The 142,127-nt window shown below is 48.2% G+C and overlaps 2 protein-coding genes, 1 long non-coding RNA gene and 2 pseudogenes across 13 annotated transcripts; 2 read left to right on the top strand and 3 right to left on the bottom strand.

Annotated features, from left to right (window-relative positions):
• The first annotated feature begins 3,465 nt into the window (after positions 1-3,465).
• LOC134736010 (uncharacterized) lies at positions 3,466-9,548 on the top strand. Its single transcript, XR_010119658.1, has 3 exons — positions 3,466-4,695; positions 6,579-6,868; positions 9,360-9,548. It is a non-coding gene; the product is annotated as an uncharacterized lncRNA (long non-coding RNA).
• Positions 9,549-28,977: 19,429 nt separating this feature from the next.
• Positions 28,978-29,591, bottom strand: LOC129475315 (mpv17-like protein 2; annotated as a pseudogene).
• A 16,892-nt stretch (positions 29,592-46,483) lies between these two features.
• LOC129475178 (small ribosomal subunit protein uS2-like) lies at positions 46,484-47,249 on the bottom strand (annotated as a pseudogene).
• Positions 47,250-48,803: 1,554 nt separating this feature from the next.
• On the top strand, positions 48,804-138,049 carry IQSEC2 (IQ motif and Sec7 domain ArfGEF 2). 11 transcript variants are annotated; one of them, XM_055267235.2, is made up of 16 exons: positions 48,804-49,802; positions 79,747-79,776; positions 92,089-92,184; positions 114,863-115,124; positions 116,024-116,425; positions 119,792-120,687; positions 122,084-122,245; positions 122,731-122,853; positions 123,832-123,998; positions 127,511-127,650; positions 129,050-129,175; positions 131,629-131,728; positions 132,618-132,779; positions 134,434-134,607; positions 135,096-135,145; positions 135,744-138,049. In XM_055267235.2, the coding sequence occupies exons 1-16, from the start codon at positions 49,096-49,098 to the stop codon at positions 136,707-136,709; spliced, it is 4,563 nt and encodes a 1,520-aa protein (XP_055123210.1). In that variant the 5' UTR covers positions 48,804-49,095; the 3' UTR covers positions 136,710-138,049. The 11 variants fall into 11 exon arrangements, 9 of the variants coding, with proteins under 9 accessions (XP_055123210.1, XP_055123209.1, XP_055123216.1 ...); XM_055267234.1 differs by lacking the exon at positions 92,089-92,184 and having other exon boundaries at positions 48,863-49,802; XR_008654771.2 differs by lacking the exons at positions 135,096-135,145; positions 135,744-138,049 and adding an exon at positions 133,413-133,516 and having other exon boundaries at positions 48,968-49,802; positions 134,434-134,571.
• LOC129475179 (oligosaccharyltransferase complex subunit OSTC-like) lies at positions 61,058-62,094 on the bottom strand. Its single transcript, XM_055267246.2, has one exon. It carries the CDS (start codon positions 62,081-62,083, stop codon positions 61,643-61,645), a length of 441 nt encoding a protein of 146 aa, XP_055123221.1. The 5' UTR covers positions 62,084-62,094; the 3' UTR covers positions 61,058-61,642.
• Positions 138,050-142,127: the final 4,078 nt, after the last annotated feature.

Genomic DNA, 142,127 nt, shown 5'->3' with positions numbered 1-142,127 from the left:
TTGTATTTTTAGTAGAGACGGGGTTTCACCGTGTTAGCCAGGATGGTGAAAATATTTTTATTCCAACCTCACACTTGGCTATAAAGTTTGAAGAGCAATGTCATTTTCCCACAGAACTTTGAAGGCATTGTTTCACTTTCTTCTAGCATTCAGTTTTGATGATAAGATGCATGATAGCAGTCTGAGTCTCATTGCTTTATAATTAACTTTCCCCATCACTTTTTCTCTTCTTTTTGGGACCTCAGTGACACAAATGTTAGATCTTTTATAATAACCTCACAGGTCCCTGAGGCTCTGTTCATTCCCGGCCCCCAACCCCCGGTTTGTTTTCTAGATTGAGTAATTCCTATTGTTCTGTCTTCAAGATTGTTGATTTTTTTCCTCTGCCCTCTCCATTTTGCTGTTAGCCTATCTGTTGAGGTTTTTTATTTTTTTGTATTTTTCAGTTCTAAAATTCTCATTTGGTTCTTTATATCGTCTATTTTTTTGCTGACAGTTTCTACTTGTTTTAAGCATGTTTAAGCAAATTGTTGAGGCATTTTTATGACAGTTCCTTAAAAGCTCTTGTCAGATAATTTTAACATTTCTGTCATCTCAATGTTGGTGTTTATTGAGCATCTTTTCTCATTCAAGTTGGGATTTTCCTAGTTCTTGGTTTGATGAGTGATTTTTTATTGAAACTGGGCATTTTTGGTATTGTGAGACGTTGGATCTTATTTAAATACTCAGTTTTAGCTTGCTTCCTCAGACACCACTCTGGCAAGGGAGAGGACACATTGCTTCATTACTGCCAGGTGGGAGTAGAAGTCCAGATTCCCCACTCACTCACTATTGATACCTCACCAGGAGGGTTTCCTAGTTACTGCTAGGTGGGAGTGGGAGTTCCAGCTGCCCGTGCAACCTTCTCTGACACCACCCCAGCAGAAAGGGAGAGGGGCAACCACTTACAGCTAGCAAGTATGGAAGTCTAAGCTTCCCTCTTGGCCTTTGCTGGTGGATGGGAGTGGGACTACAGCTTTCTTCTGTGGTGTTAGAGCAGTTATTATCTAATTGTTGGCTTCTCCAGCCCTAAGTCTGGGATATATGAGACAAAAAACAAATTCAGGGAACTCACCAGTATGTCACTTCTCTGCTACCAAGTTCTCTACCCGGTTTGTCGCCTTCTATCCACCTTTCAGAATTTTATGTTTATACATAATGTCCAAGTTCAATTTTAGCTGTATTTGGTGGGAAGCATAGGGAAAAGTACTTCTACTCCATCCATCCCTCCTCCTGTTTTTTGTTTTTGTTTTTCTGTTTGTTTGTTTGTTTGTTTTTTTGAGAGGAAGTCTCGCTCTTGTTCCCCAGGCTGGAGTGCAATGGCACAATCTCGGCTCACTGCAACCTCCACCTCCCGGGGTTCAAGCGATTCTCCTGCCTCAGCCTCCCAAGTAGCTGGGATTACAGGTGCCTGTCACCACACCCAGCTAATTTTTGTATTTTTAGTGGAGATGGGGGTTCACCATGTTGGCCAGGCTGGTCTCGAACACCTGAACTGAGCTGATCTGCCCACCTCAGCCCCCCAAAGTGCTGGGATTACAGGCTTGAGCCACTGCGCCTGGCCTCCTGCTATTTTTTAAGAATTGTATTCTTGGTATTCTGAAACTTAATAATTATGTGTTTAGGTTTCAGATCTTTTGTCATTCATTGTGCTGGTCATTTGTTACATCCCTTCATTTTGAAGTCTTTTAACTCTGGGAAATTCTCACATATTATGTCTTTGATCTATTCCTTTTCTCCATTTCCTTTATTCTCTCTTTTGGAAATCCTTAATGTTAGATGTTAGATCTCCTGAATTTATCTTTTCCAATTTTTTATCCACTCTCCTATTTTCCATCTCTCGCTCCCTTCCTCTTTCTCTCCCTCCCTAGCTTTGTCCCTCTCTTCCTTTTGTTTTTGTTTACTTTCTGAGAGAAGACTTAACTTTATCTTTCAACCCTTCTATTGCATGTCTTTTCATGTGGCAATCACATTTTAAATTTCTTAGTATTCACTCTTGTTCTCTTTTCCTTATTGCATTCTGTTCTTGTTTTATGGATGTACTATCATCTTGAATCTGAAAATAAGAGGTATTTTTATATTTCTTTCTGTTCTTTGAAATATCTATTTCATTTGGATTATTCTTTCCCTTGTTTACTTATTTTGGTCTCTTTCAAGTTGCAGTCTTTTCTCAAATGCCTAGCGATCCATAGTTGTTTGCTGATATTTAAGAATGTAGCAATAAAAATCTGATCAGAAGCTCTGTGTATGGGGGCAGGGCTAGGCAACTGGTGGCCTTCCTTTAGGATGACTAGAGAGCTAACTTGCTATGCTGCAGAGTCCCTGAATGCCAGAATGCTAACGTCTTTTCTTTGAGGTTGTTCAATTGCCTTAGCAAAGAACCCTCTGGTTTTTGCCTAATGGGTAGATACCTGGCTGCTGTGAATTGTGCATAAGGGAGGGGGAGGGGGATTCATGGTTTGATATGCAGACTTCCCATTAAACTCCCTATTTTCAGCCCCACATTTGACTCCCATCTTTCATCATACCTGGCATTGTCAAGACCAAGACACTCCAGGCTTCTGCAGAGAAAGAGCAACTTCTTCCTCTGAAGCATCACCTCCATGCATACTCCAGGCTGTGGCTTCCTCCACCATGCTCCATCGGTCACCATTCCTCCATTTACTTCTATCTTCCAGAAATTTGTTGAAATCTCTCTTTTGCTGATGGACCTGTTCCCACTCTCTTCATCATTGTGTATTTATACCCTTTTTAATCCCTTTACAATGATTTTAGCAGGGTCTCAGGAGGAAGTGGAGAAAAACACATGGTAAGTCTATCATCTTGACCTGGAAATCTACTAGTCTACTTTTAACTGTTTGGTTTTTTTTTTTTTTTTTCCAGTAATTATCTTCGTATCTCTAAATAATATACAGATTTTTCTTTTTTTCTTTTTTCTTTTTTTGAAACAGAATCTTGCTTTGTCACCCAGGCTGGAGTGCAGTGGTGCAATCTTGGCTCACTACAACCTCTGCCTCCTGGGTTCAAGCGATTCTCCTGCCTCAGCCTCCCAAGTAGCTGGGATTACAGGTGTGCACCACCACGCCCAGCTAATTTTTGTATTTTTAGTAGAGATGGGGTTTCACCATGTTGGCCAGGCTGGTCTTGAACTCCTGACCTCTGGTGATCTGCCCACCTTGGCCTCCCAAAGTGCTGGGATTACAGGCGTGAGCTACCATGCTCAGCCAATATACAGATTTTTCTTTTTTTTTTTTTTTTTTGAGATGGAGTCTCACTCTGTCGCCTAGGCAGGCTGGAGTGCAGTGGTACAATCTCGGCTCACTGCAAGCTCTGCCTCCCGGGTTCATGCCATTCTCCTGCCTCAGCCTCTCCGAGTAGCTGGGACTACAGGCACCCGCCACCACGCCCGGCTAATTTTTTTGTATTTTTAGTAGAGACGGGGTTTCACCGTGGTCTCGATCTCCTGACCTCGTGATCCGCCTGCCTCGGCCTTCCAAAGTGCTGGGATTACAAGCGTGAGCCACCACGCCCGGCCCAGATTTTTCTATTTATCAACTTTTATTGATCAATTTTAGTCATTCTCTATTAACTTCCTGCTATTTATACCACCCAAATGCCTTTCCCATGCCTCCAATATAGCCATGTCACTAATTATATATCCTCTATTCCTTATCTTTCTACCTTTAACTAATAGACTTACTCTCCCTTTTCTCTCTTTTAACTTGTCAACTGCACTACTAACAAGGTTAATATTTACACTTTGTTCTATAACCATAATTAAGTCATCTATACTTTGCCAGTAGGTCATTCTAAAAGTTTAAGGGCAATAAAGTGTTTACATTATTATGATTATGTAAATATTTTTCCAGAAAGATCCAATTAGTATATTAGGATTACATTGCTTTTCTTATACAGCTTTTTTTCCTTAGAGTTTCTAATTGTCTTTCTTTTTTTCCTTGCGTTGTCTGACTTTATCACCTTCTTAAGTTATTCCAAATTCTCAAGGAAAGTATAAAATCATTTGAATCCCCTTCTTCCCCAGATACCTTCTTCCTGGAGTCCTCCGTCTTCCTGTTCCAATTTGGACTGATTGCTCTGTAGGCCTGCGGTGCAGCTGTCATCCTGGGACGTCCCTTCATTATTCTGGGTTGGACCCAATCTTTCTTGGACCCCATATCTTCCTCTTTCTTAGTTTACTCCCTTGTAGTGGACATTGTAGTTGTTCTGCAGCATCCATTCCACTCTTCCCGCGCTGTATAACAACTATGGGATGTGAGTGGGATTGACCCCACCACCAGCTCTAGGTGTAGGCCTTTATTGGTATAAACTGATCTGAGTAATTTCACCCTCCTAGCCACAGTGATGACTGGTTCAGGGATGACCCAATCACAATGAGGCTTAGGACTTTTATTCAGCTTTTGAGGGAGGAGATGACCTATCTTCCCTTGGGTGAGAATAAAGAAGCATGTAGCCTGGTTGCTGCTGTTAGCCATCTTGTGAACATGTGGAAGGCCTACCTGAGGATGGAGCTGAAAAACGGAGGAGGCAGAGCCAAGAGAATCACAGAAATGGAACCATATTCCGGATCATGCCATGCCTGAAGTCTCCCTGCCCGAAGTCTCCCTGCCCGAAGTCTCCCTGCCCGTGGACTCTTCAGTTAAGTGAGCCAATGAATTGCATTTGCTATTCAAGACAGTTTGAGTTGGGTTTTCTATTGCTTGCCCCTGAAAGCATTCTAATTTATGTTTTTGTTTTCTCACTCTGGAAAGGGGATGGGTGCATGTTTGGTTATATGAGGTATATTTGCACTGTATTAGGTGGAAGCTTTTTTTAAAAGCATAAGTATGGGAGGAAGGCTATATGTGGATGTTGGACGACCAAAGGAGTGAACTCTACTGTTCTGTAGCATCTAATTTCCCATGCTGTTTTTTAGGGGAATCCCTGCCAAATTGGGAGGCATGGCCCTATTTCCCACTATGGAAACTGATGGTGGTCAGATATTTTCTTTCCCAGCCCTCCAGGCAACAAGGGCTGAATACTCTGTTCATGGCCTTGAATCTGGAACCAGCAACAAAAAGAAGGCAGGAATATACAAAATTAACAAAAGGATGATAGATTAGGAGAATATATAAGGAAGATAGTAAACCCAATAGGAAAATGGGCATAGGATATGAAGAGTAATTTATAGAAGGAGAAACTTGAGTTTACACAAGGGGAAACTTGAATATATTAAGCGCTTTTTCAACTCTGCCAATAATTAGAGAAATGAAATTAAAACAATAATGAGAAGTCACTACAGGAATGGTAACATGTAGAAAGTCAGATATTATCAAGTGCTGATGAGGATGTGAGGAAAAGGACAACCATGAGTTGGAATGTAAACTGGTACGGGTATTCCAGAGAGAGTTTGGCAGCACCCATGAAATTAAGTATGTGAATACCCTACAACCCAGCAATCCCGCTTCTGGGCATATATTCCAGAGAAATTCTCACACAGGTCCTAAGAAAATATAGTTGAGGTTGTTCATTGCAGCACTGTTTGTGGTAGTGAGGAATCAGAAGCAATCAGGTGTTCATCACCATAGGACAGAATAAACAAACTGTATATTCATAGGATGGAAAACTACAAAACAAAAGTAATAAACTAGATTTACATATAGCCACATGATAGGTCTCTAAAATCCCCAGCATTGAGAGAAAAAAGAAACAGAATAGTATTTATAGTACAATTCCATTTACAGAAATGTGAAACAACACTATGTATTTTCATGGATATGCATATAAATAAACATATGGAAGATGGATTGAAAGTGTACATAGTTAATTACACTGGAGAGGCTCACTAAGTTAGGCAGGAGAATGGGAGTTAGGCAGGAGATAGGGACTGATGGGGAAGAAGAAGATAAATAAAGTAAAAGAAGAAATAAAGTAAAAGAGCAGCCTTCAGTGAACTGGTCATAATGTGCCATAAATTGCAGATTATGATTAACTAAACTCTGAAGTCCACAACAAATAAACCAAAACAACAGATGTGAGGATGGTTGGAGCTCCCTTGCAGTGGCATGTGCCAGTAGGATAAGGTCCACTGGTAGAAGCAGTGCAGGGAGCAGTGCCAACAGCAGCGTTCTAACCAGGCTGTTTCTATGGTGGACCCTTAGCTGTGGTTCCTGATGCCTGCCTTCCTCGCTCTCACTCCATGTTCTCAGCCTGATTCTCTAGACTTCTGTGAGCTACCTGATAACTTCATAATAAATCTCTTTTCTAGGCTGGGGGCAGTGGCTCACACCTGTAATCCCAGCACTTTGGGAGGCCCAGGCAGGCAGATCGCCTGAGGTCAGGAGTTTGAGACCAGCCTGACCAACATGGAGAAACCCTGTCTGTACTAAAAATACAAAAAATTAGCCGGGCGTGGTGGCACATGCCTATAATCCCAGCTACTCGGGAGGCTCAGGCAGGAGAATTACTTGAACCCAGGAGGCGGAGGTTGCAGTGAGCTGAGATCGCACCATTCTGAGACGGAGTCTTGCTCTTTCACCCAGGCTGGAGTACAGTGGTGTGATCTCGGCTCACTGCAACCTCCGCCTCCAAGGTTCAAGCGATTGTCCTGCTTCAGCCTCCTGAGTAGCTGGGACTACAGGTGCACGCTACCACGCGTGGCTTTTGGTAGTGATGGAGTTTCACCATGTTGTCCAGGATGGTCTCCATCTCTTGACCTCCTGATCCGCCTGCCTCAGCCTCCCAAAGTGCTGGGATTACAGGCGTGAGACACTGCACCTGGCCACATCGTACATTTTGTTGGAGAACATCCTCGAGTAACTTCTTAAGAAAGGTAAATTTTAGGCACTTTACATATCTGAATATGTAGTCATTATTTTACCTTCGTATTTCAATGATAGTTTGGCTTTAGAATTCTATGTTAGAAACAATTTTTCCTCTGAATTTTGAAGATACTGCTTTAGCCTGTAGTGTCGCTGATTAAAAGTCACATGCTAATATTATTCTCATTCCTTTGCTGGCAACCTGTTTTCTCTATATCTGGAAGCTTAATTTTTTTTCTTCATACTTAGTGTTTTGAAATGTCACAATCATGTGCCCAGAAGTGGGGTTTTCCCTCGTCTACTTTGCTAGGCACCTGGTGGGTGGGCCCTTTCAATCTGAAGACTCGTGTACCCCTGCTCTGAGAAGTTGCTGTTTTATTTCTTTGCTTACTTTCTCCGTTCTTTCTAGAACTCCTGTTAGTTGGATATTGGATCTCCTGGATGATTATCTTCTCACATATGTATTTTCCATGTCTTTTGTTTTTTTAATTCTATATTATGGGACCTTGTTTTGACTTTATCTTCTACTGGACACCTTTATTTTGGCAGTCATTTTTCATTTCTCAGCGTTCTTATTCTCCAAAGATGTCTTTTCATAGCATCCTTTTCTTTTTTTTTTTAATGGATGAAGTATCGTCTATGTATGTGTACTTAATAGAACTTTACTGGTGTCTTGCAGATAACAGAAGATAATTATCAGGCCAGACAGGAAACATTGCAAAGGATACCAGATAGAACCTCTCCAGGAGAAGGTCACTTATGTCTTTCTGAGGGAGGCTGCCTACTGGCTGTCCCTCTCCATACCCTCCCAGTTTCATACCGTGTGTGGGCAAGATTGTCTTCCACCACCCTATGGTTCTCGCCATGTGCTCCCTGCCTGCAATCTAGATCTCCAGCTATCACCATGGCATCAAAGAGAGGAGGCCATTTTCACATTCTCCACTCCCAGGCCAACTGCATTTCCTGCTCCCATGTAACACTCCCCATATCAATTTTCTTTCTGGGATTCTAACACACCTGCCTCACAGTGGTGATCTGGGCTCCGTAGCCCATAAGAGACCATCACAGTACTCAGCAGCACATGTCACAAAGTAGGTTGTTTTAAAGTTAAATAACCATGTATGTAGTAGGGCCAACAATCCAGCCTCATTCCTTTTTACAGTGCTTCCTCCAACAGGAGTCCGTAGCAATTCAAACCTGCATGTCTCCTGATGTGGTCCCAATGGGGTATCTTCTGTGAGCAAAGGCCTGAGAAAAAATATGCACACATACTTCTCAAAAACAATTTTCAGTTGGGCATTTTAGTCCCAACATGAATTGGGACTAAACATGAATCTAGTCCCAATTCATGTTTAGGATAAAAAATTAACTCAGTGGAAACATAGTACTGTAAAGGACACCCAGATTATATCGGTACACAGAACATTTAACATTTTAATCATAGTGGATATTTGCTGAGTGCTTACTCTGTGGCAGGCACTTGAGTTACTTTCATTTCATAAACAAGGAAAATGAAGCTCCTGGGTGTCATTTGCCCAGGGTCACAGAGCTAATAAATGGCAGACAGGAAATTGCACCAGGACTGTCTAACCACAGTCAACCCATGTTAACTGCTGCACAGAGCTGTCCTGGTTTCCACCAGCCACATTCAGGTTAATAGTGATAGCACAATTTTCTCTAAGATCAGTAGGTAGATACCTGGGATACCTCAGTCTAAGTAAAGAGCGTATTCTGGTAAGTTTGCTTCCAAGGTGAATTGCTATCCTTTGCTCTGGAGATAGAAAACTATTGCCAGCTTTTATTTTTAAGATTTCTTTTTTCATAGAAACTGTAACACTTTATTTTTTAATTTAAATTTAATTTTATTTATTTTTGAGATGGAGTCTTGCTCTGTCGCTCAGGCTAGAGTGCAGTGGCACAATCTTGGCTCACTGCAACCTCGGCCTCCTGGGTTCAAGTGATTCTCCTGCCTCAGTCTTTGGAGTAGCTGGGATTACAGGCGTGCATCACCATGCCTGGCTAAGTTTTGTATTTTTAATAGAGACAGGGTTTCACCATGTTGGCCAGGCTGGTCTCGAACTCCTGACCTCAGGCAATCCGCTCACCTCGGCCTCCCAAAGTGCTGAGATTACAGGTGTGAGTGACCACACATGGCCTAGTTTTTATTTTTTATCAAAGGAATACATATACATACTTAAAAAAATAAAACAGTGCTAAGAGATGCCTAATAAAACCCAGCAATATCCTGTCCTACTCCTTCCCACTGCAAGTCCTGCTCCCTAGAGGCAACTACTTCCAAATCCCTTGTTCCTTGCCACCTCCCACTCAGACGCTGAAGAACCAGATACTTTCTTAGCCTCCCTTGCAGCTAAGGATGACTACGTGACCTGGCTTTGGCCAGTGAGATGTTTGCTGCGGGCCTTCCGAAAAAGTGTTTGCTTTCCTGAGCAGAGGCACACATAGCTGATGTTGTCCGCTTCTTTCTTTCTGCTTTGAATATAGTCAAGCCGTCTGGAGCTGTGACAGCCATCTTGTGACCATGTGGGGATGAGCACGAGGAAGAAGACAACATGTGAAGGAAGAAAGTCAGAAAGAACCCAATTTCTTGATGGCATCATTGAGCAGCTGAACCCATGCCACAGTTCCTGTTAACTGAAAAAATAAATAAAGCCATATGTGTTTAAGCCACTATCAGTTGAGTTTTTTGTTACTTGTAGCTGAAATGATTTTTAACTGATGGACTGCCATGGTTCCTCGTCATATGCTCATATCATTCTTTCTTTCTTTCTTTCTTTCTTTTGAGACAGAGTCTCACTGCGACGCCCAGGCTGGAGTGCAATGGCGTGATCTCGGCTCACTAAAACCTCCACCTCCCAGGTTCAAGCATTTCTCCTGCCTCAGCCTCCTGAGCAGCTGGGATTACAGGTGCCTGCCACCACACCCAGCTAATTTTTGTATTTTTAGTAGACACGAGGTTTCGCCATGTTGGCCAAGCTGGTCTCGAACTCTTGACCTCAAGTGATCCGCCCACCTCAGCCTCCCAAAGTGCTGGGATTACAGGCATAAGCCACCGTGCCTGGCCACCATTATTTCTTAACTTAGCAATTTGAGACATTATCTCTTGAGATCTTATGGTAGAACAGGATTTACCTCTTTTCTATCTCTTCCACACACACACCCTACTTTCCCTCCTTTCATTCTTCCAATATGTTTATATCCGAACTCCTAGTAAATCAGTAGTCACTACAGAGCCAAGAAGTATACTATAATTACCTTTTTTTTTCATTTTTTTATATTCCTGATTTTAATAATTGCTTGGACTTTTTCCACACTGGAAATGTGCCTAATCTTAGTTTTTCCCATTTGTTTCATCCATTCATTCATAAATCTATTAGCATATTTCTTCACAAATGTTCAAACCTATCAGTCCATTGATTTTTTTTTTTTTTAAGACAGAGTCTCGCTCTATCCCCCAGGCTGGAGTGCAGTGGCGCAATCTTGGCTCACTGCAACCTCCACCTCCTGGGTTCAAGCGATTCTCATGCCCTAGCCTCCCCCAAGTAGCTGGGATTACAGGTGCCTGCCACCATGCCCGGCTAATTTTTGTATTTTTAGTGGAGACGTGGTTTCACAATGTTGGCCAGGCTGCTTTCAAACTCCTGACCTCAGGTGATTCACCTGCCTCGGCCTCCCAAAGTGCTGGGATTACAGGCGTGAGCCACCGCACCCAGCCTGGACCATTGATTTAAGAACACAATAAAAAGTTGAGCCGGACATGGTGGCTCACACCTGTAATCATTGCACTTTGGTAGGCCAAAGTGGGAGAATCATTTGAGCCCAGGAGTTTGAGACCAGCCTAGGCAACACGGAGAAACCTGGTCTCTATTTTAAAAATAAAAAGTTGATTGATTTGGAGCCCTGTGTAAGGGCAGGTGTTTGTCAAGTCCCTTTAAAGTGACTAAGGACCTGTACAATCTGCTGGAGGACCCCTAAGTACGGAAAATAGAGGCCTTTGCTTTGGGACTGTTTGGTTTCTTTGGAGAACCCACTGATATTTTGCTGGAATGTAGAGACTTGTTGGCTGGTGTGATTTCTACCCATGAGCATGGGGGACATAAGGGGGAAATTAACTGTTCCAACATGAGTTGGGGGAGATTAACTGTTCCAACACACACTTTCAATTATGTTTGAGGCTTTGTGTCTTGCTCCCACCATCAGGATACCTCTACTGCACCTCTCCAGGATTTGGCAGGGTAGATGAGCCCTCTCCCGGTGGATCCCGTCCCACATGTGGACTCTGCTCATGCCTTTCCCTGCCCTGCTTTCTCAGTTACCACCCCTCCCATCCCCTTTCTGCTTGCCAGAAAGTTGTTGAAATCTCTCTCCCATTGATGGGAGCTCCTCCAGTTTTCTTTGGAGTTGTGAGTTTATACCCTTGATCCTTTTATTTCGTGGAGTCTTAGGAATTAGAGGAAACAAATGCATTCCACCTTCTTGAACGGCAGTACTATCTGAATTTTAACTGCTCCAGATTTTCTGGATACACCAAGTCTGTAGACCAACATTCATGAACCATTGGCAATAGAAAAAGCCTGGGTTTGGGAATCTGACATGCTTCCTATCCATATTGCCAAGGCTAGGCATTTCTTGAACATTCTCTTATGTAATTCATTCCTCCCAATTATCATTCTCCATCTCCCAGTTTAGCAGGTGGAAACCTAAAGGACCAGAGAAAGATAGTGACTGGCCCAAAGTCACACAGTGAGTCTTAGCCCGAATCCCTCCTCCTTTTTTTTTTTTTTTTTTTGAGACGAAGTTTCGCTCTTGTCACCCAGGCTAGAGTGCAATGGTGTGATCTCGGCTCACTGCAACCTCCGCCTTCCAGGTTTAAGCGATTCTCCTGCCTCAGCCTCCCAAGTAGCTGGGATTACAGGCAACCACCACTGCACCCAACTAATTTTTTTTGTATTTTTAGTAGAGACGGAGTTTCACCATGTTGGCCAGGCTGGTCTCGAACTCCTGACCTCAGGTGATCCACCTGCCTTGGCCTCCCAAAGTGCTGGGATTACAGGTGTGAACCACCACGTCTGTCCGAATTCTGAGTCTTTGGACCTCCTTGCTCAATTCATATCCATGGGCCTCAATTTTCTTCTCTATAAAATAATGTTCCAGATAAAATATAGTCCCAGGTAGAATAGTCATGTCTACCTGATAGAGTTCTGGGAAGATTTCCTTAGATACTGTATGTAAAGCATCCAACACAGGGCTTGGTATACAGTAGGTGTCAAAAAAATAGGAGTGATCACTTTTTTTTTTTTTTTTTTGAGACAGAGTCTCACTCTGTCACCAAGGCTGGAGTGCAGTGGCTCGATCTCAGTTCCCTGCACCCTCTGCCTCCTGGGTTCAAGTGATTCTCCTGCCTCAGCCTCCCGAGTAGCTGGGACTACAGGCGCGTGCCACCACGCCCGGCTAATTTTTTTGGAGTGATCGCTTTTTAATGGAAGCAAGCAGCAAATGTGATTGGAAAGATTTGAATCAGGGTTTTGGAGGGCCTGGAATGCCAGGACTTCTTCTTGTGACACTGAGAAACCTTGACCATCTTGTGAGAATCTATCAGATTGTTCCCTCAGTCTGGTCTGAGGAGGGAGCAAGAAGCCCTTGGCCCAGCAGCTCTTGGGTTAAAATCTTCGTCTGCATCTGAGTTATTTGTAACTCGTTGTCATGGCAACAAGTTTGGCAAGCAAGCCAGTGCTGCAAGCTCCTGACAGTGCGGAGGGGAGGGCAGTGGGAGAAGACGGAAGATTTGGAAGGGGGGTGGTCTGTGACCAGCGCCTCACTTCCCTCTCATTTGTCTGAAGCTTTCAGCTGGAGATGAGGGTGAGCGTCCTCTAGGGAGAATCATTGGACGTTGGAGACTCTCCTCCCCAATCTCCTGACATTTCAGATATGAAAATAGGGCCAGAGAGGTCCAGCAGCTGGCTCAAGGCCACACAGCAAGTCAGAGACAGGACTAGACTTTTCTAAAAAGGACTTAGGGTCATGGAACAGAAGCATAATAAACCAGGAGGGGATCTTTGGAAATGTTTTGTCCACCTCCCCACCAACACACACATGCCTTTTTGTGTTGTTCATATGAGGAACCTGGACCCAGAGTGGTTCAGAGCAGACTCAGCTTCACACAGCAATTCTGGTGGTGACTTGGGATCAAAACCCACAGGACTCGGGCCTCGCAGACCTGGGTATTTCCTGAGGAAGTAGCAGTCTAGGAATCACAGTCCAGAGAAGCCCCTCTCTGCTGACTGCCAAGACAGGGCCTCCCAGAGTAGCATTTATTTGACTGCCTTGGCTTCTGATTGCCTTGGCCTTTGAGCTCCTCAAATCCAACACGCATGTGCCCAGGTCACATTTCCCCTTCCCTGTGCCCTCTTTTTTCTGCATATATGTGTGTCCTCCTGCCTGTGGCATCGCTGTTGCCCAAATGGCAGCCCAGCCCCACCCCACCCTGGACCAAACACACCTGCCACATGCTTCCCATCCACATTGCCAAGGCTAGGCATTTCTTGAACATTCTCTTATGTAATTCATTCCTCCCAATTATCATTCTCCATCTCCCAGTTTAGCAGGTGGAAACCTAAAGGACCAGAGAAAGATAGTGACTGGCCCAAAGTCACACAGTGAGTCTTAGCCCGAATCCCTCCTCCTCATAATGATCCTCCTCATTTTACATGTTTCTGCCCATTCTATCCCACACTGATTTCTCAGCCCTCAGAGTTCCTCTGGCACTTATCTTTGTCTTAATCACCCCCTTAAACTTGTGCAATTTCCTCTGTGTTCTCTGCCTTATGTGCAGCCTAAAATTCTCCTGTCTCCTCATAGCTGATTCCTTACCAAGTCCAGTTGAGTCTCTCCTTTCTGTGCGTCAAATCTACCTTCTTTCCTCATCCTCTGCCACTATCCTGTTCCAGCCTCAACATCCCTCACACAAATGACCCCAAATCTACTCCCTGGCTTCCGGACTGGCCATTTTCAACCTAATACTCGGCACATCAGCAGTAAGAGGGCATTGATGCGAGTCAACACAACCTTTCCTTCTTTTTTTTTTTTTTTTTTTTTTTGAGACGGAGTCTCGCTCTGTCGCCCAGGCTGGAGTGCAGTGGCCCGATCTCGGCTCACTGCAAGCTCCACCTCCCGGATTCGCGCCATTCTCCTGCCTCAGCTTCCCGAGTAGCTGGGACTACAGGCGCCCGCCACTGCGCCCGGCTAATTTGTTGTATTTTTAGTAGAGACGGGGTTTCACCCTGTTAGCCAGGATGGTCTTGATCTCCTGACCTCGTGGTCCACCAGCCTCGGCCTCCCAAAGTGCTGGGATTACAGGCGTGAGCCACCGCGCCCGGCCTCACAACCTTTCCTTCTATGACACTCCATACCCCACAGGGTAAAGTCTAGCTGCTTGATAGGTTATTAAGGTCACATAAGTTCTGGCCCCTGCCAGACCTCTTGAGTCTCATCACCTGCCACTCTTGGCCTCACACCCTGTGCTCTGACCACTGAGCACATAACTATAAGTGCAACTAACTACAAGTGCTTCCTAGACTGCACCAGGCTTTTTTTTTTTCCCCTAGGTGTCTTTGCAATGTCTTCTGCATGAAAGGCCTTTCACACTGACACCCAAACCCCATTAATTCAGCTGTTGAAGTGTCACTTTATTCATGCAGCCTATCTTTGTTCACAAGTTGGATGAGATCCTGTTATCTGGGCTCCCACAGCGCCCCTCTGCTCCTGTACCGTGCAGAATTGTTGTCTGGGGCTCTCTCCTTTTAGATAGGAAGCTCCCTGAGGGCAGGAATTCTGTCTTCAGCAAAGCCCAGCACCTGGATGGTCCCAAAAGGAAGGGTCGGCGAATATGCATTGAAGGAATCCAGTAGCATGAATGGTTGGATGACGAAATGAAATTTGTTTTCAGCTCTGTGATTGTGCACTCTAGCCCGAGGGCCTGCGTGACGTCACTTGTTGCCTAGCAACAGTTTTCCCTCCGCCCCGGGGCGTGGTTTATGGGGGTGTGGCTTGTATCAGCTGACGCAGGGTAAGGTGGCCGAGCAGCCCAAACCACATAGGTCTTGAGCAGGGAGGTGTGGTAGAAGAGAAGTGCGGATAGAAAGTGAGGGCCTTATGAGGTAGGTGATATTATTTCCCTTCCCCCTTATAGGTAAGAAAACTGAGGCACAGGGAGACTTAGCTGACTTGCCAAAGCTACACAGCTAAGTACCAATGTGGTGGGCGCCCAACTCTGATCAACTCCGTCACTTTTCATATTGTGCCGTCCTCTCAGCATTCCCTTTGGACAACAGGGTAGTTAATGGCGAAGTCGTGCCTGGAACCTGGGTCTTAGAGAAATAACTGTCAAGGTAGAAGAGAGAGAAGAAATTATATTTTGAACACCTACTGTGACATTGTGCAGTGGATGGCCCAGAGCTAGAATGCCAGGCCAGATGGGGCACTTTTTACATATTTAAAAAAAAAAAAAAAGGCTGGGCATGGTGGCTCACGCCTGTAATCCCAGCGCTTTGGGAGGCCTAGGCGGGTGGGTTACCTGAAGACAGGAGCTTGAGACCAGCCTGGACAATATATTGTGACCCCGTCTGTACAATAACAACAACAGAAATTATCCAGGTGTGGTGGCACACGCCTGTAGTCCCAACTACTTGGGAGGCCAAGGTGGGAGGACCACTTGAACCTGGGAGGTGGAGGCTGCTGTGAGCCAAGATCACACTACTGCACTCCAGCCTGGATGACAGAACAAGACTCTGTCTCAAAAAAATTCTTAGGAACTCCTTAAAATATATACACATGTGCAAATGTTTCTGATGTTAGAAGCAAAATTCATTAAATACATTGAAATGTTTGTCTTTGAGTGTAAAGGGAGTAGAAATACAGGAGAAAAAATAAAATTAACAAACGAAAGGAATCAAGAGAGGAGCCTTGAACAAACTAATGATGACTTCTGTCCCAGCGGAAGTAATGTGTTCATTGATGAAAATTTAGGGAAAGAAAAACGTCCTACCATCAAAATACAACCAATGTTAGCATCTTGGTGTATTTAGGCTTTTATCTAGGCCTAGAAAAACCATATTTGGGATCATGCTGTATGTTCAATTCCATACTGCCATTTTCACATAAGCGTTTCCCATTAAAATTTTTATAAACATCATTTAAATGGCCACAAAATACTCCATTGAGTGGATATACTTACAGAATCCCTTTCTGCGTGGGTTTTGGCATTTATTTTATTTTTTTCTTGCTTTGTTTAGATTTGTTTGGCCAGGTTTTAGGTTTGATTTTCTCTGTGTCTTATTTTGGGAGATAGCATAAAGAGAGATTGTTGTTTGAGAGAAGTAAGGGAAAGCAGGGTAGGCTTTTGGGAAGCAATAGTATTTGAGGGGAATTTTGGAGTATGTAATGCACACATAGGATAAAATCTTAAAGTGACACAAGAGGTTATACAGTGAAAACTGTCTCTTTCTCACTCCTTATCCTCAGTTCCCCAGATCTCCACTGGGGCTCTCCACTGTTACCAGTTTTTTGTAGGACCTTTGTGTGAACATTCTAAGGCTACACAAGTGTGTGTGGCTATTTTTTTTGTCATTTTAAACAGCATTATTGAGATATAATTCATTTACCATACAATTCACCCCTTTGGAGTATAGAATTCAATGGCTTTTAGTATATCCATAGAGTTGTTCAATCATCACCACAATCAATTTTAGAATATTTTTCATTGCTCCTGTCCATTTTCACACTGCTATAAAGAACTGCCAGAATCTGGGTAATTTATAAAGAAAAGAAGTTTAATCGACTCACAGTTTTGCATGGCTGAGGAGGCCTCAGGAAACTTACAATCATGGTGGAAGGGGAAGCAGGCACGTCTTACATGATGGCAGGAGAGAGAGAGTGCGTGTGAAGGAGGAACTGTCAAACATTTATAAAACCATTAGACCTCGTGAGGATTCTCTCACTATCATGAAAATAGCATGGGGGAAACTGCCCCCATAATCCAATCACCTTCCACTAGGTCCCTCCCTCAACATCTGGGGATTACAATTCAAGATGAGATTTGGGTGGGGACACAGAGCCAAACCATATCAACTCCAAAAAGAAACCCTATACCCCTTAGCCATAACCCCCCAGTGTTCCCATTCCCCATCACTAGACAACCACTGTAGACAATCTCTGTAGATTTTCCTGTTCTGAACATTTCATATAAAAGGAATCATACAAAATGTGGCCTTCTGTGATTGACTTCTCACTAACATGATGTTTTCAAGGTTCATACATGATGTAGCATATATCAGTATTTCCATTTTTTAATAAAAATATAGAGATTTTATTTTTATTTTTTGCCTGTTTGTTTATTTTATGAGACAGAATCTCTCCCTGTTGCCCACGTTGAAGTGCAGTGGTGTGATCATGGCTCACTACAGCCTTGACCTCCCACCTCAGCCCCCCGAGTAGCTGGGACCACAGCCATGCACCACCATGCCCGGCTAATTTTTAAATTTTCTGTAGAGACGGGATCTCCCTATATTGCCTAGACTGGTCTCAAACTCTTAGACTCAAGTGATCCTCCCACCTTGGCCTCCCAAAGTGATGGGATTACAGGCATGAGCCACCATGCCCAACCTAGACTTTATTTTTTTAGCTGTTTTAGGTTTACACAAAAATTGAGTGGAAAGTGCACAGAGTTCCCATAAACCCCTTCACCCTACTACAGTTTCCTCAATTATTAACATGTGATACATTTGCTAAAACTGATGAGCCAATATTGGTACATCATTATTATTATTATTATTATTTGAGACGGAGTCTCACTCTGTCACCCAGGCTGGAGCATAGTGGTGCGATCTTGGCTCACTGCAACCTCCACCTCCTGGGCTCAAGTGATTCTCCTGCCTCAGCTGCCTGAATAGCTGGTATTACAGGTGTGCGCCACCACACCAGGCTAATTTTTGTATATTTAGTAGAGATGGGGTTTCACCATGTTGGCCAGGCTGGTCTTGAACTCCTGACCTCGTGATCCACCCGCCTTGGCCTCCCAAAGTGCTGGGATTACAGGCGTGAGCTACTGCGCCCAGCCTGGTACATTATTATTAACAAAAGTTCATAGTTTGCTTTAGGGTTCACTCTTGGGATTGTACATTCTGTGGGTTTTGACAAATGTCTGATGTCATGTATCCACCATTACAATATCATACAGAGTAGTTTCATTGCCCTAAAAAATCCTCTGTGCTTGACTGGGCATGGTGGCTCATGCCTGTAATCCCAGCACTTTGGGAGGCCAAGGCGGGTGGATCACGAGGTCAAGAGATTGAGACCATCCTGGCCAACATGGTGAAACCCTGTCTCTACTAAAAATACAAAAATTAGCTGGGTGCTGGAGGCTGAGGCGGGAGAATTGCTTGAATCTGGGAGGTGGAGGTTGCAGTGAGCCAAGATCGTGCCACTGCACTCCAGCTTGGCAACAGAGCAAGACTCTATCTCAAAAAAAAAAAAAAAAAAATCCTCTGTGCTCTACCTAGTCACCTTTCTCCTTCCCTCAAACCCCTGGCAACTGTTGACCTTTTACTTTTCCATAGTTGGCTTTTCCCGATTGTCATATAGTTGGAATCATACAGTATGTAGCCTACAGTATGAAAGAAGGATTAGTGTCCTCCACTTAGCAATATGCATTTAAGTTTCCTCCATGTCTTTTCATGGCTTGATAGCTCATTTTTTATTGCCAAATAATATTCCATTGAATGGATGTACCATGGTGTGTTTTCTCAGTCACCTTGGTTGCTTCCAAGTTTTGGCAACTTTGAAAACAACTGCTATAAACATTCATGTGCAGATTTTTATGTGGACATAAATTTTCAACTCATTTGGGTGAATACCAAGAAGCATGATTGCTGGATCATATGGTAAGAGTATGTTTATCTTTGTAAGGAACTATTCCAACGTGGCTGTACTATTTTACATTCCCACTTTGCAGTGAGGATTCCTGTTGCTCTACACTCCTTGTCAGCATTTGATGCTGTCAGTGTTTTGGATTTTAGCCATGCTAATAGGGGTGTGGTGGTATCTTATTGTTATTTTAATTCTCAATTCCCTAATGATACATGATGTTGAGCATCTTTTCATATGCTTCTTTACCATCTGTATATCTTCTTTGCTGAGGTGTCTGTTCAGATCTTTTGCCCACTTTTAAATTGGATTGTTTACGTTCTTATCGTTGAGGGTTTTTTTCTTTTTAAAGAAGAATTACTGGCTGGGCGTGGTGGCTCACGCGTGTAATCCCAGCACTTTGGGAGACCGAGGTGGGTGAATCACGAGGTCAGGAGTTCAAGACCAGCCTGGCCAACACGGTGAAACCTTGTCTCTACTAAAAATACACAAAATAAGCTGAGCGTAGTGGTGGGCGCCTGTAATCCCAGCTACTCAGGAGGCTGAGGCAGGAGAATCACTTGAACCTAGGAGGCGGAGGTTGCAGTGAGCCGAGATCACACCACTGCACCCCAGCCCCGGCGAGAGTGCAAGACTTCATCTCAAAAAAAAAAAAAAAATTATTATTGTTTTTTCTTATAGGGATGGCATTTTGCCATGTTGCCCAGGCTGGTCTTGAACTCCTGGACTCATGCAATCTACTCACCTTGGCCTCCCAAAGTGCTGGGATTACAGGCATTAGCCACCAGGTCTGGCCTTATTGTTGAGTTTTAAGAGGTAATTGTATCTTTTAGATACCAGTTCTTTATTAGATATGTGTTTTGCAGGTATTTTCCCCATTCTGTGGCTTGTCTTTTCATTCTCTTAAACGTGTCTTTAGCAGAGCACAAGTTTTTAATTTTAATGAAACCAAATTCCTCAGTTTTTTCTTTTATGCATTGTGCTTTTGGTGTTGTATCTAAAAAGTTATTGCCAGCCTGGGCAACATGGCAAGACCCTGTCTCTACTAAAAATACAGAAAATTATTTGGGCATGGTAGCGTGCACCTGTGGTCCCAGCTATTTGGGAGGCTGACGTGGGAGGATCACTTGAGCCTGGGGGGCAGAGGTTGCAGTGAGTGTAGATTATGTCATGCACTCCAGCCTGGGTGATGGAGTGAGACCCTGTGTCAAAAAAATAAAAAAAAAATTAAAAAGTCATTGCTAAAGCCAAAGTCACCTGGATTTTCTCTTATGTCACCTTCTAGGAATTTTATATTTTTTTGTCTTATACTTAGGCCTATGATCCATTTTGAGTTAATATTTGCAAAAGGTGTAAGGTCTGTGTCTAGATGAATGTTTTTGCACGTGGATGTCCAGTTGTTCCAGCACCATTTTATCAAAAAGAGTGTGCTTCTTCCATTGAATTGCCTTTGCTCCTTTGTCAAAAATCAGTTATATTTTTATGTGTCTATTTCTGGCTCTCTATTCTGTTCCATTGATCTATTTGTCTATTTTATCAATACCACACTATCTTGATAACTGTAGCTTTATATAGTAAGTCTTGAAGTCAGGTAGTGTCAGTCTTCTGACTTTGTTTTTCTCCTTCAATATTGTGTTGGTTATTCTGGGTCCTTTGCCTTTCCAGATAAAATTTAGAATTAGTGGCCGGGCGTGGTGGCTCACGCCTGTAATCCCAGCACTTTGAGAGGCTGAGGTGGGTGGATTGCTAGGTCAGGAGTTCGAGACCAGCCTGGCCAACATAGTGAAACCCCCCTCTCTACTAAAAATACAAAAATTAAGGCCAGGCGCGGTGGCTCACGCTTGTAATCCCAGCACTTTGGGAGGCCGAGGCGGGCGGATCATGAGGTCAGGAGATCGAGACCACGGTGAAACCCTGTCTCTACTAAAAATACAAAAAAAATTAGCCGGGCGTGGTGGCGGGCGCCTGTAGTCCCAGCTACTCGGAGAGGCTGAGGCAGGAGAATGGCGTGAACCCGGGAGGCGGAGCTTGCAGTGAGCCGAGATTGAGCCACTGCACTCCAGCCTGGGCGACAGAGTGAGACTCCATCTCAAGAAAAAAAAAAAAAAAATACAAAAATTAGCTGGGCTCAGTGGCGGGAGCCTGTAATCCCAGCTACTGGGGAGGCTGAGGCAGGAAAATTGCTTGAACCCAGGAAGTGGAGGTTGCAGTGAGCCGAGATCGCATTACTGCACTCCAGCCTGGGTGACAGAGCAAGACTCCGTCTCGGAAAAAAAACATAAAAAATAGAATTAGTTTGTTGATACCCAACAAATAACTTAGTGGGATTTTGTTTGGGATTGTGCTGAATCTATAGATCAAGTTGGCAAGAGCTGACGTCTTGATAACATTGAATCTTCCTATCTATATACAATAAATAGCTCTCCATTTATTTATATTTTCTTTGATTTCTTTCATCAGAGTTTTATAGTTTTCCTCATGTAGATCTTGTACATATTTTGTTAGATTTATAACTAAATATTTCATTTTCTTGGTGCCAATGTTATATTGTGTTTTTTATTTTAAATTCCAATTATTCATTGCTGGTATATAAGAAAGCACTTGAGGCTGGACACACCTGTAATCCCAGCACTTTGGGAGGCCAAGGCAGGAGGATCACTTGAGCCCAGGCGTTCAAGACCAGCCTGGGTAACATAGTGAGACCCTGTCTCTATTTAAAAAAAAAAAAAGAAAACACTTGACTTTTATATATTAACCTTGTATCCTGCAACCTTGCTATAATTGCTTATTAGTTCCAGAAGTTTTTTTTGTTGTTGTTGATTCCTTGGGATTTTAAACATAACAATCATGTCATCTGCAAACAGATTATTTTACTTATTCCATCCTAGTCTGTGTACCTTTTCTTGTTGTATTGCATTAGCTAGGACTTCTAGTATAATATTGAATAGAAGTAGTGAGAGCAGACATCCATGCCTTGTTCCTGACCTTGGGGAGAAAGCTTCTAGTTTCTCACCAGTAAATATGGCACTAGCTATAGGTTTTTTGTAGATTTTTTTTTTTTGAGACAGAGTTGTGCTCTTGTTGCCCAGGCTGGAGTGGAATGGTGCGATCTCAGCTCACTGCAACCTCTGTCTCCTGGGTTCAAGTGATTCTCCTGCCTCAGCCTCCCAGGTAGCTGGGATTACAGGCATGCGCCACCACACCCAGCTAATTTTGTGTTTTTAGTAGAGACAGGGTTTCACCATATTGGTCAGGCTGGTCTTGAACTCCTGACCTCAGGTGATCCACCTGACTTAGCCTTCCAAAGTGCTGGGATTACAGGCATGAGCCATCGCGCCTGGCTTTTTTTTTTTTTTTTTTTTTGGAGGTACAGTCTTTCTCTGTTGCCCAGGCTAGAGTGCAGTGGTACAATTATGGCTTACTGCAGCCTCAACCTGCCAGGCTCAAGCACTGCTCCCACTTCAGCCTCCTGAGTAGCTGGGACCATGGGTGCGTGCCAACACCCGGGCTAATTTTTGTAGAGACTAGGTGTTGCCATATTGCCCAGGCTGGTCTCAAACTCCTGGGCTCAAGCAGTTCATCCACGTTGGCCTTCTAAAGTGCTGGGATTTTTGTTTTTTTGAGATGGATTCTTGCTCTGTCGCCCAGGTTGGAGTGCAGTGGTGTATTGTGGCTCACTGCAACCTCTGCCTCCCTGGTTCAAGTGATTCTCCTGCTTCAGCCTCCTGAGTAGCTGGGAGTACAGGTGCCCACCACTGCGCCTGGCTAATTTTTGTGTTTTTAGTAGAGACGGGGTTTCACCATGTTGGCCAGGCTGGTCTCAAACTCCTGACCTCAAGAAATCCACCCGCCTTGGCCTCCCAAAGTGTTGGGATTACAGGCGTGAGCCACTGTGCCCGGCTGTAGATGTTTTTTAGCTGTTTTTTCCATTAGGATTTTTTTGAATTTTTATTTTGACAATTTCAGACTTACAGAAAAGTTTCTTTTTTTTTTTTTTTGAGACGGAGTCTCACTCTGTCGCCCAGGCTGGAGTGCAGTGGCGCAATCTCGGCTCACTGCAAGCTCCACCTCCTGGGTTCACACCATTCTCTCGCCTCAGCCTCCCGAGTAGCTGGGACTACAGGCACACACCACCATGCCCAGCTAATTTTTTATGTATTTTTAGTAGAGACGGGGTTTGACTGTGTTAGCCAGGAAGGTCTTGATCTCCTGACCTTGTGATCCACCTGCCTCGGCCTCCCAAAGTGCTGGGATTACAGGTGTGAGCCACCGCGCCTGGCCCAGAAAAGTTTCAAGAATAGTACAAAGAATTGCTGTATACTCTTCACCTAGATTTGTTAAATGTTCACATTTTATCACATTTGTTTAGCCTACCCTGTTTCCTCCTCTGTCTCATAGATGTATTCTGTTCCATTGATCTATTGATGTATCTATGTATCTATCTATATTTATTTATATGTGTATTCTTTATATATATTCTTTATATGTCTATTCTTTATATATATTTCTGTTTTCCCCTGAACCAATTGATAGTCAGTTGCAGACATGATGCCTTTTTTCTTTTTCTTTTTTTTTTTGAGACAGAGTCTCGCTCTGTGACCCAGGCTGGAGTGCAGTGGCGCAATCTCGGCTCACTGCAAGCTCTCCCTCCCGGGTTCACGCCATTCTCCTGCCTCAGCCTCTCCGAGTAGCTGGGACTACAGGCGCCCGCCACCACGCCCGGCTAATTTTTTGTATTTTTAGTAGAGACGGAGTTTCACCGTGGTCTCGATCTCCTGACCTTGTGATCCGCCCGCCTCGGCCTCCCAAAGTGCTGGGATTACAAGTGTGAGCCACCGCGCCCAGCCGACATGATGCCTTTTTATACCTAAATACTTCAATGAGTATTTCCTAAAATAAGGAATTGTGTTATATAAACACTGAATAATTATCAAAAATCAGGAAATTCACATCAATAACAATACTATTATATATAGAATCTACAGACCTTATTTAGAACTCACAAATTTCCTCAACAATAGCCTTTATAGCAAAAAAAAAAATCCTCTGAATAATGTGCATTTGGTTATTATAGCTCTGTAGTCTCCTTCCATATGGAAGAGTCCCTCAGTCTTTCTCTGTGTTTCATGACACTGACATTTTTGGAGAGTGCAGGCTAGTTATTTTTGGACAGTCCCTCAATTCGAGTTTGTCTGATGCTTCCTCATAATAAGACTCAGGTTATGCATTTTGGTAGGAATCTCACAGAAGTGATGCTGTGTCTCTTTCAGTGCATCATATCAGGATATACATGATGTCTGATTGTCCCATTAATGGCAATGCAAACTTGCATCACTTGGTTAAGGTAGTGTCCATAGGGTTTCTCTGCTGTAAAGTTACTGTAGTATCTTGTAGGGAGATGCATTGGGCTTATGTAAATATACTGTTACTCAAACTTTCACCCACCAGTTTTACTGTTCACTGACAATTCTCACCTGGAAAAATTATTATGGCCGAGGTCGACAAATGTTGATTTTCAAATGCCATCTTTCTTTCTTTTGACCTGTCTTGGTTGGCTTTCCAGTATAAGGGAGCACTTTTCTTTCTCCTACGTTTATTTATTTATATCCTCATGGACTATGGTTGTCTCCTTTACTCAGTGGGTTATAACACATTAAACTATTCTTTATTTTGATTTGCAAATGTCCCATATTTGACCAGTAGGACATCTCTAATCTCCTGTGTCCTTGGACATATCTTCATCTCTCTTTGAACAATTCCTTGTTTTCTGGCACCACAAGATGCTGCAGGCCCATCTTATACTTTCCCTGCTGCAGCCCTGGAACCAGCCATTTTCCCAAGGAGCCCTGTCTCTTTTTACTAGAGAATGGCATTTAGTAACCTAGATTTGGGCACTAGGTGTTATAGCTATATTTTAAGAGTTTGCTTTCTTGTCTGAAAAAAAAAAAAAGCGAAGCCACGTTACTGACAATCAGATGCTCTTTGTTGGAAGTGTTGGGAAATAGGCAATATCTGCCTCTAAAAGTTGTTGGGCGTTGGTGTCTTCTGAAAGCAAGTTGTACCTTGGGATGTGGTACCACAGAGATTCAGGGGAAGGAGCAGAAGTACAGGTGACTAGCAATTGAGGATGGGCTGGAACAGTCGAAAGGATAATAACAGCTTATAATTTGCATTTAGTGAGCACTTACTGTGTGCCAGACAGTGTGCTGGGAGCTTCACAAACATTTTCTCTGATCCCTACAATAATTCTAGGAGGTGAAGTAAGGTTGACTTACTGGCTAGTAATAACTGAGCCAGGATAAGAACCCAGAGAGGGGCCGGGCATGGTGGCTCACGCCTGTAATCCCAGCACTTTGGGAGGCCGAGGCGTGTGGATCACGAGGTCAGGAGTTTGAGACCAGCCTGACTAACATGGTGAAACCCCATCTCCACTAAAAATACAAAAATTAGCCAGGCGTGGTGGCTTGCGCCTGTAATCCCAGCTACTCAGGAGGCTGAGGCAGGAGAATCACATGAACCCGGGAGTTGGAGGTTGCCGTTGAGCCTCTGAGATCGCACCACTGTACTCCAGCCTGTGTGACAGAGCGACACTCCGTCTCAACAACAACAACAACAACAACAACAAAAAAGAACCCAGAACGGGAGGAAAATGGTGGGAGAAGCCATTGAAGAGGGAAAATGGCATATCTCTGGATTTTGGATAAATCACTCCAGTGTAATTAGGCTACTAGCCTAATCACTAAGTGAAATCCTATCACCTTTGACACATTCCATCAGTTTGAAGCAAGTACCTAGGTCAGCCCACACTCAAGGGGAGGGGATTAAACAAAGGGGTGAGATGGGCGTGGTGGCTCACGCCTGTAATCCCAGCACTTTGGGAGTCCGAGGCGGGTGGATCACCTCAGGTCAGGAGAGCGAGACCATCCTGGCCAACACGGTGAAACCCTGTCTCTACTAAAAATACAAAAATTAGCCAGGCGTGGTGGTGGGCACCTGTAGTCCCAGCTACTCGGGAGGCTGAGGCAGGAGAATGGCGTGAACCCGGGAGGCGGAGCTTGCAGTGAGCCGAGATCGGGCCACTGCACTCCAGCCTGGGCGAGAGAGCGAGACTCCATCTCAAAAAAAAAAAAAACAAACAAAAACTGTGACTTCTGACTGGGTGTGGTGGCTCACACCTGTAATCCCAACACTTTGGGAAGCTGAGGCAGGATGATCGCTTGAGCACAGGAGTTTGAAACCAGGCTGGGTAACATGGTGAGATCCCATCTCTACAACAACAACAAAAAAAAAAAAAAGAAGAAGAAGAAAAGAAAAGAAAATTAGCAAGGCATGGTGGCATACACCTGTAGTCCCAGCTACCCAAGAGGTTGGGAGAATCACTTGTGCCCAGGAGGTCGAGGCTGCAGTGAGCTGTGATCACGCCACTGCACTATAGCCTGGGCAACAGAACAAGGCCCTGTCTCAAAAAACAAAACAACAACAACAACAACAACAACAAAACTATACAACTATGCCTTCTAGCTTGCTAGACTATGATTATCTCTTTTGTTGGCTTTGACAAAGCAAGCTGCCATGTTGGGGAGGTCCATGTGGCAAGGAACTGAAGAGCAGCATGCAGCCAGAAACTGAGGCTGTCAGTCCAACAGTCTTTGACGAATTGAAAATCTGTCAATAACCAGGTGATCTTGGAAATGGCTCCTTCCTCTGTCAAGCCTTCAGATGAGACTCCAGCCCTGGATGACACCTTGATTACAGTCTTGTGAGGGACCCTGAAGCAGAGGACCCAGTTAAGCTATGTGTAGATTCCTAACCTACAGAAACTATTAGATGAAGAAATGTTGTGGCTTTCTTTTTTTCTTTTTTCTTTTTTTTTCTTTTTTTGAGATGGGGTTTCACTCTTGTTGCCCAGGCTGGAGTGCAATGGTGTGATCTCGGCTCACTGCAACCTCCACCTCCAGGGTTCAAGCGATTCTCCTGCCTCAGCCTCCCAAGTAGCTGGGATTACAGGCATGCACCACCACGCTGGCTAATTCTTTTTTGTATTTAGTAGAGATGGGGTTTCATCATGTTAGTCAGGTTGGTCTCAAACTCCTGACCTCAGGTGATTCACCCGCCTCGGCCTCCCAAAGTGCTGGGATTACAGGTGTGTGCCACTGCGCCTGGCTGAAATGTTGTTTTAAGCCACAAAATTTGTGGCCATTTGTTACTCAGCAATAGATAACTAATACAGTAACCATCTTTTATATAAGCTCCTCTTATCATATGTTTGCTCCTGTATTTCTTTTTATTTTTTGAGACAGGGTCTTGCTGTGTCACCCAGGTTGGAGTGCAGTGGCAGTATCATAGCTCACTGCAGCCTCAAACTCCAAGGCTCAAGAGATCCTCCCACTTCAAACTCCTGAGTAGCTGGGACTACAAGCATGCACCAACACAACTGGCTAATTTTTAATTTTTTTTTTTTGTAGTGATGAGGTCTCGTTATGTTGCTCAGGCTGGTCTGGAACTCCTGGACTCAAGCAGTCCTCCCATCCCAGCCTCCCAGAGTGCTGGGATTACAGGTATGAGCCCCTGCGCCTGGCCTCACCTGTATTTCTTACAACTCTGCATTTTCCCTCCCTTGAGCCAACCTTGAACTGCTTTGCTTCCTTCAAAACCTTTCTACTGTACCTTCTGGAAACCTCACTCTATAGTTAAGAAACTCCTCTTGACCGGGCACAGTGGCTTACGCCTGTAATCCCAGCACTTTGGGAGGCCGAGGTGGGCGGATCACGAGGTCAGGAGTTCAAGAACAGCCTGACCAACATGGTGAAACCCTGTCTCTACTAAAAATACAAAGATTAGCTGGGCATGGTGGCACTCGCCTGTAATCCCAGCTACTTAGGAGGCTGAGGCAGGAGAATCGCTTGAACCTGGGAGGCAGAGGTTGCAGTGAGCTGAGATTGCACCACTGCACTCTAGCCTGGGTGACAGAGCTAGACCCCGTCTCAAAAAAAAAAAAAAGAAGCTCCCCTATAGGATATAATATATTTGGGGTTTTTGTGTTTTGTGGGTTTTTTTTTTTTTTTTGAGATGGAATCTCTCTCTGTCGCCCAGGCTGGAGTGCAGTGGCGTGATCTCGGCTCGCTGCAACCTCTGCCTCCCGGTTTAAGCGATTCTATGGCCTCAGCTTCCTGAGTAGCTGGGATTACAGGTGGCCCCCACCACGCCTGGCTAATTTTTGTATTTTCAGTAGAGACAGGGTTTCACCATGTTGGCCAGGCTGGTCTCAAACTCCTGACCTCAGGTGATCCACCCGCCTCGGCCTCCCAAAGTGCTGGGATTACAGGCATGAGCCACTGCCCTCGGCCAGGTTTTGTGTTTTTTAGACTGGGATCTCAGTCTGTCACCCAGGCTGGAGTGCAGCAGTGCGATCATTTCCCACTGCAGTCTCCAACTTTGGGGCTCAAGCAATCCTTCCACCTCAGCCTCTGGAGTAGCTGGGACTGCAGGTGTGAGCCACCGCACCTGGCTGGATATAACATATTTGAATAAAAAGGGAGACATACCTGGTTCCTGGATGGGCAAACTCATTCATTAAAATGTTAATACTCTCCAAATTAATTTATAAATTTAATGCAACCCAAATAATTTTTAGTTGATATTACATTTCTAAACTGTATCCCTTTAGAAGAGTAAACATCTAGAAATAATCAAGAAAATTCTGAAAATGAGTAATGCATACCAACTATTCTTAGCATTTATTGAAAGACATTGTGAGGCTATAGGAATTAAACAGTGATACCAGTTCAAAACTGACAACTAGATCAGTGGAACACAATAGAAAGTTCAGAAAAAAAATTGCCTATGGACAATTTAGTAATTGACAGATATTTTAATTCATTGGTGAAAAGATAGATTGTATAATAAATGGTGTTGGGATAACTGGCTTGTGATTTTGGTGAAAATGAAATTGGATCTCTATCTAATTCCTTACACCAAAATAAATTCCAGGTGTATGAAATAAATACATAAATAAGGCCGGGCGCCCAGCCTAATTTTTGTATTTTCTGTAGAGACAAGGTTTTGCCATGTTGCCCAGGCTAGTCTCAAACTTCTGGCCTCCCTCTGGGAGTCAGTCGTGCATCTTGTCCCTGGGGGCGGGCAGCTTAGTCTGCTCAGGTGCCAGGCCATATAGCCTGGGCTGTTAGAGGAACTGGTACTTCAGGTAGGACAGATATGTGTCCCAGCCCAATGTCAGGCGACTGATGTAGGTGACTCAGAACTGGGAGGAGGGGGGTGCACAAAGGGAAAGTTCGCTAGCGCGCAGCCGGCCACATGCACCAGTCAGCCTTGTAGAATTCCCAGAACTTGTCCTGCAGCTCCTGGCAGCTCTCTCCCAGCGTCTGGCCTTCCAGGCAGCCAAGGCCCAAGACGTGTCATGTGCTCAGCATGGGAGAGGCTACCAGCTGATCGATCCATGAGGACCTTCCTGAGGGCATTTAGGAGGCCACAGAGGCCAGACACAGGGAGTAGGCAGTCCAGCCAGAGGTACCAGTAGTGTGGGAAAGGATCCATGCTGCCACCCACTGCAAGCATGCTCACTGAGTGCCACCTGTGGAACATCTGGTCAGGCTGGGTGTAGACCTCCCAGGACTGTCACACACTGTCCCGGGCTACCATAAGCACACCACAGCCCAGTGTGTTGATGACCAGCAGCACACGGCCCTGGAACAGGGACTGCCCCATAGTCCACAGGCCGTGCAGCCAGTGCCAGTAACATTTGGCCCTGTTGTTACTCAGTTGTTGTCTGAGTAACATTTGGCACTGTTGAGCTCTCCCCTCCATTTGGAAGATTTGCCCTTGGTTTCTGTGACACCGCACTCTCCTGGCTTTACTCTTTACTGTTTGGCCACTACTTCTCAGTCCCTTTTGCGGGCCCCTCTTCCTCTGCCCTTTCCTTAGAATCTGGTGTTCCATAAGGCTGTGTCCCAGCCTTTTTCTCATTTTTGTGGAAATAAATGAAGACCCACCAAATAAGAAAAGCAAAGCCTATTTCTTCAGAGCTTGCTATAGCAAGGGAGTCGGCCACCATCACTTGCCTATTGGCAGAGACTCAAAGGCAGGCAGAGCAGTGGTAAAGCTTTAGCATGGAGAAAAGGGAAGGCTTCAGGTGTGCCCTGACTGGAGGCTGTTGGTGGGGGAAGCTGGAGGTGGCTAGCTAGAAGCGGGGTAGCCTATGTGGTTGGTTGAGGATACATATTTGTCTTTCTCTGGTTAGTACTAAGTTGGAAGCAGGGACAAAAATTAGGGAAGCTGCTAGTTATTCCTCAAGTCCTGGCCATTTGGGGCCATTTTTTTTTTTTTTTTTTTGAGACACAGTTTCACTCTGTCACCCAGGCTGGAGTGCAATGGTGTGATCTTGGCTCACTGCAGCCTTCGCCTCCTGGGTTCAAGTGATTCTCCTGCTTCAGCCTCCGGAGTATCTGGGATTATAGGCATATGCCACCACGCCCAGCTACTTTTTGTATTATTAGTAGAGATGAGGTTTCACCATGTTGACCAGGCTGGTCTCGAACTCGTGACCTCAGGTGATCCGCCCACCTCTGCCTCCCAAAGTGCTGAGATTACAGGCGTGAGCCACCATGCCCGGCTGGGAAAAATTGTTAGAGAAATATTTGCTTAGCTTCCTGGATTGTCACTAGAGGTGGCATTCCCATTCCTATAGCTTTAATAACCATCTACACGTTGATGGTTCCCAACTCTTTTGCTCTAGCCTGTATTTCTTTCCTGCACTTCGTATCCATATGTCCAACTACCTCCTGGAAATCTCCCCTTGGACATTCCAGACACTTAAAATTTGGCAGGTCCAAAACTGAATTCAGTATTTTCCCCAGAAACCTGTTCCTCTTTGGGTGTTCTCTGTCTCAGTGAATGGTTCCATCATCCACTCAGCTACCTCAGCCATTAAACCCAGGCTTCCTCTCCGACCCACTCTGTCAACCATCACATACAATCCATCACTAATCATGTTGATTTTTATCTCCTAAATATTCTATAAGTCAGAGATTCGACACATAGGCTCATGGATCCTGGAGGATTCCAGAGCATCCATGAACGTGCTGAATTGTAGACAAAATTTGATGTGATGATGTCTAGTGGCATTTTTCTGGGGAGAGTGTGCAGGCCATTGCTTTCATCTCATCACATTCTGACAGGTCTGTGACTCAACAAAAGGTTTAGAACCACTTCTCTAAATGCATCCATTCCTCCTCATCCATCCTCCCACCCTGACCAGATGTAGTCACTACAGAGGACTATGTCTCCCAATAACAGCCTCTTTGCTCTCTTACAGCTGCAAATGAGGGGATCTTGCTGTGGCCATGGGCAGAGGCCAGCAGTGTTGGATGCTCTGTGCCCCAGGTGTGCCATTGTGGCCTGCTCCCCTCCCCACATGCCCACAGGTCACTTACTCTTTTTTCCTTTTCCTCCCCTCCCCCATCTCTCTTTCTTCATCTTCTTTTCTCTTTCACTCATTCTCTTTCCCTTCCCCAGCTTGTCTCATGCTTCCTTAACACACTGATTGTAGGGCATTGGGATCTTTGACACACATAGCTGGAAGCCTCTTAAAACCAAGACTAGAGGCAGCATTCATCCTGCTCATTGGCTGCCACTGGCAGAGCCCTCAACACCCCCTCCATAGAAGAGGAAAGGGAAGTGGGAGGGAGGCTGAGCTTGGAAGTGTGGGGCCAGTAATTAGGGAGACCTCAGCCCCAAGAATAGCTGTAGTGTTAGGAGGAATATGGGGGGCAGCTCAAAGAATCACAGACCCGAAAATCCTTGATTAAAACTTAAAGTTGGGAAGACATTTTACATTCTCTAACCTGATCTTTCCCCCATCTCTTTTTTTTTTTTTTTTTTGAGACAGAATCTCGCTCTTTTGCCCAGGCTGGAGTGCAGTGGCGCGATCTCGGCTCACTGCAAGCTCCGCCTCCCGGGTTCATGCCATTCTCCTGCCTCAGCCTCTCCGAGTAGCTGGGACTACAGGCGCCCGCCACCGCGCCCGGCTAATTTTTTTTTTTTTGTATTTTTTTAGTAGAGACGGGGTTTCACCGTGTTAGCCAGGATGGTCTCGATCTCCTGACCTCGTGATCCGCCCGCCTCGGCCTCCCAAAGTGCTGGGATTACAGGCGTGAGCCACCGCGCCCGGCCTCCCCCATCTCTTACAGATGGTCCTTGATTCCTTTTTTTTCCTCAATTCATATTTACAACAAGTTCTGTTGGCTTTACCTCAAAATATATTCCACTCTGTTCTGTTGATCTCTGTGTGCATTCTTTCTTTAACACCACGGTGATTGTTATAAAATGTATATTTGGTCTTCCCCATTTCCTGACATACAACTCCTAAAATCCTTTAAAATCTCCAAAGTGATGTCTTTTTATATGTCAATGAGTAGGCTGATGGCCAACAGCCCCTAGGTAGCTTCAGGATTGGGGATTGGTCCCCAAAAAGACCAAGGCAGGATTAGAGAGTTGGGACTTTCAGCCCCATTTCCCCACCTCAGGGGAGGGGAGAGAGGCTGAGAAGGTTCAGCTGATCACCAATGACCAACGATTTAATCAATCATGTCTGCATAATAAAGCCTCCATAACAACCCAAAAGGCCAGAGCTTGGGGAGATTCCAGATAGCAAAACACGTGGAGGCTCCTGGAGGGTGGTGGCACACTCGGAGAAGGCATGAAGCACTGTGCCCCTTCCCACAGGCCTTGCCCCTTGCATCTTCTCATCTATATCCCTTGTAATATTCCTTATAATAATCCAATACCCTTTTGCTGCCTGACCGTTGCCATCATGGGTCGCATGCATGCTCCTGGTGGCTGACGTTGACTTCCGATGACGTGAAGGAGCAGATTGACAAACTGGCCAAGGAAGGGCCTGACTCCCTCATGAATCAGATAAGGATGCTAAATTCTATCTGATTCTGATAGAGAGCCAGATTCATCATTTGGCCCGATATTCTAACACCAAGTGAGTCCTCCCTCTTGATTGGAAATATGAGTCATCCACAGCCTCTGCCCTGGTCACATAAATTATCTATGTACTCAAGCAATAAAATGATTGTTTAACAAAAAAAACAAAAATCTAATACATATAAGTAAGTGCTGGACGCAGTGGCTCATGCCTGTAATCCCAGCACTTTGGGGAGCCGAGGCAGGTGGATCACGAAGTCAGGAGATGGAGACCATCCTGGCCAACATGGTGAAACCTCGTCTCTACTAAAAGTACAAAAAAATTAGCTGGGCGTGGTGGCGTGTGCCTGCAGTCCTAGCTACTTGGGAGGCTGAGGCAGGAGAATCACTTGAACCTGGGAGGTGGAGGTTGCAGTGAGCCGAGATTGCGCCACTGCACTCCAGCCTGGCGACAGAGCAAGACATCGTCTAAAACAAACAAACAAAAAATAATAAATAAATAAATAAATAAATAAATGTATGTAAGTGTTTCCTTGAGTTCTGTGAAGACCGTGTCTAATGATGAAACTTTGACAACTTCCCCTTTTCCTTGTATCTGGAATAGAAACTTTTCTGTGAGCTACTCTAACAAATTAATGGAACTCAGTGAGGGGGTTGTGGAAACTCAGTTTATAGCCAGTCTGTCAAAATCACTGGTAAAACAACCAGGAGTCACATCTGAAGGCGGAGGTGAGGATGAGCGAGGGGAACATGGCATTCTTGGAGACAGCTCTCAACCTGTGAGATCTGACGCCATCTCTGGGTAGTTAGTATCAAAATTACATGAAATTAGAGGACATTCATCTGGTGTCCACAACAAAACTGATTGCTCATTTAGTGTGTGTACTCCCACACATCTGGTCACAGAAATCTGTGTTGATTGTTCTGTGAGAGCAGAGCAAAAACAGTTCGTTTTTTTCCACACTCAACCACACTGTCTTGTGTACCATAGCTTTATAGTACTGTGGCGTCTTGACATTAGATAGTGCGAATCCTCCAACTTTGTTTTTCAGTATTGCTATAATATAGCTTGCTGAGATTTTGACTGAAATGATACTGAATATATACATTAAGTTGGAAAGAAATGACATCCTAAAAATACTGAGTCCTCTTTTTCATGAACATGGAATAGCTCTCCCTTTATTTAGATTTCTTTCATTCATGTTTTGTAGTTTTGTAGATTTGGGTCCAGTACATATTTTGTTATATTTATTCCTAAGTATTTCATTATTTTACTGCTATTGAAAACAGTATTGCGGCCGGGCGTGGTGGCTCACGCCTGTAATCCTAGCACTTTGGGAGGTCAAACCAGCCTGGCCAACATGGTGAAACCCTGTCTCTACTAAAAATACAAAAAAATAGCCGGGTGTGGTGGCATGCACCTGTAATCCCAGCTACTTGGGAGGCTGAGGCAGGAGAATTGCTTGAACCTGGGAGGCAGAGGTTGCAGTGAGCCGAGGTCATGCCACTGCACTCCAGCCTGGGCAACAGAGCGAGACTCTGTCTAAAAAAAAAAAGGAAAAAAGGCTGGGTGTGGCGATCACACTGGTAATCCCAGCACTTTCGGGAGGTCAAGGCAGGAGGATTGTTTGAGGCCAGGCGTTCAAGACTAGCCTGGGCAACAGAGCGAGACTCTGTCTAAAAAAAAAAAAACAAAAAAAAGCAGTATTGCTTTCCTAAAATTTCAAATTCTAATTGTTCATTGCTGGTATATAGGAAAGCAATTGATTTTTTTGTGTTTTGACCTTGTACCCTGTGACCTTGCTATATATATTTTCATTAGTTCCAGGAGTGGTACCCCCATAGATTGTTTGGGATTTTCTGCTATCCCACACATTTTAACAAATTGCATTTTTATTTTCACTTAATTTGAAATATTTAAAAATTTATCTTGAGACTTCTTCTTTGACCTCTATGCTATTTAGAAATTTGTTGTTTAATGTTCAAATATTTGGGGATTTCCCAGCCATCTTTCAGTTACTGGTTTCTATTTTATTTATTTATTTATTTTTTCGAGAAGGAGTCTCGCTCAGCCACCCAGGCTGGAGTGCAGTTTTGCACGATCTTGGCTCACTGCAACCATCGTCTCCTGGGTTCAAGCGATTCTCCTGCCTCAGCCTCCCGAGTATCTGGGATTACAGGCACCCGCCATCATGCCCGGCTAATTTTTGTATTTTAATAGAGATGGGGTTTCACCATGTCGGCCAAGCTGGTCTTGAACTCCTGACCTCAGATGATCCGCCCGCCTCAGCCTCCTAAAGTGCTAGGATTACAGGCATGAGCCACCACACCTGGACGGTTTCTATTTTATTTCTATTGTGGTTTGAGAGCATACTTTGTATGATTTCTAATCTTTTAAATTTGTGGGGTGTTTTTTCTTTTCTTTTTAGAGACAGGGTCTCACTCTGTCACTCATGCTGGAATGCAGTGATGCAAACATAGCTCACTGCAACCTCGAAATCTTGGGCTTGCGGGGGCTTCCTGCCTCAGCCTCCTGAGTAGCTGGAACTACAGGTATGTATCACCATGCCCAGCTATTTTTTTTATTTTTAATTTTTTTGTTGAGACAGGGTCTCGCTATATTGCCCAGGCTAGTCTTGAATGCCTGGCCTGAAACAATCCTCCTGCCTTGACCTCCCGAAAGTGCTGGGATTACCAGTGTGATCGCCACACCCAGCGTTTTGAATTTGTTAAGGTGTGTTTTATGGCCCAGAATATAGTCTATTTTGGTGCATGCTCCATGTCAGCTTGAGAAGAATGTGTATTCTGCTGTTATTGGATGGAGTCTCTATAAATTTCGATTAGATCATATTGATTGATAGTGCTGCCCAGGTAAAAATTTATTCCAAATCTGTCCACATATCTTTCTCCACAATTACTATCCTAGTCCAAGCTATCATGGTCTCTTGCCTGGACTGTCTAACTGGCTTCATAACTACCCTCTTAGCTGGCCTTCTTGTTTCTGGTTTTGCCTCCACTATAACGCATTCTCCACACATCAGACAGAGTAAGGTTTAAAAGACAAAATTCAGATCATGTCACTTCCAGCTCAACATTCTCCAATGGCTTTTCATTGTATCTGAAATAAAAACTAAATGTCTTCCATGGCTGGCATGGCCCTACACCATTTTATTCCAGAACTTCTTTCCTACCTCATCTAGTACCAGTCTTTCCTCTTGCTGCCTCCAGTTGGACTTCTTTCTGAATTCCCTTGAATATACCAAGCTCATCTCTCACCCTGGGATGCCATGCCTTTGGGCCCTCATGAAATGACTGACAACTTCTTGTCATTCAGGCTCACCTCAACTCTCACCTCCGTGGAGAATCCTTCCCTGACTAACCTATTTCATCTTGTTCTCCATCCTCACCCTATCATACTACCTTTGTACTGTTTTTTGTTTTATTCATTTGTTTTCATAACACTTTTGACTTTTTGAAATGTCCTTGTTCATATATTTGTTTGGTTGTTTGTGTCTGTTATCCTTTCTCTAAAATGTGAGCTCTAGGAGAGCAGAGATCTTCTTCATCACTAAGTAGCCAGAACCTAGAACGGTGCCTGACACCTAGATATTTACTGAGTGGCTGCACTTCTACTTGAACATTTCCAGTGACTTGGAATTGACTACTTTGGTCCATGGGGTGGCTAGTGCCTCTTTGGATAGTTTTGTATGTTAGAAATTTCACCTGTCTCTTGAACTAAATGCTGCATTCTTGACCATGTAAACAGATTAGAAGAGAAAAATGTATGATCATTAGAAAAGATGCTGACGAAGCATTTGGTAAAACTTAACTCCTGTTCGTAACAAAAGAGATTCTTAGCAAGCCGGGCACGGTGGCTGACACCTGTAATCCCAGCACTTTGGGAAGCTTAGATGGGCAGATCGCTTGAGCCCAGGAGTTCCAGACCAGCCTGGGCAACATGGTGAAACCTCATCTCCACAAAAAATAGCCAGGTGTGGTGGCACACACCTGTGGTCCCAGCTACTTAGGGAGGCTGAGGTGGGAGAATAGCTTGAGCCTGGGAGGTCAAAGCTGCAGTGAGCTGTGATGGCGCCACTGCACTCCAGCCTGGGCAACAGAGCAAGACCCTGTCTTAAAAAAAAAAAAAAAGGAATGAGAGGAAACTTCCCTAACCTGATAAAGAGTAAAGAGTATCCTCCAAAATCCTCCGAATCCTCCAGTGAAGAGCATGTCTAATGATGAAACATTGACACCTTCCCCTTTAACGTAAGTAGCAGCACAAGGATGCCCATTATCATCCCTTTTGGTCAGAATTGAACTGGAGATCCTGCAAAACAAGGAAAAGAAACAAAACAACAGGAATACGGATTTAGAAGGAAGAAACAAAACTGTCATTTAAATCTGCCGTCTCGGGCGGCTCACACCTGTAACACCAGCACTTTGGGAGGCCGAGGCGAGCAGATCACTTGAGGTCAGGAGTTGAAGACCAGCCTGGCCAACATGGTGAAACCCTGTCTCTACTAAAAATACAAAAATTAGCCAGGCATGGTGATGGGCACCTGTAATCCCAGCTACTCGAGTGGCCGGGGCAGGAGAATTGCTTGAACCTGGAGGCGGAGGCTGCAGTGAGCTGAGATCATGGCACTGCACTCCAGCCTGGGCAACAAGAGTGAGACTCTGTCTCTAAATAAATAAATAAATAAATAAATAAATAAATAAATCTGCCTTTTCATAAATCGTACTCACTGGTCCTCCTTTTTTCTGGAGGCCCACAGAACAAAGCTGTCCCCTCTTCTGCGTGGTAGCCCCAGGTCTTCTTCCCTCTCTGGGCCTTGATCACCTCACCTGTAAAATAAGGTTATCCGAAAAGCTCCTTGTGTTTCTATCCTTCCGTGCTCCTCTGAGTCCATATCCTCCTTTCTATGGGCAGAACATCTCCGTTTTCCTAATAGTGATGATTTCTACATCCCTCCTTTCCTAGCAACACACTCCATTTTGTTTTGTTTTGCTTTGTTTAAATATGGTGCCCAGAACTGGAGCAGAAGGTGAAGAAAGGCGAGGGCACAAAAAGATGAAAATAGAAGGAGTTAGACTGAAAACAGAGCTTGAAAATGGTAGAGAGAGGCAGCCAAGGGGAAGGGCTTGGGGGAGGGAGGACAGAAGAGGCAGGGGACAGCCTCTGAGACAGAAGTGGCCTGGTGGGGCCAGCTTGTGGGCAGTGCCCCATCTCCTTAACTTCTTTCCCTAGGAGGGGAGGAAGGTCCCCTCCATAGTTTGGGAGACGGTGATGGGCACAGCGTCTGTGGTCAGCCACAGCCCTGGGTGGCTCTGCCGGTCCTCCCTTCCAGCTTTCCTCCTCCTGGACTCCAGGACTCTCTCTCTCCCAGAGCTGGGGTGGGGGTAGGGACAAGGGGCATTGACAAAAGCCAGCTCCAGATGGGAAGGGGAACTGCACAGCATTGGGTCCCTGTCCAGGAGGCAGGAGCAGCCGCCACAGTGGGAGGGAGCAGCAAGCCAACAGCTGAGTGCGACAAGGCCTGGGTTATTTTTTTTCCAGTTTGTTGGCATGTGGGTGGATTTTTTCTCCTTTTTTCTTCTCTCCTGCTCTCTGCCGTTTCCACAGAGATGTGGGAGTTTGCAAATTTGTCTCAGTGGAGGGGAAAGGCAAGAGCTGATTTTGGGGGTCCTTGTCAGGGACCAGGGGAACGGAGAAGGGCATTGCAATTTTGGCAGCAGAAAAAGCAGGACCCATTCCCTGGTGGCATCCCTGGGGCGAAGAAGGCTCTCACTTTCTCCTTTTGTCTTGAGGCTGCAGGGATGCCTTCTCACCTCTCCTCAGCTCTTGGCTCTCAAATCCATCCCACCTGGTGATTGCAAAAGCCTCCCTCTGCTTCCTTTCTTGCTCTGCAGTGCCAAATGCACTTTCCTCGGGGCCCTGGACCAACTAGGGCCACTCCTGAGACTCTTCTGACCAGAGGCCGCTCTCCTTGTTAGTATCTCTGGGGGTTGGGCTTGTGGGGAGCTGAGGAGCTTTCCTTTTTTTGAATTATACATTTAAGAGATAAAAAACGGTACCTATAGCACATGCTAAGTGTCAAATGAGTGTTTCAGGCTTTCAGAGGGGGAAGTTTTCTGAAAGGATTAAGGGGTGAGTAGTTTAGCGAGTCTGGAGGACATGGGACCTAGACAAACTGACAAAGTAGCTGAGGGCATGCCAGCCAGGGGCAACAGTGCCCGGGGCTGTGGGCCTGGACACCTAGATGCTGATTCTGGTTCTGCCATTAATTTGTAACGTAATGCTGAAGAAGGAAATTTTTTCCCTTCTCTTGGGCTTTGTTTCCTCATCTGGAAAATGGGCTGGATCTCTAAAGCTCTGCAGATCTGTGCAGACTGAATCCTGATTCCTGGTATCGAGGGTTAGGAGCCATGTAATGAGATCGTGTGTATACGAGTGCATTGAACACCATCAAGGAGTAGGCTTGCCTGAGACTCAGAGGTTTCTTGAGATGTGGGTCTTTCAAGTGCTGAAACAATCTTAGGCAAACGAGTATGGTTGATCTCCCAAGCAAGGACCACATCCACTAGTTGTTATTATCATTATCATTATCATTATCATCATTATCATTATTATTACCACTAGAGGGCAATACTCTCTTATGCCTGGGAGTAGGTCTTACCCCACCAGAAAGGTGCAGAACTGATCCCTCATTCCAGGACCAATCAGATCTCTCTCTCTCGCTCTCTCTCTCTTTTTTTTTTTTTTTTTTTGAGACAGAATCTTGCTCTGTTGCCAGGCTGGAGTGCAGTGGCGCGATCTCGGCTCACTGCAACCTCTGCCTCCCGGGTTCAAGCGATTCCCCTGCCTCAGCCTCCCGAGTAGCTGGGATTACAGGCGCGCGCCAACACGCCTGGCTAATTTTTTGTATTTTAGTAGAGACGGGGTTTCACCATGTTGGCCAGGATGGTCTCTAACTCCTGACCTCAGGTGATCCACCTGCCTCGACCTCCCAAAGTGCTGGGATTACAGACGTGAGCCATGCACCCGGCCCCAATCAGATCTCTCAATCTTTCTCCTGGAGAGCAGAATCCTGAGAGAGAGATTTGTGAATTCCAAATTCCAGGAGTTTCCTTTCAGTTCTGCCCTGTGGTCTGACTGCCAATTGTGCCCGAACCCGGATCAGCAGGTGGTGGCCAGTCTGTCCCACTGTGGCAGAACTGCCTGCTTCCTAGGGGACTGGGGAAATGGAGAGATGCTGACAAGTAGCTTTGGTTTGTCTGAACATAATGGGCACTTTCACAAGGCTATGCCGTTTGCCCCATGCTTTGATTGTCTGGCCGTATATGCGTTCTGCAAGCCTAGCCAAGGCCAGCTCCATAGATGCAGGAGCTGGCCTCCTCCTTTCTAAAGAAATGATTTCGGCCAGGCACGGTGGCTCACGCCTGTAACCCCAGCACTTTGGGAGGCCAAGGCAGGCAGATCACCTGAGGTTGGTAGTACGAGACCAGCCTGACCAACATGGAGAAACCCTGTCTCTACAAAAATACAACATTAGCCGGGTGTGGTGGCGCATGCCTGTAATCCCAGCTACTGGGGAGGCTGAGGCAGGAGAATCGCTTGAACCCGGGAGGCAGAGGTTGCAGTGAGCCGAGATCTCGCCATTGCACTCCATCCTGGGTAACAAGAGTGAAACTCTGTCTCAAAGAAAAAGAAAGAAAGAAATTATTTCTCTATTACCCTATACCTCTTATCACATTGAATTGTAGTTATGATTTATCTGTCTACATACCCGATTAGGTTGTCGATTCGTGCATTCAACAAACACGGACTGCTTATCCTGGCTTTTGGCCAGGCTTATGGTACACAGTGTGGAGCAAAACACAGTATCTGCCCTTGTAGAGCTAACAGTCTAATCCTCCTGCCTCAGTCTCCTAAGTAGCTGGGACCACAGATGCGTGCCACCACATCCAGCTAATTTTTTTTTTTCGGTAGAGACAGGAGGCAGGAGGTTAGCAAACCAAGAACTGCACAAATCAGTATAGAATTACAAACTCGCTAAGTTCAGAAACGAAAAGGACTCACTGAGAGAATGTATCAGAGGGATCTGCCCAGTTTAGGAGTGAGAGAAGGTGCCGCTGATGAGCCAACATTTGATCTGAGAGTTGAAGGATGAATAGGCAGTTTAGTGGGCAAAGGCAGCAGAGAGAACTTCCCGTGCCAAAGGAACAGCAGGTGTGCAGGGCCCGAGATGGGAAGAGCCTAGCTCCCTGGAGGAATGTTTGCTCCTTGAGGGCACAGCTTGCCTCTGGTTTATCTTTTACTGTAGCTCCAGGTCTGGCACATAGAGAAACCAATAAATCTTTGTTGAACTGAATTGAATGAGATTTTGTTATGGAAAGCATCATAGGTTGGGGGTTGAAAGGCCTAGCTTCTACTTGCAGCGCCTCTGGGCAATTCAGTTCCATTTTCCAACTGCTTACTGTTCACCCACAGCGGGCAAGAACCCAGGGCCAAGCCTGGTTGGGGGATTGAAAGGTCAACAAAACCGTCTCTGCCCTCCTCAAGCAATCCTCCTGCCTCAGTCTCCTGAGTAGCTGGGACTACAGATGCATGCCACCACATCCAGCTAATTTTTTTTTTTTTCAGTAGAGACAGGGTCTCACTACATTGCCGACGCTGGTGTTGAACTCCTGAGCTTAAGTGATCCTCCCACCTTAGCTTCTCAAAGTGCTGGGATTACAGGCGTGAGCCACTATGCCTGGCCAAAATTATCTTAATTCAACTCCCGCATTTAGTGTTTCCATTCCCTAGGCAACAGACCCTCCTGCTGAGGTTGTCCAGCCACTATTTGAAGACCTCCAATGACAGTGAACTCCACCACGGCCCTGGTGGAGTAGCGAACAAGGAGACAAGTCCTTTCCACTCTCTGAGCCTCTTTTTATCCGGTTATAAAATGAGGGGTTTGGATTACATGATCTCTAAGGTTCTTTCCAGCTCCAGCAGTCTTGACCTGTTCTTCCTTGAATAATAGCCAGTTAGATGGCAGTGGAGAGCAATGGAACGGATTTTTTGATTTCTCCTGCCCTGTAGGAGTTACATGCAGTAGGACTGGGGAAATGCAGGGTTGAGTTCTGTTTATGGACCATTCTTCCTGTTAGGAGTGTCTCAGGGGCTGTCAGGGTTCATTGCTTCTGGCTGGAATGTTCCAGCATTCAAAGACCTTCGTTTCTTTTTTTCCTGTCCCCCCTCCTTACCTCCCAGCCAGACTTCTTTTCTGCATCTAGGACTGTGTAGTGCAAATCAGGGCCGGAAGGAGCCTTTAAAATTATCTTTTTTTTTTTCTTTTTTAGAGACAAGGTCTCCTGTCTCCCAGGATGAAGTACAGTGGCAGAATTATAGCTCACTGCAGCCTCAACCTCCTGGTCTCAAGCAGTCCTCCTGCCTCAGTCTCCTAAGTAGCTGGGACCACAGATGCGTGCCACCACATCCAGCTAATTTTTTTTTTTTTTCAGTAGAGACAGGGTCTCACTATGTTGCCCATGCTGGTCTCAGACTCCTGAGCTTAAGTGATCCTCCCACCTTAGCTTCCCAAAGTGCTGGGATTACAGGCGTGAGCCACTGTGCCTGGCCAAAATTATCTTATTCAACTCCTCCATGTAGTGTTTCCATTCCCTAGGCAACAGACCCTCCTGATGAGGCTGTCCAGCCACTACTTGAAGACCTCCAATGACAGTGAACTCGCCATCTTCATCAAGCATCGCCTGTGAGAGCTTTCTTCCCTTTGGGATCATCTCCCTGTAATTTTCACCCATTGCTTCTGGCTGTGCCCGTTGGAGCTAAGCAGAATAATTCCACTACATTGCCCCCCCTGACAGCCTATTGGATATTTGAAGACAGTAATCATGTCCTCATGAGCCTGCTCTCCTCTAGGCCAAATATCATCTGTTCCTTCAAATGTTCTTCATTGTTTCAAATCCCCTTAGCATCTGTAAATATAGTTTAGTTTATGTAAGATTTATATCCCGCCTACTTTAAAGAGGATATTAGGCGACTCATCAGTTTATAACATGAAAGAAAGACAATTAGGGATAAAAATGTGGAAGAAAACAGACCAGATACCATGTAAAGGAAGCACGAATAGATGTTGCCAGGTACCTAAAATGAACTGGATTATAATTGGACTCTGAATTTGGCTCAAAGTTTTATGGCAGCTAGGACAAAATTGGAAACACATTGGGTTATGTGGTTTTATGTTCTGACAGGATCAAGCTTACAAATCATCTTCAGAGAGAAAATTTTCCTAAAACGAAACCCCAGACTTGCCTATTAGAATTGCTTTCTGTGCAGCTGTTCGAGACTGATAGGTATTTTGGTTACATCTCACCCCTTCCCCCACTAGGGGAAAGGGGGCTGGAAGGATAATTAATTAATTAGCCAAGTGCCGTCTCAGTTTTAAGCACCGCTGTCTCTTTAGGGATCCCCACAGAGAAGAGAATCTTCCTTTTCCCTTTCTTTTTTCTTCTATGTTCCTCACAGATGGTTACTTTCCTACCTTTCTGCCCTCTAAAGTCTGCAATCTTAAGACTCTTTGGAACACCAGACTGCAGGAAATAGCCTAAGAAAAGGGTCATAGCCTAGTGGTGACTGATCATAGCAATTGTGTGCAAATCACTTCTCTCTGGTCCTCAGTGTTCTTATCTGGAGAAGGAATTCACCTCTAAGTTCCTTCCTTTCAGCTCTGATATTCTGGACTGTAAAGTCTGAGAGAAAGACCAATTTTTTTTTTTTTTTTTTTTTTTTTTTGAGACAGAGTCTCGCTTTGTCACCCAGGCTGGAGTGCAGTGGCATGATCTCAGCTCACTGCAACCTCCGCCTCTTGGGTTCAAGCGATTCTCCTGCCTCAACCTCCCCAGTAGCTGGGATTACAGGCATGCGCTGACACGCCTTAATTTTTGTAGAGACAGGGTTTAACCATTATGGCCAGGCTGGTCTCAAACTCTTGGCCTCAAGTGATCCTCCCGCCTCGGGCTCCCAAAGTGCTGGGACTGCAGGTGTGAGCCACCGCACCCAGCCAGACCAATGTCTTTTTCATTTTGATTTTCCCACCTCGTGCTTGGCAGCTAACAGGTTTGGGAGAAAAGGTTTGCTCACGGAAGGGAGAGAGCTGTGAGGATCCAGTAGGAAAAACCAATTTGAACAGATGCCACCTTTGGATCTGAGGCAAATGCTTCATGGTTCTCAGTATTTTGACGGGTTCTTGTTGACTAGATTCTGGCAGTGGTGAGATGTGGTTTTTAAGGCTCTTTCCTGCTCTGGCTCCACGTTGCTTGGCAAAGCTGGTCCCAGGGACTGAGGCTTCTGGGAAATGACTCTGGGAGGCAGCAGGTGGGTAAAGAAGGTAGTACCACAGTTTCTGATGAACAACAACAATGAACCAATGCTAAACTCACCTTGTAGTGTGTGATACTCAGTGCGTGCAATATCCACGTGGGCCCCTCCCCTCCCACCATGTCACTCTCCTCAAAAACCTTTCATGGCTTTTCATTGCCTATAAGGGAAGATCCAGATCCTTCAGTTTGGCAATGGAGTCTTCTCTAAGCTGAATCAAGCTCTGTCTTCCCATCTCCCATCCCTTGCTACACAAGTACATACACACACCACACACGTCTCTTGCGCTGTCTTCAACCAAACTACATGTTGTTCCCTAAACAGACACTGTTCCTTGCCGTTTACAGCATCTAGTGGCTGTGGCAGTCCTTGGCATTCCTCGGCTTATAGATTCATCTTTCCAATCTCTACTGCTAGATTCATGCGGCGTTCTCCTCACATATGTGTGTTTCTGCGTCTAATTTTTCTTCTTTTAAGGACACTAGTCATTGGATTAAGGCCTGTACTCATCCAGTGTGACCTCATCTTAAGTTGATTACGTCGGCAAAGACCCTTATTTCAAATAAGGTCACATTCAGTTTCTGTGTGGATATTAATTTTGGGGGGACATTATTCAACCTCATTCACCATCCAATGCGCCCTACATAGTCCATTTGCTTCTTGTCTGTCTCTGCCACTAGAACGTTAGCGCTATGAGGTTAAGGATCGTTGTCCTATTTTGTTCATTGCTATATCCTCAGTGGTCGACAGCAGTGCTTTACTTATTGTAGACAAAATAGTTTGTAAATAAATCTAAATACCCATCTGCTTTAACCCCAGAGGGCATCTGAACAATAGAAGAAGCAAGATAAGGACGGGAATATACGCATTGCCTAGAACATAATGTTCTGCTAGTGTTTGTTGGATGAATGGACATATTTGGTGGATGTACTGTATTACTTTAACATTTATGGCGCACTTATTTTGTACAAGGTACTGGGGGAAAATATAAAGTGAGAAGTGAGAATGAATCATCTGAGTATCCTCACTATGCTTCTGTGTGACCCTGGGCAAGTCACTCAACCTCTCTGTTTCACTTCCCTCATCTGTAAGATGGGAGGTAATAATAGTACCTACCTCATAGGATTGTCATGAAGGTTAAGTGAGTCCTTATATGTAAAGTGTGTAGCACAGTGCCTGGCACACAGTAAGCACCAGAGACATGTTAACTATTACCATCGTAGGTGTTGTTATATGATAGCTCTGTGCAAGGTGTTTTTTTTAATAAAGCTTTTTGAGATATAATTTATATACCATAAAATTAACCCTTGTAAAGGGTACAATTCAGTGGTTTTTAGTATATGGACAGGATTGTGCAATCATCATCACAGTTTAATTTTAGAACATTTTCTTTTTCTTTTTTTTTAAGACTAGTCAAGTGCAGTAGTGAGAGATGGGGAAAGAGTAGAACAAGGAGTTCGATCTGTAATTGACTGCGAACAACCAATTGAGATAACTCACTGCCTTTGGACCAGCCTCATTTTAGAACATTTTTATCCCCCTCCAAAAGAGCCCCATACCTGTTAGCAGTCTTTCCCCATTTTGCCACCCACACTCCAGCCCCCGGCAACCATTATTCTAATTTCTGTCTCTATAGATGTGCCTATTCTAGGATTTCATATAAAAGGAATCATACAATATGTGGTCTTTTGTGACTGGCTTCTCTCATTAGTATAATGTTTTCAAGGTTCATCCGTGTTTTAGCATGTATTAGTTCTTGATTCCTTTTTAATGACTGAGTACTATTCCATTGTGTGGTCATACCACATTTTGTTTATCCATTCATCAGCTGATGAGCATTTGGTTGCTTCCACTTTCAGGCTATTACAAATAATGCTGCTGTGAACATTCATGTACAAGTTTTTATGTAGATGTATGTTTTCATCTCTCTTGGATATATACCTAGGAGTGGAATCCCTGGATCATATGCTAACTCTATGTTTAACATTTTGAGGAACTGCCAAACTGTTTTCCAAAGTGACTGCACCATTTTACATTCCCATCCGCAATGAATGAGGGTTCCAATTTCTCTACATGCTCGCTAACAGTTCTCATTGTCTGTTCTGTGGATTTTAGCTATCATAGTGGATGTGAAGTAGTATCTCTGTGTGTGTGTGTGTGTGTGTGTGTGTGTGTGTGTGTTTAAGAAACTGATATTTATTTTCCATCAACCTGATTTCCATTTTCTGTTCAAGAGCCTGTGGAAGAACAGCTTAAGACCACTCAGTGGTTATTCCTATCCATTCAGCTATCTGAGAGTGACTGCTACAGACCAGCCTCCAGTGGCAGGCTGAGTGCTCCAAACTTGAGTAGAGAATTATTGAATAGGTACAAAGGGCACTTGCATGCCTTCAGACCAGTCTGTACCCTCAGGTTGAATAGCAGTAGACTCAGGAGCTGGCGTAGTCCATTCACCCTGAAGTTCCTCCTTGGTCACAGCCTTTTCTGCAGCAGCCTGCTCTTCGTTTTCAATCTTTTCAGGATCTCTGCAGAAATAGAGATCAGGCATAACTCCCATGGGTGTTCACGGGAGGTGGTACAACGCACGTGCAGAACCTCCTGGGCCAGCATCCATTACGCTAGACCCCCTGAGGGAACTCCTGGGTTGTTGCATGGGATGGCAGTGTGCACACAGTGCAGGGGAGACTGTGTGACCCAGAGCAATGATAGGCAAGTTAATATAAGATGCCTCTGTGAGAGGTTAGTGGTCAGCCCTGGGATCAGTAAACACCAGCAGACGTGGCTCCTGGAAGGCTGCCTGGATCTGATTAGTGAAAGTTCCAGGAGTGAAGTGCCCAGCAATAAGAGTGGCCCCAGTGGAAACAGCAAACTTTAGCACAGCCCACTGGCCAGTATTCATGGAAGATATAATACTAACATCAGTCTGGTTTTCAATGGCAACAATGGCAGAAGCTTCTTCCAGGTCCTCTTCAGATTTATGATGTAGATGCCATCACTTTTCCTTCTGTAGATGTACTGTTCCATTTGGAAGTCAAGGTTGGTGCCGTTCAAGTGGGGTTCTGCTGCAAGGAATTTGAGGATATCTCTTCCTTCATCTGCAGGACATTAAGGGCTCCAGACATTGTGGAAGTTTCCCTTTAGGTTATGGGAGAATGCAGGAAACGCCTGATGGGTAGCACTGAGAGCTCATTGTGGTTTTGATTTGCATTTCCCTGATGGTTAATGATGTTGAGCATCTTTTCATGTGCTTATTGACCATTTGTTTATCTTCTTTGGAGAAATGTTTATTCAAATTCCTTGCCCATTTAAAAAAAATTAGTTGTCTTTTTGTTGCTGTAAGAATTCTTTATATATTCTATGTACAAGTTCCTTATCAGATACATGATTTGCAAATACTTTCTCTCATTCTGTGGGTTGTCTTTTCTGTGCAAGGTGTTTTTTGCATGCTTTTATCCAAGACCACCCTGTCAGGTAGCTGTTATTGATAGGGAAATTGAAATTAAGAGAGAAGATGGAATTTAAATCCAGTTTTGTCTGACTGTAAAACTCATGTTTTCTCCTCTAACCCAACCTGCTCACAAAGATAAATTAAGACACGTTTCTGTCTTTAAGGAGCTCCGTTTGGCAGAGGACATAAAACAAGAACACAGATGAATGTGCTGTAAGGCAAATTCCACTTGTTCCACAAATGCCACAAGATAGGGAGTGCAGCAGGAGGTCAAGAGGAGAGAGAGAGAGAGGGAGGGAGAGAGAGAGAGAGCAGTAGCTTGCACTTCTGGCTGAGGAAATCAGGGTTGGCTTCAGTAAGGTGGCATTTGAGTTAAGTCTTGAAGGATGGGTACAGTTTCAGTGGATGGGGATGATGGAGTGAATGGGGAGAGCATTTCTAAAGGAGAGCAGGAAATGAGGGTTGGTTGAATGAATGGAGCCTTGATCCCAAGACTGGCTGTGATGTGGAGTCCGAGGGCTTGTTGAGTTGAGAGATCCTGGACTGCCTTGGTTAGAGGACCCGGGGACTGGCTGAGATGGGGGATTCTGGGGTTGGCTGAGGTAAGAGATCTGGACACTGGTTTGAATGGAGAGTGTAAGGGCTGGCTGGAGTGGGAGATGCCTGCGATGTTGTGCATGAGTGTGTGTGTGCGCATCCTTTGGGAGTCCCAAGGGATGCCTGGGATGAGGGCAGCTGCAGACAGTCAAGGGACTGGCTAGGATGGGAGACTCAGGGACGACTGCCCATGATGGGGGCTGGAGGGAGGTCGCCTGAGGTAGGAGACACAGGGGTTGGCTAGGAAGGGGAATCTGACACTGGTTGGGATTGGCAGACCTAGGGCATGGGGAGTCCACGGGTTGTCGGGACCTGGGGACTGCCTGGGATGGGGGTTCCTCCCGGGATGGCTTTGGATGAAGATCCCCAGCCTGGCGAACCCGAGGGACGGGCGGACTCTGGGAAGGAGGGCTTCTTTAGGCTCCGTTAAGTGAGGACCCTGGGACGGGTGGAATGGAGAGATCTCTTGCTGGGTGTCATGGGGCTGGCCCTGGCCGGGTGCCGGTGCCTTGGGGCCAGTCCAGCTGCGGGTGCGGGTGGCAGCCGCAGGTGGGGCGCGCGGGGGCGGGCCGGGCGAGCCGGGTGGGGGCAGGGGCGGGGGGCGGGCCGGCGGCCGGGGCGGTCCCGCGCGGCCGCGCTGCGCAGTGACTCCGCAGCGGGCGGAGCGCCGTGGGCCGCGTCCTCCCGAGCAGTGGCTGTGGTGGTGGTGGCGGCGGCAGCGGCGGCAGCCTCAGCTCCTGCTCCCCGTGCCGCCGGCCCCAGCGCTGTCTCCTGGGCCCCCTAGGGCCCCCGGGCCCTCAAGCCCGGTGCGCGCCCTCGCGTCCCGCCGGCCCCCTCCCCCGGCTGGGCCCGGGGGAGGGTGGCGCCGTGAGAGAGCGGGGACAGGGCTCTCCTGCCCGTTCCCCTGCCCCTGGGCCGCCAGGATGGAGGCGGGGTCGGGGCCCCCGGGCGGCCCGGGATCCGAGAGCCCAAATCGGGCCGTGGAGTACCTGCTGGAGCTGAACAACATCATCGAGAGCCAGCAGCAGCTGCTGGAGACCCAGCGGCGGCGCATCGAGGAGCTGGAGGGCCAGCTGGACCAGCTCACCCAGGAGAACCGCGACCTGCGAGAGGAGAGCCAGCTGCACCGCGGGGAGCTGCACCGGGACCCCCACGGCGCGCGGGACAGCCCGGGCCGCGAGAGCCAGTACCAGAACCTGCGCGAGACCCAGTTCCACCACCGCGAGCTGCGGGAGAGCCAGTTCCACCAGGCGGCCCGGGACGTGGGCTACCCGAACCGGGAAGGCGCCTACCAGAATCGGGAGGCTGTGTATCGGGACAAGGAGCGGGACGCCTCCTACCCGCTCCAGGACACTACCAGTTACACAGCCCGCGAGCGTGACGTGGCCCAGTGCCACCTGCACCACGAGAACCCAGCCCTGGGCCGCGAGCGTGGCGGGCGGGAGGCCGGACCGGCGCACCCGGGCCGCGAGAAGGAAGCGGGCTATTCGGCGGCGGTGGGCGTGGGGCCGCGGCCACCGCGGGAGCGGGGCCAGCTGAGCCGTGGCGCATCCAGGAGCTCCAGTCCCGGCGCCGGCGGAGGCCACAGCACCAGTACCAGCACCAGCCCGGCCACGACCCTCCAGAGAAAGTAAGGAATGTGTGTTTGTACCCCCGGCTCTTCCCTCTAGATCCCTCTCCAACTTGTCCAGTTGATAGAGTAAGAAGCCAGTGTCTGGTTCCGTGTCTTCCTCTCCTGTCCCAACCCGCCAGGAGAAGCCAGGTCCCCCTCATCCAGCCGACACCCCTTCCCTGGCCACCCCAGACTGGGTTGGCCAGATGAGTGCAGGCGTCTCTTCTTTCCCGGTACCGTGGCCAGCGAGGGACTAGAGCAGTCATCGCCGCCTCCCCCGCCTCCACTTCTTCAATCCCTAGCTGCATCCTTGCCAGAAGATGGGTTTTCATTTATTTATTTATTTTGGGTACGCTGGTTGGAATTTTTATGGTCGGCGAGGGTGTCTACTCAGGGCCCCAAGGGAGAGAAAGCCCCCCACCCCCGCCTTTTTTTTTTTTTTTTTTCCTTTTTCTTTTTGCCTGATCTTTTCTCCTCTGGCCGCCTCAGCTCCATCCCTTACCAGAGAGGCAGGTGGGGACCAGAATGGCTGCTGGAGGCTGAGGCATCCCTCTGAAGGGAACTGCAGCACATTCTGGCCGGGGGGAGCAAAGATGGGGGAGCAAAGATGGAGGCCAAGCCCTTGGCTAGTTCTTCAAAGTCCACCCCCTCTCCACCCTTCAAGAAAAACAACACCCATTTAAAGAGCCCTACCAGGAAGGGAAGTCTAGATTGCCCCTCTGCTGGATCGGTTCCAGTTCCTGCACTGGGGTCTGTGTGTCTATTTGGGACACCTTGGCACTATCTCTTGGGTTTGTGGGACATGGGCTGGGTCCACTTTTTCTGTGTAGATACCACGGTGAGCTGATTGGGATACATGTATCAGGCTGAGAGAGTCAAGGGCATGCAGACTCCCAAGGCTGCCCTAAAGGCTCCGTTATTTCTTTTCTGCTGTATTCGAAGGAACGCTGAGCTGGGAGTTGGGAGACCTGAGTTCCCCTTCCAGCTCTGCTGCAGATTGGCTTTGTGACCTTGACTGAGTCTCTTTCTCTCTTAGGCCATCAGTTTCCCCGTATCTTTTTAAATGGCAAGGTCTGCCTTGGATGATCTTGAAGTACCCCTCCAGCTCAGATTTAATGGTTCTATGTTTAATCCAGCCATACTACAGAGCAAGTCTGAAGTCCTATAGCGAATGGACAGGCTTCCCCCTCCTCTCACTGCTCAGCTGGTCCTACCATGTGCCACAACCAGTGGAGTGTCTCTTGGAGGCTGGGCTGGGGGTGGGGAAACCTTCTGCCTCAGGAAATCTGCCGGGAGACAGCTCTCTGCAACTCCCCCGTGGTGAGGCAGCAGGCTGGGGTGCTGGGTTGAGATGGCTGGGCCCCAGGAGCAGCAGCTGTGGCTTGAGGGCTCGGCTGGGCTCCACTGCAGCACACCCTAAGCTGAATTTTAGTGTGGACTGTCCCTGAGGAGTCTGGGGGCAAAGGAAATGGGCTTTCCTGCCCAGGCAGGGCTGCTGCGAGCTCAGTCCGGGAGGACTGACTCTGTGCCTTGGGGCGCCACACTGGAAGAGGGACAGAGGTAGACCAAGGTCCATTCAGGAGAGGGCCATGGTGGGCCGGGGGCAGAGGAAGACTGCATGGGGTATGGTCGAGCCTGGCTGCAGAAGACTTTTCTAGAGGGGTCAGGCCTGTGACAGAGGGAGTGGACTCATTATGTGTGGCTTCAGTGAGCAGAACCCGAAACAGTGGGAACATTTGAGATAGATTAGGAAGAACTTTCCTACCTGGCATTCTGGTGGTGCAGTGGACTGCCTCGAGAGGTGGAGGCGGGAGCTGGATGGACCTGGAGCTCTCAGCGGAGCTCGGGTGGGAGTCTGGGAGAACTGGAGGAAGCATGATTCCTGAATCAGGTAGAAAGCCCAATGAAATGACCTGGGTCGTCCCCAGTTATGGGATTCCATGACTCTGGCTCTCCACCCTGCAGACATTGGTCTGAATCTCTTGGCTGACTGGTTGCCTGTTTGCTCCTGAGCTCCATGTTTCTGCCATCTGTGCAGGCCTACCTCTTGGTCCTTCCCTCTTTTTGCGAACCCCCCAGGTTGCTTGTTGCGTTTCCTTGCTTTGCATTTCCTACTGGATTAATAAAGGGGTTTAGGTAGTACTTTAAGTTTCTCTCCTGACCATATATTAACTATTTGCACACCCATTATTACCTCTTTTGGACTTCACAACAAGCCTTCTGCAGTGAGTGTTGGCAACTGCATTTTAGAGGTGGGGAAACTGAGGCTCCAAGATGAAGGGACCTTGCTCAAGGTTACCCTACTAGTTGCTAATGGAGCTGGGACTAGAACCCAAGTCTTCCTGTCTCCAAGGCCTGGTATTTTTTTCTCTAGAGCTCTCCAACCAACAGGAGTCTCTTAGCCTCAGGACCTGGCCTGGCACTGAGCTAGGAGAGGCCAGGAGAGCCTTAGGTCTCTAGAGGTTTTGAGCAGGAGGAGATGAGTCTGGGATGAGTGGGGAGTTGACGGCGGCAGGGAAGAAGGCTCTGTCTCCCTCCTTTCCACTCTCCCTCCTGGCCTGGCATCAGGAGGGCCTGTTGATGCAGTAGCCATTGCTGTCACTGCTGCTGCTGCAAGCGACTCCCTTGCTAGGTCTGTTCTGGGTTTGTAAGGAGTGGGTGAGAAGCCGCTGGAAGCGAGGGCAGGCAGGGTGGGAGTTTAGCAGCAGAGGCTGCAGCATTGGGGGAGGCTAGGTAGAGCGGTTACAGGCTGGGCTCTCTTGGTCCCCAGGCTCCCCCTGGTGGAGGAAGAGGGGAGAGTGGTGCCTGGGCCGAGCTGCAGCTTGTTGGGGGGGCCCCGCTGTGCCTAGGGACTTTCTTTAGTCCTCCCAATGATCCCGTGCTTCTGTCACCACGATCCACATTTTACAGCAGAAGAAATTAGGGGGTCAGAGAAGTGAAGCCCACCAGAGGTTACATTACTAATAAGACAGACTCCCAATCCTGTGAACTTTCCCTCTACTGCATTGGACATCAGCTGTCATGTCCACCCCCATCCATGTCATCCACCCAGGATTCCCATATCCTCCTGCACCGTCCCCTCTGGACAGGTTCCAGGATGCCAGTATCCCTTCTGCTGTGCTCAGGGTGTGGCCTTTCTAGTGCAGATGCGTCCCTACCTCCTTTTGGTCCTGGGTCCTCTGTACAGGAAGGTTTTGTTTGCTTGCTTTTTAGTAATCGTTGGTCCTGACTAATGCTCAGGTCTTTTTACCTGGAATTGTCCACATACCCCCCCAAGCCTGGTTGATTAGAGAATAGCTCTGCTTTTGTTGTTGATCTTGGCTTGGCCCCCTTGCAGTTCTGCCACCTAGAATGATTTATAGGAGTGCTAGGGGCCCCTGCTGAGTTGCTCCACACTGAAGAGCTGCGTTTCCCACGCTTTTTGCATGGGCCCAGCTCTGGCTCTGCTGTAGGCGGTGGTGGGCTGAAGCTGGTGTGGTGGAAACTCTCCTTCCTTTACCCCCACCCCCATCCACCCTGCAAGCTGGCTTACATTTGGAGATAGCAACTAGAGGGGCTGGCCTGGTGGTGTTTTTTTTTCTTTTTTTTTTTTTGGTTTTGGTTTGTTTTTGGGACAGGGTCTTGCTCTGCCGCTCAGGCTGGAGTGCAGTGTTGTGAACATAGCTTACTCAAGTGAGTTCAGGAGTTCAAGGCTGCAGTGAGCAATAATTGCAAAAAAGAACACCAGGCTGGCCCTTCTAGTTGCTATCCCCCCAATTTTTTTAAGCAGAGACTGGGTCTCTCTGTGTTGCCCAGACTGGTCTCAAACTCCTGGGCTCAAGCGATCCTCCCTCCTTGGCGTCCCAAAGTGCTGAGCCACCACGCCCAGCCCACCGTGGTATTCTTGACAGCTAGGGCAGTGTATGGTCTACCACATGCTGTCCTCTGTCCTCTGCTTGCAGTGGGATGTCAGCATGCTCCCCGCAGGGGCTAAGGCCACCGAGAGACAGCACGTGAGACAGCGAGCCCAGGGAGAGGCTCAGGGGAAGTCTCTCCTTTGGGGTCTTGGGTACTTTTCCCAGGGGGTGTCTCTCCTTCCCAGGAGGGAAAATCATTTATCTTCCCTCCCACTGTGTTGTGAGCATTATCTTCGTGTGGGAGGAAATGGTAATGCTGAATTTAATGAGAATGAGAGTCTTGCTTCTCTATCTAGATCTGGGGCAAGAATGGGGTTGTTATCATCTACAAACATTTCTTGGCTGTGTGCACAGCGCAGGAGGGGCCACCAGGCTGAGCAAACACTGCGCTCTTAGCGCTTGCAGAACCCCTGCTCCCCTCCATCCAGGGAGGCAGGGTTGCAGGCCTAGCCATGCCATAGAGACAGCACTCAGGACAAAATGAGTGGCAAGGGTGGTGAGGAGTGGAAGTTCTCAGAGGAAGGAGGGATCAGGGCAGGCCAGGCTGCTGTTTGAGTACCTGGGCGGTGGGTGAGGGATGAGGGGTATGGAAGGAATGTGAGTGGTCCCTTCGTGGAGGTGGCAGCCGGGAGGAAGACGTCTGACCAGACTTGCTGCCTGCCCTTTCCTCATCTGTCCCACCCCTGCCTACCAAGGTCTCTGAATTTGCTGGGTGCAGAGTAAAGGCCTGGAGCATGGGGAAGAGGCCACACGTGTACCGAGTGAGTCTCAGCCTTCTGCCAGGCCCCACGCTATGTGGCTTTATGTAATAATAGCTAACATTTTTTCACTGCTCTTACTGTGTGCTAAGCACTATTTGTTCTAAGCGCTTTCCATGTATTAATTCATTCAATCTCCACCTGAATCCTCTCGTGTAGATATTGTTATTAACTCCATTTTACAGATGAGGAAACTGAGGCCCAGAAAAGTTGGATAGCATACCCAGGATCACTCAATGAATAAGTGGCAGAACTGTGAAGGGGCTGGAGGAGCCCAGGGAGTTGGGCTCCAGGGTCCGCAGTGTTCTAACCCACCCTGGAGCACTACTTCTTACCTCATTTGCACAGAGCCCCTGCCAGATGGGTGTGTTTGTTTGTTTGTTTGTTTTATGGAGTTTCACTCTTGTTGCCCAGGCTGAAGTGCAATGGCACGCTCTCGACTCATTGCAACCTCCTCTTCCCGGGCTCAAGCAATTCTTGTGCCTCAGCTTCCCGAGTAGCTGGGATTACAAGCACGTGCCACCACCCCCGACTAATTTTTGTATTTTTAGTAGAGACGGGGTTTCACTATGTTGGTCAGGCTGGTCTCGAACTCCTGACCTCAGGTGATCCGCCCACCTCTGCCTCCCAAAGTGCTGGGATTACAGGCATGAGCCACCGCGCCCAGCCTATTATCTTCATTTTTTCAGACAAGGAAACAAGGATCAGAGAGGTACAGTGACCCGCCCGAGGTTATTCAGGCAGATGGAGCCCAGAACTGTCTGGCTTCCAAGCCTATGGTACACTGCTGCCTCCCACAGGTGGGCTTTAAAGACATCAGAGCTGCTCCAGGTACGTGGCCCTAGCTTCCTCCAACAGAGCTCCCAGGACCGCTGCTCTAGGCAGGCTCCCTCTCACCATTACCCCCTGAATTTTGGCCATGGTCTCCTAGTAGATTGCCCCTCCTGCTCTCGCTCCATCAAGCCTCTGATGAGGTGCAGCCAGACCATGTTCTGCAGTCCAGCTCCAGTAGTCTCACTCTCTCTTTGGCCTGAAAACTCCTCCACCTGCCCTGCATGGTCTTCTTAGGATCTGTCCCCACTTTGCCTTTTTCCTCTCGTCTTTTTACAGACTATGCTCCAGGCAGGCTGACCTGTGTGCCCCCCTGGTTAGCCCACTCAGGCCTTCTGCTAGCCTCTAGGTCTTTGCTCATGTTGTTCCCTTCTCTTGGGCTGCTGTACCCAGTTCCCAGGCTGGACTCAGCTCTTACCTCTCTTACGTCTGTTTGCTGGTGTCTCTGATGTTTGGTCTATCCTTGACCCTCTCAATGAGCACTCTGCCCCTTTTTATTCCTTCATGGTTGTTTACGTCTCATGTCCCCTCTGTTAGACTGAGAGCCCCTTCAGATTTACATTTAACTGACATATACTGAGTGCATTTTGTGTGTCAGGTTCTGTGCTAGGTGCTGCGGGCATGAGTGAAGGAGCTATAGGCTTGGAAACACATAGCACAGCACATAGTAGCTGCTTAATAAATACTGAGTAGGCAAATGAATGTCTGATTGAGTCCTGCTGAACTAATGGCCAAAGGTACCTAATTTTTTCTTCCTTCCAGGACTCCTGTAGTAAGAAATGACAACTTCAGAATTCTCTTGGGGTAGGCACAGTAGCTCCCAGCACTTTGGGAGGTCAAGGTGAGAGGATCACTTGTGCCAGGGAGGTTGAGGTTACAGTGAACTATGATTGTGCCATTGCACTCCAGCCTGGGCAACAAATCGAGATCCCGTCTCTAAGGAAAAAGAAATTCTTTTGGCTTTTCTGTGGCTTTTTTCTCATGCTCCCTGGAGCCATTTTGGCCTTTGCTGTCTCTTCTCACGCTCACCAGCCTTCCGATTCATAGAATGTCAAGGTGGCAGACTTGGACGAGACTTTGGAGACATTTAGACCAATCTGCTGATCATTATCTCTCCCTACCATGTCAGGCTGTGGTCCTGACCCTTGATGCCAAGTCTTCTGTTCTGAAAGGAGCAAAGAGGCCTGCACAGGAGCTGTATGCAGTTCACTCAGCCCAGTGGGAAGTTGCTTATTTATCCATCAAACCTTTCTTGAGCTCAGACCCTGAGCTGGACATGGCATCTCAGGGTTGACATAAGACTTGGCCCCTCTGCCTCACTCACTGCGGTGTTCCCCGGCAGGATCATAAACATTGGTCATGGAGAAGAGTGCTTAGTAAGTGACTTACTTCCTCTTTTGGGGAAGCTCGTTTAGGGCAACATAATTTGCCAGTTACTACAACTTCCTCATGGTATTTGGTTTCTCTCCAAGCCTGCCTGTTGGAAGCATTTACACGGGGAAGCCCATTCCCCAGTGCTTAGTAGCTGAAGCTCTCTGGGACCTTAGCATTAAGAGAAAGTGTGGTGTCATGGAAGGACTTTGTGTAACTAGGCAAATCACTTCACTTTCAGAGCCTCAGTTTTCTCAAGTAGTAAATAGAAATAAAACTGTATTTTCTGATGCATGAGATTCATGTTGCCAGCCCCCTACCCCCCTCAAAAAAATTGTATCAGAAAATTTCCTGGCTGCCTGGCATACCGTACATCAAGGTCCTGATCAGGCTGAAAAGCTGAGAAGGGAAAATAATACATGAGACTTCCCTGCCCCCTAGAGGCGGAATGTGGCAAACACACAACAATGCAAAGACCGATGCATCGCATCCCTTTCAAAACAAAGATGACAAGCCAGAGCTACACGGCTGATCAGGATTATTCCTCCAACATTTTAGATGTAAATATATCACTATCATCACCTAATAGGTACCGTTTCACTAATGTTTCACTAGTGCATTTCTTTGGAGCGATGTGATTTTTATACCTTTTTAAAGGAGTGATATGACTGCATATCCAGGCCCTGTGATTTCCTACTGGATTCCAGGATACAGCATAGTGCATTCACCTGAATAAAACCAATATTTTCCTTCATATAACCACTTTAGAATTACTGTCATTATATCTGTGATGAAAAGTACCTAACTTGGCCCTTCCCCCACATTTTCTTATAAATCTGAGAGGCATCTCACACAACTGTATGTCTGATATGCCAGCCAATTCATAAACAACCCATCTCATTGTGATGGTTGTGAAAATTAAATAAGATGACGTAGGTGAAGCGCTGAGCACACAGTATGTGTTTACTCAGCGATAGCCATTATTATTAATAATAACTCTGTAAAGCTCTGTGCTGTGGGAGGACAGGAGGAGAAGCCATGTGGCAGCTCACCACATTTCAGAGAGAGAGGTCAGTCCAGTGAATATTGCATGCCAGGATGTGCCATGCCTTGTGCCATTACAGGCAGAGAATTCCGTGATTAGTATCATATAGTTCCTGGCTTCAAGATGCTCATAATTGGGTGGAGAAGGTGGTGGTAGAAATAGACGATTGCAGTGTGCTATCCAGTGTGTCATGCCAGAGGGGAGCACAGGGGGCCACAGGTGCTCAAAGGAGAGACATCACCCTGGACTGTCAGGGAAGGCTTACTGGAGGAGGTGATACCTGAGCTGAGGCTTGGAGGATGAGTTGGAGTTAGCTAGGTGAAGGACAGCATGTGGGTTGGTGGGAATTGGGGGCAAAAGGGAGGTTAAGGCAGAGGGGCCAGCATGAGTAAACACACAGAGGTATGGGCCCAGCAGGATATGTGTATGGGGAGGTTATTTGTTTGTTTGTTTGGTTGGTTGGTTGGTTTTTTTATGAGTTCAATACAAACTAGAGCACAAACAGGGAGGCTCGCAGGGGAGTCTGGAGGGTTGACTGGCTCACATCATGAGGACACTTCACTAGCAGCATCAGGAGCTTTCTGCTGTTTTGTTTTTGTTTTTGTTTTTGTTTTGTTTTTGTTTTTATTTTTTTGAGACGGAGTTTTGCTGTTTCGCCCAGGCTGGAGTGAAGTGGTACGATCTCAGCTCACTGCAGCCTCTTCCCCGCCCCGGGTTCAAGCAATTCTCCTGCCTCAGCCTTCCGAGTAGCTGGGATTACAGGCATGTGCCACCACGCCTGGCTAATTTTTGTATTTTTAGTAGAGACAGGGTTTTGCCATATTGGCTAGGCTGGTTTCAAACTCCTGACCTCAGGTGAACCCCCTGCCCTGGCCTCCCAAAGTACTAGGATTACAGGCATGAGCCACCGTGCTTGGCCAAGTAGCATTTTAAACTGGGGGAGAGGTGCCTATTGTGTGGTGTGGGAGAACATGTCAAGAGCCACGTTTTGGAGAGCTCCCCCTAGAGGGCAGTTTGGAAGATAGATTGGAGGGTATCCAGGGAGGAGGCTGGTGCAGCAGTCTAGATGAGAGATGATCAGGCCTGTGCTTGGGCAGTGGGAGTAGAGATAACCTATGTGGGGAGAAAGATGATGATGGAGGGGAGTGCAGCCTGCTTTGGAAGCTCGGAGGAGTGGCAGCATTCATGACCAGTAGGGTTTTAATAATACCAGCATAGAAATCAAGAAACCACAAGTTGGAAGGACTCTGACAAATCATCCAACTGAAGCTATTCATTTTACAGATGAGAAGACTGAGGCCCAGAGAGAGAAAGGACTTGTATAAGGCCAGTCAGGGTGTGAGCAGAAAAGAGAACGCTGATTAGAAGAGTCACCCTAGTATGAATGCCAGCATTCAGAGCATCTTTTCTTTTTTTTTTTTATTGTTATTATACTTTAGGTTTTAGGGTACATGTGCACAATGTGCAGGTTTGTTACATATGTATCCATGTGCCGTGTTGGTTTGTTGCACCCATTAACTCGTCATTTAGCATTAGGTATATCTTCTAATGCTGTCCCTCCCCCCTCCCCCCAACCCACAACAGTCCCCAGAGTGTGATGTTCCCCTTCCTGTGTCCATGAGTTCTCATTGTTCAATTCCCACCCATGAGTAAGAACATGCGGTGTTTGGTTTTTTCCTTTTCTTTTCTTTTCTTTTTTTTTCTTTTGAGATGGAGTCTCTCATTCTGTTGCCCAGGCTGCAGTGCAATGGCGTGATCTCGGCTCACTGCAACCTCCACCTCCCGGGTTCAAGGGATTCTCCTGCCTCAGCCTCTCGAGTAGCTGGGATTACAGGCATGCACCACCACACCCAGCTAATTTTGTATTTTTAGTAGTGACAGGGTTTCTCCATGTTGGTCAGGCTAGTCTTGAACTCCCGACCTCAGGTGATCCGCCCACCTTGGCCTCTCAAAATGTTGGGATTACAGGTGTGAGCCACCACACCCCGTGCATCTTTTCTTAAATGTGCTGTTCTCTTTCTCCCCCTAGCTCAGGGCCAGCTTTCTTTCTGCTGTTTTTTGTCTTATGTGGCTTCATTTACTATAACTGAGGCAGCTCAGAGGCAGTTTCTGGCCTGACAGCCAGTTCTGTCATCCCTGTTTTTCTGTTTTCATGGAAGAGGGTGGACCTGTGTCTGTCTTTAGTATATCCCCATTACCTTGGGTGGGGCAGCTCTACTCCGGGTGTCTTTGTTTTGAGGCCCGATGATATGATACATAAAGAACGAGCTTTGGAGACAGACAGACCTGGATTTGAATCTATGTTCCACCCCAACCCGCGGGATGGCCTCAGCTAGGTCATTTTACCTTTTCTGAATTTTAGTTTTTCTGTAAAATGGGATAACAATGCCTATTTCTCAAGTTTTTTCTTTGTTTGTTTGTTTGCTTGCTTGTTTGTTTTGAGACAGGGTCTCTTTCTATCAGCCAGGCTGGAGAACAGTGGTGCGATCACAGCTCACTGCAGCCTCGACATCCTGGGTTCAAGTGATCCTCCTACCTCAGCCTCCCAAGTAGCTTGGACCACAGACATGCACTACCATGACCGACTAATTTTTTTTGTAGAGGCAGAGTCTCCCTATGTTGCCTGGGCTGGTCTTGAATTCTTAGGCTCAAGCAATCCTCCCACTTCGGCCTCCTAAAGTTCAGGGATTATAAGCGTGAGCCACCATGCCTGGCATATTTCTCAAGGTTAGCCAAGATAATTTCGATGGCATTCCCTGATACTGTAGGTGCTCCGTAAATAGTAATTTTTCTTCTCTTTCATGAAATCTCCCATGGACAATGACTTAACGAATCAAAGCTTTGCTTCCCCTGAAAACTGGTGTATTTCTTCCTTCCTAATGTGAGGCTGTCATAGCTTGTTGTATCTTCCTTTTTGCCTCAGCCACCAGTTAATTTGAAGCATAGCTCTAGCATCTTTGTTGATTTATTTCTTTTTCGGACTTATTTTCGAGTTCAATTTCTATTCTATGTTCTTGGAGTAAGCACCCTCAAATCCTTTGTGACTCAAGCAGGTATAAATAACTAATAGGTGTAAATAGTTGAATGAATGTAAGGCTGAAGAGGCTGGACTGGGGATGGTGGGATTGGAAGAGGACCAGAGGTGGAGCAGGCTGGGGCAGCCAAGACAGTATCTGCGTGGATGGCTGTGAGGAGCCAAGGGGTTAGTTAGGAGGGGCCAGCCCTTCACCCGCCTCTCTTACCTCCTGTTCTCAAAAGAAGCATAGATTGGAGAACAGGACCTCATGTCACCCAGAATCATCAGCCTGCCCATTTCATATTTACAGTGTGGAAGCCAGAGTTCTAAAGAAAGAGAAGGGCTTGTTTTGACAAATTAAATCAAAGCAATGCACATGCACAATTTTTTTTAATTAGAAAAAGTATTTATTTCTGCTCCGTTCATACATCTTATTGTTCAGGAAACAGTTTTACATGCATATCTGAAATAATCTACCATCACACACTCTAGTTAAAGGCAAAGCACCATAGGTAAAGCTGATCAGCTGTCCAGCTTATGGAATCTTGCTTCCGGATTTTATGTTAATTTCTGAAAATCAGAGATGTCATTTCCAAAAAATGTTAAGGGGGTTGTAAAAAATAATCACTTTATTTGACATTATAGTTGTAGATATGGAGTATATGTTAAGAAATGAAAAACTAAAAAGAAAATGCCACTCAACATCATTGGTATAGCAATAGGTCAGCAGGAAAAAAAAATACTGTGATAAACTTTTCTCTTTAATACCAAGAAGAAATTCTAGTCCAAGCTTCAATATGCTTCCCGTTTTTTCACTAGATCTTTCTTTTACTGCTGCTCTTCATTCTTCTCCACATTTCATATTAGAGGATTGGTACAGCCTTTAAAACTTCATTGACAGGAGCAAATCCAGTATCCACTGATTTCTTCTCAAAGGCACTCTAACCCATCAGATAGCCCGGCAGTTTCATTCTCATGAATACTCTAGCCATGTAAAAACTCAATAGGACACAGATGAATCCAATGAACAGAAGAAGAAATCTATTGAGTTTTGGGATATTTGGTGCATTCGATCGGTCCAGGATTATGAAACCCATTGTAAATAGGAAGCTGGATGCAAGTCCTTCCATAATATACTGTCCATTTACTCTGTAGGCCAAGAAAGCTACTGGCCTCTGATGCCCATGTTCATCAGTCATAGAGCCGACACTTGGAGGTTCAACAATAACATCATAAATTATTCCTCCGGTGATGAGGAAGCAAGACACCACCACTAGAGCATACACAGCCATGGCCGACGGCATGTGTAACCAGGGCGGCTTCTTCAGCTTCAGGTTGGGACATTCGAGCACTAAGAACGGGACACGGTACAAAGTCTCCATGTTGGTGGCAGCAAGGCTGCACATGCACAATTTTAAAAAGGCAAAATAGTACATAAGGACTCATGTAGTAAAAAACTGATGTCTTCCTATCCCCTGCTTCTCAGCCCCAGATGCAACCACTTTTCTCATTTAGTTCTTCTGGCGGTAACTTCGTATCTCTAAATAACGTGCTTGAATGGGTATTTCCTATTTATCAACTTTAAACATTATCTTGACTTTTTCCTACTATGACAAAATAATTTAGCTTATTTACAACAGCTGACTCTTTCTCAACACTCCCTTCCACTTTTTTTTTTTTTTTTTTTGAGACAGGGTCTCGCTCAGTGGCCCAGGCTGGAGTACAATGGTGTGATCATAGCTCACTATGACTTCAAACTCCTGAACTCAGGCAATCTTCCTGCCTCAGCCTCCCGAGTAGTTAGGACCACAGGTGCATGCCACTATACCTGGCAAATTTTTAATTTTTTTTTTTTTTTTTTTTAGAGACGGGGTGTCGCTATGTTGCCCAGTTAGGTCTTGAACTCCTAGGCTCAAGTGATCCTCATCCTTCGGTCTTCCAAAGTGCTGGGATTGCAGGGGTGAGCCACTGCGCCCGGCCCCTCCCAGATTTTGAGAGTTTTATTATTGTTTGGGCTCCTCTATTAGTTACCTTTGTAACTTTATTAAGTACTGTTTTAAACTGTGACTTCTTATTTCATCAGTTTTCCACAGCATCTCTTGACCACATACTTTGTAAGATATAGTTATTAGTGCCATCCTTCCCTCCATCTCTCCTTCCCCTCTTCCACCTCCCAGTCTCTATGTTCTGTACTTGTGTATCTAGCAATGTAGATTACATTTGCATTCTATTCTGTAAAAATAATTATGTTTTCAATGCTTTATCTAGAGAGATTGATTATAAAAATTACCTGGCAGTACACTGTTTATGTGATTATGACTATGTCACTATTAGTCATCGCAGGGCCAAATAGTGTACTGTAATTATACCTCATTACTCACAGTTACACAACCTTTGTACTCCCAGGATTGTTTTAAAACTTCATACCGAAATATAATATGAATACAAAAAAGTGCTCATATCAGAAGTGATATGACCATATCACAAGTGATATAGTCACTTTTTACAAACCAAACACCTAGGTAACCAGCATGCAGAACAAGGTCTGTTTTTTATTCATCCTGAGTAGTACTCAAGCAGCCCTTTCAGTTTGAAGGACTAAGTCTCTTCTTTTTTTTTTCAGATGGAGTCTCGCTCTGTCACCCAGGCTGGAGTGCAGTGGCGTGATCTTGGCTCACTGCAACCTCTGCCTCCTGGGTTCAAGCGATTCTCCCATCTCAGCCTCTCTAGTAGCTGGGACTACAGGTGCCCACCACTATGCCCGGCTAATGTTTGTATTTTTAGTAGAGATGGAATTTCGAACTCCTGACCTCAGATGATGCACCCACCTCAGCCTCCCAAAGTGCTGGGATTATAGGCATGAGCCGCCGTGCCTGGCCTTTTTTTTTTTTTTTTTTTAGACAGGGCCTCACTCTGTTGCACAGGCTAGAGTGCAGTGGCTCAACCTCCACCCGCTGGATTCAAGTGATTCTCCTGCCTCAGCCTCCCAAGTAGCTGGGATTACAGGTGTGCACCACTACGCCCAGCTAATTTGTATTTTTAGTAGAGTTGGGGGTTTCACCATGTTGGCCAGGTTAGTCTCGAACCCCTGACCTCAAGTGACCTGCCCACCTTGGCCTCCCAAAGTGCTGGGATTACAGGCGTGAGCCACCATACCTGGCCCTCTCCTTATGTTATTTCTTTGATTATTCCCTTCCCTTAATTTGCTCTGTTTTCTTGTTTGGGAATGTCTGTTAGTTGGGTGTTGAACTTCCTGTAGGCTGTTGATCCTGTAGGCTGCTTACCTTTTCTCTCATACTTTCTATTTTATGGTATGTGAATAAGTTAATAGAAGGTCTGACTGAGCCAGGCGTGGTGGCTCATGCCTATAATCCCAGCACTTTGGGAGGCTGAGGCGGGAGGATCGCTTGAGCCCAGAAGTTCGAGACCAGCCTGGGCAATATGATGACATGATGAAACCCTGTCTCTACAAAAAAAAAAAAAAAAAGAAAGAAAGAAAAAAAGAAAAAAAAAAAGAAAGTCTGACTGAGCGGTGAGCTGCCTGCATATCCAGGCTTGCTTGTCCACTCACTGGCTTCATTTTGGCGAGCTGACAGGGAGTTGGTTGTTATAATCCCCAAAGGCCAGAATGAATAGCACTTTATTTTGGGGGCACCAACATGCCACTAGGTGTCTTGACTCATCCTAAATAGTTTAATCCCTTTAGCAAGCAGCCCTCTGATACTTTGCCTAGGGGTGAATGCCAGGCGGCCTGTGTTCTAGGTCTGGGGGTTGGGGTGGCAGGGAAGGAAGGATGTCATATACTTACCTTCCATTTATCCCAGTGTCCAGTGCCTTGGTTCCTCCTACCCTCTCTGGCAGCTACCATCTCCAAGTCTGGAGTCTCTCTGGGCCTCTTCTGGCCTGACTGTCTCCCTCCTCAGCTGCAAGCCCCTAAGTGGTGTTCCTGGATCTCCCTCAAGTGTGAACACCCTGCTGTTTGTTTTTTGCTTCCAGAAATTAGTTGAAGTCTCTCACCCACTGATCTCACCCTCTCCCATCCTCCTCCCTGTTATGAGTTCATACTTTATTTTATTCCTTCACTTTCATTATGGTGGGGTCCTGGGAGAGAGAGGAGATAAACATTTATGCCCTTGAGGTGGAAACTAAGGGGAAAGCTACTTTAAAAAATGGTTGTTTTGCTTTTTCAACCCAGACTGAAACTGGAAACTATTAGTAGGCCCCCCACATAGCCAAGCCTGGATGACCTCATTTGGGCCTGTGCTGCTTCTGGCCCCAGCCCTTATCATAAGCATTCCTCCAGTGGCCTCCAGAGCACCCCTTTCCTCAACCTCTGCTGCCTAGACCATGGAGTCAAGCGAGCCCTCAGCCGAGGAACCGGACACCTGGGTTCTGATCCCAGCCCTGCCCCTGCCTCCCTCTGGACCCCTGGGCCAGCCCCTCCACCTCTCTGGGTGCCCTCTCTGTGGCTTGAGAGGCTCTCCATCTGCTGTGAGCTGGGCTTTGCTGGGATTGGCTGGGTGCTTGGAGGGCAGCCCAGCCTCTTTGTCCAGGCGGTGGGAGCAAGCGGGGCAGAGATGGGCCCCAAGCACTCAAGAGGGGGCTTGGAGGCCGAGCTGAGGCTTCTGCAACAGCAGGCTGTGCTAGCTGCTCCCCCTTCCGCCCACTCTTTCCCATCATGGCTGAACCTCCATCTCTCTGCCTCCAGCAGAGGGAGGAAAGAAGGCAGGGCTAGAGAGCTAGTTCTGTTTTCCTTTGCTTCTTCTCTCTCTCTCTCATTGTAGTACCGAGCTGATCTGTGCTACAATACCTGTGCATAGCCGCACCTTCCTTTTTTGGTGTTCCCCCTTTCCATCCTTAAATGATTGTCTCTTCTAGAAGCGCTCCTTGAGTGTTCATGGGGCGGGGGGCCTTGGGCTGCACTGTGTGGTGGGGAGACAGGAGACAGATGAGGGAGAGGGGCCAAGCTTGCAGGCTGGAATGGGAGATGAAGTGCCACTTGGCTCTGGGATGACAGAAGGAAGCAGCAGCTGTAGCAGTTAAAAGCATTGGTTTTGGAATCAGACAAACCTAGACTTGAATCTCGGCTCTACTACTTATTAGCTGTGTGAGTCTGGGTAAGTCACATTGCTCCTCCATACCTCAGTGACTGCATCCATACAATGAGAAGAACTACTTTGCACAACAGTTATGAAGACTGTGCAAAGTAGCAGGTACAACTGTGGACCATTGTAGGTGCAACTAAATAGTAACTTTATGGCTGGGCATGGTGGCTCATGTCTGTACTCCCAGCACTTTGGGAGGCCGAGGCAGGATTGCTTGAGCCAGGAGTTTGAGACCAGCCTGGGCAACATAGCAAGACCCCATCTCTACAAAAAATGAAAAAATTAGCTGGGCGTGGTGGTGTATGCTTGTAGTCTTAGCTACTCGGGAGACTGAGAGCAGAAGATTGCTTGAGCCCAGAAGTTCAAGGATGTAGTGAGGTATGATCATGCCACGGCATTCCAGCCTGGGTGACAGAATGAGACCCTGTCTAAAAAAATAAATAAGGCTGGGTGTGGTGGGTCACACTTGTAATCTTAGCACTTTGGGAGGCTGAGGTAGGTGGATCACTTGAGGCCAGGAGTTCGAGACCAGCCTGGCCAATATGGTGATACTCCATCTCTACTAAAAATACAAAAATTAGCTGGATGTGGTGGTGCACACCTGTAATCCCAGCTACTCGGGAGGCTGGGGCACGAGAATCACTTGAACCTGGGAGACAGCAGTTGGAGTGAGCCGAGATTGCGCCACTGTACTCCAGCCTGGGTGACAGAGTGAGACTCTATCTCAAAAAATAAAAAATACGAAAAATAAATAGTAACTTTATGATTATTTGGATTATTATAAGGCAGAATATGCTAAGGCCCAAATAAAGTCTGCTTATTACTTTATTATGATTATGTAACATATAGTATTTGCTTATGATTGAAAGGAGCATGAAGTTAGAGAAGGTATTCTCTAAGGAGGCAGCTTTTGACCTCATCACTCCTTGGATCAAGCCTCCCAGGGGCTCCCTGGCAACTACAGCGTGAGGTTCACGCTGTGCTGCCTGGTATTCAAGGCTCTCTTGGTTGTAATCTCTGCCTTTCTTCTCTTCAAAATGTAAATGTGAAGTGACACTTGTCTCTTTATTTCCTGAAAAAGACATTTTAAAAGTGATAGACAAATATTTCATTTGAGGTATATAGCAATCTTCCTCATCATTGTCATCATCATCAACATCATTTTTATCATCCCAGAACCTGTACAGTGAGTTGTGTTAAACAAGGACTATAGGAACAATAATCACCAGCAAAAGGATAGCCAGCAACTGAAACCACCATGGCCTTCATTTTGTCATTTACCGCCATCTTTGCCTTCAAGATTGTTTGGCTCCATTACTAAAAGTGATTCCAGTATCCAACAAGCTTTCTGATTTGTCCTATGGTTCTATTTCTTCTTTTTAAATAATCTTCATGAGACTTTCTTGCATAACACCATTACCTCATCCACCTGTTCGCTATACTTTTTGTCATTTCTAGGTCTGATTCTTGGCTTCCTTAGAAAAGAGTCTTCCTCTCTACCTGAATCATCTTTCTTTTTTTTTTTTTTTTTTGAGACAGAGTCTCACTCTGTTGCCCAGGCTGGAGTGCAGTGGTGCAATCTCGGCTCACTGCAGCCTCTGCCTCCCGGATTCAAGCAATTCTCTGCCTTAGCCTCCCAAGTAGCTGGGATTACAGGCACCCACCACCACGCCCAGCTAATTTTTTTGTATTTTTAGTAGAGACGGGGTTTCACCATCTTGGCCACGCTGGTCTTGAACTCCTAACCTTGTGATCCACCCGCCTCGGCCTCCCAAAGTGCTGGGATTACAGGCGTGAGCCACTGCGCCTGGCTACCTGAATCATCTTTCACTTTCACTTTTTTTTTTTTTTTTTAGACGGAGTTTCGCTCTTTCACCCAGGCCGGAGTCAAATGGCATGATCTGGGCTCACTGCAAGCTCCGCCCCCCAGATTCAAGCGATTCTCCTGCCTCAGCCTCCTGAGTAGCTGGGATTATAGGCGCCCACCATCATGCCCGGCTAATTTTTGTATTTGTAGTAGAGATGGGGTTTCACCATGTTGGCCAGGCTGGTCTCCAACCCCTGACCTCAGGCAATTCACCCGCCTTGGCCTCCCAAAGAGCTGGGATTACAGGCGTGAACCACCGTGCCCGGCCTACTTTCACTTTTTACATTGTCATGATTTAGGTGTCACTTGAACTTGGGAATCATCTTTACCTCCCCCTAGTGCTTTTCTCCTTCCTCGCTGTCACAAGTAGGTCTTCATGCCACTTGCGGTTTAGGGAAGTGCTTGCATGCTCCTTTGGGTAAGGCTATAGCTCCACTCATTCTTCAAGCCACTCTGTTTCCTTCCTAACCCTACACTCAAGTTGTACTAAACTATGTAGAGTTTCCTAAGCATGTCAGGCTTCTTTATGATTCCATGCCTTTATTCTGGCTGCTCGTATAGCTAAATGCCCCTTTTTTTTTTTTTTTTTTTTTTGACAGAGTCTCACTGTGTCGCCCAGGCTGGAGTGCAATGGTGTGATCACGGCTCACTGCAGCCTCTACCTCCTGGGCTCAAGTGATCCTCCCACTCCAGCCTCCCAAGTAGCTGGAACCACAGGCATGGGCCACCACACCTGGCTAATTTTTTGGTTGTTTGTAGGGACAGGGTCTCCCTATGTTGTCCAGGCTTGTCTCAAACTCTTGGGCTGAAGCAGTCTTCCCGCCTCAGCCTCCTGAGTAGCTGGGACTATAGGCACACACCATCATGCCCACCTAATTTTTGTATTTTTGTGGAGACAGAGTTTTGCTATGTTGTCCAGGCTGGTCTCGACCTGGGCTCAAGCAATCCTCTCACTTTAACCTCCCGAGTAGCTGGGACTATAGGCACACAATAATATGCCTGGCTAATTTTTATTTCATTGTAGAGATGGGGTCTTCCCTAAACCGCAAGTGGCATGAAGACCCTGTGATCCCCAGGCTGGTCTCAAACTCCTGGGCTCAAGCAGTCCTCCCGCCTTGGCTTCCTAAAGTGCTGGGATTATAGGCATGAGCCCCCGTGCCTGGCCCCAAATGCCTTTTTACCCTTGTCTACATGGCAGATAACCGGTTAACTTTTTTTTTTTTTTTTTTGACATAGGGTTGTGCTCTGTTGCCCAGGCTAGAGTGCAGTGGCATGATCATAGCTCGCTGAAGCCTCAAATTCCTGGGCTCAAGTGATCCTCCTGCCTCAGCCTCCCTAGTAGCTGAGGGAGACCTAGAAACTTATTTCTCTCTGTTGCCACCACGCCTGGCTAACTGTTCAAATTTGAAGAACGTCTAAGTACCTCACACTGTTCAAGGCACTTGGAAACAGTGAGCAAAATAGACAAAACCTCTGCCCTGTGGAGCTGAGATTCTAGTGTATGGATGTCTGGGATGGGTGTGGAAAAGAAACAAATAAACAAGAAGACACATAATATGTCAAGTAGTGGTAAGTGCTATGGGGAAAAATAAAGCTGCACGAACCTGGGGAGTGCAGAAGGCCCAGTCACCTCCACCACAGCCAGTGTTTGCACAACCATTATTAAGCAGCATTTTCTCATTTAAGCATTTTCCAATGTTATCCCATATTCTTTATAACCATAATCCTCCCAACAACCCTATCATATTAGTGCTATTATTATCTCCATTACATTAATGAAGAAACTGAAACTTAGGGTCGTAAATCGCATAGCTGGAAGAGGCAGAGCTGAGACCCAAATCCAGGCCTGTCTGACCTAAAGCCTGGACTCATAACTACTGTCATTCTACAAACCTCAACACAATTCTCTGAAGTCAGAATTATTATGCCTATTTTATAGTTCGGGAAACTAAGTTCAGAGGGGAGAATGGATTCATCCATGGGTTCCACAGCAAATGAATGGATTTGAACCCAGATCTGTGAAGGCTAGGGCCTTCTACAAACCCTGAGGCCTAAGGCTCTATAGACTCACCTGCCTCTACATTTCTAGGGCCCAAGCAAGTTATCAGTTGAAGCCCTTGGCCCTCCACACTTCTCTTCCCTCCTGTAGTTCATATGGAGCCTTGAGATGTGTAGATACCCCAGCCAACACGTCCAAGCCCTGTCTATCTCCCCTTCCCCTTAGGCTGCTCCCTGGGCCTAACAGATGGACCTGGGTAATAAGACCATGCAATTCCTGAAAGTAAGCCCAAGAAATTTAGGCAGGAAATTCTGAGGTCCTTGGCGCTTGAAGTGCAGCCTAGAAGGGACAGGGCCAAAGATCCTGATGGGTCCTGATGGCATTACAGACCTTTTGCCTGATGGAGAGTGGCCCCTAAAGTGTGGTCCCCAGTGTAGAGCCTTCTGTTTATCACTACAACCCATGAGATTGTGATTTGTAATAGGCTGGCCTCCAAGATCCTTCTCCTTTGGCTTCCTGAGCTAGGTCCTGCTTTGCAGGGAAGGGAACAGGGGGTGTTCTGTGGGCCTGGGCCTTCAGAGACTGTGGCCGGTGAAGAATGGAGCTTTCCCAGCAAGCCCTGGTGGACATGTGCACTGATTCTTATGCCCCCCGCTTCACGGGAGTACTGTTCCCAGTACTCTCAGGCTACTTAACCAATTTGATTTCTTAGTAGCTTTTAAAAAATTATACTTTCAATGCATTTTTAAATTAGGAGATTTAGAAAAACTAGGAAAAGTAGAGGAGAAAAACATTACACATAATTACAGCACCCAGAGGCAGCCACTCTGAGCATCTGGTGTATTGCCCTTGTTCTCTGCATTTTTTTCATGTAGTTGAAATGATTTTACACATACAATTTTTTTTCTTGATTTTTCCATTTGAGCATTTCCCATGTCATTACATATTCTTCACAACCGTCATTGTTAGTGGGAACTGATATACCACGATGGACTTAACCATCCTCTTAATGTAGGGTGTAGAAGCTGTGCTCATTTTTTTCACTGGTTTAAATCATGCTGTGATAGGCTTCCTTGCACACACAGCATCAAAGGAACTTACAGCTTTTAGGGAATTGACCTTATATAGGGACAATTGTATTCAGCTTATTTCCCTTTCCAGATGGTCCCTCTAGCTGGGTCCGATTCATTTATTTAGCCATTCATTTATTCATTAATTTTGTCACCACATATTTACTCCATACACCTGGAAACCAGACTCTGTGATCTGGGGGTCCAAGCAGGAATGAGACAGAGCGCCTGACTACCAGGAGCTCCCAGTCGCTGGGAGAGTCAGCCATGGAAATAGACAATTTCAGAACAGTTTGATCAGGGCTGTGATGGAGTCAAGAAAAGGATACTGTGGGAGAACAGAGGAGGGGCTCCTAACCCAGCCTAGGGATGTTAAGATATGCTTCCTGGAGGAGGTGGTGCCTAAATGAGTCATGGAGGATGAATAGGAGTTGGCTGGAATAAGAAAGGGAGCTTCCTGTTAAACACAATGAGTTGGATAAACTTATTTCTGTTGCTTTCCCAAATCTCATTAAAATATGAAAAAAGGAATAAAAAAGGTAGAAACAGATAAGATCTGGGATGCTGACCAGAAGTAAACTATTCTACTTAGAGAATCCCAGCAGTGCTCAGGATTGAGAGGTACTGAAGGTACATCTTCGGAAGGCAGGATGAAGTATGGACCTGAGAATGGGAATGTTGAAAGTCTTTTCTGTCCGGGCACAGTGGTTCATGCCTGTAATTCCCCCGCCACTTTGGGAGGCTGAGGTGGGAGGATTGCTTGAGCTCAGGAGTTTGAGACCAGCCTGGGCAGCATAGTAAAACCCTGTCTCAAACAAACAAACAAACAAACAAACAAACAAACAAAAGATTGGCTGGGTGTGGTGGCATGTACCTGTGGTTCTAGCTACTCAGGAGGCTGAGGTGGGAGGATCGCTTGGTGAGCCCAGTAGGTCAAGGCTGTGAGCTATGCTCACACCACTGCACCCTAGTCTGGGCAGCAGACAGAGACCTTGTCTTAAAAAAAAAAAAGTCTTGTCTTTTTGGTCCTTCCCCAACCCCATCCAGACAGTGAGTCCCCCACTCCCAGCTGCATCCCTGCAGATGGAGGTTGCTTCTTTGGAGAAACTGAAGTTAAGAGGCTTTGACTTGAAGTCACCAAGTACAGTGGAGGATGGGGTGAAACAGGCCTGCAGGCAAAGGGATCTGCAACCTAAAACAGTGGAACCCCAACTTCCTTCCACTTAAAACAGTGGGACTCTAACCTCCTTCAACTCCCCCACTTCTAGGACACCAAAGTCAGGTACACAGATGAGATCAAAGGATTGTTCTCTGGGGAAACTGAAAGGCCCCAGAGAAAAAGGCCTCCAAAAGCCGACATTGGGAAGTCTTCTAACAAAAGAACAGGCTTTCAGCCCAGTAATTTGATAGTGAAGCCCACCACCTGGCAAGCCCCACCTGCACACAGAGCTTCCAAGCAGCTTGGTAGTGTCATGGGAACTAATCTAGGATCACCGGCCAAGGACCCTTAAGATAGGTATATTTTATTTTAATGTAAACTAAACCTCAGTACGCTGGGCCAGGCATGGTGGCTTATGCCTGTAATCCCAGCATTTTGAGGGTGCTGAGGTGGGAGGATCACTTAAGCCCAGGAGTCTGAGACCAGCCTGGGCAACATAGCAAGACCTTGTCTCTAAACCAAAAAAAAAAAAAAAAAAAAGAGAGAGAGAGAGAGAAAGAAAGAAAAGAAATAAACCTCAGCATATGTTTTTAAAAACCTCAAGCTCGTGGTAGCCAGAGATAATCAGATAGTCTAAGGCTATTTGAGGAAAACCATCAACTTGGAAGACAGATTGAAAAAGCAAACAAACAAACAAACAAACAAACAAACATAAAAAAGAAACTTGGAAGGTAATGAAGGGAGGAGAAGAAACCTGGGAAATTAAAAATAGTGAGAGCTAAAATAAAAATTTCAGCAGAAGGATTAGAAAATAAAAGGTGAGGAGATATCATAGGAAGCAGAATAACAAGACAAAGGGACAACAGAAGAGACAAGATGAGAAAATTGGAGGATCAATTGAGGAACTCCAACAGCCAACAATAGGAGTTCCAGAAATAGAGAATGGAGGGAACAGCAGGAAGGAAATTCTCAAAGACGTAATACAAGAACTTTTCCTAGAACTGAAGGAGTGAAAACTCCTGCTGGGTACCCAGCAAGATAAATGATAAAAAGACCCATGCCAAGATATGCCACTGTGACATTTCAGAATACCAGGGATTAAAGGGAAGATCCTAAAAGCTTCCAGAGAAAAAACATCATATACAAAGAATCAAGAAAAGGAATTGCGTTGGACTTATCAACAGCAACACTGGAAGCTAGGATGTGATGGAGCAGTGTTCTCAATATTCTGAGGGAAAACAATTTCCAACCTAGAAGTCTATACTCAGTTGAATGATCAATCAAGTATGAGGGTATATAAGATCTAAAGGTTTTAAGTCCTATGCCTCCTTTCTCAGGAAGCCCTGGGGAATGTGCTCCAGCAAAATATGGGCATAAACAAAAAAAAAAAAAAGAAAGGAAAAAAAAGCCACGGAATCTAGGAAACAGGAAGTTCAACGCAAAGGAGAGGTGAAAGGAATTCCTAGATGATGGAAAAGAGAGAGGTTCTTTTTTTTTTTTGAGACGGAGTCTCCCTCTGTCTCCCGGTCTGGAGTGCAGTGGCGCAATCTCGGCTCACTGCAACCTCTGCCTCCCAGGTTTAAGCTATTCTTCAGCTTCAGCCTCCTGAGTAGCTGGGATTACAGGCGTTCGCCACTGCGTCCGGCTAATTTTTGTATTTTTAGTAGAGACAGGGTTTCACCATGTTGGCCAGGCTGATCTCAAATCCCTGACCTCAGTTGATCTGCCCGCCTCAGCCTCCCAAAATGTTGGGATTACAGGTGTGAGCCACCACACCTGGCCTGAGAGAGAGGTTCCTAGGGCAACATCTGGGCAGGCCTAGAGAGCAGCCAGCCTAGATTGCAGCAGGAAGGTGGGTGTTTTTAAGGGAAACAAAGAGTCTGATGGATTACCTGATATGTCAAAGCATGTTGAGAGGAGAATTGCACTTCTGACAGCTTGGGAAGAATTGATCATTTGTATGAAGAGAACTAAACTGACAAAAAAATAATGGACAGTAATCAGGCTGGGCACGGTGGCTCATGCCTGTGATCCCAGCACTTTGGGAGGCTGAGGTAGGTGAATCTCTTGAGCCCAGGAATTCGAGACCAGTCTGGGCAATGGCAAAACCCCATCTCTACCAAAAGTACAAAAATTCGGCAGGTGTGGTGGTGCATGCTTATAGTCCCATCTACTCGGGAGGCTGAGGTAGGAGGATCACTTGAGCCCAGGACGTTGAGGCTGCAGTGAGCTGTGATCGTGTTACTGCACTCCAGCCTGGGCAACAGGATGAGGACCTGTCTCAAAAAAAAAGAAATATAGACAGTAATCGATAGCAGGGAAAATAAAAAGTTGTATGGGAAAGGAAATGTAATCATAGTATGTCATATGATTTATCCATTATTAGTATCCATGCAGTCATAATAATGTAGACCACCAGCCTAGGCAACATGATGAAACCCCATCTCTACAAAAAACGTAAAAATTAGCCAGGCATGATGGTGCATGCCTGTAATACCAGCCGCTCGGGAGGCTGAGGTGGGAGATACTGCTTGACCTCAGGAGGCAGAGGTTGCAGTGAGCTGAGATTGTGCCACTGCACTCCATCCTGGGTGACAGAGTGAGACCCTATCTCAAAAAAAAAAAAAAAAAAATGTTGATTTAACCCAAACTTTGTGATATAACTCTGATGATAGAATGAGAGGAGGGCACAGTTGTTCAGTTGCAGGACGCTTGGAGTGAATGGAAGTGGTCACTGCACAGTCGTATGTAAAAACAGCATTTAGGCTGGGTACAGTGGCTCACGCCAGTAATCCCAGCACTTTGGGAGGCTGAGGCAGGATTGCTTGAGCCCAGGAGTTTGTGGCCACCCTGGCCAATATAGTGAGACCCCGTGTCTATTTTTAAAAAATAAACATGGTTGGGTGTGGTGGCTCACGCCTGTAATCCCAGCACATTGGGAGGCTGAAGTGGGCAGATCACTTGAGGTCAGGAGTTCGAGACCAGCCTGGCCAACATGGTGAAGCCCTGTCTTTACAAAAAAAAAAAAATACAAAAATTAGCTGGGCATGGTGGCACATGCCTGTAATCCCAGCTATTCAGGAGGCTGAGGCAAGAGAATCGCTTGAACCCGGGAGGCAGAGGTTGCAGTGAGCCAAGATCATGCCATTGCACTCCAGCCTGAGCAACAGAGTGAGGCTCTGTCTCAAACAAAAAAAAAAAAAAGAAAAGTTCCTTTAGCAGTCAGTGTGAGAAAGGAGCTGACATTTGCGGTTAGGTGTAAGGTGATATTCAGGAAAGAAACTGCAAGGCTGCTTCGGGGCCAGTTCTCAGCTTTTGGAGAGACCCGCATGATTTCTGGGCCAGGGTACCTGTCTCTTTTTCCTCAGGACACTCCTGGGAGGAGCCCTGTTCATAGTTGCCCTTCAAGTTTCATTCTTCAAAAAATCTACTTCTGGGCCAGGCGCAGTGGCTCACGCCTGTAATCCCAGCACTTTGGGAGGCTGAGGCAGGTGGATCGCCTGAGGTTGGGAGTTTGAGACAAGCCTCACCAACATGGTGAAACCCCATCTCTACTAAAAATACAGAATTAGCCGGGCATGATGGCAGGCGCCTGTAATCCCAGCTACTCAGGAGGCTGAGGCAAGAGAATCGCTTGAACCCAGGAGGCGGAGGTTGCAGTGAGCCAAGATCGCGCCACTGCACTGCAGCCTGGTGACAGAGCGAGACTCTGTCTCAAAAAAAAGAAAAAAAATCTACTTCTGTTGATGTTCAGTCTCCTTTCTGTAGGAGACATGATCTTTTAGGCATGTTATTCAGATTCTGGCTTGAGGACCAGTCTGTGATCATTCAAGTTACTCCGCATTATCTCATTTCTGATGCATTTTGTATTTATTTAATTAGTTTTGTTTTCAGGGACAAGCTTCTTGATCTAATTTCAGGTTCCTGGGAAGAGGCACCATATTGTTCCCCAGTTATTGCTTATGGATGGCTTGGAGCATGGCAGGGAATCTAGTCAAGAGGCAAAGGCAGAAACTCCAACACAGCAGTTCCAAGGCCTCCGTTCTTTTCAGTCATTCTGCTCTGTCTTCCCCACAAGTCCCCAAAAGGTTCAGGAACTTCCGATATTCTGCCATTTATTCTCCCATCTTCCAGATTGCTTCTTTTTTTTTTTTTTTTTTTTTTTTGAGATGGAGTCTCGCTGTGTTGCCCAGGCTGGAGTGCAGTGGCACGATCTCAGCTCACTGCAAGCTCCGCCTTCTGGGTTCATGCCATTCTCCTGCCTCAGCCTCCCGAGTAGCTGGGACCACAGGCACTCGCCACCACGCCCGGCTAATTTTTTGTATTTTTAGTAGAGATGGGGTTTCACCAAGTTAGCCATGATGGTCTTGATCTCCTGACCTTGTGATCCGCCCGCCTCGGCCTCCCAAAGTGCTGGGATTACAGGTGTGAGCCACGGCACCTGGCCAAATTCTTGTACCTGGAAGAAGCAGCATTAAAGTCCCTGGTCAGATTACATGCCTGTTTTTGATTCAGAAAATATGGTTACTGTCCTGAAAGCTCCAACAAGTTACTGTTTATTGGCCATCACTGCTGAGGATGGGAGTTGGCATATCCAAATCTCTTGAGAATCCTGGGGCCTAAGTGGCCTTTCATTAAGAGAAGGCTGGCCAGGCGCGGTGGCTCATGCCTGTAATCCCAGCACTTTGGGAGGCCGAGGCAGGCGGATCACTTGAAGTCAGGAGTTCGAGACCAGCCTGGCCAACATGGCGAAACCCTGTCTCTACTAAAAACACAAAAATTAGCCGGGCATAGTGGTGGGCACCTGTAATCCCAGCTACTCAGGAGGCTGAGGCAGGAGAATCACTTGAACCTGGGAGGCGGAGGTTGGCAGTGAGCCAAGATAGTGCCACTGCACTCCAGCCTGGGCGACAGAGCAAGACTCTGTCTCTAAATAAATAAATAAACAAACAAACAAATAAATAAATAAATAAAAGGCTGTGGGGAGTAGCAGGAGAAGTCGGTCTCCTTTACTGACATGGATTGATGAAGAGGGATCTAGTCCTTGGGTCTATTGCTTCTCCTTGTAGACAGCAGAATCTAGTTGATAAAAGAGATAAACTTTGGGGTTCTGAAGAAATAGAATATTTTAAGGCCTAAAGATTGCTTGGAACTCAACTAACACAGCCCCATCACTTTACAGGTGAAGAACCAAGATCCAGAGGGAAATGACTTGTCCAAGTTCACACTGCCAATTAGGGAATGAGCCATACAAGGACCTAGCATTCTTTCTACCAGTCTATACCGCCTCCCAAAAGAATGGCGGCCCAGCTTCATGACCATTGGGCAGTACATGAGCCTCTGAGGAGGTGTAGGATGGCACTGATGATTGTTCTATACATAATGAATAATATGCTAAATGCATAAAGGGTGATGGACCCTGGGGTGGGCTGCACCCCCACATTGAGAGTCATATGATGCTGTGTACCCTCAAGCTAGTAAGAATCAGTCCATAGCGAGAATTGGCGAATTCCCCACTGCATCATGACTTGGAGCTCTTTTGCTCCCCTTTGCTGCCATCTTGAGGACTGTCACATATCACATAGAAATACTTTTGGAGCAGAGGTACATTTCTCATAATCTCTCAGATGAAAGAGCACTGGAGAGGAAAAGTCTGTTGGTGCCTCTCTGGCTTGATATTGAGGCATGAAGATAAGGGAACTCACCCTCATAGTGCGTACGTGCCCAGCACTGAGCTTCTGGTACAGTGGAGCGTGGTGGTAGGAACATGAGCTTTGGGGTTCACTCTGAGCTTCTCCCCTTGTGTGACCTTGGGCAAGTCATTTTGACCTTTCTGAGTCTCAGTTTCATCATCTTGAAATTGGATGAATAATCCCCACTTTGCAGGATCAAAGGAGATAATGTACAAAAGGAGGCTAACACTATGCCTGGTACATAGTAGGTACTCATAGTTTGTTCACAGTGGTGGTGGGGGTGATTAGATGTGTTGCTTAAACCCTTAGGTAGATTGGGGCAAGTGGCCAGTCCATGAGCTCCTTGAGAGTTTGGATTCCCAGGGCAGGGCCTGGTAGACAGCTGACTGAATACATGTGTGCTGGGTTTGGGGTTAGGTGGGTGGTGAAGAGATCGGCCTGCCTAGAGCAGAGGGTTAGTGTTAGGGAGAGAGGCTGAGAGGCTTGGCCTCAGTTCTGTAGGCATCTGGGGAGTCACTGAAGTCAGGCCCCTCAGGCCTGGTACCTGAGAATAACTGGGCCAGGCCTCAGAAGCAATCTTGTTGCTGCAGAAGGAGATGGAACATTTTAATAAATGTGATAAGGTGCGCTGTGGCTCTGGTCCTCTGTTCCTTCAGGGGGCTGAGAAGGCTAAGGATTGGTGCTACTGGCATCTGCTGAGCATGTACCATATGCCAGGCACTGTGCTAGGCTGAGCCTCACAGCCACACCCCATAAAGGGAGTGACTCTCACCACAGCCCACCCCCAAAGCCCCATTTTACAAGGCAAAGCGCTGACACTCAACATAGTGAAGTACCTTCCCTAGGATTCCATGGCTTGTGAGTAGTGGAACTGGGAGTGCTGTGGTTGCGGCACCCTGATGCTTGCCTGCCCCTCCTCGCCAGCGGGGCCTCCTTTCATTCTTTCAACAAATGTTCCCTTCTGAGGCCCACCTGCTCCTCTCCCTGTGTGTATCTCTGTCATTTAGCTCTTAGCATAGATGGACACTCCCCTCACTAAAGCCACGTCTTGGCTCTCTCAGCTGAGGACAGAGCCTGTGCTGTGTTCATCTCTGTCTCCTTCGCAGCATGAGTGAGGGTGGGAGGCCTGAGGTGAAGATGGAGGAAGATGACAAGGGGGAAGTCCGTGTCCCACACGCTTCCACTTTCAACTTCCGTGGTCCTCCTCTGCCCCTTCCCTGCACGCAGTGGACGCCAGCCCCACTGTCCTGATCCTCCCTCCCCTATACACACACACGCGCGTACACACACACACACGTGTACACACGTGTGTGCACTTGCGTATACACTCTCACACTCTTCTTGGGAAGGCGTAGTGAGAGGGGAAGGGTGTGGTTCAGATTTCACTCATTCCCCGGTTCCCTCAGTGATGTCCCCAACTCCATTCTCTTCTCTTGCCCTTATTTTGCCTCTAAAGAGGCCTCACAATGAAAACGGCAGACCAGTGTAGTAGAAAGGAGCCCAGCGGCTGACTCATTTATCCCCTCAGCCTCGTTCTCTTCATCTGGAAAATAAGCAGGTTGGACCAGGCAGTTGGCAAAGCCTCTTCTATGGTGTTAATAATATCTGGCATTTGCCTGTCGGGTTCCAAAGGGCTTAATTATCCCAACAGCCCCGTGAGGATCGGCCTCATGTCACAAACGGGGAGACTGAGGCTCAGACTCAGAGAGGTGAAGTGACTTGCCCAGGTCATGGGGCTGGTAAGTGGCAGAGCCAATATCTGAACCTAGGTCTTTCTGTGTTTCAAGCTTGGGCTTTGCCCCTGCCCACGGCTGCTGGCTGCCTCGAGGAAAGCCACGCTCCTCACTGTGATCCACTAGGCCCCACAGGGTTGGTTCCTGGTGCCTCTTTGACCTCACTTCTGATCACTCTTCCCCCTTGCTCACTGCACCCCAGCACCACCGTCTTCATCTCTCCAACTGGCGAGGCACTCTACTGTTTCTCGGCTTTGCACTTGCTATTCTCTTCTCTCCGCATGAAATAACCCTTCCCCTCATTTTTGTGATGTGCATTAGGCCTTAAGGCCCCCAGAGCCACTCTACCTAGGGCAGAGGGAGAACAGTAGAGAGCATATACTGACTGTTTTGGTTTTTTTTCTCTGTTTCCCTTTCAGATCTGATGGTGAAAATTCCAGAACAGTCAGGTCAGTACCTCCTTTCTTTAGTACTGATTGGGAGATGGGGCAGGGCCTGGGGTGGGGGCCTCTGGTTTGTAACTGCAGGATCCATGGGCAGGGGGAGGGGCCAACTCAAGGGTGTCTTCCCTGTTGGTATTAGGGGTGGCTATGGAGTGGGGTGGGAGGGAAGTTGGGGGATGTGGCAGCTGTGGGGAGGGGGTTCAAGACTGTTCCTTAGTCTTTCTGACACTAGTTGACTTGGGGGTTTGGCTGAACACCATAGGGGCTCATAGGAGCTGCCCAGATATGAAAGCTGAGAGGTCAGCTCTGGACCAAGGACCTTTTCCACCTTCTCCTCCCAGGGTAAGAGGGCATGATCGATGCTGAGCTTCCCTGGTCTAGCGTTCACTTTCCACCCTGAATCTGTGCCAGCCCTGAGTAGTGGGATTTGAATGGACTCTGGATGTAACACATTCTAGACATTAGTACTATACATTAGGGCAACAAGGAAAATTTTTTTGTGTGTGCTTGGTAAAAAAAGTTTACAAGCTTCAGTACGTTTTATTTTATTTTATTTTCTGTTTTTTTTTTCTTTTTTTGTTGTTGTTATTGTTGTTACTGACCCATTGGTAGACATAGTAAGTTTTAAAGATGTGCTCAATCTGCCACTTGGGGAGGCAGGAGTAAAACTTGGGTAAAAGTAAAGACAAGGGACCTTTGTGCATTTCCCAGGCCTTACCCCATCAGAAGCTTCATGAAGGCAGAGGTGTCAAGTATAGGGATTATATAGGAATGATGGGGGTGCTCAGGATAAGATCCACTCAGCCCTAACATCCAGGCTGGGGGCTATGGGATAGGCACAGATGGGTACAATCCTTCCCAGCCACGGCTGCCAGTAGCATAATTGGCACCTTTGTGAAGAATAGAAAAAGATGTCCCTTTCAAGGGCACCCCCCTCTGAGTGGCTCCATTGAGCACAGCATGGGTTGGATATCAGCCCCGTTCATATCCTTTTGGCTGTGACCCTTTGTGCAAGGCACAGCTTGCCTGACTGTATGCAGCAGCCCTGGTCCTGTCATTCAGGCAGTGGATATGGGCTGGGGACAGAGGATGCCAGCATACAGACAAAAGTGTCTAATGAGACACACTCTGTTCTAGCACCCCAGACAGGGGATCTGGGGTAAACACACGGATACCCAGAGCCAAGACTGGGGCTGTGGGATAAACACACACTGAGGCCAGCTTTAATGCAGTCAGTCCCAGTGTCCAGGAAAGGGGTTTGTGGCAAGACATAATTAGTCCTAGCATGCAGCCAAGGAGCATGTCATGGGCACAGCTTGTCCTAGCACTTAGGAAGGCACCTGTCTAGCAAAGGGAATAGATCTCAGTGTCCCACCGTGGGTTTGGAGAGAGGCCACCCGAGCACGGGGCTCCTGCAAGCATCCCTGGTGATGTGCCTGCTACTTGTTGAAGAAGAAGATTGAAAACATCTCTAGTTCTCAGCTCTTCCCAGCAAGGAAGTTCCTGGGACCTAGAGCTCAGGACATTTAATAACGAGCATAATCATAAGTCATGTGATGATATACATTTGGGCCTTTACAACTTACAGAAGTTGTCAGGGACTTTCTTTTGTCTGATCCTCCCAGTGACACTGTAGGTAGAACCTGGGCTGGCCTTATCATCATTGTTTTACAGCTGAGGAAACTGAGGCTCAGAGTGGTTATGGGTTTTGCCTGCAGCCAGGCAGCTAATATGTGGATTCAGCTAATATATGGATCCTGAGCCAGGATTCAAACCCAAGTCTGCCTGGCGCCAACCCAGAGTGCTACCCAATACCATCACCACGGGAGCTCTCGACAGCCTGGCAGATAATAATCATCATCCTCATCCTCATCCTAATATTAGCAATTATAGCAATATTACAATCCCTGATTTACAGATGAGGAGAAAGAGGTTCTCAGAGAGTCAGTGCCTTGGGCTGTCTGGTTCCAAAGCCAGCATTTAATTTATTCAGACACACTTCCTGACATCCATCCTGGGCCCACAGTCAAGGAGGCTATAGGGGCCTAGAGGAGTCAGCATCTGGGAAGCGAGGGTCAAATTCAGGCTATGGGAAGGGGCTAAAGCACGGCGTGTGTGGGGCAAGATCTTGACAACATGGTGGGAAGGCAACTTGAACTTGCAACCAGGGCTGGGTAGGGACCCACTTGTAAATTTTTGAATTCGCTCCAGTTAGAGTGAAGGAGAGCTTGCTGGAGCAGGCAGTGTCTGAGCAGGGCTGTTGGGGACTGCTGTGCAGATTTGCATAAGGAGGGTGTCCCCGGAGGTGGGATCAGCTTGTGGAGGAAAGCGAGGGGGGTGGGTTTAGAGACGGGGAGCCATCCGTGGGGCTAAAATAGAAGATCTAGGCAGGAAAAGAGCAGTAAGGTCAGAACTCGGGTCAGGGCTGGGTCACAGCGACCTTCTGTCATCAGTGGCGAGCTGGGGAAGTTGGAGGAGAGAGGCGAGGCTCTGTGGCCTAGGAAGGGCAGAAACACTGGATCCATGCACAGGCCTCCATCTGGGGGCAGGTTGCTTTCTAGTTGTGTGACTGGACAATCTGTTCACCTCTTGGAACCTCAGTTTCCTCATCTGATAAACTTCATGTGTGCGTGCATGCGTGTGTGGAGGGGGAAGGGCTAGGGAGGTAGAAGAAACACCGAGGAGAGGCGCTAGGCCTGGGCTTTTATGGGAACTGAATAGCAAGGAGAGAGCAGAGTCGGTAGATTGCAAGCCACCCTTGGCATGACCCAGGCCTGAGGGCTTCTAAAGTATGGGGTGCCAGAGGAAGTGTGGCGTCTAATTAGAGCTGAACAGCTGGTGATGGGAGTGGGGGGTAGGCATGGGCAGAGAAAGGTGCCTGGACTTCTTGTGGATCCCTGAGAAGTTGTCACAGATCTGACCTAAAGGCACCTTAAGCCAAGGTCCAGAGAGGTATTGGCCATGGCTCGAGGTCACAAAGCTAGCTAGCAGCAGAGCCTGCTTCCTAGCTGTGCACTCTTTGCAAAATCACTTAACTTCTCTGGTTCTTAGTTTCTCATGGGTAAAATGGAAACAATAGTCTTGACTTCTCTGGGTTGATGAGAGAACTTAAAGTAAAGCAATGCTTGGTGTGAAATAGTGGTGCAACAAACTGTAGTGTCCTCCGCTTTCCCCTAACCCAATCCATTGTCATATGCTATATAGCCAGGCTGGAAGAATGTGAACAGGTGTAGGACTTGAAAACAGAGAGGGCAGGGGGGGCCTGATGAGGCCCTCACCAGAAGATGAGGGGGCCCAGGCCTAGAGGCACTGCTGCAGTGAGGGTCAGCCTGAACTTGTTGGCCCTGGGGACCAGGCTGGGGTTGCTAGGCACGCAAGGATGAAAGCGGGAGGAGGTGGCCTGTTGCTAGGGAAGGAGGGAGGGGGTGGGGGAGCCGCTGACACCCGCGGAGACAGGGACGTCCCTATGGCAACGGGAGCCACTGCAGTTGGAGGAGAAGTGGGAGGAGGAGCCTCCCACTCTGGGCCTCAGTGCCCCAATCTGTCCTACAGGAGTTTGGATTAAATAATCTCTTGTTTTGACCTCTTGGCAACCTGGGATGGCCAAGACCTCATGAACCATCTGTGGCTCCCCCATCCACATGTCCAAGACACTACCTATCCCCAGAGCCATCCAGCTGCATCACCTCCCATGATGCCTCCCGTTTGGCTCAGCCTGGTTGCCCACCCTGCCCTGTTCCTACCACTTCCTTTGCCTGGAACCTTGCCACTTACTGCTTCCCAGTCTGGGGTTGCTGCAGACACAGATGAGCCAGCTCGGCCCAGCCCAAATGGGAGCTTGATGATGGTGTAGACAGCCAGTTTGTGAGGACAGAAGTCTAGAGGAGTCAGAGCTGGATTCTGACAGTGGGAGAGAGGAGGAGGTACCTTTCCAGGAAGCTAAAGAAGGGCAAGAAGGGGTAAGAGGTTTCTCTTCTCCTCCCCTTCCTCTCTGTGTTCTGCCGCCGCCTGGCCCAGCCCCAGGAAGTGGGTGACCCCTAAGCTGGCTGAGTGCCTGGTTGGCACCAAAATAAACTTGCCTTCTCTCTCTTCCCCTCCCCTTGCCTCTGTCCCCTCTGTCCTGGCTTTAATTAGCAGCCCTGGGGATGAGTCACTTGGCAGCTGGGGAGGGAGGCTGCACAGAGCTCAGTGAAGCTTCGACTCCTGCCCTGAGCCTTACGGGCAGCACCTCTGTGTTCATGCATGTGGGTGTGCACTGTTGCATGGCAGCGTGGCTGTGAAGAGCAAAGTGCAACACTGCATGCTGGCACATGGCCCTGCATGTCAGGGGGTCTGCAGAGAACCACATCTGGTTGCTGCTGTGTTTGTTTCTGTGTGCCACTGAATGTCAGCGTGTGTGAGCGTGTGGCTGGAACGTGTGGCTGTGGTTGCAAGTGTCAGGGAACCAGGGAGCTTCTGGGTGAACAAACACAAATGCTGGACAATTGCATTCACCCCTCTCTACCTAAGTGTTCTTTATGCGATTTTGCTTACACAAACCCTGCACTTACATTCCCAGTTTTCACTTGTCTTAGTCTGGGTACACTTTGTTGTGAGGAACGGAAGCCCACTCAAGCTAGCTCAAGAATAAAGGGCTAATGAGGGGGACTATTGTGAGGCTACATTTCACAGAATCTAAGAACAGTTAATGAAATACAGCCAGGCCTCACACCAACTGGAAGTGGGACCAGGAAGTCGAGGACCAAGGTTGCTGTCTCGCTGTCTGCATCTCCTGGGCCCATGTCTCATCTTTCTCCATCTCTCATGGCTTGCATGGTCCCTGTCATCTCTTTTTCTTTCTTTCTCTCTTTCTTTCTTTCTTTCTTTCTTTCTTTCTTTCTTTCTTTCTTTCTTTCTTTCTTTCTTTCTTCTTTCTTTCTTTCTTTCTTTTTTTTTTTGAGACAGAGTCTTGCTCTGTCGCCCAGGCTGGAGTGCAATGCCATGATCTTGGCTCACTGCAACCTCCACCTCCTGGGTTCAAGCGATTCTCCTGCCTCAGCCTCCCGAGTAGCTGGGACTACAGGCGTGTGCCACCACGCCCACCTAATTTTTGTATTTTTAGTAGAGATGGGGTTTCACCATTTTGGCCAGGATGGTCTCGATCTCTTGACCTCGTGATCCCCCCGCCTCGGCCTCCCAAAGTGCTGGGCTTACAGGTGTGAGCCACCGCGCCCAGCCTATCATCTCTTTTGCATGGACTTCTCTCTCTGGACCAGCTTCCTCTGCTTGCCCATGGCCTGGCATGGCCACCAACCTGGAAGCTATATGACCTTTTCCAGCTTCAGGATCCGCCCCTCCTGCCGTCGGACTGCAGTGATCCTCCAGCCTGTGGTAACACAAGGCAGCAAGGGGCCATGTGAGATAATTGATTCCCTTAGAATTGGATGAGAGGAGAGAGGGAAAACACTTGGTACTTCGTGTTTCTTCTGAAGTAAGCACGGTTTTTATGTGTACCCAAGTGAGGTCAGAGCTGGTCGGCTCAGAGGCAAACACTTGTAAGATTGTTTTTGGTTCCTATTTTATAGCAAGATGACCTTTGCTCACTGTGCTTTCAAGTTCCATATCCTTGCATCAAAACATGCTGCTTTGCCTAAAAGTGCCCTCTTATTTTATGCTGAGAAAGCTTTTAAATGTACAGTGAATATTACCATTGCTACCAGCTTGTGGTAATTTTTCATAACCTCAGAACAACTGGTATAAAGCTACTGAAGGTACAGCTGCTACCCAGCTCTTGGTGGCCTCAGGAATTTTGATATTTTATGAGTTCAGTGACTGAATTTATAGTTACCTCCAGTGTATAATTACAAGTACACATTATCAATGTTATCAGCTTGATGCTGGAGCTTACTTTTCCACTAATATAAACCCTGCAAGTCTTACATTAATTACAGAGGGAATTAATGACCCCTTAGACAAGTTTTCACCTATGAATAAAGAGTTTGGAACCAGCTGTGCCAGTAATGACTGTTCTCCAGACACAGGAGCAATGTCCACAGCTCTGGCCTTGGCCCTGGCCTCGCATCCTCTGGCCGAGACTAGGGGCTTCCCATCACCTCCTCAGAGGCCTCCTGACTCTGGCCTGGCACACAGCAGGTGCTGTTATTTTTAATAAAATTGATAGTTTTATTATTGCTATTAAAGTCATCTTCCATATCTAAATGATAAACCTAAGTGGGAGAGATTATCCCAGGTTCTGGGCAGTCTCCTTCAACTCCTCCCCCTGCCCTTTTCTCACTGTTCCAAATAGTAATAATTGCTTTGAGTCAGAAAATGTCTGCTAAATATCAGGTACTATTACAGAGCACTGGAGACACATTATCTTTAATCCTTGTGGCCACCCTGCCAAGTAGGGGTGACTTACAGGTGGGGAAACTGAAACCCAGAGAGGTAAAATGACTTGCCCCAAATTGTCCACCCACACATCCATTCATTTATTCCTTCATTCAAGGATTTATTGAGTGCCTACAATGTGCCAGATGCTGCTAAATGTGGCTGATAGGGTGGTAACAGCCCTGCTGTGATGAAGCCCACTGTCTGGTCAGGAAATAGACAAGGAAACAGACAATTACAGACAATTATAGGGGAAGTGCAGGGTGCTGTGGGAGCACCACGGAAATATACCCAACCCAGCCTGAGGGCCAGGGAGGCTTCTCCAAGCCGACATCTAAGTGGAAGCTTGGAGCATGAGTAGAAGTTAGCCAGGGGAGGGGTTGGGTGGGGCAAGGTGAAGTGAAGAGTGTTGCAGGCCAGAACTGCGAGAAGAGTGTTTGGCACCCACATTTGTGAAGAACTAAAGGAGTATCTGCAGTGAGATGGCACTGTCATGAGAAATGGTCTCGTCTGGAAAGGGAGGAGAAGGTTTATCGGGAGGCTGGAACTGTGGCCCTGGTTGCTTAGGTCCAGAGCTGAGGAGCTGCAGGACCCAGTAACAAGTTTCCATGTGACAATTGTGGGCCTGGGAGCCTCCTGGGTCGGCCTGGCCAACAGCAGGCTGGGATTCTAGTGGCCACAGTGCCCTCTAGTGTCCACCGGCCCACCTTGCAGCCTCCACCTCTGTCCATTGTCCCCCACCATGTGTGACCAGGTGCCCTGTGCTGAGTGCTGGGGACACTGGGATGAACAAGACACAGAGCTCCCAACAGAGAAGGGGCAGCAGGCATCTGAACCCAGTGTTGAGAGAAGCCGGCTGAGAGAAGAGCAGGGCAGAAGGACACAAGGGAGGTGACCCAACCTGCTTGGGTGGGGTCAAGGCAGGTTCCCAGAGGACACAACATCTAGCCGACTTTTGAAGAACAAGGGGGAGCCAGCCAGGTGGGGAGATGACAGTGAGGGCACAGTGGGACAACAGAGGTACTATTACAGAGCATTTGACACACATGCTCTTTAATAAGGCTTGGAGCAGCAGAGTGTAGCTGAGAGCTGCAGGTGCTTCTGTCTGGGTGGGGTGCAGGTTGAAGGTGGGGGGAAGGCTGAGACTAGCTAGAGGTGTGGGGTAGGGGCTAGCTCACAGAAGGTTCTAGGATGCCTGCCACCAGCTCATCATGGGCACTTAGTGAATGGAATCATATAAGAAGCTTCCCTACCCTTTGGGATCACAGACCCATCCGAGGATCTGATCAAAGCTGGAGATGTTCTCCCCAGAAATTAATGCTTTTCATACAACTTTAGGAGCTTCAAAGATACTCCCCCCCCCGCCCCACATGCCTGTCCACAAACCACAGGCTGCCAAACTGCTCTTCCTATAGATACGGAAACCCGCACAGAGGCCTCCAAGGCTCTGCATGCTGGGCCCCCACCTCCATCTCCAGTCTCACCTTTCTCCCCTGTGCTTTTCCCACCCCGCCACGTCAGCCTCTTCATGCTTGTTGGAAATACCACCTCAGGTCCTTTGTCCAGGTTGTTTGCCTGGAATGCTCTCCTCCTGCCATCTCTACTTTTTGCTCAGTTGAATTGCATTAGTTGGTGAATGTCTGTCTCTTCTCACTTGGATATAAGCTCCATGAGAGCAGGACATTGTCTACCCTTAGTCACTGCTGTATCCAGCACTGGGGACAGTGCCTGGGCCACAGCATCTGTCGAATAAACGCATGAAGGCCCTGCCAGTGCCCCGTGGCTGGGTCAGGCTCCTCGCCCTTCTTCCCTTCCTCCCTTCAGCCCCTGGTGGGTCATCATCTGAGTCTGTTCAGCATGCTCAGCTGTGACTGAATTCCAAAAGTGGTCCCAGGTTCAGGGATATTTTCTTAGAAATCTTCCTCACTATCCCTGAAACAAACAGGCTTCCCATGGGTCTCCTCTGCCTCTCTGGGAGAAGGGTCAGACTCTCTCAGGTTCAGGCTGAGACTCTTTACCATGTGCACACTTTGTCTACCTACCAAATCCCTACAAGAACTGTGAGGTAGGAATTGCCACTCCTCTTCCATAGATGAGCAAACTGAGCTTCAGAGGGCTTACCCAGCTAAAAAGTGATAGGGCAAGGACTTGTACCCAGCTTTACCAGGCACCAAAGTGTAGGTTCTTTGTCTCACCAGAGAGGGAAACGGGCTTACCCAAAGTCACACGGCATCATCCCTTAAAGCTACCACTACACTTTCTTTCTTTTTTTTTTTTTTGTACAGGGTCTTGCTCTGTCAAGGCTGAGTGCAGCGGCATGCACTGCACTCAGCGGCATGCACGGTCTTGCACCCAGGCTGGAGTGCAGCGGCATGATCTCAGCTCACTGCAACCTCCGCCTCTGAGGCTCAAGCGATCCTCCCACTTCAGCCTCCCAAGTAGCTGGGACTACAGGTGTGCACCACCACACCTGGCTAATTTTTGTATTTTTAGTAAAGACAGGGTTTTGCCATGTTGCCCAGGCTGGTATCAAACTCCTGAGCTCAGGTGATCCACTGTCCCCCACCCGCCCCACTGCCCCCCGGCCTCCCAAAGTGCTGGGATTACAGGTGTGAGCCACTGCACCCGGCCCAGCACTACACTTAATGTCTCTCGGCTCCTGCCAGGTCAAGAGGGTTCAGCTCTTAGGGCAATAACTACAAATGGGCACAAGGTGAAGCTGCTGCAGGAGCTAGGAGAGTTCCTCAAGGAGAGTTAAAAAAAAAAAAAAAAAAAGGCAGGTGCTAAGGCCAGAGCCTTGAGGACCAGGGCTTTGAGGGGTGGGCAGAGGGAGAGAAGGTCACCAAGGACCCACAGATGCCAACCTTGTGGTGGTCCGGAGGGCCTCTCTCTCTCAGTAGCTTTGGCTTCCTTGAGAGGAACCAGCTGCCCCAGCAGGAAGGCAGGAAGGCTGGCCTGTTGCCTGTCAGCTTCTATTTCTTCTAGATCACTGGCCCCCTGGCCCCTCCCAGGGCCGCCTTCTGCTCAGAACAGCCAGGGGCCTGGGCTCTGGGACTGTGAAAGGACAGGAGCACTTCGAGCTGGACCTGTGGTATTTTCAGGAGCCCTACATCCTTCAAAGCCAAAAAACTCTCTCCTTTCTCCAGTCCCGCCCATGTGGAGGACGGAGAGGTTGCTGTAATAGGCAGGCAGGGAGCCAGGGCACCTGGAGTCTACTCTGACCTGCTGCATGAACTTTAGTAAGACCGTTCTCCTCTCCAGGCCTCAATTTGCCCATCCATAAAGTCAGGCTGGGCAGTTTACTTGGAAGTACAGCCTCTTGGTATTTCTTTTGATTTTCCCTCTTCTCTTCAGGAAGCATTTCTCTCAGCCAGTCTAGAAAACAACCCAGAAGAGTGAGAGCTTATTGCAGTGGGAAAGAGTATTGGCCGGGGTCCCATCTTGATACCCCAAAATGGGTGATTTGAATTGTACTTAATATGCAGAGTCCCAGCACAACTCCTAAACATAGTCTCTTTAACTGTGCTGAAAATAAGGGTATTTGTGAAAAGCTTCTATGGAAAGGTTTCTGTATTCACAAGGTAGCAATATGGCTGAAGGGGCAGATTCCAGGTTTGGGAATAGCCAAACCGGGTCTTGATCTTGGGGTTCTGCCACTTACTAGCAGTATTACTTCACCTCTCTCCATCTCAATTTTCTGTTCAGGAGAATAGAGCCAGCGATACAAACTTGATGGGGTGCGTGGGGAGATTCTAGCAGAGGTGCACTGAGGGAGCCCAGCCTGGGGTTTGGCCCAGAGGAGGGACTGTGAGCTCTCCAGGCCGCTTCCTCCTCGGAGGAGTTCCCAGCCCTCCTGGAGGAGTAGGGGAAGGAGCAAAGTTTCCAGTTGCAATCTGGCCCGCAGCCCAGCTGGCCGGGCCCCGCCTTCTTGGTTCCTCCTCCTAGGGAAGGGCTGGGGAGGAGGGGGTGGTGACACGGTGGAGACACCGGCTAGGCCAGGGGGCCTGCCCTTGGGACAGGTCCAGACCCATGGAGCCCCCCGGGAGGAGCAGCAGGTAGGAACCTGGGCCCTGCAGCCTGGCCCCCTCCCTTCCTGCCCAGGCCTGGACCCAGTCCCTGGGCTGCTGATTCAGCAGCCTCCTGGCTTCCTGGTTCTTGGCTCCCTTCTTGGACTCTGAGAGGCCTTTGGCCTGGGGGAGGGAGCCAGTTCAAGCGGGAGATCCCATGGGCATCCAGGTGCCCAGCTCTGGAAGGACCCTGGAACCCTGAGCAGCACAGCCTGTGGCCTGTGACGGGTGAGCTTGGCTCCTACCCTGCTCTAGTAGCCTTCTGTGCGAGGCACTGCAGGGCTCCAGGCTCGCGGCCTCTGAGATTCTAACACCAACATTCCAGCAGCCTAAGGGTCTCTGAGTCTCAGATTCAAAAGAGATAATGAGTCAGGGACTTGGGCAGGAGACTGGCACCTGAGAAGCAGTCGCCTTGATGATGATTAATCCAGAGCCTTCGATAAGAAGAGTCTCAGATTCAAAGATTCCCTGTAAGGTTCTGAGATTGGGACATCCTCAAATTTGCAGCTGGTCTGGCCCGCAGCCACGTCTCCTGGCTTTTACATGGGCTTTTGAATGGCCAGGCCCTGACCACAGTCCGCCTCTGTGGGCTTGTGGGGGACAGGGGCTGGCTGACCTGGAGGGGTTGGCTCCACTCCCACCTTGCTCTGGCTCCGCTGACTGGCATACCTCTGGCATCTGCGCTGCACTGGGTAGGGCAGGGACCAGGCCCGCAGCCTCCCTGCTCTGCTCTGCCTCCTCCTCCCCTTGGCCATTCTCCGGACTTTAATCGCAGGAGGCAGGAGGTGGAGGGGTCTTTGGACCCTGCACTAGGGGTGGTGGGGGGCGCAGCATCAGGGGTGGAGTGTGGGCCCTGCCTTGGGGTGGGGGGTAAAGCACTGGCCTTCAAAGCAAAAGACTCCTACCTGGAACCACCCCATCCTCTGCCTCACCCACTCAGCCCTGAGTCCCATCCTGTCACCAAGACCACTGAGACCTTGTCAGCCTCCTCCGCCCTCACCCTCCTCTGCTCTGGCGCTCTCTGCCTCTCTCTGGCTTCTCTCTGTGTCTTCTGTCTCGCCCCTTCTCTGTCTTCCTCTTTCTCTGTCTTTCTCCTTTTCTGTCTCTTTCGGTTTCTCTCTGTCTCTCTCCCTCTCTTCCTTCAGTGTTCCCCCTACCCACTCACCTGGGTTCTCCCCCTTCTTTGGGCCCAGAGCTTCTCCTTCCTCCATCCCTTCCTCCCTTCCTGTGAGGGGTCTTCTCTCAGGGGAGCCCCCATGCATCTTTCCCCCTTCTCTTTCATCCCCCCTTCCCCTCCCGTCCTCTGATGTGAGGAGGGCTCCCTTCCCCCTTCCCTGCTGTGGTGTCCCAGCGTCTCTGTGGCTGAGGTCCCCACGGAGTCACCTGGAACACAGGAGGCCCAGCCCGGCTCTTTCGTCTCTACTGCCCCCTGTTGTCGTTGTGTTCTGTATGTGGTTCGAGTGCCGTCCTCTCTTTCTTGACTTTGTGGTTTTTTTCTTTTTTTCTTCCTTCCTTCCTTCCTTCCTTCCTTCCTTCCTTCCTTCCTTCCTCCCTCCCTCCCTCCCTCCTTCCTTCCTTCCTTCCTTCCTTACTTCCTCCCTCCCTCCCTCCCTTCTTCCTTCCTTCCTTCCTTCCTCTCTCTCCATCTTCCTCCCTCTCTCCCTTCCTCTTTTCCTTTCTCCCTTCTTATCTTCCTTCCTTTCCTCCCTCCCTGCCTCCCACCCCTCCTCTTCCATTTCCCATCCTCCATTCCTTCCAGCCTTCCCTTTTCCCCTCCCGCACTCACTCTCACCTTCTTGCCCCCATCGCCCACCCTGCCACTTCCCTCCCTCCCTGTCTCTCTCTCTCTCTGTCTCTCTCTCTGTCTCTTGCTGTCTCTCAGGTCCACAGCGTCTCATACTCTACACCAGTATTGCTGTCCTACTCAGGTCCTTGACTCCATGAAGCTTACCCCCTCAGGCAGGCTGGCAGAGAGCAGGTAAGAGCTAGACCCATCCCTCCCCCAATTCCTCCTCCTTCCAGACAAATATACAGTGTCATTGCCAGCCCCTCCCACCTCCCTGAGTCCCCGCTGTGCCTGTGGAATGGGTGTCCGAGTGTATGAGGAGAGTGCCTGGGAGATCAGGTCAGCAGACCAAAAAGGACATTTGGGATCTATCTGTAGTTTGTCCTTCCTTAAAGCAATCCTTCCCTAGAGACCTGCCCCAAAAGGCCTGAGTGGTTGGTCCTAGACTATGTGATATTCCAGCTTTTTTAAAGGATGAATAGGAGTTTGCCAGTTGGAGAGACTTAGGAAGGGCAGTTAGGCAGAGGGAACAATCTGCCCGTATCTTTGGAGAACGTTATTTCTTTTCTTTTTTTTTTTTTTCTGAGACGAAGTCTCGCCCTGTCACCCAGACTGGAGTGCTGTGGTGCGATCTCGGCTCACTGCAGCCTCTGCCTCCTGGGTTCAAGCAATTCTCCTGCTTCAGCCTCCCGAGTAACTGGGATAACAGGCATGCGCCACCATACCCGGCTAATTTTTGTCTTTTTCTTTCAGTAGAGACGGGGTTTCACCATGTTGGCCAGGCTGGTCTTGAACTCCTGACCTCGTGATCCGCCCGCCTTGGCCTCCCAAAGTGTTGGGATTACAGGCGTGAGCCACCACACCCAGCTGGAGAACATTATTTCTAAGCTAATTAGAAAACCTATTTTATGTTTCTAATTACAACTCAATAAAAGGAAGTATTAACAGCAACAGCAAAAAGGCTAGGCCCTCCTCCCCATTTGAAAGTTTAAAAATACTTGTGTTAAAGAGGAAGTAAGAGTGGAATTTATGGACTATTTAGAATAAATGTCAGTGAGAATACTACAAATTAAAACCTATAAAATATGGGCACAGGGATTCCCAGAGGAAAATTTATAATCTTAATTGCTTTTATTAAAGAACAAAATGGTTTAAATTAAATGGACTAATTATTCCACTCAAGAATCTAGAAAAAAACAACCAAAACAAAGCAGAATAATTACTACAAATAAAACCAGAAATTAATGAAATGGAAAACAAAAGATTTGATAAAGTATTAATAAGTAAGTAAATATGACTTTTGTAAAGACCAGCTCTACCTAGTTTGGTAGACATTCTTTGGCAGATATGATTAAGAAAAAGCCTAAATAAATAAATACATTAAGAAATAAGGAAGGGGGCCGGGCGCGGTGGCTCACGCTTGTAATCCCAGCACTTTGGGAGGCCGAGGCGGGCGGATCACAAGGTCAGGAGATCGAGACTATGGTGAAACCTCGTCTCTACTAAAAATACAAAAAAAAAATTAGCCGGGCGTAGTGGTGGGCGCCTGTAGTCCCAGCTACTCGAGAGGCCGAGGCAGGAGAATGGCGTGAACCCGGGAGGCGGAGCTTGCAGTGAGCCGAGATTGCGCCACTGCACTCCAGCCTGGGCGACAGAGCGAGACTCCGTCTCAAAAAAAAAAAAAAAAAGAGAGAGAAAAGAAAAGAAAAAAAGAAAATATTGGTTGGACGCAGTGGCTCATGCCTGTAATCCCAGGACTTTGGGAGTCCAAGGTGGGCAGATCACCTGAGGTCAGGAGTTCGAGACCAGCCTGGCCAACATGGCAAAACTCCGTCTCTACTAAAAATACGAAAATTAGCCGGGCGTGGTGGTGTGTTTAAACTAGACAGGTTTAACAAACAAACAAACAAAACAAACTATAGCCTAGTGCCACATATTAATAGAGCAACAACTGTTTTCAATAAAAGATTATCAAATGGAATCCATCAGTGTATTAAAAGAAGAATATATTGTGACAGATGAAAGTTTGCCCCAAGAGTGCAGGGATTGTTCAACATTAGGAAATGCTATTGTAATTTATTGTATTAAGATATTAAAGAGAAAATCTCATACAATCATCTCCATAAATGCTGAAAAGTGATCTGATTAAATTACACATCTATTCTGCTGTATTGGGGTAGTTTGTTACACAGCAATGGATGACTAATATAGTAAGCTAGGAATCATGAAAAATTCCTTAACTTGGTAAAGAATTTTTATCAGAAACCAAAGAGAATCATCAAATGTAACAGTGAGGCCCTAGATACATTTCCATTGAATTCAGGAACAAAATAAGGATGGCTGCTATCACTGTTATTAACTAATATTTTTCTGGAAGTTTTAACCAGTGGGATTAACAAAAGAAATACATGGCATAAATGTTAGAAAGACAGAGTTAGAATTAGCATTATTTGAGGATGGTATGATTGTCTACTTAGATAATCAAAGAGAATAAAATGAAAAATTAGTAGAACTAAGAAGAAAAGTCAGTGCAGTGAGTAGACACAGATAAATATACACGCAAACCGTGAACTTCTCTGAGTACCAGCAATAACTAATTAGAACACGTAATAGAAAAGATCCCATTCACAATAGAAAAAATAATTCTATAAAACCACTATGAATTTACAAGAAATGTGAAATACTTCTCTATAGAAAACTATAAAATTTAATCAACGGCTGTAAGAAGACTTGAGTAAAACAAAGTTATATCTTGTTCCTGGATGAGAAGAGTCACTGTGGTAAAAATGACATTTTGTTCCCAATTTGGCCAAAACATTCATTGCATTCCTTATTAAAATTTCAATGGTATCTTCTTTGGGATTTGAGCAATTGAAGTTTAAAGTTCATTCGGAAGAGTAAATGTTCATGAATCACTAAGAAAATTTTGAAAAAGAATGCAGGTGGCTGGGCGTGGTGGCTCATGCCTGTAATCCCAGCACTTGGGAGGCTGAGGTGGGCTGATCTCAAGGTCAGGAGATCGAGACTATCCTGGCTAACATGGTGAAACCCTGTCTCTACTAAAAATAAAAATTAAAAAAAAAAATTGGCCGGGCGTGGTGGCGGGCGCCTGTAGTCCCAGCTACTCAGGAGGCTGAGGCGGGAGAATGGTGTGAACCTGGGAGGCAGAGTTTGCAGTGAGCCAAGATCTCAGTCTCAAAAAAAAAAAAAAAAAAAAAAAAAAATGAGGGCAACTTGTTGTTCTGTTAGATATAAACTTACCATAAAGCTGCAATAATTTCAAATGTTCTATCATCACAGAAATAGAGGACTACAGACATGAAACAAAATAGAGAGTTTAGACACAAACTCATGTTCATATGGGAATTTAATTTATGACAAAAGACATCTCAAATCAGTGGGGAGTCAATAAATGAGATGGGACTATTGGTTACCCATTTGGGAAAAAAAATTTAAGTGAAATCCCTGTCTCATATGAAAACAAATATAGGCCAGGTGCAGTGGCTCATGGGGTTACATACCTGTAACCCCAGCACTTTGGGAGGCTGAGGCGGGTGGATTGCTTGAGCTCAGGAGTTCAAGAGCAGACTGGGAAACATGGCAAAAATACAAAAATTAGCCGGGCCTGTTGGCACATGCCTGTAATCCCAATTCGGCAGGATGAGACAGGAGAATCGCATAAACCCGGGAGGTGGAGGTTGCAGTGAGCCGAGATCTCGCCACTGCGCTCCAGCCCTCCAGCCTAGGCAACAGAGGGAGACTCTGTCAAAAGAAGAAAAAAAAAAAGCCAAAAAAGTACCAGAAAAAAATCTGGAATATTTTAATAATATTAGGGTGGAGAAAGCCTTCCTGAGCATGACTTAAAAACCCATAAACTATAACATAAAGAGTAATAATTTTGGCTACGTTAAAATTTAAAACTTCTGTGTGGAGAAAGATACTATACACAAAATTAAAACATAAACAGGCTAGGAGAAAGTATTTACTACACAGATATCAGGCAAAAAGTTAATATCTCTGCCTATATCTATATCACCTTCTGGAAACTAGTAAGAAAAAGATACAAAACCCATTCAAAATGGAGAGATAACATGATATGGCAATTCAGGGAAGAACTAGACAATTAAGTAATAAAGGAGAAAATATGCCCAAGCTTACTAATAGTTAAAGAAATGTAGCTAAAGCAGGCTGGGTGCGGTGGCTCATGCCTGTAATCCCAGCACTTTGGGAGGCCGAGGCAGGCGGATCACGAGATCAGGAGATCGAGACCATCCTGGCTAACACGGTGAAACTCTGTCTCTAGTAAAAATACAAAAAATTAGCCGGGCGTGGTGGCGGGCGCGTGTAGTCCCAGCTACTCGGGAGGCTGAGGCAGGAGAATGGCGTGAACCCGGGAGGCGGAACTTGCAGTGAGCTGAGATTGCACCACTGCACTCCAGCCTGGGCGACAGAGCGAGACTGCATCTCAAAAAAAAAAAAAAAAAAGAAATGTAACTAAAGCAATGAAGTGCCATTTTTAGATTCCCGAATTAAAAATATTGGAAGGGTTCTGGAGAAACCGAACCTCTCAGATACCTTGTGCAAATTGGTAACATTTTTTATGGTGCTAGTTTGTCAATTACCACCAGAATCCTAAATGTCTGTATTCTTCCATGCTGAGAACCATATCCTGGAGCTAGATTTCTCCAAGGTCTTGCTTCCAGAAGGACCCCAACTTGGCCAGCCAGAGGCCTTTTCTAAAACACCACAATCCAAACTGCAAACACAAGCCAGACTGTGCAACTCTTTATCAACTGCCCTTGTAGGATATCATTCTAAACGAACTCTTAACTCAAAGGTACATGATACATGCTTCCCAAAACAAAGACAAGATTATGTGAGTAGGAATAATCTTTCTTTGTAGCCAGACTGCAAACATGTTAAAGTAACGGAAATAACTTTTATGTGCACTTTAAACAAAATGTGCATTCCTTTGACCCAGCAGTTCAACTTTTAAGAATCTAACCTTCAAGAATACTTCGAGACATATGCAGAGATGTTCAGTGCAGCATTGCTTGTGATACTGAAAAATTAAAACAACCTAAAAATGTCCATTGGTAGGGAATAGATCTTAGTCCATGATATACCCATAGTATGGATTACTCTGTAGCAGATCCAAAGAAAAAGGTAGCTGTCTATATACTCGCACAGCAAGATCTACAAGACTTACTGTTACATGGAGAAAGCAAGTTGCAGAACAGGGTTTATAGTATGATCCCATTTTTGTAAGGAAAAGAAAACCCCCATAACAACAATGAAAACATGTTATGAACACCCTGTCATAATTTCAAAATTACTGGACTTTTTCCTTGGTCCCATTTCCTTGCTTTTATTAATTCATTTCCCTTCTCCTTTATACCTTCTCCCTGTATCCAGCTGTTCAGATTTTGTTTAGATCCTTTTAATAATTAGCTCAGATACCACCTCATTCATTCAGCAAGGATTCTGTCTTGCCTGCTTTAGATTAGGCCTTGTGCTGACCTTTGGTGGAATATTGGAATGAATTGTATCTGATCCTGCTGTCATGGAGCTGAAGTCTAGAAGGGAGAAAGGCACATAGACAATGACACCATAATGTGATTTGGGATGGGACAGAAGTAGGCCCAGAAGGCTGCCAGATGAGGGGCAATTAACCCCATCTGGGAAGGCTTCCTACTGGAGGGGACGTTTGTACTGAGTCTTGGAAGAGTGCTAGTTTTCCTGCATCCCCTTCCTCCACCAGAAATGGTCTTGTTCACTCTTTGGCCCTTCCAAGCAGGATGACATCATAGGGGAAAAATAGTTGAGTCAGTACCTTTATTCAAGTCCGAGTTCTGCCACTTACCAACTTGGTGACTCTGGGCAAGTCATTTATCCTCTGAGCCTCTGTTTCCTCATCTATGTAGTGGGGCTAATGCCAACTTACCTCTTAGGGCTGTCTTTAGGATTGGAGATAATGCATGTAAGTCTCCTGGGTGACTGTCAGCTCTAGAAGAGGAGGGAATACCTGTGTCTTGTTTTCCTCATAGCCAACTGTGTAGCATTGGACTGGATTCGATCTCAAAGCTGTGTGTATCTGGAGATGGTTCTGGAGCAAATAATGGGCCTGACCATAGCAGGGCTTTGGGATGAGAAGGCTGAGAGGAGTACAGGGTACATGGGTTGCATCATGAGAAGAGAGAACCAGGTGCCTGGTCTTGGCTTATATAAAGGTGATGCAGGAGGGAAAATAAGAGTAGGCGTTCCTGGGAAAGGGATTCCAAGTAGGGAGTTCTGGCCCTGGTTCTTGGTCCTCTTCTACTGATACCATCTCTTAATCTCACAGTCCAGAGCAGTGAGGCATGGTGGACCACTACTTGCCATGGCATTCATGGCAATCTCAATCCCAACTTTGTCACTCACTAGCTGGCTGACCTTGACCAACTCACTTCACGTTTCTGAGCCTAGTTCCTTATCTGTTAAACAGGACTCAATACCACCAACATCTTGGGGTTCATTTACTGAATGAGCTGAGCTCATTCAGATGAATGCATTCAGAATTTGAGTGGCTGGCACATAATGGGTACTCAGGAAAGAGTAGCTACTATTAGTATTCATTTCAGTAGATACTTTTGGAGTACTGCTGTGACCAGGGTCTCTGTTAGGTAACAGTTCTTGCCCTCCATGAGTTCCCAGTCACTCAGGGAGACTGAGAAGGGCTCTGACAGAGGCGAACACTGAAGGGTATGGAAGCCCAGAGGAAGGAATTTGGCCCTGTCTGGGGCTGGTACAGGTCAACTCAGCCTAAGAGCTGGGTCTTAAAGGTTAAGTAAGAGCTAGGGACAGAAGGGTGAAGTGTGGAAGAGCATTCCAGGCAGAAGGAATAGCATATAGCATATGGAAAAGAAATGGGATGTTATTGGGGAGGGCCAGAAGTTCCTAACCTGGGGTGCATGGGTCTCAGATGGGCTTCAGGAACCCCACGAACCTCCAGAAATTGAATGCAAAACGTTGCATGCATATACCTATGTGCATTTTTTGGTGGAAAAGATGGTCCATGGCTTTCATTAAATTGGTAAAGGGGTTTGCATTCCCCCCAAAAAGGTTGAGAACCAATATTGTTGGTGACAAAATGTCAGTTGAATGGATTCTAAATAGGAGAGTAATTTGGCAAAATTTGTGTTTTAGAAACATCACATTAGCAGTCAGTATGAAAAATGGATTGTACGCAGGGAGACCAGCTGGAAGGCCTAAACTGGGGTATTGGCAGAGAAGAAATGGATTTGAGCAGGGCTACTGTGTTGCACGACTCCAGTGAGCACCATTTGTTGAGAAGCATTTTAATTTCAAATTATAGAATCCAAATCCTTTGACAGTTATTAATGAGATAGACTCAATAGAAGTGTCAGATGATATAAACTGTTGTGGATGTATAAGGTGAGGGAAAGGGAAGAGGCGAGGATGAGTCAAAGTTAGCAGAGGGCCAGAGGGACATGAGTCCATGCCAGGGTGATAGTGCAAGGGGAAAAGGGAACCTCTATTAATGCTCACCCAGCATCCAGAGTCCTTAGTCTCAGACAAATTTACTAACTTTCATCCTACCCCTGGTTCTCAGAGATCCCAAATGACACTGGCAATACTCATTTCCCTGCGGATTTTGCAGAGGAATTACTTTTGCTTTGTGAGTTAGGTCAAGTTCCCTGAAGAAAGCTGTGTTTAAGCCAGTCATTCAAGGTCCATGAGGATTCTGAGAGTTAGAGATGGGGGAGGAGGTGCTGACAGTGTCCACAAAGGCCTGGAGGTGAGCAAGGTGAAATCAGACATTGGAGGGTGCAGAGGTCAGGCTTACCTCAAGCAGCTGTCTGAAGAGTACAGCTATTTTATTTTATTTTTTTTGGTAGGCAGTTGGAGAGCCATGAACAGTTCTTGAATAGGAAAAGATGAAAAGTGACATGATCAAATTAGCATTTTAGAAGGGAGATGAGGGAGGAGGCTATGCAGTAATCCAAGGGAGAAAGAAGCCAAGGTCGTGGGCATAGAGCCGAGGAGATGGATTTGGGAGGTGATTGGGAGGAAGAGAGGACTGGAGTCAGAGACTGAAGAGGTAACCGGGGAGAGAGGAGGAGGTGGAGATGACAGAGGCTGGAGTTCGCAGTAAGTTCCAGTGTTCATGCCTGGCACTGGATTCATTCATTCACTGAATAGTTATCGAATGCCAGGCACTGTGTTAGGCACTAGGGGTTTGGCACTGAACAGAACAGATGCCTGTCCTGATGGATTTTACAGTGAGTGAGACAGGTAAATAAACAACTAAATGTCTAGAGTGTATCTGATGTCGATAAGTGCTATGAAGAAAAATAAAGCTGGGGTGATAAGGTAGAGAACGTTGGGGTGCCTTTTGAGAGGGAGGGCCTCTCCTATGAGGCAGTATTTGAGCAGAGGCTTGAAGGAGGTAAGAGAGTGAGCCGTGTACCTCTCAGGGACGATGTTCCAGATAGAAGGAACCTCAGGTGTAAAGGCCCCGAGGCAAGAGTGTGTTTGGTCTGTTTGGGGAGCAGCAGGGAGACCAGTGTGATGGGGAAAAGGCTGAAGAAGGAGCTAGAGGAGTAGAAGATGAGATGGTAGGGGCAACATCACAGTCTATCTTTTAGAGCTATTTAGGAGGTAGAGTCCACAATAACTGGTGACTGACTTGCTAAGGGGGCAGGAAGAATCTAGGGTGACTCCAAGGTATGTTTTGGGCTCAGGTGACTGGATGAATGGTGGTGCCTTGAGGACAATGGTGAGATGCTGAGTCAGAGGTCCCTATGAGAGCTGAAGGCCCAAAGGGCCATCCTGGTAGAGCTGTCCAGCAAGCACTGGGCTTGACAGGTCCGGGATCCGGGAGAGGGATCCACACCTGAAGTTATGAAATGGAATGAGATCACTGAAAAAGTGTGGAGTGAAAGAGAAGAGGACCAGAGCAGAATTGGGAAGGGGAAACCAACGCGTAGGGAAGGAGCCCAGGGAGAAATGGGGGCGGGGTCAGAGCAGTAGGAGGAAAAGCAGTGGGAGTGGGCTCACAGAAGCAGAGGAAGGAAAGGGCCTTGTTAAGAGTGTCAAGTGTTGCAGCCTGCGGGGAGTAAGCCGAGGGCGGAAGAGAGCCTATTGGCTTTAACCATCAGGAGGGCCTGGGCGACCTTCCTCAGAACAGCTTCCATGGAGTGGTGGGCGCATGAGGCAGATTGCAGTGGGTCGAAGAGCTCGTGGGAGGTACCGAAGTGAAGCAGAGATGGCCAGTGTAGACGGGTTTCTTAAGAAGAAGCTTAGCTGTGAAGAGGAGAGAGGGACAGAGGGGGATGTGGGGGCAGACAGAGGGTTTTTATTCCCAGATGGGAGAGACTTGAGCTTCTATAAATGTTGATAGGAAGGAGGCAACAGAGGGGGAGAGGTTGAAAATGCAGGAGGGAGAGGGGATGATTGTTGTGGAGGAGGTAATGGGGATGGGCTCCAGAGTCCAGATGGAGAGACTGGCCTTAAATGCTAGAGGGGCCCCCTCTTTCTTACAGAGGAGCAAAGCAGTGGTAGTGGTGGGGATACAAGGGTATTGGGGGATTGGTGAAAGAAATGCTTCAGGAAAGTTCAGAGCAACAAATGGAGAGCCCTGGCCAAGGGAATGGATGCTGGAGCTGGAAGGAAGCAGAGAATACTTCTGGCTAGGACTTCCTTAGGAAGTGGCACTTGAGCTGGGTCAGGAAATTCAGAAAGGATGGTAATAGGCAGATCTGTGCAGAGGGAAGAGTACTCTAAGTGGAAGAAGCAGAATCAGCACACACATAGAGATGTGAAAAGGCCGGGCATGCTGATGGAATAACGAACAAGCTAGCTTGATGAAGGCTGGGCATCAGTGAGTAGGGAACATGGATACCACTATAATGGCTGTTATAATAATAGTTACCATGCACTAAGCACCAGCCTTGCTTAGTACATATTTGAATTCCTTTAGTCCCACTGCACCCTGCAGAATAGGTATTTCCTCAGTTTGCAGGTAAGGAAAGTGAGTCCTGGAATGGTGAAGAAATGGACCCAAGGTCATCCAGCTAGTAAATGATGGGGCTGGTATTGAAACTCAGGTCCATCTGACTCCATAGCCTGTGCTTTTGCCATCTAACAGGAAAGGCCTGGTGAAGCCATATGATGGGAGAGCCTTGGATGCCAACTTGAGGACCCTGAACTTTATCCAGGAGGCAGTGGGTGTCTGAGCAGAAGAGATGCATGCTTGAAGGTGGGCTTTAGGAAGGCTAATGTGGTTCAAGAAGGGAGGGAGAAGAAATCAGGAGGTGACTGCAGTGTTAGGTGGAGAGGAAGCAGTGGCCTGGCCTGGAAAAGAGAGGAGTGAGCAGTGGGAATGGAATATCATTTGTTCCTCATGACAGCCTCGAGAGGTGTGGATCTTCTCTTTTTATAGATGAGGAATGGGACACTCAGAAAGGGAGGGCTACTTGCCCAGAACTTGCGCCCTGCTTCATGTGATTTTGCTGATTCAGGAAGTCCGTGGAACAATGTGTCAGAGGGAGCTCTGAGTCTGAGAAAGGCGTGTGCGTGTGTGTGTGCTTGTCTGTCCATCAGATGGACAGCAGTGCCTTCCTTTCCTTTCCCTTCACTTCCCTGTCTGCGTTCCTTCCCACCTCTTCCCATTCTTCCAGTTTCCTGGATTCCATAATTCCTGCATCCCCTGAGCCAAGGGGTCTGGGAATGAGGGTAACTGTTTCCTTGTCTGTCACCAGAAGGTCAGCCTTGTCACTCCCAAGCCACCTGGTCCCCTCCCAGCCCAACTGTCTGTCCATCCACCATATGAAACTGTAGCCCAGCACCAGTGAATGCCACGTGCAGCCTGGCCCCTGGTACTGCTCAGCAGCACCCTAGGGATAGGTGCTTGTTCCTGCAGCGACTCTTCTTCCACTGTTGTGGCTGCTTCTGTGTGGGCAGGCGGCCACTTTGGGAATTAGATTTGGCTCACGAGTAGTTAACAATAATCACCACCATGTTCCCATTGCTGTTGTTTGCCAGACACTTGATATATGTTCTAGTTCTTGCAACAGTCCTGGGAGGTTCACATCACGAGCCCCATTTTTACAGACGAGGAAACTGAGGCTCCAAGAGTGACAATAATGCGCTCGAGGGCATATAGCCTGGAACCACTTGTAGAGCTGGGGTTTAAACCCAGGTCTGTTTGCTTCCAAAGCTGTGGGCTTTCCGTACTCCATTTCCAAGTATCTCCCATTTTCCTGAGCCTGAACCTTCAGGAAATACAAATCCTTGTCCTTCAAGAGCAGGGTGGGTTTCTAGAGATAGTGCCAGGTTCACCCAAAGGACCTAGTGGGATGAGTCTGAGACTTGGAGCTCCAAAAACTCTGGGTTCAAATCCTGACTCTACCACTTACCCAGCTGTGTGACCTAGAGCAAGTTATCTAACCTTTCTGAGTTTTAATTCCCTCATCTCTAAAATGCTCCTCTGCAGAGCTGTTGTAGGGGCTAAGTGAGATGATGCGTGCAAAATGAGAGCAGGTTGCTGTTATTATATTAAAATGAGGGTCAGGCACCTGGCAGGGTTAGAAAGGGAGTTGATATACGCCGAGGGTGACCTTAAGACTGAGCCCAGCCTGGGTGTGGGGGAGGGCTGTCCCAGCACACTGAGTTGGGTGTGGCCCTGGATAATCCATCACTCTGGCCTCCCCACCCTGACCCCCATTCTCGTCCCACCTTCTGGTTCCGGCCCTGGCCCTTCGCGTATCTCCCCTGCTCTGCAAACTAATGCCTCTGCCTCTCTCTGTCACCCACCGCCTGTGGCCTCTACCCCGCCCTTCCTGGCCCCAGGGAAGAGGAGGAGGAGGAGGAGACTGAGGAAGAGGAAGAGGAAGACGCTCACCAGTTCTGCTGTCCGGCCTCCGAGTGCAGTAGTCCCTCCTCTCGGTAACTGAGAGGACAAGGGCCATTTTCTATGCAGAAGCAAAAGCCTTAACCAGCCCCTCCATCCCCCCACCCACCCTCCCGCAGATTCCCCCATGGGACCCTGTCCCCTGCTTCAGGAACCAGATGGGCAAGCATCGTGCCCCTTCCTCCCCCCGCCTTCTAGGAATTCCCATCCCCACTGCTGTCTCCTCTGGACTCCAGCCCCTGAATTAAAGAGAGCTGGAGCCCTAGGTCCGACTAAAATGTGGGAGAAGCAGAGCTTGGAGCTTGGAGCTTGGAACCTGGACCCTCCCGTACCCGCACTCCCACTTCCCAGGCACCCTGGAGCCTGCCACTACTGGAGAGGTCTCCAAATGACATCCCAAGGACCTACCTCTGTCCTCTGTGAGCACAAACAGAGATGCAGGGTGCCTAGGGCTCAGAGGACCAGACGGGGGGCAGGACCCAGCCTGCCTAGTTCCCTGTCATTTGTTCCCTTGCTGTGGCCATTGCTGCCATCTCCACTGCTTGAAGGCCTCACCCCATGCCCTCTGCCACTCCCATAGTGCTCTGTAAATATGATCAGGAGGAAAAGCCCTCTCAGAGTGCGTGTTGCTGTGTACAAAGGAATTTCCATCAATAAAAGCTGATCTCTTCTCTCTGTCTGATGTATATTCCACCCACCCCCACTTCCCTCTTCCCATCCCCACCAGGGCCTTGCCTTCTTTCCTATCCAGGGCTGGGAATAGGGGCCGGGAAAGAGAGTAGGGTTTGATTCGTGGTTTTGTCAGCACTCAGGAGGCACTCAATAAATGCGTGAATGACTCCCAACACGAGCAGGCTAACCCTGGATGTGTCGCGTGACCTCTCTGACATGTAGTTTTCCCATCTGTAAAAAGGAGAAGGGTTGGATTAGAGGGTCTCCAATGGCTCTTCCAGCTGTGACATTTTGTGAATCTGAAATGCTACAGTTTTAAGAAGCTATGATTATGTGAATTTAATAGACAATGATTCAATGACACATTCCACTGCAATTTTATGATTTCTATTTCTACAATGCAGTGATTTTGGGATTTTCCAATCCTGTGGTTTTAAGATTGCATAATTCTACCATTTGAACAAATTCTGATGATGCAATTTTAATATTCTGCAACGTTTAGATTCCTTGATCGTTTACTTTTAAGGTTCTGATTCTACAACTTTAGGGATCTCTGAATCTGAGAGGAAGCCATTTCCCTCCAATGCAACGACCCTAAATATTCCCTGCACCAGGCCAGAGGCTGGTTCTAAGACTCCCTGGAGGCTGTCAGCTGGAGGGTGGTAGATGTCCTTTACGGGTTTGTAGGACTCACACCTTCCATGATGTGTCTGAAGTGGGCTCATACCTCCGACTTTTCCTCTCTGAGCCTTTGGTATTAGACAAATCTGAGTTTACCTTCTGGTTCTGCCACTTACATCTGTATAACCTTGAGCAAGTTTTTTCTTCTCCTTGAGCTTTGTTTTCCTCCTGAGTACAGTGAGAATATACCTACCTCTCTGGGTTGTCATGAAGATTAGCAAGAAAGAACACAACGAGCCCAGCATAGGAGCTTGTGCACTGTTGGGCAAGTGTGCTGTGATTGGTGGCTCTTGTTTTGATTAAGGCCCAGGTGAGAGTTTTCTCCTGTCTTTTCTTTCCTCCCTCCCTTCAGCATCCCTATCACATTGAACCTCTAGGTTTCCTAGAACCTCACCTCCTTCCCTCACTTATTGCCTCACTCACTCAACTCATCTACTCATTCACCCATTCAAAGTCTCATTTATTTCTCCCCTCCCTCCCTGCCTCTCTCCCTTATTTACTCTTCCTCATTCTACCCAACAAAGCATTGTTTGAGCCCTTACTGGGTATAAGACCTGATGCTAAAGACTGTGAGAGATCCAAAGTAAGACAGAGGCCGGGTGTAGTGGCTCACACCTGTAATCCCAGCCCTTTGGGAGGCTGAGACAGGCAGATGGCTTGAGGCCAGGAGTTTCAGACCAGCCTGGGCAACATAGTGAGACCTCATCTCTACAAAAAGATTTTTTCTTTTTTAAGCATGACAGTGGCTGTGTCCTCTGCGAGCTCCCCATCTCCCAGGGGAGATGAGAGATGAGAAATCCTTTGGGAAAGTAGGAAGGATGCAAAGGGTTGAAATCATTGGACAGGAATGGCTTCAGTAATGAGCACATTTTGTTCCTGGCCCAGAGAGGAAGGAGATGTCAAGGTGGGTGGGGAGGTGTGGTGTCCAGGAGGGCTTGCTGGAGGAAGAGGTGCAAGAGTTGAGCCTTGAAGGCTGGTAAGGGTTTGAAAAGGTGGCAAGGGGTGAGAAGGCATTACAGGAGACAGGGACCGTATAGACAAAAACCTGGGGGAGAGCTCCAGGGTCATGCAGGGGAATGGTGGGTACATTACTCTGTTTATTCCGCTCTCCAGGGTGTGTGAATGTAGGTGACCTGGGGCTGGGGGCAAGGAGACCATTCTACCCTTCTGCTGAATGGAGAGAGAAGCAAGTGTGGGGGTGGGGACGGGAGTTCAACTACATGGAGGGAGGGGGCAAGTCAGGGTCAGATGGCCCTCCCGACCCATGGGCAACTGAATTGGCTGAATCAGGCAGAGGGCTTGTGCTGTGGGAAGGGGGCGGGGTTTTGATCAGCCATGAGAGAAATATGTGTGCACGCATGGCCTCCATGTGGCCGGGCATCCTCACATATGTCTTTGCACAAGGCTCTGCAGGTCTCACAGTTGTGAGACTGTGCACACTGCTGCAGAGCTGAGGAAATGTGATGATGTGAGACTGGGTGTGAGGAATTCTGAGTGTGAGGCTGATTGTGTGAAGTGGTGACTTTATGTACCTGGCAGCCTTGATGTGTGTGTCCGGTGGATGTAATCACAAGGCTGGGTGTGGGTGGCTTTTAAGCATGTGAGGCTGTGGCCTTTAGGGTGACAGTTGCCAGGCAGGATGGTCACACACACACAGACACACGTGATTTCTACCTGTGGTCTTCGAGGACCCAGGGTGGCTGCTGAGTAACTGCTGTGTGCGTAGCCCTGGCATGAGTGCCATAGGTCCGCAAAGATGAATCACGCTGGGCCGCTGCCCTTGGGAAACAGGACGGGGGTGTGGGGTGGGAGATGGACACTTTAAGAGAGAACCACAAGTTAGCCAGGAAGAAGGACTGACTGTGATATATGGGTATGCATAAGACACAGGGGAGGGAGTCACTGACCCCGTCATGTTCTGCGAGCGGCAGGAGTGAGTCAGCATTGACTTCCCAGAAGGACCAACCTGCTCAGGGTACTGCAAGATGAAGATGAGCTCACCTAGACCGATCAAGTCCGGGGGTGAAGGAGAGACAGAGGACATTCTGGGCAGAAGAGACAAAGCAAGAGTATGAGCATGGGATGGTTATGTGGATCAGCTTGCTGTAGTCTAGGAATTGCAAGTAGCCTGCTATTGCCTGTGACATTGAGGAACTTACAGGGCAGGGTGGGAGGTGAGGGGTGGGGAGACAGGCCAGATTCAGAGGGGCTTCTGAAGCTAAGAGTGGGATGCTGGCCAGAGGTGAGGGGGGATTCTTGTCCTGTGCAACCCTGGGCAGGTCACTTTGACTCTCTGGGCCTCCATTTGGGTCTGTGGGATTGGATGGTTCATAAAGCCTAGTCCGTCCAGTCCATCCCAGCTCTGTGCATCTTCTGCCGCCCTTGGCTAGCCACATCCATGAGTCATTGCTCTTGAAGTCAGGAGCTTCTTCCATCTAACCTCAGTCCTTCCTGCTTCCTCCTGGGTTGCTTCCTCATTCACCCACTCCACAAATATTTACCCAGCATCCGATCCCTTGTGTGCCACTATGGGAAGGCACGGGGAGATGAAGAATGCAAGCACTGTACCTTGAAGAGACTGCTCATAGTGCCTGGGACAGAGGGTGGGGTGGTGCTAAGAGCACGAGCTTTGTGTTCAGATACATTTTTGTTTGAATCTTGGCTCCACCAGTGCCGAGCTTCAAGGCTTCGGGCAGGTTACTTCATCTCTCTGTACCTCAGTTTCATAATCTGTACTGTCCTCCTCAGAGAGAACAACCCAAACCTTGCAGAGTTGCTCGGCCTAGCAAAATGACAACTCAATAAATGACAACTATTATTTTTAGGGCTGCACAGCAGCAAAGCTGGGATTCAAACCCGGGTCTTGCGCTCCCAAAGCCTGTGTATGCAGCTCAGCTCCTTTGAAGGCTTCTTTCTCCCCTGTCAGTTCCTGTGCCAAGCCAGGCTGGGCTCGGGCTTAGATCCCTGTGACACTGGGATTGGGCAGCAGAACTAGCTTGCACAAGAAATATTGGAGGGAGAGGTGGCTGCAGTCCCCCTGCCTCCTCTCTCCCCTGCCACTGGGTCCAGTCTCCTGGCCCAGTCTGCGCCTTCCAGAACCCAAAGCCCCTGGTCCCATCCAGGTGCAATGACCTCCTCATCTTGTTTTCTTGTCTGCTTCCAGTCCGTCCCATTCCCCCTGCTGCCACCTAAGTTGTCATGGGGATAGTCCTCACCATCCCTAGCTTCCTCTTGCCCTCATCTTATGATATCCATGGCAACAGCCCTCATTCGTTTCCATGGCAACTGCATCCTGATCCCATCCCCTGCTGGCTGCCTGGTTCCGGGCAGTGCCAATAAAGGGAAGGAGGGAGAGAAGACCTCCCATTAGAAGCAGCATTCGAGGAGGGTTAGTGCCCCTGCCATGGGCAGGCCAGCCCCAGATCCCTGTGGAACATCCTACACTGCTTCTCCCCATCTTAGTGCTTTGGCACACAAGGTTCCCTCACTCTTCATCTCTACCAACTCCTTCCAGGCAAGACCCAGTCCACAAGCTTCCTCCCCCAGGAAGCCTTCCAGGCAGCAGAGGAACTAGCACAAGCTTTGGGGTTTGAATCCCTGTCCTGCCACTTGCTAGCTTTGAGACCTTTGGCAGTCATTTCCCCTCTTGGAGTTTTTTTCTTCATCTGCAAAATAGGAATCCTAATTCTTCCCTCACGTTTGCCATGCAGATTAAATAATGTGTGGAAAATGCCTGACACAGGGAAGGTGCGCAGTAAGTGCGAGTTTATTTTTATTCTGCTCAACCACCCCCAAACAGAAGGGATCTCTCTCCTGCACTCCCCCAGCACTTCCTCTGTTCCCCAGCCCTGATAACTTTCTGCTTTGTACTGTGGTTATTTGTGTAACATGGCTTATTTCCCCCTCTGCAGAGGATGCTCTCCAATTTCCCCCACAGAATAGCCCAGCAGACAGCGCACATGGGCATGTGTGTGTGTGTATGTGTGTGTGTGTGGGGGGGGGTTGTGTCCGTATATGTGCATGTCTGCATGTGTTTGTGTCTATTTTCATGTGTCTGTGGATGTGTTTTTGTTTCTAAGTTTGTCTGCCTTTGGATGTGTCTGTGTTGTACCTCTGCATGCATGTGTGTGAGTGTGTGTGTGTGTGTGTGTGTGCACATGCAGATGTTTTGCTCCTGGCTGGGAAGAGTCCAGAGAGGGGGTGCTCCCAGACCCTTTCTGAAATCCAGGAATCCAAAGAGGGAACTGGTTTTGCTTGACCCCTGCACAGATGAGAAACTGAGGTGCAGAGAGGAAAAGTGACATGTACGGGCTCACACAGCTGGTCAGTGGAAGTCAGGACCTGAGCCTTGGCCTGCCCAGCGTCTTACTCTACAACAGGCTCTTTCTGTCTCTCTGTGTGTGCATGTGTATGTCTGTGTGCGAGAGAAAGAGAAGAAGAGAGATTTTCCATGTGATCATCATGTCCCAGAGTGTTGTTCTGGGGGCTCTGACTTGAGGGATTCCACATCCCCAGTGCTGTTTCTTCAGCAGTATGTATGATGTCAGAAGCAACGCCGTCAAGCACCCTCCTTTTTTTGCCAGGCTCCCTTGTGGGAGGCTGTGCTGACAGCCCGACCTCCCTGCCACTATTCCCTTTGCAACCAAAACAGGGGGTGAGCTCTCAAGGGAGGAATTGCCAAAGAGTGCAGAGCCAGGGGCAGCACGGAGCCGGGAGTGAGGAGAGGCAGCAAGATGTCATGAAAAGCCTGGGCCCTGGGTTTGAATCCTAGCTTTTTTACTTAATAGCTATGTGACCTTGAGCAAGTTTATATCACCTCTCTGAGCCTCAATGTCTTCATCTGTGAAATGAGACTAATGGTGCTTGCCTTGATAAGTTTCAAGAATTCAATGAGCTAAGTAGTGCCTTTGCCCTAGGAATTAAGAGGTGACAACAGGGCCCTACAGCAGCCTGAGAGGAGCGGGTGTAAGACAGCCTGTGTGGAGGAGGCAGGCAGGCATGGAAAGGCATACCTGAGCAGAGCGTTGAAGGCTGAGCAGGAGGTAGCCAGGTTGGGGCAATGGGGCAGAGAATATATGAGGTGGGGGTCAAGTCAGGAGAGCCATCCATGGCCACAGTGAGGAAGGTGAAGGTTATCCCATGGCTGCTGATTCCTGGAACACCCAAGTTAGATCATGTCCCTCCTCTGCTCACCTCAATCAGAGCAAAAGCCAAAGTCTTTATTGTAGGCTCATGTCCTTTCCGATTTGGCCCCCATGACCTCTCTGATCATATCTCCTATCTCCTCTCATTCACTCTGTTCCGGCCACACTGGCCTCTTCACTGTTTCTCAAACATGCCAGACACAGTTCTACCTCTGGACCTTTGCACTGGCTGTACCCTCTCTCTGGACTGCTCTGCCTTTGTCATGCAACTTACTCTCACTTCCATCAGCACTCTGCTTATATGCCATTGCTTCAGAAAGGCCTTCCCTGAACACCACATCTCAAACAGCACCTTTTCGCAATCTGATTTATTTTCCTTCCTAGCACTTCACCCCTACCTGAAATGGCAGGATATATTTACTTGTTTCTTTCTTCTCTAAGCCTCCAACCTTGTGCCCCCCATAATGAGACCATTCTCTGGGTCCCAGCCACACCCATTCCCTCACTAGAACATCACCTCCCTGAGAATGTTCCTGTGCATTTTGCTCACTAGTATATTTCCAGCACCCAGCACTGTGCCTGGCATAAAGAGGGTGCTCAGTTGTTGTTTGTTGAGTGAGTTATCTGGCGCTGTGGAAGGGTTTTAGTGAGAAAATGAAATAGTTAGGTTAGTACGGTTTTGTTTTTGTTTTTTGTTTTTGAGACAGGGTCTCACTTTGTTGCCCAGGCTGGAGTGCAGTGGCACGATCACGGCTTACCGCAGCCTTGACCTCCTGGGCTCAAGCGATTTTCCTGCCTCAACCTCCCTAGTAGCTAGGACCACAGGCATGTGCCACCACGCCTGGCTAATTTTTTATTTTCTGTAGAGACAGGGTCTCCCTATGTTGCCCAGGCTGGTCTTGAACTCCTGGGCTTAAGTGATCCTCCTACCTCAGCCTACCAAAGTGCTGAGATTATGGGCCTGAGCCACCATGCCTGGCAATACCTTTTTTTTTTTTTTTTTTTTTGAGATGGAGTCTCACTCTGTCACTCAGGCTGGAGTGTGGTGGCACAATCTTGGCTCACTGCAACCTCCACCTCCCGGGTTCAAGCGATTCTCGTGCCTCAGCCTCCCGAGTAGCTGGGACTACAGGGGCCCGCCACCACATCCGGCTAATTTTTTGTATTTTTGGTAGAGACGAGGTTTTGCCATGTTGCCCAGGCTGGTCTTCAACTCCTGGCCTTAAGTGATCCTTCCATGTCAGCCTCTGGAGTAGCTGGGATTACAAGTGTAAGCCACTGTGCCCAACTAGATTTGTACTTTTTTTTTTTTTTTTTTTTTGGAGACAGTCTCACTCTATCTCCCAGGCTGGAGTGCAGTGGTGCAATGTCAGCTCACTGCAGCCTCTGCCTCCTGGGTTCAAGTGATTCTCCTGCCTCAGCCTCCCGAGTAGCTGGGATTACAGGCACACCCACCATGCTCAGCTAATTTTTGTATTTTTAGTAGAGGTGTGGTTTCATCATGTTGGCCAGGCTGGTCTTAAACTGCTGACCTCAGGTGATCCACCTGCCTTGGCCTCCCAAAGTGCTGGGATTACAGGCATGAGCCATGGCGCCAGGCCTAGGTTTGTACTTTTGGTGGTGGTGGTGGTGGGTTTTTTTTTGTTTTTTGTTTTTTGTTTTTTTTTTTAGACGGAGTCTCGCTCTGTCTCCCAGGCTGGAGTGCAGTGGCGCGATCTTGGCTCACTGCAACCTCTGCCTCCTGGATTCAAGCGATTCTCCTGCCTCAGCAGGAGATTACAGGCCCCCACCACCACGCCCGGCTAATTTTTGTATTTTCAGTAGAGACGGGTTTTCGCCATGTTGCCCAGGTTGGTTTTGAACTCCTGGCCTCATGTGATCTGCTCGCCTCAGCCTCCCAAAGTGCTGGGATTACAGGAGTGAGCCACCACGCCCGGCCCAGATTTGTACTTTTGAAAGCTCTCACTGGCCACAGGGTGAAGAATGGGTTGGAAGAGGAGATTGGAGGCTGTGGTAAAAGTTCAGGAGAGAGTATTTCTTAGAGCAGCCTCCTGAGCACATTCATTGACTCCCTCTGGACGGCAGCTTTTATTGAGCACCTACTCTGTTCCAGGCTGTGTACTCTGTGTTAGCTGGGAGATTATCAAATTCTCTTCCTGAGCTGGGATTCTGGGAGTCATGAACACAAATAGCTGTCACGCTTTGCCAAAGCTAACCTGTGCCATAAAAAGCAGGACAGACATGTGCTGTGTGTGGGAGCTCTGAACAGGATCAGCAATAATTTCTGGCTGGAGGCGGGATTCAGGAGGGCTTCTTAGTGGTGGCATATGACCTGAATCTTGACGGAACTAGGATGTGGGGGAATTTCTCAGATTGCAGATGGCGGAGACGATGGGGATTGCATTTCAAGTGGTAGGTACTGTATGAGCAGTTTTTGGAGGTAGAAAGCAGAGGAGCATTTGGGAAAAGCAGGATCTGGGCCAGGCTGGAATGATGGGTGGATGGAGTAGGGGGCTGGCAGCCAACCCTGAAGTATGGCTTAATGTTTAAGAGTGTGGGCTGTGGAGTCAGACTGCCTGGATTTGAATCCTGGCTCTATCATTAGTAGTTGTGTGACCATAGATATGTTACTTAACCTCTCTGGGCCTCAGTTTCTTTATGTGTAAAATGAAGATAAATTACAGTACCTACCTCATACGGTTGTCTTGAAGAGTAAGCAAGTTATTCAGTGTGAAGTGGTAAGAATGGTACCTAAATGTGCTAAATGGTCTATAAATATTAGCTGTTGTATCTTGGAGAAGCCTCAAATGCCAGAATAAGGGACTTGGGCTATCTCTTCTGAGCAGCGGAAGTTATAGATGATGGTTCATGCATACAGGAGACAGCTGATCAAAACTGGGCTTGAGCTGTGTGCTGGGAGGGGAGGTTTGAGAGATTAGTGGGCAAGATCCTGCAGTCCTGGCAGGGAGGAGAGGAACATCTTGGATGCCGGGAGTGGGCTGAGCTGGGGCTGAACCCTGGAGCGGGGGTGATGTCAGGGCCACCGCCCCAGGCCCAGGCGGAGAGAGAATTTGGGGTGGAGAGCGAGCAATGGGTGGGAGCTCTCCCCAGGGCGGAGCCGAGCTCCACAGCGCTGCAGCCCGTGACCCGGCCTCGGCCTCGTGGGCGCAGCCTTCACACCACATCCAGCCCCCAGTGCAAAGCACTCTGCTGCAAGGCTGGCAGGCCTGTTGCAGTTCAAGCTCCTGCACTGGTAGAGTCCCCCCCAGTACCTACCCCAGCCCATTTCTGCCCTTTGCCTTCGCCTCTGCCAAATAGGGGCTGGGGAGTACCCCTTCACCTCTTTACCAGCCAAGAGCCTCCAACCTTGTGCCCCCCACAATGAGACCATTCTCTGGGTCCCAGCCACACCCATTACCCCAACAGCCTCCTCCATGCCTCACCTGCGTGTTCCTTCCCGCCCGACTCCTTCCCTGTCTTCCCCACCTCTGTGGCTCTTCACCATGCAGGCTCGGCTCAAGGCGCCTGGGCTCTGTCGCCACCTGGGTTCCCTGGCAGCCTGGTTGCCATGGCACCATAGGAGCAGTTCTGGTGGAACAACAGCTCTGGGAAACCAGGGCAGGCAAGACCCGGGGCCCAGCTCCTGCCACGCGTGGAGACTCCCCTGCCCCCTTCCCCCAGCTGAGCAGAGGAGGCCATGAGGAGAAAAAGGAAGCTGCCCCGCAGGGCTGCTCTTTACCTGTGAGGATGCTGGATGGGAGGCGCCTCCCACTGTCGCTGCTCTGCTCGCCCTGCCCTGCGGCTGGCCCTGCCCTCGCAGCCAGGGAACCCTGGGAACTGGCTTGGCCTGGCCCGGAGTTCAGGCACCAGGGGGCAGGGGCCAGTCTGCAGGGGACAGGGCTGGGCGGGTGAGGGGAGAGCTGTGTGCAGGGGTGGGCCTCACACAGCTGGGACAGGGCTGGGAGGGGGTGGCGCTTTGAAGGAGCTAGTCTGGGGTGGTGCTGGGAATCGGACTGGGAGGGAAATCACAGCGCACTGCGTTGGAGACAAGGCCAGGAGGGGATGGAGCTGTAAGGGGAAGAGGTCTGTGGGGAGGGGTGGAGCTGTGAGGGGACAGAAAAAAGGGCATGAGGAGACAAGACTGGGAGGAGAGTGGTCTAGGGGAGAAGGCTGTGAGGGGTGAGGAGGACTGGGGACCAGACAGAGCCTTGAGGGAAAGCAGTCTAAGAGGATCTTGCCGTGAAGGCAGGGGGGCTGGAAGGGAGGGGACTTGGGTGGGAGTGGGGAGACGTCCAAGAGCTAGGACTCACCGTGGCCTGTAAGTGTTGGGTCCCTATATCTGTGAGGAAGCTGGGGTGGATGGGATGGGGGCAGGGATCTGGCTCACCCACTCTCAGTCTGGCCCAGTAGGCCCCTCTCCTGTCCCCACATCCTGGCTCATCTTATCTCATCCCCACAGTGTGGAGGGTGATGCCCCAGGCAGTGACCTGAGCACAGCGGTTGATAGTCCTGGGAGCCAACCCCCCTACCGGCTGAGCCAGCTGCCCCCCTCCAGCAGCCACATGGGGGGCCCCCCTGCTGGAGTGGGCCTTCCCTGGGCTCAGCGGGCACGCCTCCAGCCGGCCAGTGTCGCCCTGAGGAAGCAGGAGGAGGAGGAGATAAAGCGCTCCAAGGCCCTATCGGACAGCTATGAACTCTCCACAGACCTGCAGGACAAGAAGGTGCAGCAGAGGCGTCTGGTTGGGAATGGGAGTCGGGATGCAAGAGAGCGCCAGGGGAGGGTTTGGGATGTGGCTCTTGGGGGTGGTATCAGGGAGGGATAATGAGGCTGGAATTGGAGAAGACTGGCCCAGGACCCTTCACCCCACTGGGGATGCACTCATTCACCACCCATCCACTGAGGCTTGTATTCACTCAAGAAACATTTACTGAGCTCCCTGCCCGGGTCTTGGAGATGTAGAGATGAATGAGTCCTGGATCCGGTCCCCAAAAAACTCAGTCTAACGGGAAGAACACACATCAGTTGACCTTTTCAGAAGAGTGCCATACAATAGATTGTTTAGCTAAAAAAAAAAAGGTGGAGGGAAAGCAAAATACTACATATAGGAAAAAACTGGAAGGGCATATACAAAAACATATACCCTACACCAAAGGACATATTCTAGTTATGCTTAGGTGTTTGGAATGTTGGTAATTCAACCTACCTACCTTCCTTCCTTCCTTCCTTCCTTCCTTCCCTCCCTCCCTCCTTCCTTCCTTCTCTGCCTTTCTCTCTCCCTCTCTCCTCCTTTCTCATTCTCTTTCTTCCTCCTTTCTTTCCTTCTTGCTCTCCATTTATTTCTACCTTGCTTTCTTTTTTTTTGGCTTCTCTGTTTGTTTCCTGTTTTCAAATAATCAATATGTTCTTCTTGCAAATAAGAAAACAAAACATAATCCAACCCCATTTGACCTGTGTTATCTGAAATTCAAGTGAGGAGACAACACTGAGCACCTAGCCTGGTGCTTTCGGTGGCTGTAAGCAGTCAGCCATGATTCCAGTGGGGGTGGTGTGGTTGAGTGCCTAGGGAAATGAGGCTGCCATGACTTTCTGACCTTGTTCCCCTCTACCCTTCTCTTCCAGGTGGAAATGCTGGAGAGGAAGTATGGGGGCTCCTTCCTGAGCCGCAGGGCTGCCAGGACCATCCAGACAGCCTTCCGCCAGTACCGCATGAACAAGAACTTTGAGCGGCTACGCAGCTCAGCCTCAGAGAGCCGCATGTCCCGCCGCATCATCCTTTCCAACATGCGGATGCAGTTCTCCTTTGAGGAGTATGAGAAGGCACAGAACCCCGCGTACTTCGAGGGCAAGCCTGCCTCGCTGGACGAGGGTGCCATGGCTGGTGCCCGGAGCCACCGGCTTGAACGGGGGCTCCCATATGGAGGCTCCTGTGGTGGGGGCATCGATGGTGGTGGAAGCTCCGTCACCACATCTGGAGAGTTTTCTAATGACATCACAGAACTTGAAGACTCCTTCTCCAAACAGGTCAGGATCCCTGAAAAGGACCTTTCTTCCCCATCCCCATGCTCTGGCTACTCCTGCTACTTTTTACGTAGATTGCAAACTGAAAGAAGTTGCGTGACAGGCATTTAATAACAGCAAATATCTACAATTCGAGTTGGGACTGTGAGAATAATGAGAAAGAACTGGCAAGATAGAAATTACCTTTTTTTTTTTTTTTTTTTTTTTTTTTGAGACGGAGTTTCACTCTCGACACCCAGGCTGGAGTGCAATGGCACGATCTTGGCTCACTGTAACCTCTGCCTCCTGGGTTCAAGTGATTCTCCTGCCTCACTCTCCCGAGTAGCTGGGATTGCAGGCATGTGCCACCACACCCGGCTAATTTTGTATTTTTAGTAGAGACAGGGTTTCACCATGTTGGTCAGGCTGGTCTCAAACTCCTGACCTCAGGTGATCCACCTGCCACCACCTCCCAAAGTGCTGAGATTACAGGCGTGAGCCACTGTGCCCAGCCAGAAATTACATTGTTAAAACAAGCAAGTTGCAAATATGGGTGTTCCATGCCGTTCCCTTCTTGTGGGAAAAAATATATATGGGTGTATAGAACAAATAAGAAAAAAGTTCTCACTACTTGGAACTTGATATACTATAAAATAAAGCTTAACTCACAGGTAGTGAGCTCCTACTGTGTGCCAGTGCTGTGTATGCCTCACACCAGACCTGTGAGACAGGGATTATTATTCCCATTTAATAGAGGAGGAGACTGAGGCTAAGGATCTGGAATTGGTCCTTGTCCTCAAGGATCCCAGGGCAGTAGGAAACGGCAGACATGTGTGTGCATTACTGTCTCCTGAAGTAGAGTGTGCACTGAGCCATGAGAAAGGCTATAGTATAATGTATAGTACCTTGGGAACCCAGAGGAGGGGGAGGAAACTTTCTTCTGCGAGAACCACAGAAAACCTGTTTGAGAAAACAGCATTGGAGCTGGGCCTTACCAGAGAGAAAAGATTTAGCAAGTTAGAAATACTTGGGAGGGTGTTGCTTACATAGGCGTTGCATCAACAAAAGCGTGGAGGGTGGAATTGTAACGCAGTAAAGGTAGTGGGAGATCATTCTAGGCTTGGGGTGTGTCAACGTACTTGCCCAGGTGTGAATCCCAGTTCTGCCATTTCCCAACTGTGTGGCCTTGGCAAACTGTTTAACCACACTGAAACATGATCAATAAAATGGAGAGAAAATAAAATGGAGAGAAAACCCTTTTAGAGCTGTTTGGAAGACTCAGTGCAACTGTACAGGTAATTAATATATATGAAAACACCTAGTACATAGTAGCTGCTGAGTACGTTAGTTTTCTTCCTAAAACCAAGAAGGTACTTGGTAGAGATTGTTGAATGAATGGAAGAAGCTTTATAAGAGAAAAAGTCACTCTGCTCTAACCTCTATGATCTGGCCTTGCCATCAGCCTGGGCATGCCGCCTTGGAGCTGGTGAAGAGGTGGAGGGAAGGACAGGAGTATTGAAGGGAAGATCTATATCATTCGTCTGTTCATTCATACAACAAAGATTTAATTGAACATCTCTTCTGTGTCAAGCAGTGTGTTGAGCTGAGCTAAAAAGAGAGAAACCAGGCCTGGGTCCCTCCCTTAAGGGAGGGATGGGGAATAGGAGATCAGTCTGGGAAGCAGGTCTGGTCCCAGCTCTGAGTGCTATTGAAGTCTGATGGGGAAGTATATCCGTTGTCTGTTGCTGTGTAACAAATTACCCCCAAATTTGGTAGCTTAAAACTGACCCAAGAGACTGAGCCTAAACAATAAACATTTATTATCTCATCAGTTTCTGGGGGCCAGGAAGCTGGGAATGGCATGGCTGAGTGGTTCTGGTTCAGGGCCTTTCATGAGGCTGCAGTCAAGCTGTAGGGAGAGCCCACAATATCTGAAGATTAGACTGGGCCTGGCAGTCTGCTTTCAAGCTCACCCACTTGGCTGTTGGCAGGAGGATTCAATGCCTCACCCTGTGGGCCTCTCCATAGGACTGTTCGTGATGCGGCTTTCCCCAGGTTGGGGGGTTTAAGAGAAAGAGTACAAGTGACAAGCGACCAAGAGTACTCAAGATGGAAGCTACAGTCATTAAAAAAATTTTTTTTTTAGTTTTTTAAATTTTTAAAAAATTTTTTGCAGTCTTTTTTTTTTTTTAAATAAATTTTTTTTGGCTAGGTGTGGCAGCTCACGCCTGTAATCTCAGCACTTCGGGAGGCCAAGGTGGGCAGATCACCTGAGGTCAGGGGTTTGAGACCAGCCTGTCCATCATGGCGAAACCCCGTCTCTACTAAAAATGCAAAAATTAGCCAAACATGGTGGTGTGCACCTGTAATCCCTGCTACTGAGGAGGCTGAGGAAGGAGAATCGCTTGAACCTGGGAGGTGCAGGTTGCAGTGAGCTGAGATCGTGCCACTGCACTCCAGCCTGGGTGAGAGCAAGACTCTGTCTCAAACAAACAAATAAAAATTTTAGAGACAGGATCTTGCTCTGTTGCCAGGCTGGAGTGCAGTGGCGTGATCATAGCTCACTGCAGCCTCAAACTCCTGGGCTCAAGTGATCCTCCTGCCTCACTCTCCTGAGTAGCTGGGACTACAGGTGTGTGCCACCACACCCAGCTAATGTTTTTATTTTTTGTAGAGATAGAGTCTCGCCATATTGCCCAGGCTGCTCTTCAACTCCTGGGCTCAAGGGATCCTCCCATCTTGGCCTCCCAAAGTGCTGGGATTACAGGCGTGAGCCACCATGCCCAGCCTCTGCAGTCTTTTAAAACCTAATTTCAGAAGTGACATACATTCGCTTCTGCCATATGCTGTTTGTCACACAGACTAACTCTGGTACAATGTGGTACCCTAGGGTGTGAATACCAGGAGGCAGGGATCATTAGCGGCCAGTTTAGAGTCTGGATACCACAGGGAGAGAGCATTACCAGCTGTGGTCCAGATGCTCAAGGTGGAATGTTATGGATTTCCTAAGAGAATTCCCACAGAGGAAATGGATTTTGGTTTACCCTGGGGGATGGCAGAGGCAAGAATGTGGCTTGAATCAGGGAGGAGGTAACATTTGGCTTGAGTCTAAATGGACACAAAGGAGGTATTGGGGTGTGAGCTGAGTGGGGAACTTGTGGGTATTAGTCCCAGCTCCTGTGAGCTCACAATGGTTCCCTGCGAGTCATTTTATAGACCACAGAGAGCCTGTCAGGGCTGGGGGAGGGGAATCCACCCTCCTTGCTGACCTACCAGGAAGACTCCCCCTTTTCCCTTACCTCCCTCCCTCATTCCCACCTTCCACCATTCTTCCCTTTATCTTTCTTTCTTTTCTCTCCCTTTCCCTCCTCTCCTCCCCCCCTCGCACAGGTAAAGTCTCTGGCTGAATCCATCGACGAAGCCCTGAACTGCCACCCGTCAGGGCCCATGTCTGAGGAGCCAGGGTCAGCCCAGCTGGAGAAGCGGGAGTCAAAGGAACAGCAAGAGGACAGCTCAGCCACATCCTTCAGTGATCTTCCCCTCTACCTGGATGACACAGTTCCCCAACAATCCCCTGAGCGACTGCCCAGCACAGAACCCCCACCCCAGGGCCGGCCCGAGTTCTGGGCGCCAGCCCCTCTCCCGCCAGTTCCTCCACCAGTGCCATCAGGAACCCGGGAAGACGGTAGCCGTGAGGAAGGCACTCGCAGGGGTCCCGGGTGCTTGGAGTGCCGGGATTTCCGGCTGCGGGCCGCCCACCTTCCCCTGCTTACCATTGAGCCTCCTAGTGACAGCTCCGTGGACCTGAGTGACCGCTCAGATCGCGGCTCTGTCCACCGCCAGCTGGTGTATGAGGCTGATGGCTGCAGCCCCCATGGGACCCTGAAGCACAAGGGGCCACCAGGCAGGGCCCCGATCCCACACCGCCACTACCCAACCCCTGAGGGCCCAGCCCCAGCCCCACCAGGGCCCCTGCCACCAGCCCCCAACAGTGGCACTGGGCCCAGTGGTGTGGCTGGGGGTCGGAGGTTGGGGAAGTGCGAGGCAGCAGGCGAGAACTCTGATGGTGGAGATAATGAGAGCCTCGAGAGCTCCAGCAATTCCAATGAGACCATCAACTGCAGCTCCGGCTCCTCTTCTCGGGACAGTCTAAGGGAGCCTCCGGCCACCGGCCTGTGCAAGCAGACTTACCAGCGGGAGACAAGGCACAGCTGGGACTCGCCAGCTTTCAACAATGACGTGGTCCAGAGGCGGCACTACCGAATCGGCCTCAACCTCTTCAACAAGTGCGTGCTCCCCGTTCTAGCCTGCTTGCCCCTTCCTACCCTGCCACGGGCACTTGGGTTCCTGGGACAGAACTCCACACAGTGATCCCTGTTCCGCCATCTTTTCATTTTGTGGAATGGTATTTCTCCCCAGATATTCAGGGAAGAGGATTGGCAACAGGGTGGCAGAGTAGAGAGTCCCTTAACACACCTGGGCTCGGGTCTTAGTACTGCCTCTGGCTGGCTGTGTGATCTTGGGTGAGATGACCCCACTAAATGGATTCCGAACCTTGTCCTCCCCACCTTCCCTTTTTAGAGGGGAGGTGATATGGTGTAGAAAGGGCCCTAGTCTGGGAAACAGGAGACCTGGCCCCCTAGTCGGCCTTTGGCCACACTCACTGCGTAGCCCTGGGCAAGATGCATTCCTCCCCGGGCTTCCATTTTTCCACCTACCACTAGCAGAATGTGTATGTAAGAGGTGTTGGGGGCAGGGTGGTGTGCTGGACCCTTCAGTGACTGTGACTAAGCTCTTTCTAGGTGCCTGGTCTTCTGCCAGGTGTTTAGGAGTGAGGTGGGAGTGTGACATTTGATTAGAAAATAATTGGAAAGTATTAGATGTAATTAGAAAACATTAGATGTAATGTAAGCCATTACTTGAATGCCTTACATCTTTATAGCTTATTAAACACTGCCACCTGTATTTAATTCTTATAGTAACTCAGCAAGGCAGGCAGTAGTGTTCCTATTTTGTAGATAAGGAACCAAGGCTTGGAGAAGTAAAAGGAATTGTCCAAAGTCATACAACTGGGAAGTGATGGATCTGAGACTCCTATGGCATCAGTCCCTTCCAAATTTTAACCTTGTGGGGTCCTAAGGTTCTGGGGTTCTGAATATGGGATAGCTGTGACCCAGATTTCGGCCCAGCTCCCTGGAAATCTACGGGGCACCTTGTCTATAGAAACACTCAGAGAAAGTTGGTGATACCTGCCTGGGTGGGATGTGGGATGTGGAACAAAGTAACCTCTTCACTTCTTCCCTACTCTGAGGGTCTGTGACTCAGAGGGAAGGTGCTCAGCCCTCTCCTCCCTCCTTGCTGGGAATGTCAAAGCTCCTGGCGTAGAGCAGGCTCTCATTAGATACTGATTTTCTTTCAATTGTGGTGTGGCTCCAGTGAAGGGGGATGTTGGGTTGAAGATACCTTGGGATTTTGAAGCTCCTTGAAATGGGCAAGTGGCTTCTTCTCCCTGGGCCTCAGTTTTCTCATTTGTGCCATGATGGGATTGGATCAAATTATGTATTTGACTTCGTTGGTCCTCTGAGGCCGGAGTTAGTTGGGCCCAAAATTAGTTCAACAAATGAGACAGAGAGCACAGTTCCAGGAGGACAGTCATCTCATCTATCTCCGCTCTTTCTGCAGGAAGCCAGAGAAGGGTATCCAGTATCTGATCGAGCGGGGCTTCCTGTCAGACACACCGGTGGGAGTGGCTCACTTCATCCTGGAGCGGAAAGGCCTCAGCCGGCAGATGATAGGGGAATTCCTAGGGAACCGGCAGAAGCAGTTCAACAGAGACGTGTTGGAGTGAGGACCCCAGGATGGGGCAGGCTGGGCCAGGGATTCCTGGAAAAGGACAGCAAGAGGGAGGAAGGGGGCAGCTTGTCCCTTTAGCTCAGATAAGCTTTTCAAAACAGGATGAATAGACCTTCCTGCCCCCGTACCCTTCTGCCCCAAAGGGGTCTGGTCTTGTTTGGCTCTATTCCTAAAGTCTTCTGGGTGGCCCTGGGCAAGACATGCTCATCCTGTGGCCTGTTTTGGGCCTCAGTTTTCCTGTCTCTGAAATGAGTGGCTTGATGGAAAGGACCTTTAGTGACCACGTGCCTTGCCTCAATTTTCTGAGATGGGTTTGATTTCAAACATTCTGTCCTCATGTGTACTTGCTCGGGCCACAGGTCCTGAATTTGGGAGTCTTATCAGTGAGGGTGTTGGTCCATTTGAGCAGGTCCAGGTGGGTCAGAGGTTTTCTGCAGAGGAATTGAAAGTGCCACACCCCCTTCTTTGCTCCTTAGCTGTGTGGTGGATGAAATGGACTTCTCCTCCATGGATCTGGATGATGCGCTCCGGAAGTTCCAGTCCCACATCCGGGTTCAGGGTGAGGCCCAGAAAGTGGAGCGACTCATCGAAGCCTTCAGGTGTGCCTACCTCCCACTTGCGAAGCTGCCCCTCCCTCCTGTGGGCATCGACGTAGTATGTGTTTATAAGTCACTTCTCTGAGCCTCATACTTTCTTCACCATAAAACAGAGATGATAAATCCTATCTTGCAAGGCAATTGTGAGGATCAGAGGTAGTGCATATGAAGTATCTAGCTCAGCCTCTGGGACATCGGCATTCGATAAGTGACAACAACATCAGCAATAACAGCTAACATTCACGGAGCACTTACTAGGTGTCAGGTGCTGAGCTGAGCACTTTACATGATTATTTCACCGAATAATCACAACCACCCCATAAAGTAGGCCCTTCTATTATTATTCCCATTTTACAGATGAGAAATCAGAAGTTTAGAGAGGTTAAGTAACTTGCCCAGGCTCATACAGTGAATAAGTGGTAGAACCAGGATTTGAACTCGTATGTGTCTGAGTCCATGATCCATCCATGCCCTTAACCATTTTACTGTACTATAAATGCTTTGGAGATCAGGTAGACAGGGGTCTAAATCCTGGCTCTGCCACTTTAGGGTATTTAGAAGAGAAACAGGAGTTGCTGAGAACTTGTTTCCCACAATGGGGGAAGGATTTGCTTTGCAGTCAGAAATATCTGGGTTTTCATCCTGGCTTCACCATTTACCAGCTCTATTACCTTGGGCAAGTTACCTCGCCACTTTGAGTCTTAGTCACTTCATCTGTAAAATGGGACTGCCAATAGCTACCTTGCAGGATTACGATACGATTACGTGAAACAATGTACATAAATCCCCTGGAAGAGCTCTGTAAAAGGTAGCGATTGTGATTTTTACATGCTGGTCTAGGGGAAGCTCTGAAGAGGACAGACCCAGAGATCAAGGAAGTATTTCTTGCAGGAAAGGGTTGCTGGTGCCAGACTGGGTGGATGGTGGGTAGGCAGAGATGGCTGGTTCCTGAGTCTGGCTTTGACCCCTCCTGCCCTGCAGCCAGCGGTACTGTGTCTGTAACCCAGCCCTCGTGCGCCAGTTCCGGAACCCAGACACCATCTTCATCCTTGCTTTTGCCATCATCCTCCTCAATACCGACATGTACAGTCCCAGCGTCAAGGCTGAACGAAAGATGAAACTAGATGACTTCATCAAGAACCTGAGAGGTGACTTCCCTATCAGCTTTTCCTGCCCTTCACCTGGAAAGGGAAAGTGGGGGGTAAGGGGAAGGATGCAGGAGGTCCCATCTGTTCCTTGGAAATTAATTTGTGATGCTGTCACTTTCTGCCCTAGCTGGATGTTCCCAGGATATTCACTTATTAATTCACTCAAATCGTCATTTGTCCATTGTACTGAGCTTCTACTGTGTACCAGGTTTCTAGGTCCTAGGGTTCAAGCAGTGAACATGATAGATTAAAGTCCTGACTCTTACAAGGCTTTACTCTGATTCATTCATTCATTCAGTCATTCACTTGTCCTTTCCTCGCTCCTTCTTTCCCTCTCTTATTTATGCCCATGGGGACTTATTTAATTATTTTAGGTACCTTTTCCTCTATTCATGCATTCATTTATCACTCGACCAAACAACCAGCCAGCCAGTCAACACTTAGCGCTTAGTGTGTGCCAAGCCCCATGATGGATGCCAAGGACAATGGAGGGAAATCTGCCATACTCCCTGTTCTGAGAGAGCTCCCTGTGTGTGGGAGAGGCTGACTTGTAGCACCCAGATAACTAACATAAGACAGAAAGTGAACAGTGACATCAGAGAGGCCAAAAGTGCAGTCAGAGCTCAAAGGAGGGAGAGCCCACCTCTAGCTAGCTTCCCGGAGGAGGCAGTATTTTTATTTTAAGGTGGGTCTTGAAGGCATGGAGAAGGTGACACAATAGAGATAGAGGAGGGCTTACCTAGCAATGAGAATACCAAAGGCGCAGAGGCAGGAACATTTATTTTCCTTAGGGAACAATTGAGGGCTGGGTATGGTGGCTCATGCCTGTAATCCCAGCACTTTGTGAGGCTGAGGCAGGTGGATCACATGAGGCCAGGAGTTCCAGACCAGCCTGGCCAACAAGGGGAAACCCCATCTCTACTAAAAATACAAAAATTAGCAGGCATGGTGGTGCACACCTGTAATCCCAGCCGCTCAGAAGGCTGAGGCAGGAGAATTACTTGAACCTGGGATGCAGAGGCTGCAGTGAGCTAAGATCGCACCACTGCACTCCAGCCTGAGTGACAGAGCAAGACTCTGTCTTCGAAAAAAAAAAAAAAAAGAAGAACAATTGAGATGAAGTCACTGATGGGTTGGGAAGGTCCCAATATATGAGGGTCCCAATATATGAGGTTCCAATATATGGAACCAATATATGAGGGCCTTGAATGCCAGATGAAAGGTGTCACCTTGCTCTTTTTGCTTATTCTACTGATGTCGAGCCCTGCCTATCACCAAAGAGCAGCCTACTAAAAATGGTACAGATGTTAAGGTTATTTAAGCAGAAAAGAAAGAGGGAAATAGAGTCAAAGAAAAAAGCAAACTGAAAACAAGACAAATTGGCTGCCCATCAGGTTTGTGCAGCTGTGGCTGCTCTGGTAAGAAAGTCAGTGTGATGTAGTATGTTCCTTTAGCACCTGTCCAAGGAGGAGATGTGACATTTCCAAGGAAGAAAACATTTTTTTGTTTTCTGTTTATTTTATTTTATTTATTTATTTTTTATTTTTAGAGACAGGGTCTCACTGTCTCATCCAGGCTGGATTGCAGTGGTGCTAGCAGAGCTCACTGCAGCCTTGAACTTCTGGGCTCAAGCGATCCTCCCACCTCAGCCTCCTGAGTAGCTGGGACTATAGGCGTGTGCCACCATGCCCAACTAATTTTTAAATTTTTTGTAGAGACAGGGTCTTGCTATGTTGCCCAGGCTGGTCTCAAACTCCTTGCCTCAACTCAGCCTCCCAAAGTGCTGGGATTACAGGTGTGAGCCTCCACGTCCTGCCCAGAAAACATTTTTCTAGTAGAGGATTTAGAGAGAAGAGTGAGTGGGTTTCACTCAGCAATCAGAAGTGGAGAAGGATGGTGAACATGGGAGGAGGGAGTTAGATCAGAGGCCATTTGGAGCTGTCTCCTAGAATTTTGCCATCATTCATTCATCCATTCTTTTTCCCTCTCTCTCTCAATATACGTGTGTGTGTGTGTGTGTGTGTGTGTATGTATGTGTGTGTGTGTATCTTTCCCCCTCTAATTATTAAATAAATAAGCAAATAAATGAAGGTAATACATTCTTATTTCAGAAATGTTGGAAGATTCAGAAAATTAGAAAATTTCTTTTTATCACCCAAAATGTGCCCCCTAGAGGCAATCGTAGTTAATGTTTTGGTGCATTCTAATCTTTTCCCCCATGCATATGTAACTTTTTATATAGTTCAGATCATACTATACATGCAATTTATCTTACTCTTTTCACATAATTTGCTACTGTAATTTTCTCATGCTATTGAAATGTTTTTGTAAATGTCAAGTTTTTAATAGCTGTGCATCATTTTATTAAATGGATATATTATCCTCTATTGTTAAAATTTAGGTTGTTTCAAATTGTCCCCATAAGTAACACTTAGTGAGTATTTTTTTTTTTTTTTTGAGACAGGGTCATGCTTTGTTGCCCAGGCTAGAGTGCAGTGGTGCAATCATGGTTCACTGCAACCTCCTCCTCCCAGGCTCAAGCTATTATCCCACTTCAACCTCCCAAGTAGCTGGGACCACAGGTGTGTGCCACCACACCCAGCTAATTTTTGTATTTTTTGTAGAGATGGGATTTTGCCATGTTGCCCAGGTTGGCTCTCGAATTCCTGGGCTCGAGTGATCCACCTGCCTCAGCCTCCCAAAGTGCTGGGATTATACCACGCCTGCCCTAGCATTCTTTTTTTTTTTTTTTTTTTTTTTTTTTTTGAGACAGAGTCTCAATCTTGTTGCTCAGGCTGGAGTGCAGTGGCGCGATCTTGGCTCACTACAGCCTCTGCCTCCCGGGTTCAAGCAATTCTGCCTCAGCCTCCCGAGTACCTGGGACTACAGGCACATGCTGCCATGCCCGGCTAATTTTTTGTATTTTTAGTAGAGATGAGGTTTCACCATGTTGGCCAGGATGGTCTTGATCTCCTGACCTCGTGATCCGCCTGCCTTGGCCTCCCAAAGTGCTGGGAGTACAGGCGTGAGCCACCATGCCCGGCCTGCACTAGCATTCTTGCACATACATCTTGCACATATTTCTGAGTAGTTCCTTAGGGTAGATTCCTAGAAGAGGAATCACTGGGTACAAACATTTAGCTTCTTGCCAAATTACCTTCCAGAAGAGTTATGTTACCATACATGCCCACTTCCCTGCACTCTTCCTAGCACTGGATTTCCTTTAAAATTATTTTTGCTAATTAGGAAGGCAAACAATAGTATCTGATTGTTTTAATTACAGTGTATTCTGAGTTGTTGAGAAAAAATTCCCCACTCTGGGGAAGATAGCAACTGGCTATTGTATTGAAGGACACCCTCCCTGCCCCAATCCTGGCTAAGGGGCTGAGGGTACACATTAACCCTCAGTCCTGACTATCGTGGCCCATGCCTGGGTGTGGGGGTGGTGGAGCACCCCTACCACCCAGTGCCCATAATTATGTGACATATCCCTGTGTTACTCCCTTCCCCAGGGGTTGACAATGGTGAAGACATCCCCCGAGACCTCCTGGTGGGCATCTACCAGCGCATCCAGGGGCGTGAACTGCGGACCAATGATGACCATGTGTCCCAGGTGCAGGCTGTGGAGCGCATGATTGTTGGAAAGAAACCAGTAAGTGCCTTGGGAGGCTGCAGAGGGGCCAGGGTTCAGGTCTGCCTCTGCCACTAAGTGGTAAGTCACTGCACCTCCCTGAGCCCCAGGTGCCCTTTACTTGCAGTACAGAGTGGGTGATAATGCATTCCTCAGAAGGCTGTGGTGCAGAGTGAATGCATCGAGCACATTCCAAGGCCCATAGTGGGTACTATATAAATATTAGCATCCTTTTCACCTCTGGCTTTGCCTGTCCATCCTAAGTGAAGAGCCAAGCTAATGGTTAGCAGAAAACCAAAGTAAGAACATACTTTAGGCCAGGTGCAATGGCTCGCGCCTGTAATCCCAGCACTTTGGGAGGCCGAGGTGGGCGGATCACCTCAGGTCAGGAGTTCCAGACCAGCCTGGTTATCATGGCAAAACCCTGTCTCTACTAAAAATACAAAAATTAGTTGCGGGCGTGATGGTACATGCCTGGAGTTCCAGCTACTTGGGAGGCTGAGGCAGGAGAATCACTTGAACGCGGGAGGCGGAGGTTGCAGTGAGCTGAGATCGTGCCAATGCACTCCAGCCTGGGGCGACAGAGCAAGACTGTCTCAAAAAAAGGAAAAAAAAAAGAAAATGCTTTAGCCAACAAACATTTGTGGATGCCTTTCCACTGAGCCTAGCATTTTGCTGGGCACCAGTTGGTGCTGGGCATTCATAGATATGAATCAGCCGTGGTCTCTGTCCTTGGGGGCACTCACAGACCAATCGGGGTGTGAGACAAAGACACATATAATATTTCTGCCTTATGGTCCAATTTAGGAGAGGAGAAAGGAGAGAGAGGCCATTTTCAGCCTGGAGAAATCAGGGAAGGCTTCTTGGAAGAGATAATTTTGTGATTGAATTTTTTTTTTTTTGAGATGGAGTTTCACTGTCACTCAAGCTGGAGTGCAGTGGCATGATCTCAGCTCATTGCAACCTCTACCTCCTGGGTTCAAACGATTCTCCTGCCTCAGCCTCCTGAGTACCTGGGATTGCAGGCGCCCACCACCACACCCAGCTAATTTTTGTGTTTTTAGTAGAGACGGGGTTTCACCATGTTGGCCAGGCTGATCTCGAACTCCTGACCTCAAGTGATCCGCTCGCCTCAGCCTCCCAAAGTGCTGGGATTACAGGTGTGAGCCACTGTGCCCGGCCGGGATGGAAATTTGAAAGGGAATTGAAATATGACCATGCAGAGCTGGGCAAGAAAGACATTCCAGAGGGGCAAAGGCAAGGTAGCAGAAAAGTTTAGGCCTTAGTTGCTGATACCCCTTGTGTCAGAGTGACACACATGTATGAGAGGTAAACTTCTTGCGGTTGAAAGTTAAGGTGCCAGGAGGCCTGAAGCTGATGGGCTGGCCTTGCTGACACCTGTTTCTTCATGCCTGTCGAGGTCCTGTCTCTTCCTCACCGTCGACTGGTTTGCTGCTGCCAGCTCTACGAGGTGCCAGATCCAAACCGCCCCCAGAGGCTAGGGTTGCATCAGCGGGAGGTCTTCCTCTTCAATGATCTCCTTGTGGTATGAGCACTGTGGGTGAGGAGATGGGAGGGAGAGAGTGAGCTTGACACCTGAGTCTGGTGTGAACCATATTGATGTTGGTGTGTGGTGTGTGAAGTGTGGCGGGCGAGGTGTTCTGCCACGCCATCTGCATGGTCTCAGGCAAGGCCCAGACCTTCTCTGCCCCTCCTTTTCCTCACAGATGCATTTGGAGGTAGTAACAGACACACAGGGACAGAAAATATGAGGACCAAAGGAGATGACAGACTTACAACCTGGGAAGTGGTAGGAAATATCCCTGTCCACCTCAATAGCCCATAGAGTTGTGTGAAGAGGGGTGAACCTGCGACCCCCAGGTCAGTCTGGAAATCTTCAGTAATCAAGATGCTTGAAGTGGGCTGCACACCATGGCTCACGCCTATAGTCCCAGAACTTTGGGAGGCCAAGGCAGTTTGAATCACTTGAGCCCAGGAGTTTTGAGACCAGCTTGGGCAACATGTCGAAACCCTGTCTCCACAAAAAATACAAAAATTAGCCGGGCATGGTGGTGCACACCTGTAGTCCCAGCTACTTGGGAGGCTGAGTCGGGAGGATCACTTGAGCCCAGGAGGCAGAGGTTGCAGTGTGCTGTGATCGCACCACTGCATTCCAACCTGGGCAACAGAGCCAGACCCTGCCTCAAAAATAAATAAATAAATAATAAAAACAAAATTAAAAAAAGATGCTTGGGCCAGGCACAGTGGCTCATGCCTGTAATCCCAGCACTTTGGGAGGCCGAGGTGGGTGGATCACCTGAGGTGAGGAGTTCGAGACCAGCCTGGCCAACATGGAGAAACCTCGTCTCTACTAAAAATATAAAAAATTAGCTGGGCACAGTGGCGCATGCCTGTAGTCCCAGCTACTTGGGAGGCCAAGGCAGGAGAATCGCTTGAACCCAGGAGGCAGAGGTTGCAGTGAGCTGAGATCGTTCCATTGCACTCTAGCCTGGGCGACGAGCGAAACTCTGTCTCAAAAAAAAAAAAAAAAGATGCTTGAAGTGATTCTTCAAACTGAGCTCATTACAAGTAGAGATGTTTGTCTTTTAGGGGTGGGTTTCTTAGGACTTTGCAGGTTGGAAGGGACTTTCAGGGTCCAGCTTCCTAGATGGGCCACTGGATGTATGACTGCAGGGACAGAAAGCCGCCTTCCTCTAAGGCAGCCAGTTGCCTTGTTAGGCAGCTCTGACTGCTAGAATCTGTCTCCCTGTGGGTTTCTTAAACCATCTGCACTCAACCCTTGGCATCACAAAGAACAAGTGTTGTCCCTCTGCTCCAAGACAGCTCTCCAGGGATTTGAGGACAGTGATCCTGTTCCCCTTGTGGTCTTCTCTCCTTTAGAGCAGGGTTTCTCAGTCTCATCACTGTTGACATTTGGGGCTGGATAATTCTTTGCGGGGACTGTCCTGTGCACTGTAGGATGTTTAGCAGCACCCTGGTCTCTACCTACTAGGTGCTAGTAGCAACCCTTCAACCAAAAATGTCCCCAGATGTAGCTCCATGTCCTCTGGGGGCAATATCACCCCCAGTTGAGGATTGCTGCTTTAGCTGAAGTATTTCCATGCTCCCTCTGAGCCTTAGTTTCCTCCTCTGTGAAATGGAACTAACCCCTACCTCACAGGGTTGTCATGAGGATGAAATGAAATAAGAGGTTTATGTGGAATCTGCCTTACCCCAAGGAGTACCTGGTCCACACAGTCAACGTGTAGACATCCCTCAGGTACTGAAACTGGTGTGTGTCCAGCTCTATGCTAGGCACTGGGTATGCCAGGATGAATCAGACTTAGTCCCTGTTCTCAGGGAGCTCACAGCCCAAAGGACCTAAAAAAGTGCTTTGCGTCATTGTGCCATCCTGAAATCAAAACATTTCCTTTTACGAGCCACTTGCAGACCGCCTGAGGTGTTTGGGGCCTGTGTTAGTTGAGTCCAGAGTGCCCAAGTACTCGACAAAGACGTTGGGTTGTTGAGAGGAAGACTTGTTAACTCTCTACATGGGTTCAGCAGAGATTGCCATTAAGTGCAGGCTCTGGTGAGGCCTGGTGACAGAACCCGACAACCAGACTCCTGCCCTCCCGGGGACTAGCATAGTGCCTGACAAGGGAAAGGTACTGAATCACCATTCTGGAGCTGGGAAAAGGGGTTTACAAATCTCTGTGGGATGTTGGAGCAGGCTTCCTGGAGGAAGCAGGATTCAGTTAGTTCCTGGAAATGTGGTAAACGTCTGTGATGCGTGGTCATTACATCAGGAACTTGCATTTTCTTCCATGTCTCCCATTCTGTCCCTCAAGCTTCCATTCTCCCCAGCTTGTGGGCATGTGTGTTTGTGTGTGTATGTCTGTTAATGGGGTGGGAGGGGAGGGTGGTTACCAGAAATAGGTGCCACGTGGAAATTCCCCACCCAAAGCGCTGCCTCTTGTCTTTTTCCCACCCCTGCCAAAGGTCACCAAAATTTTCCAGAAGAAGAAGATCTTGGTGACGTACAGTTTCCGTCAGTCTTTCCCCCTCGTGGAAATGCACATGCAGCTCTTCCAGAATTCATGTGAGTCCCTTCTTGGATCCCAGCTCCTGAGAGTCTATGTCATGGCGCCCATGCTCACCCCTCATCTATACCAGCTCCAGTTTTTGGAGTCCCTTACAACCGGACCAAGGGTCTCCAAAGCACCTACTTGGTCCCAGGATGAGGGGCAGGCCAGGGTGGAGTATGAGTCGGGTCTAGCCCCTGGTTAGCTCATGGTCTTGCAGAGAACCACAGTGCATGGGTTCTCTGGTGGGCCAAAGAGATGGTGATCATACTGTGCTCTGAAGGATGAACCAGGAGGAGCTTTGTTTCGTGGTATTCTGGGCAGCAGAAGCAATGTGAGTTGAGGCAGAGGTGAGAAGGAAAGGGTTTCGAGAGAGCAGTGCATAGTTGTGTGCCTTTACATCCTGCAGTACAGGGGGTAAGGGGGCCACAGCTACCAGGAGTTTGAGGGCTTTGGGGCAAAGGGGAGCTGCTAAACATGCTCAAGCAGAGAAGAGGCATGATCAGAGTTAGACAGTAGAAAAATTATTTCATGGGCTAGGCATGGTGGCTCACACCTGTAATCCCAGCACTTTGGGAGGCCAAGGCAAGAGGATTGCTTGAGCCCAGGAATTCGAAACCAGCCTGGGCAACATAGTGAGACCCCATATCTACTGAAAATAAAAAAAAAATCTGCGCATATGGTGCATGCCCATGGTCCCAGCTACTCAGGAGGCTGAGGCAGAAGGATCACTTGAGCCCAGGAGTTCAAGGCTGCAGTGAGCCATGATGGCACCACTGCACTCCAGCCTGGGTGACAGAGAGATGTTGTCTCAGGAAAAAAAGAGCAGAAAAGAAAAATTACTTTATGTGTGAGCCACCTTGCACCAGTCCCAACAGACGTGCCCAGTCTCCCCTTTCTCCGCAGATTACCAGTTTGGGATCAAGTTGCTGTCTGCAGTACCTGGCGGGGAGCGAAAAGTCCTCATCATCTTCAATGCCCCCAGCCTCCAGGACCGGCTGCGCTTTACATCCGACCTGCGCGAGTCCATTGCGGAGGTGCAGGAGATGGAGAAATACCGTGTGGAGTGTGAGTAGCCCAGCCATGTCTCCTCCCCGCTCTCCTGAAACAGTGCCCTGCAGAAACCAAGAATCCTATCCTCTGAGAATCTCAGAGTTGAGGGTTAGCTTGTCCAACCTTCCCATCCTCATTTCAAGAGTTCTTCAGCCTCTGCTTGAATACCTTCAGTGACAAGGGGCTCATTACCTCCCAACCGCATTATTATCCCGAACTCTAATTATGAGCCAACTATTCCTTCTAGTGAAAGGTATCAGGGAGAAGAATCAGAGTACTGGAGGTAGGACTATAGTTTTAGATCCCAGGTATACTACTCATTATCTGGGTGAACGGAGCAAATTGCCTAACCTGCCGAGCCCCAGTTTCTTCCTATACGAAACTGGGGTAATGAAGTCTCCTTCACAGAGTCATGGAGATGAAATGAGACAAGGTAGCCGAAATGTCCCAACACATCTTAGGCGTTCAAAAAATCTGTATTTCCTGTCCCATCCTCTCTCCTCCTCTGCTCACATATCAATTCCTGAGCTGAATCCCAGTGGCCTATCCTCTCAGCCCCCAGGGGCCACACCAAGTCATTTTGATCATATATATATATATATAACGGAAAATAGTGATTACATCTCATTCCTCCCGATGCCCTCCAAGTTTTCTCTTCTCCAGGCCAAGCAATCACAGTTAAGTAACATGGTGTTAAGGAGAAAGAGGCAGGCAGACAGAAAGAGAGAGAGGAGGCGGCGGACAGCTCCTTGGTGAGGCCTTCACAGCTCCAGGGCCACTCCACTCCTCAGTGAGGCAGGGATAGAAATTTCAGTTCACCAGATCCTTTGAGACCCTGGGGAAATCCTGAGAGAGGGATTAGTAGCCCAAGACGAGGGGAGGTCAGTAGACACGTGTTTCTATGAGCTCCGTAGGGAGGTGGGGCTGTAGGAGGCCGGAAGCACCCAAGCTCTGGAATCAGGCAGACCTGCTTCCAGAATGTCAGCTCCGCCATTTCCAGCTGTATGACCCTGGGCAAGCTCTAAGACTTCTCGGATTCTCAGTTTCTTCCTCTGCACAATGTGGATGCTAATACTGACCTCAGAACTGTTGTGAGGATTGAGAGAGATCAAATATGTGTAGCGCCCAGCATACTGCCTGGCACATAATAGAGGATTTGATTCCTGTCAGTTTCCTGCTCCTGCCCTTCCAGGAGCCCCTCTGCTCCGGAGCAAGGTATCTGAGAAGTGACTGAACTCTGGAAAGATTGCCCTTTGCCATAGGCTAGAAGGGCCTTCCCGTCCTTACTGTGAACCATCTGCCATGAAGCTCTTTTTTGAAGGGCAGGGATGCTCTGGGAGACCTGACTGCAAGAGGGCATGGGAGGGGAGAAGTCAGAAGGGTGAAAGGAAGGGAAAGGGAACAGGGAGAGCAGGCACCAAGCGGGATGAAGGGAAGGCTGAGCAGGAAGGGAGGGTGCAAGACGGGAGCTGGGCACTAAGGGTGCTTCAGTGATGGAGCTGCAGTTTTGGGGGAGACAAGGGCTGTTCGTCCAAGGGACAAAACAGGAAGCCTGGGGACAGAGGGAGGGAGGAGGAAGGAGGACGGCCCATGGAGGGCTAGGGTCAGTCAGATGGGCTCTCACTCCTCTTCCTGACCTTTGCTCCCTGTCTCCCCGACTGCCACCCAGCGGAGCTGGAGAAGCAGAAAGGTATGATGCGGCCTAACGCCTCACAGCCTGGAGGGGCCAAGGACTCAGTGAATGGGACGATGGCCCGCAGTAGCCTGGAGGACACTTACGGGGCAGGCGATGGGCTCAAACGGGGCGCACTCAGCAGTTCCCTGCGAGACCTCTCTGATGCAGGTAAGCCTTCTGGGCCCCTGCCCTGGCTGGGGAGACATGGGACCGGGTGTCCTCTTTGCCTCCTGTCACTGGCGGCCAGCCTTCCCTCCACCTGCCACACATGCACGCACCCTGCCTTCATCCAGAGCCCTGGGCGCTGTGCCACAGGGGGCCTGGGAGCCAGGTCAGAGCAGGGGGAGCCCAGCGTTTGGGCCAGGGAGTGTGAAGTGGGGCCACAGTCTTGGTCCCTCTCTCTCGCTGCTCCCCCTCTCCTCCTCTTCTCCCTCTTCTGTCTCTCCTGTACCTCCACTCCTCCTTCTCCATCTTTTCCTCCTCTTTCTCCTCCTTCTCCACCTCTCCTCCCCACCTCCCCCTCTTCAATGGGGGAAAGGGATAATGGGGTGTCTGTCCCCGGGAGGGGCCCAGTCCTGGTGCCCAGCTCTGGAGCCCAGCAGGGTAGGGAGGGGGGGTTGCTGCTCTGACGCTGGGCTCCTTGCTTGTGGGTGCAGGGAAGCGGGGGCGGCGTAACAGCGTGGGATCGCTGGACAGCACCATCGAAGTAAGTGCCAGCTCCTGCCCCACTCGTCCTCTGCATGAGCCCTGCCCCGGCCATGGAGACCCAGAGGAGGAGGGGACCTGTTGCTCCCCCTCTTCCCTGCTGGGAACCGTGCGGCTGCCTCTCCCGGCCAACCACTCTCTCCATCTGTCCTCAACTCTGTCTGTCCTCATTCTGCCTGTCTCTCAGTCTGTCTTCCACTCTCCCATGCCCCCTCTCAACCCCAGGGCCGACGGCGAGTAGGGATGCCCTTGGAGTTGGGCCACGAGAAGCTCTTACCTCCAAGTCCTGCTCTTTGACCCTGGGCGAGTCACTCTGCCTCTCTGGGCCTAACCTTTTCCCTGCCTGCAAAATGGGGATGAGGAGGAGGTACTGCTAATTTCTCCTCTCCCAGTTGAGGCTCAGCTGAGATAGTGGATGTGACAGCCGAGCTTTGCAAGCTGGGGAGCTCCACATACGCGTACAGGACCGTGATTTGGTTTTTATTACAACTTGGGGTTTGCTGTCTCCCCAGCTCCAGCCCTCAGGGACAGGGGTGGAATTTAGGGCTGGGGGTTTAGGGCATCTAGCCTGGCCTGACTTCCCCCCTCCCCCCTTCCAGGGGTCTGTTATTAGCAGTCCACGCCCTCACCAGAGGATGCCACCTCCGCCCCCACCCCCGCCGCCAGAGGAGTACAAGAGCCAGAGGCCCGTCTCCAACTCCTCATCCTTCCTGGGCTCCCTATTTGGAAGCAAGCGGGGCAAGGGGCCCTTCCAGATGCCACCACCGCCAACAGGCCAGGCCTCTGCCTCCTCTTCATCTGCTTCTTCCACACACCACCACCACCACCACCACCATCATGGCCATAGCCACGGTGGCCTGGGGGTGCTGCCTGATGGGCAGTCCAAGCTCCAGGCCCTGCATGCCCAGTATTGCCAAGGACCGGGCCCTGCCCCACCACCCTACCTCCCACCCCAGCAGCCCTCTCTTCCCCCACCTCCCCAGCAGCCCCCACCCTTGCCCCAGCTGGGCTCCATTCCACCGCCTCCCGCCTCAGCCCCACCTGTGGGGCCACATCGCCACTTCCACGCCCATGGCCCAGTCCCAGGGCCCCAACACTATACCTTGGGCCGGCCAGGCAGGGCACCCAGACGGGGGGCTGGAGGACACCCTCAGTTTGCTCCACATGGCCGCCACCCCTTGCACCAGCCCACATCCCCACTGCCCCTGTACAGTCCTGCCCCCCAGCACCCTCCAGCCCACAAACAGGGCCCTAAGCACTTCATCTTCAGCCACCACCCACAGATGATGCCAGCAGCAGGCGCAGCTGGGGGCCCTGGATCCCGGCCACCAGGGGGCTCCTACTCCCACCCCCACCACCCCCAGTCACCATTGTCACCACACTCACCCATCCCACCCCACCCCTCCTATCCACCCCTCCCCCCACCCTCCCCTCACACCCCGCACTCACCCCTTCCGCCCACCTCCCCCCATGGCCCGCTGCACGCCTCTGGGCCCCCTGGCACAGCCAACCCCCCCAGTGCAAACCCCAAGGCCAAGCCAAGCCGGATCAGCACCGTGGTCTGATGAATGGAGAGAGTGAGCTGGGGAACAGGAAAGTCTGGGGAACCACAGGAGAGGGACCTTGCACCCTCTTTGCTTCCTTGGTTTTTTCAAAAATATATATACACATAGCAACGTCCTCCTCCCCATGTCCTCCCTGCCTTGGGACCCATCCTCTCACCCCCAGCAGTTGCCATGGGGTTTCCTTCCAGATTCGAGGATCCTTGCCACTTGAAGCCTGGACTCAGGGTGCTCCAGCGCTGGGGAGTGGTGAGGGCCTTCCAGAGATCCTCGTTCTCTGTCTCCCGTCTTCTTCTTCCCCACTTTTCCCTGGAGGTCTAGCTCTGTGGCCTCAGACCTCTGGGCCTGTGTGAGCTCCCTGTGAGCTCTGGCTGGCGGAGAAGGGCAGGTGTCCGGAGCTGTCGGGGTGAAGGCTTCCCCAGGGCTCCTCTGGCCGTGTGGGGCTAGGAGAGCGCTCTGTAGAGTTGTGGCCAAACCTCAGCTGGCTCAGCCCTCTCTCTGACCTCAGGGCCTGGCCACACACTTCCATGTGTCTTTTTGCCTGCTGGAGGACACGGACCATTGATGCACTCGGTGGGTGGGACCCTGCTTGTGTTGGCCCCACGTGGGGCAGTGCTTCCTCTCTCGAGCCAGTCTATGCCCTTTCTCCAGTAGGCCCCAGCCCAGACCTCTTTGGCTTCAGGAACTTGCCTCGCCCTGCAACGTTCTTATCCTGATCAAAGTCCAGACAGGTTTTGGGGGGGGCTCAGGTCTGGGATGAGAAGGGCACTGCCCTCCCTCACCCATATTGCATGCCCCCCCCATTCCCTAACACCTACCCCACCTACAGCTGAAGACAATGCACTTTACAGATATCGCCCACACACACCTCGCTGGGGCAGGGCACCCAGCATCAGCCCTGGGGAGAGAGGCTCCCAAAGGGCCACCATGAGCCCAAGATATCCTTTCTGAGGCAGAGATTGAAGCCATCAGAGCTGGGGTTGGGAGCCCGAATGCCTGAGTCCTTCTGTCCGTCAGAATCTCCGCTGCCTCTCCAGCCCTTTTGCAGCCCTGTTTATTTATTATAAATATATTTTTTACAAGCCCCAGCTCCTCTTCTTGCCCCACATATCCAGCTCCTCACTCAGCTCCTGCCTCCCTCTCCCCTCTCCACCATGGGCTGCAGTATAGACAGACAGACGGACCCTGGCTGTACGAAGGGCCAGGGCCACTGGGGCTTGGGGGCGGGGGAGGGTGGCAGTGGGAGGGGCTGTATGGAGAGGAGCTGGGGTTCAGGCATTGTCTTTTTTCCTCCTTGTATATAAGAATGTATATTTGATGCCTCATAAAAGACCTTGTGCTCACCTCCTGCCTCTGCCTCCTACTTCTGCGCCCCTTCCCCACTGTGGAGCCCATGGAGAGAGGCCTTAGCCCAGGGAGGCAATGCGCTAATGGTAGAAATTCAGGCACCTGGGTGGACGAGATGCTTTGCTTGGAGGGAGGTGGGAGTGAGGGAGGTTTTCCTATCTCATTTCATACACAGTTTGCACGACAGAGTGGCAAGAGTATGGGCTTTGGAGTTGATCCAGTTCACATCCCAGGGTTTTCACTTCCTAGGCATGTGAATTCGGGAGAGTCACCCTCTCTGCGTCTCAGTTTCCTCAGTGTAAAACTTGGGGTGATAAGCCGTTGCCACATGGAGATATGATGATTCCCAGGGGTAATGGATGCCAAGGAGCCAGGACAGGGCTGAGCAAGTTAGTTCCCTTGTCTTCCTTTCATAGGATAAATGCTTCCTTCCACTCTTGGGGCGTCTCCTCTCACCCTGGATGTGGCTGGCCTGGCCTGGCCTTGGAGCTCCTCCCTCATCCCCACAATGGCTGGCCACATTTCTATCCTTGAGGGTAGGGGAGTGATTTGGAAGGCACAGGGCTAGATACATTTTAAGAGTTCTGCGTATATACTTAGGACGTCAGATAACAAAGAGCTGGACTCCCTTTCGTTTACAGAGAAGGCGAGAGGCTGAGAGAAGGGAAGAGTCTCTCCCGAGGCCACTCAGCAAGTCAGGATGGGGTTTCCTGACTTCTAGCCCCAGGGCCATTTCCAGTCCTCTCAAACCTCTTCCCTCTGAAACGGACGTGTTTCTAGCATCACTGATTATGTCCTGGATCTTAGCCTAGTGCAGGAGAAGTGGGGTTGAGCCATGGTTCTTGGTTAGAGTCAGCAGGGTCCCCAGAAGCAGCATTCAGTCACTATTTTTGCTGCCTTCCTAGAATCTGGAATGGCCTCTAAAAGGGAATGGTTTGGATGGCCCCGCTCTTAGCAGCTCAGACCAATTCTTTGTTTTCTTCCTTGTATGCATGTTTAAAGGTGTCCCAGGGAAGACAACTAGCAAAAGCAGCAGCTGGGGCCACCTACGCATTTGATGCCGCCTCATGGACCAGACTTGAGGGTTTGAAGAGCTTAGACCCACAGGGTCCTGAATCAAGTCCAATCAACATTTTTTAGTTTTCTTCCCTGCTGGACCAAGCTGCACGATCGTTTCCCCACCTTCAACTTGATTCTGGTTGCATTTTTCCAAAGCTCAGCTTTTAGCGCTCAAATCCTGGCTGAGTGGCTTGCCTGTGCTGCATTTGGCAAGTCACCTAGCCCTTCAGAGCCTGGCCTTCCACCTGTAAGATGGGGATAACAACCTTGCAGGACAGTTAACAGATGCATGTGAAGTGCCTACCTCATGCCAGACACACAGTAAGCCACCTACGGAAACCACTTATCTTGACATGGGAGGTGTTCCACGAGGTGGCCCAGCCAATCTCTGTGGTCCTCTCATTCCTCACCCACACGTTGGCCATCCACTTACTATTCCCCAAAAATGCCTCTGTGTACTTTCTAAACTCAGCATTTTACTTGTGCCTTTCCCCCCTGCCACAGTACTCCCCCCAACATCCCTGATGAAGGTTTTGCCAACCCTTGCAAGATGGGCTTGAAGAACCCATCCTTCACAAAATGTGCCCTTCATCACATACTCTGAGATCCTTCCCCACCAGGCCTTAAGTGGCTTGGGAGTGACACTGGTCTGAATCATCTCCATCCAGAACATTGCCCCATATAGTGCCTGGCACAGCACAGATGGCACTAAAATTTTGTTGATCAAATGAATGAACGAATGGTTCTTTGTAAGTCTCAGAGTTAGATACCTTTGCATTGCTTGATTTATTGATTGATGCAACCTGTGTACCAAGTTTCCGGGGGGGCCCCTCTGGGAGCTCCTCATGCTTCCTTCAACTGTTCCCTAAGTTCTTCTCCTCCAGTCCTCATTGCAGTCCCGGCACTGGGCTGTCCATGCTCCTCACTCCCTCCACCCCTCCAGAAATGCACTGTCCAGACTGTGGAGGGGGTAGTTCATCTCCTCACCTCCCCATTTCTCTGAGGACCTAAAGACAGCAAGCCCACTGACTATTCTTACATCAAAGGTGCTGCTGCCAATCTCTCTGGGGATGCAGATGGGGACAGACAACACATAACAAAGAACAGAATTGCTTGAACCCGCGAGGCAGAGGTTGCAGTGAGCCGAGCGAGCTTGCGCCGCTGCACTCCAGCCTGGGTGACAGAGCGAGACTCTGTCTCAAAAACAAACAAACAAACAAAAACAAAGGACAAAGGTCCTAGAATCTCAGAGTTCTTATGTTTGTTCTCTAGTGTCGTCCAATAGGTCTGTCTCTGATACACAAAATGTCCCATACCTGTGCTGTTCAATACGGTAACCACTAGCCACATGTGGCTACTGAGCACTCGAAACATGGCTAGTGCAACTGAGGAACTGCACTTTTCATTTTATTCAATTTAAATGTAAATAAATAAGCACATGTGGGTAAGTAGCTGCCACGTCAGACAGTGTAGGACAAGAGTTTCAGGAGTGGACAGACAGCCTGGTGGGGATAATGTGAAGATGATAAAATAAGTACAGGCCCACAAGCAAGCCCTGGGTATGTGGGAACACAGAGGAGGGGAAAACCCAACTTGGGGTGTGTTGGTGGGGTCAGGCACCATTTTCTGGAGCCGCCCCTTTTAGTGGAGTAGTCTTGAAGGGTGAGTAGGACTTAGCCTGATAGAGAAGGGAGGGAGGGAGCAGCGCATGAAAAGGCCTGGAGGTGTGAGAGAATGCAATGTGTTAGTGGCACAGTAAGAAAGGAATGGGAGCTGGAGCTCCAGCGGTGGCCACAGCACATGGCGCCGCATGGAGACAGGCAGGTCTCCCCAGCCGCTCCCTGTTACTCTGTTGCCAACAGGTTTGTCACGCTAGCCTCAGCAGCAGCTAAAGTAAGACCAGGTAACAAATTGGGCTATCTAGTACCTCCACTGTAAAGTTACCACTTTCCCCGTTGTAGTGGATGAGTATCTTGTGGAGAGATGAATGGAAATGTTGTTACTCCTCAAACTTTTACTCACTAGTTTTAGCATTCGCTGGAACAATTATTATGGCTGAGGCTGTCACGTGGTGATTTTCAAATGCCATCATTCTTTCAATATGTCTTTTTTTTTTCTTTTTTGAGACAGAGTCTCATCCCATTGCCCAGTGCAGTGGTGCGATCATAGCTCACTGCAGCTTCGAACTCCTGGGTTCAAGCGATCCTCCCACCTCAGCCTTCCATGTAGCTGGGACCACAGCCGCACATCACCATGCCCAGCTAATTTAAAAATTTTTTGTAGAGATGGAGGTCTTGCTAGGTTATCCAGGCTGGTTTCAAACTCCTGGCCTCAAGCAGTCCTCCCACCTCAGCCTCCCAAAGTGTTGGGACTATAGGCATGAGCCACTGCGCCCGGCCTGGGCATGTCTTAGTTGGCTTTCCACTGTAAGGGAGGGCTTTCCCTTCTACATTTATTTATTTATATCCTTATGGACTTAATGATTGTTTATCTTACTCAATGGGTTATATATAACCCATTAACATCATTCTTTATTTCGATGTTCACAGCCCCAGATTTGGCCAGTAGGAAGCCCTCTAAGCCCCTGTGTCCTGTGGCACATCTCCATCTTTTTCTGAGCCCTTCCAAGGAGCCCTGGTTCTTTTTAGTAGAGAATGACATTTAGAAACCAAGATTTGGGCACTAGGTGTTACAGCAATATTTTAAGAGCTTGCTCTTTTATTTCGTAAAGGTTTGAGCATCCATTGATGATTTTCTAGCTCCATCATTCCTTCTATATAATTTAGAATTCTACTTTCCCTTTTCTCTCACTTTATTTACTTATATCAATGTGGAGTCATGGATTTTTATTTTAACCAGTGAGTTGTAATCCACTACTATCATAATTCATTTTGAATTAACATTATTTTGGATAAATCATTTTATTGTTATGTATATGTATAAGCACATACTATACATCTATATTTCTATACTAGACATCGATATTTCTCTCTCTGTCTCTGTCTAATAAACCAT

The sequence above is a fragment of the Symphalangus syndactylus genome, chromosome X, assembly GCF_028878055.3.
Source record: "Symphalangus syndactylus isolate Jambi chromosome X, NHGRI_mSymSyn1-v2.1_pri, whole genome shotgun sequence".
Taxonomy (NCBI): domain Eukaryota; kingdom Metazoa; phylum Chordata; class Mammalia; order Primates; family Hylobatidae; genus Symphalangus; species Symphalangus syndactylus.
The sequence above is the reverse complement of the archived record's forward strand: the minus strand, read 5'-3'. Positions and strand labels throughout refer to the sequence as shown.

Excerpts from the sequence above, each read along its gene's own strand:
- IQSEC2 (XM_055267235.2), top strand. The coding sequence starts at position 49,096 with ATGGAGGCGGGGTCGGGGCCCCCGGGCGGCCCGGGATCCGAGAGCCCA. Across the intron at positions 122,246-122,730 it reads TTCAACAGAGACGTGTTGGA|CTGTGTGGTGGATGAAATGG; the intron begins GTGAGGACCCCA and ends TTTGCTCCTTAG. Across the intron at positions 127,651-129,049 it reads TGATTGTTGGAAAGAAACCA|GTCCTGTCTCTTCCTCACCG; the intron begins GTAAGTGCCTTG and ends ATGCCTGTCGAG.
- LOC129475179 (XM_055267246.2), bottom strand. The coding sequence starts at position 62,083 with ATGGAGACTTTGTACCGTGTCCCGTTCTTAGTGCTCGAATGTCCCAAC.